This window comes from Chironomus tepperi, unplaced genomic scaffold (genome assembly GCF_022539635.2).
Source record: "Chironomus tepperi strain 1889 unplaced genomic scaffold, CSIRO-AGI_Ctep_v1 contig_445, whole genome shotgun sequence".
NCBI classification, from domain to species: Eukaryota; Metazoa; Arthropoda; class Insecta; order Diptera; family Chironomidae; genus Chironomus; species Chironomus tepperi.
The window spans coordinates 8294075-8438253 of record NW_027226567.1 but is presented as its reverse complement, the minus strand read 5'-3'; the positions used below and the strand labels follow the sequence as shown (position 1 = coordinate 8438253).

The 144179-nt window shown below is 32.6% G+C and overlaps 15 protein-coding genes across 22 annotated transcripts; 7 read left to right on the top strand and 8 right to left on the bottom strand.

Annotated features, from left to right (window-relative positions):
- Positions 1-12434: 12434 nt before the first annotated feature.
- On the top strand, positions 12435-13391 carry LOC139098230 (farnesol dehydrogenase-like). Its single transcript, XM_070650359.1, has one exon. It carries the CDS (start codon positions 12501-12503, stop codon positions 13242-13244), a length of 744 nt encoding a protein of 247 aa, XP_070506460.1. The 5' UTR covers positions 12435-12500; the 3' UTR covers positions 13245-13391.
- A 10219-nt stretch (positions 13392-23610) lies between these two features.
- Positions 23611-28019, top strand: LOC139098532 (histone H2B.v2-like). The gene is made up of 6 exons (XM_070650763.1): positions 23611-23628; positions 24225-25263; positions 26196-26394; positions 26548-26656; positions 26723-27058; positions 27741-28019. Exons 1-6 carry the CDS (start codon positions 23611-23613, stop codon positions 28017-28019), a joined length of 1980 nt encoding a protein of 659 aa, XP_070506864.1.
- A 17885-nt stretch (positions 28020-45904) lies between these two features.
- Positions 45905-49115, bottom strand: LOC139098227 (sulfhydryl oxidase 2-like). Its single transcript, XM_070650357.1, has 3 exons — positions 48753-49115; positions 47300-48678; positions 45905-47231 (listed from the first exon to the last, which is right to left on the bottom strand). Exons 1-3 carry the CDS (start codon positions 48865-48867, stop codon positions 46854-46856), a joined length of 1872 nt encoding a protein of 623 aa, XP_070506458.1. The 5' UTR covers positions 48868-49115; the 3' UTR covers positions 45905-46853.
- A 694-nt stretch (positions 49116-49809) lies between these two features.
- LOC139098315 (alpha-(1,3)-fucosyltransferase C-like) lies at positions 49810-52379 on the bottom strand. Its single transcript, XM_070650457.1, has 3 exons — positions 51508-52379; positions 50495-50673; positions 49810-50424 (listed from the first exon to the last, which is right to left on the bottom strand). Exons 1-3 carry the CDS (start codon positions 51924-51926, stop codon positions 49823-49825), a joined length of 1200 nt encoding a protein of 399 aa, XP_070506558.1. The 5' UTR covers positions 51927-52379; the 3' UTR covers positions 49810-49822.
- Positions 52380-55018: 2639 nt separating this feature from the next.
- On the top strand, positions 55019-59307 carry LOC139098124 (calcitonin gene-related peptide type 1 receptor-like). Its single transcript, XM_070650248.1, has 5 exons — positions 55019-55187; positions 55430-55868; positions 56852-57108; positions 57174-57550; positions 58382-59307. Exons 1-5 carry the CDS (start codon positions 55107-55109, stop codon positions 59136-59138), a joined length of 1911 nt encoding a protein of 636 aa, XP_070506349.1. The 5' UTR covers positions 55019-55106; the 3' UTR covers positions 59139-59307.
- Positions 59308-59400: 93 nt separating this feature from the next.
- Positions 59401-62013, top strand: LOC139098530 (alpha-tocopherol transfer protein-like). Its single transcript, XM_070650761.1, has 3 exons — positions 59401-59479; positions 60843-61650; positions 61793-62013. Exons 1-3 carry the CDS (start codon positions 59459-59461, stop codon positions 62011-62013), a joined length of 1050 nt encoding a protein of 349 aa, XP_070506862.1. The 5' UTR covers positions 59401-59458.
- A 1224-nt stretch (positions 62014-63237) lies between these two features.
- On the bottom strand, positions 63238-69058 carry Sf3b1 (splicing factor 3b subunit 1). Of its 4 annotated transcripts, XM_070650464.1 has the most exons (5): positions 69002-69058; positions 68495-68772; positions 68308-68434; positions 66738-66991; positions 63238-66680 (listed from the first exon to the last, which is right to left on the bottom strand). In XM_070650464.1, the coding sequence occupies exons 1-5, from the start codon at positions 69006-69008 to the stop codon at positions 63414-63416; spliced, it is 3933 nt and encodes a 1310-aa protein (XP_070506565.1). In that variant the 5' UTR covers positions 69009-69058; the 3' UTR covers positions 63238-63413. The 4 variants fall into 4 exon arrangements, with proteins under 4 accessions (XP_070506565.1, XP_070506564.1, XP_070506566.1 ...); XM_070650463.1 differs by lacking the exon at positions 69002-69058 and having other exon boundaries at positions 68495-68794; XM_070650465.1 differs by lacking the exon at positions 69002-69058 and having other exon boundaries at positions 67244-68434; positions 68495-68516.
- Positions 69059-69244: 186 nt separating this feature from the next.
- Positions 69245-70265, top strand: LOC139098322 (NADH-quinone oxidoreductase subunit B 2-like). The gene is made up of 3 exons (XM_070650470.1): positions 69245-69340; positions 69401-69579; positions 69668-70265. Exons 2-3 carry the CDS (start codon positions 69413-69415, stop codon positions 70146-70148), a joined length of 648 nt encoding a protein of 215 aa, XP_070506571.1. The 5' UTR covers positions 69245-69340; positions 69401-69412; the 3' UTR covers positions 70149-70265.
- A 91-nt stretch (positions 70266-70356) lies between these two features.
- On the top strand, positions 70357-71210 carry LOC139098321 (rRNA-processing protein UTP23 homolog). The gene is made up of 2 exons (XM_070650469.1): positions 70357-70521; positions 70578-71210. The coding sequence occupies exons 1-2, from the start codon at positions 70402-70404 to the stop codon at positions 71196-71198; spliced, it is 741 nt and encodes a 246-aa protein (XP_070506570.1). The 5' UTR covers positions 70357-70401; the 3' UTR covers positions 71199-71210.
- Ge-1 (Enhancer of mRNA-decapping protein 4 homolog Ge-1) lies at positions 71199-75528 on the bottom strand. The gene is made up of 7 exons (XM_070650468.1): positions 75323-75528; positions 73279-75244; positions 73055-73217; positions 72726-72900; positions 72376-72668; positions 71761-72316; positions 71199-71653 (listed from the first exon to the last, which is right to left on the bottom strand). The coding sequence occupies exons 1-7, from the start codon at positions 75355-75357 to the stop codon at positions 71470-71472; spliced, it is 3372 nt and encodes a 1123-aa protein (XP_070506569.1). The 5' UTR covers positions 75358-75528; the 3' UTR covers positions 71199-71469.
- A 332-nt stretch (positions 75529-75860) lies between these two features.
- On the bottom strand, positions 75861-87127 carry RhoGAP19D (Rho GTPase activating protein at 19D). 3 transcript variants are annotated; one of them, XM_070650063.1, is made up of 15 exons: positions 87062-87127; positions 85231-85584; positions 84174-85105; positions 83516-84007; positions 83252-83380; positions 81202-81319; positions 81042-81134; positions 79507-79728; positions 78988-79365; positions 78457-78892; positions 78237-78343; positions 78044-78170; positions 77829-77980; positions 77185-77317; positions 75861-77046 (listed from the first exon to the last, which is right to left on the bottom strand). In XM_070650063.1, exons 2-15 carry the CDS (start codon positions 85582-85584, stop codon positions 76133-76135), a joined length of 4587 nt encoding a protein of 1528 aa, XP_070506164.1. In that variant the 5' UTR covers positions 87062-87127; the 3' UTR covers positions 75861-76132. The 3 variants fall into 3 exon arrangements, with proteins under 3 accessions (XP_070506164.1, XP_070506165.1, XP_070506163.1); XM_070650062.1 differs by lacking the exon at positions 87062-87127 and adding an exon at positions 85928-86160 and having other exon boundaries at positions 75862-77046; XM_070650064.1 differs by lacking the exons at positions 83252-83380; positions 87062-87127 and adding an exon at positions 85928-86160.
- Positions 87128-90101: 2974 nt separating this feature from the next.
- Positions 90102-105635, bottom strand: DCX-EMAP (Doublecortin-domain-containing echinoderm-microtubule-associated protein). Of its 3 annotated transcripts, XR_011545192.1 has the most exons (13): positions 104666-105635; positions 95475-95495; positions 94851-95009; positions 93353-94059; positions 92848-93115; positions 92643-92780; positions 92504-92573; positions 92237-92427; positions 91921-92178; positions 91642-91837; positions 91010-91549; positions 90830-90937; positions 90102-90712 (listed from the first exon to the last, which is right to left on the bottom strand). XR_011545192.1 is itself a non-coding variant. In XM_070650616.1 (12 exons), the coding sequence occupies exons 1-11, from the start codon at positions 105425-105427 to the stop codon at positions 91032-91034; spliced, it is 3288 nt and encodes a 1095-aa protein (XP_070506717.1). In that variant the 5' UTR covers positions 105428-105635; the 3' UTR covers positions 90102-90937; positions 91010-91031. The 3 variants fall into 3 exon arrangements, 1 of the variants encoding a protein (XP_070506717.1); XR_011545193.1 differs by having other exon boundaries at positions 90834-91549; XM_070650616.1 differs by having other exon boundaries at positions 90102-90937.
- A 7100-nt stretch (positions 105636-112735) lies between these two features.
- Ipk1 (Inositol phosphate kinase 1) lies at positions 112736-118618 on the bottom strand. The gene is made up of 8 exons (XM_070650232.1): positions 118481-118618; positions 118183-118377; positions 118041-118122; positions 116637-116798; positions 116326-116546; positions 116029-116264; positions 115586-115945; positions 112736-113052 (listed from the first exon to the last, which is right to left on the bottom strand). The coding sequence occupies exons 2-8, from the start codon at positions 118288-118290 to the stop codon at positions 112851-112853; spliced, it is 1371 nt and encodes a 456-aa protein (XP_070506333.1). The 5' UTR covers positions 118291-118377; positions 118481-118618; the 3' UTR covers positions 112736-112850.
- A 703-nt stretch (positions 118619-119321) lies between these two features.
- On the top strand, positions 119322-127734 carry tty (tweety). The gene is made up of 9 exons (XM_070650551.1): positions 119322-120057; positions 120150-120327; positions 120537-120844; positions 120905-121379; positions 121464-121603; positions 121677-121834; positions 122014-122186; positions 122247-123186; positions 123755-127734. The coding sequence occupies exons 1-9, from the start codon at positions 119911-119913 to the stop codon at positions 124140-124142; spliced, it is 2907 nt and encodes a 968-aa protein (XP_070506652.1). The 5' UTR covers positions 119322-119910; the 3' UTR covers positions 124143-127734.
- Positions 127735-134270: 6536 nt separating this feature from the next.
- On the bottom strand, positions 134271-137087 carry LOC139098336 (pyridoxal-dependent decarboxylase domain-containing protein 1). Its single transcript, XM_070650490.1, has 4 exons — positions 136930-137087; positions 136653-136860; positions 135423-136585; positions 134271-135364 (listed from the first exon to the last, which is right to left on the bottom strand). The coding sequence occupies exons 1-4, from the start codon at positions 136957-136959 to the stop codon at positions 134543-134545; spliced, it is 2223 nt and encodes a 740-aa protein (XP_070506591.1). The 5' UTR covers positions 136960-137087; the 3' UTR covers positions 134271-134542.
- Between the last annotated feature and the right edge of the window lie 7092 nt (positions 137088-144179).

Here is a 144179-nt window from a genome sequence, read left to right as displayed (position 1 = left end):
TTAGCTTGTTTACCTTCTATTATATTGATTGCATTCATATTTAATTAAAATACAAAAAATTCATTTAGTGATGGCGTGGAATGAAAGAAAATGTCTACATTAGGGAAGCATAAATATTGTAAAAAAAAAAAAATTCTTCTCTTTTCATTTCAAATAAATATCGGGATCATAAAAATATTTTTATTGCCAAATGTTGTATGCTAAGGCATTAAATTTCATGTAACCATGCAATGGGTTCTCGTAAAAAATTTTTTCTGTCAAAAAAAAAACTCTCAAAACATCCTCATTCTATTCCCCCAATGCTATACCACTCTATAATATGATATGTATCTTTTGCGATAATATTAAAAAGAGTAACACAACTTTTTTTTCTTATCCTATATAAAGGATATCGATAGATTCCATTTATATTTATATGAAGGAATAGTGTCAAAAAATATATATTTTATTTTATATGTTAAAGGCGAATGGAAAGCCTTAAGAGTTTTATTTTCATAGATATATGCATATACATACATCTTCATATGAATACATATGTCTGATATGTTTTGAAGCATCACATACATCATTGCTAGCAATAAAAGGTGCACAACTTCGATCCTTTCTCATGGATATAGTTTACAACAGTGTTGGATATTGAGGAATTTTCTGGGAAAAATTACATGCTTTACAAGTTAGTTAACCGAACAACATTCGTAAGACACAAAAAAATTACCCGTTCAACAGTTGTACGACATATAAAATCAATACATTTACAAACTTTCTACCATATAAAGTTACTCAACTTACAATAAATTTATGGCATATGATGTTTTTTTAAGAATACAACAGTTTTACGCCACATAAATAGATTTTGGAGGACAACAGTTGCGTGCCATAAAGATATGGCACACAACAGTCGCGTGCCATATAAAATTATGGCAAACAACCGTTTTTAGCCGAACAACAAAAAATGGAAAATAATTGGAATTTTAAAAACAAGTAGCAATTATGCGACGCATAACAATTTTTATCTGTGCAATTGTTGTGGGACATATGAAATCACTTGGTGCACAACCGCTTTACGTCATACAAAGTTAAATCACTTCACTTCAATTATGTAGCATATGAAGTTATTTACGCACAACAGTTGTGCGTTGCATGGCTATTCACTACACTACAGTTGTGTGACGTAGAAATTTATTTACAAAAATACATTTTTGTATCATTTGAAGTTATGCACAACACAAAATTCGTGTGCCACATAAAATTATTTACCACGCAACAGTTGTGTGATACATAAAGCTACTCACATCACATCAGTTGTATGTCATAAAATGTTATTCATCACTCAACAATTGCGTGTGATATAAAATTGTTGCTCACACAATAGTGATGTGGTACATGAAATTATTAACCACAAAATGTTAAACGCTATTTCTAAAACACCCTAAAACAGTTGTTATAACTTTTTAAAATGCTCAACTGTTGCGCGATAATTTATTTTATGTGGGACAAAACTGCTTAGCCGTAAATCACTTTAACTGTTGCGCAACTGTTGCGTTTTGAATAATTTTTACATCAGCAGATTTAAAGGATTTTCTAATGATTTTTCCAACTCTGACTCTTAAAACAAGAAGAAAAAAATACATATAAATTCATTTGAATCCTTTCAGTTCATCTTTTTTCTTTTGTGGGAAAAACAACGAAATAAAAAATATAAAATCTCGTTTACCATATGGATGCATGTAAACATTCTTTTTTCTTTCTTATTCCTCGTTTTTTCGTCTTTAAATAAAAGGAAGACACAGAAAAAACTGGCAAAATCCAAAGGGAAACCGAGAGTGCAAGAGTGAGAGGAACAAGCATAAGAATAAGAGTGATTGAGATGTATAGTTTGACATAAATAAATTGATTGTCTCAGCATGATGTTGAAATTTTAATAAAAAGTCAAATATCGATGCTTCCTTTTAATAAATTTTTTCTTGCTATCTCCTATTTTACTGCCCCTATGATGTCATTTTTTAAAGCATTTGCATAATTTTTGATTCAATATGATTTTGCCTCATTTTGTCTATTGAATATTTTTTTTTTGCCACTTCTAGCTCGTCTGAGGACATAAAAGATTTTTCATAAAGTCATAGCATTTTTTAATTAGCAGTTGAGGTTGATTATGTCAGTCATTTTTGGATTTTCAATAAAAAAGGCATTAAAAAATGTGTTTGAATTTGTGGGAGTTCCGTTGGATGATTCGATGATTTTATGCTAATATTCATATTCTTTAAATCTGATTCAAGCTGGTGGGATTGAGATGTTGTTGAGTAAGCATGAATATTTGTGCAAAATTGCATATCAATGGGAAAATATTAAAGGAAGATGGTAATTTTTGAAGAGTTTTATAATTTTTTGTAGAGTTTTAAGCTTTAATTTCTGGATTGGATGTGTCGAAAAAGGATTTCAGAGTCCTTAATATCCCAAACTGGCAGAAGATTTCGATGGATAGAGTTGTCTTTAGGCATTCTCTACGCGCGGCAATGGGCCCTTGTGGGCCCCAGCCAAGGAAGTAAGAAAAGCTTTAAAAGAAGAATTGAATGAGTTTTTGATTAAATTTCCAAGAGAAACTACATCAATGGTCCAAATCTATACTCTGTCTAGAATCTTTAACAGTAGAAGAATAGTTTAGTTTAGTTGGGATTTTGTCATGCACTTCAAACACCTCAGATAGCTTATTTGTAAGAGATGTTGTAAGAGGATGCGATCGGAAAGTGTTGGACACGAATTCCCAATCAGAACAAAATGTTGGAAAATTGGATTTTTTTTCTCCAATCAAGACTCAAGTCATTGAGTTTCTCTCAATAGTTTTGAGGCTATGATCGGAACCGAGACTTATAAATCGCTTAAGACACTGGTAAGCATTGGTCGCTGTCTTGTGAACTCTTAATCGATCATGTATCTAGTTTAGAAACTTGACATTTGCGTGAATTATTTTAAAATATCAAGTTCATAATTAGAAAAATGGCCGATTAATCGCAATTTGTTCTATTTGGAAGAAGCATCACACCCTAAATGCATCATATACCACGGAATATGATATCTTATATCTCGGAATATCTCAAAAGCTATTGACAACTTACGTTTGTCGAAGTCAGAACATGAACTCACAGGGCATAAGGAGGGTTTCCATTTATGTTAATAAAACAGCTTTAGTGGACCCTTAATCGCTTCCAGACAAAGCCTTCTTCATTGCTATTGGTCGACCAGGATCCCACATTATGAGCCATCAAAATTTTATTTTCATACAAAATCATATTTGCTTGTTAGCATCCAAAAAAATTCCTAACTTGCAACTCTAAAACTCCCACAAGACACCAAATATTTTGTGGCTTAGAATACAACCTACCCAAGAATCAAGTGAGTGAATTGAACAGTAAGAAAACTGCAGTCAACACACAGCGACTATTAAATGTTAACATAAAGTGTTTATCCTGTTAAATTTTTAAAACTTTTTCGTCTGCTTCAGTTTTCTTCGTGGTGCATTTTCTGAGAAAATAAAAACCAGGAAAATTGTTTCTATTAAATAATTGAGTATTTTTTTAAGAAGGAAACATTGTAAGCAACAGCAGTGCATCGTGCTCCGATCAAACGAAAAAAAAAATTTCGACTTTGCTGTTTTCTTTTAAATGGCTTCAAAATGTTTTATATCCACAAAGTGCAATTGCAAAAATCTATATAAAATATTCTACTTATTTTATTCTTTCGACCCGACCAGAAACAAGAAAAAGGCACGGATAAGTTCAACGTGATAAAATAAATAAAAAGTTATACAGAGAATAAAATTTTTTCCTTTCCCACAACATATATTTATGTATGAGTAATAAAAAAAAAATTCAGTTCTATTGGTACTTTTATGTACATTTTTTTTTTTTGAAAAGGAGAAAAGTCCATTAGTGAATCTATTCACCAAAAAACACTATCTCCTATCCTTTTTTTTTTCTTCAACATTGAATTTTTCATAAGCATGCAGCATATGAAACGTTCACTTCCATTGCATTTTAAGATATGAAAATATTCGAGTGAAAATTGCATCTGAGCATCTGAATTTTAATTAGAAATTACTTAAGCATAAAGACGAGACTCTTTAATGAGCATTTTATAGTGAGGGTTGTGCTGTTGCTGTAGCACTTAGTCTGTTTACTGTGAATGCATCAATGAGATACTTATTTTACAAATAGATGCATTAAGAATTAGAACTATGAGTCGATTTGAATTTTGTATGGAGTCGAGCCAATGTAAGTCGAGTTTTTAATACAAAACCTGAGTCGAATTCGAGCTTAACTAAAAATAAAAACTTAAAATCAAATGATAGTCATTTGGTTAATTTGACAGCTTTTAATAATTTTCTGCCACTGGGCTTTAGGTAAACTAACATCTTGGCGCTGTGGAAACATTTGAATGTGTGTCGACTGGGCAAGTTCAATGAACATTATATAAAAACAAGCAACTGTAAACTGCGATCTAGCCGATCAAATCGAATTGGTAAGGTGCTTGACTCAAATTTGGGTTGATATCCCAAAAGTCGTGGGTCCCAATCCAACCATATTCAAATTTGTCATTTCGGAAATTAAGTCACATCGACTATTTAATCTAAGAGATCAAGCTCTATAATCAAGCCTCTGAGTAACATTGGATTAAGAAAACTGGTCAGTAATGTGAAAAGTACAGAAAGAAATGAGGACAACAAAAGCAACAAGATTGCCTTCAATAAGAATGTCAATTAGATATGAAAACAGAGAATTTGTAATTAATCTTTGTAATTTGGTCAGAAGTAGATTCAGATGGAAGCCTTTCTGGAACCTAGGCTCTAAGTTGAAGCATGTAAATAAGGTACAATATTGCCTTAAAATTGAAATATTGTCAGAACAGGCCTGAAAGAGTATTACATAAAGCGCACAGAAGATGGAAGTGAGATCCTCGGCTGATTAGAGACCAAGATTTGAAAATTATTAAAACCTTCATATATTTGTAGATCTAAATGTCTAGTACCTCTTGTTATCAACAACACAAATGCGCCATATCCATCTCATAATCACAAACAATTTTACTAATCCATTTTGAGATAATAGAGCAACATGTTAATTTCTTAAGAGTTTCTAATAACAAGAAGTTTCTTAATGATTTAAGTTTGTGAGATAAAGAAGCATACCTTCATCCATAGACATAATAATAGTAATAATGATGCTGGTTGCATAACTATTTTTTCTCCGCAAGAATTCAGCAACAACACAAAAAAATGCTAATCCTCAGGTTAATAAGTAGCATCAAAAAAAAAAAAAGTCAACATTTAGAGTTCAAGAGAGATACGACAAAAATTGTAAAGTGCTTTTCATGAATGTGAATACATCATTGACATTTTTTGGGTAAAAGTAAATTTTGCTTCTGTATAGATAATCATGAAAATGGCAAAAAAGAAGGAATACTTCAGGTGAATGTTACTTCTGTACGCTTTTTCATGTTTGCCATGCATTTACAACAAAATTTTCTCGTTTTTTTTTTTTTTTGCTGCTCCATCCACAAAATTTTAACATAAATATCATTATGTATAGAGTGGAGAACAAGTGTACAAGTAGATGATACGTGCTGGACATTTACAAAACGATATTCACAAATTTCTTTCATCAAATGGATGAGACGATGGAGCGTACGTACATTTGTTTCCCATTCCAATCCACCCTTCACTTCAGAGATATTGTAGACAGTATCATCATAGCATGAGAAGCAAGCGTAGATGTGATACCAAAAAAAAGGTAGGGATAACTCTCAAATGTCATGAATTTTGTACTGCTTTTCTTTCGGATATGAGAAGAAAAAATTATAATTAAATTTTGGAATAGGAAAAGAAAATTTTTTTTCTAAGGAGTGGAGTTATGTACTTGAACAAATTTAACTTTTTCTAAATCTTATCATTTCGATGCTTGTTCTTTAATCACATTTACACACATCATTTCTCAATCGTTTCAATTGCTTATTTAATTAAGGATGTTTTTGTGAACTTTTAATGGAAAGGAATGAACATGACTTTGTGTTTTGTGATTTTTTGAGTTTAATATGTTATTATAAACCCTAAAAGGTAAAGAGACAGCTTTTAGGTACCGTTGTGGTATTTCTGGCAGCTCCAGCTCAAATTCTGATGTCAAACGATAGATAGGCCAGAAGAGCGACGTGTAGACCATGGTAATGGAACAACTATTTCATAAATTTTGACAAGTTTCATATCGTTGGTAAGAACCAGTCGTGTCTAACTGATTCATGTTCCATCCCAAAACCGGCTTTAAACTGGCATGTTTTCAGATGCTGTCTATTTTCGCTTCTCGAGATATATTTTTATACATTGCCCCAAAGTGAAGGTTGGATCACTCAGTTCCAAGCAAAGGTCGAAACTGACATTAAATCACTTCGGTTTTCTATCTAATAATGACGATTGCTTTTTCCAACTCTGTACAGTTGCATGGCCCAGTGGATAACAATACAATGTAATTCAATCACAGATATAGGGTTGGTATGAGAAGTAACAAGAAGTAACCATATAAACACCATGCTACGGACATGTCGAAAAAGCCGTTATTTTTTCGTTTGAATTTCAAAATAACCGTCAAATTTTCACTAATTTTAATTATTTTTCATTAAATAACAAAATTTAATTGGACAATTCTTGTTTGGAGATAAATCTTTAGCTAAAATAGATGATTAATATTGGTGAAAATAGACATAAATAAGCAAAAAATTCCAAATTCGACACAAGGTCGACTTTTTTCAAAAATGTCGACTTTTTCCGACACTGAAATGTCCATAGCATGATAAACACCAACTCATTAGTTAATAGTAGAGCTCGAAGTCGATATGGTTGTTATCTACTCGAGTCAACTAAACTCGACTTCGAGCTCTTGTTAATAGAGTTCAGCCAAGAATTGCAGGCCTGCATTTATTACGTTTTAGACTCGCAGTACTGCAGATTTTGGCTAGGTATTATTTTGCATTCAAGACTACAGGCCCGCAGTTTACCCCCAATAGTTAACGTTTTAACGTTCTAAAGACTTGCTAAACTTCAAACTTTCAATACCCAATTGAATTCCCAATTAAAGCATTAAAGTGTACAACACATAATAGTAGTAGAACATACTCATTACTTTCTGTTATCCGCACAACGAACCAAAAAGAAAAAAAAATAAAATAAAATAAAGATTTAAATAATTTAGTGAATGTTTCATGAGCCTACCTGAGCTCTACCACAAATATTTGATAATATAGTGATTATAGTTATTTACTGAATACATTTACACACGAAATCTTCTTTTCACATTTTTATTCACTCATCTACTTGAGTTGCATGATGCGTTACTCAATAAAATATTTGTATTTATGCTCACACATGTGTACTTACATGTTTCTGTTTTATATTTCCTTCCCCACTCACAAGCTCATTCTACCAAAAAAAAAAGGAAAAAAAGCCAAAAATACAGAGAAAAAAACGTAGAAAAGGTTCGATCTGCAGATCTTGTTTGAAATTCCCCAAAGGAGCATCGAAATGTTACCGATGAGCAAGAATGTAAATTTTTTATATTCAACCGAATTTTTTTTTTTTTTTTCAATTTCAATTATATTATTGAGTATAAATTTACTGTTGCCCATATTCCATCGTACTCACTCTCTCTCACCGCATGCATAGCACTAAACTGTGACTGCTGATATTCGCAATAAAATAAATTTGATGTTGTACAAAAACTGTAACTCTATGTGATCTAAACGTCTCAAGTTATTCATTCTAAAAATGGGTTTTTCTAGGATCTGAGGAAAAAAGTCGGAGTTTTTATTGGAATGGAATTTAATTTTGGGAATCTTTGAGTTTGGCACAATTGGTTTATTGGAAATTATTGAATTAGAAGTGCTGATTTTTTATGATAAGCTGTTACATTAAAGAACTGAATATACAACCACAATAGTGATACTGTTTCAGTAATTTGCTTCTCATCAGTCCTGTCGTTTGTGCTACTTTAACTATAATATACAAAATACTTCTGTTTTATGTTGCTTGATTTGATTTTACATATTTTGCGTAAAGTCACTTGTAGGACGCGCTAAACTCAAGGTGTAATTGATCCGGAAAACTGCTTAACTTTCTCGATTTTTATTATTAAACTGACCAAACATGCAAAAATTTAGATTTTAATCTGGATTTTATTTCAAATTTCAAAAATGGCCATCATTACTTAAAAGTTTGAAAACCTGAAGTCAAAATCGACATTCTAAAATCAAGAATAATTTTATAAGAAATAGCATACATTGGCATGTCTAGGTGGATTTAAGAATACCAGCCCTACTTAAGTTTAGACTCATCGAGTCTTCTTGGTAGAAAATTGATTAAAAAGATAGAGTTGCACTTGGAATTACTGCGTTAAAAATTAGAATTGGAACAATGTGATAGATTCAGCTTCAGACGACATATGTAGGAGGTTATAAATCACAAATGATCTGTACGGCAAGCGAAGTAAGTAAGTAAGCCATCGAGTCAACACCTGAGTTCTCCAATTGTGTATCATTTCGGTAAGCACAGACAAAAACCTTGCAATTTATTGAAAGTTTGTGTTTGTAAAAAATCATACCTAATAAATTGTACTGGTTTTGTCTGTGACAGTTGCCTCTTTGGTAACTCTGCAATAAACTATTAATATATTACAAAGCAAGAAATTGAATTTTTTAAATCAAGGCAATTTCGAGATCTTCTAAAAATTCATCTGATCCTGTGTACATCTGAGTTTACCTTGGAACCAGGATGACGCCAGCTTTATTCTTTCCTGTCTTTTCATTTTAGGTCCTATGTGGAAGTACTCAATTCTGTAACAATTTATAAAATCATCTGATTTCAATATTTTTATAAAATTTCTAATAATCGACAAACTCCTTATTCTTCCTGTCCCATTCATTTAATGTATAACTTAATCTCCCTAAAAGATACTAAATATGCCCTAAAAAATACAAAGTATATAAAGAGTATACTCAATTTCACCATTCGCCCTTTTTTTTATAGAATATCTCTCAATAGAAGTAGATCTATAACGCAATTCGTAAAAGGTGGTAAATGTATTTGACATTATGAGAATTTATTATCGATAATTTCATGTGTATATATCAGCATTGATGTAAGAGATGAAAATAGCCACAGAGACGATTAAGGCGTGAGGACCGAAAAAAGAAAATTTTGTGTGTGAAAAATTAAGGTAAGCTTAAAAATGTTGGATAGAAGAAGGAGGCAAAAAGAGCGACGAGGAACATTAAAGCATCGTGCAGAAATTTCAATTTTTTAAATTGAGTATGTGGATGGAAAATTTATTGGCAAGAGCAGTAACAGCAGCAGCAGCAAAAAAAAGGAAACATAGAATAATTTTTCTAAATCTAAAAAAAAATTCCTTGCCTGGTATTTTGGCATCCGAATCTGATGGATGATAGCTTTAGTAAAATAAATATCCTTTAGATTGCGTATTCATCTCTGTTTCTTCCTTATTCGTATCTAACCCGCCTATATAATAGATATTTACGCAATCATTTGATGAAAGAACATGTCATAAATCTGACTAAAGCGGACTCAATCCACAAAATTATGTGAAAATGAGACGTTTGCCAATTTTTACCCTCTTTTCTTTCCTTTCACATGTAAACTTCTCTCCTTTTTTATGCCTTACATTATGTTATGTGTGATTTCCCTTGATTTGTTTGATATAATTTGTTGTTTTGTTCCTTTTTTTATGCTGACCTGTTTATCAAATTGACTATCTTGATTATTTTTTGTTGTGGATGTAAATGAATTGGATTTTGATGGCAAATAAATTGACTTTATTAATTTACAACTTTGGGGATTGTTAATCTTGGTTGATTTACTTGATATGTTTTCGAGTAATTTAATTTTGTGGATACTTTTACCCTAGCGCCAAAATGGCAAGATTTTTGGACGATATTGCCAGAATTCGAATGCAAGATTTTTGCCCGAGAACGATTTTTGCCAGACTTTGCAAGATTTTCCATACATTGAAAATCCTTAACTGCACGACAATGCAAGAAAACAGCTATAAATCGGACCGATTTTTTTATCGGTCCGATTTTTGCAAGATTTCGCCAGACAAATCGTCCATAACTTGACTAACTTGCATGCAAGTTTTGGACGATTTTTGCCAGATTTTGGAAGATATTGCAAGATTTTTAATTAAAAAATTTTAAAAATTTAATTTTTCCCATCTTTTTTTCTCTTTCTCATATACTTCACAAGTGTTTGAATCTTTTTAAAACCTTTTATACTCGTCCGATTTTTGCCAGATTATGCCAGATTTGTCTTGGGATTAGAACCTTGGATCGCTTGTTTTGAAAATTGTTTGAAGTCCTATACTTAACCGCTGAGCTACCGCCATCTGAAATTATATAATATTCAAAATGGCAAAAGACATATATAAGTTATTAACTTATTGCGAACGTGAAATATACTTATATTTTGAATATATCTATTTGAATTATATTTAGGTATATTACAATTATTTAAAAAAAATTAAGTACAAAATATTTACCATTACTTTTATTAAAGAATCGTAAACAAACATTATTTTCATGTTCTTATTCAAGTGTAAATGTGTTAAATTTGTTTAGATTCGGAAATCAGTTTTTATGAATGAGAAATTCATGATAGATTTCTACATAATAATCAAAACATAGAATTGAAATTGGCCAAGGAAATCGGAAAATTCCTTTTTTGCAACATAATTATCTTACATCATTTTGGATATATGATCAAGATCTGCTTAATAAAAGAAATGATTATTTTAAAGAATATTAGTAATTTTAAAAGGTTGAGATTAAACATAATTTACATAAACATATATTTTATGTTTATACTCTAAATTTTTTAAGTTTTTCAGAAAATTCTAAAACTATTTTTCGAAAAATATCTGGCAAAATCTTTCAGAAATCTTTCAATTTCTGTCCGATATTTGAAAATCTTTTTCATCCGAATTTTGGAAGATTTATCTTCCATAATCGGGCCGAAAACTGGAAGATAATTCGGACGTTTTATCAAAAATTATGTCTGGCAAATTCTGGCAAAAGTCGGACGTTTATGATTCGTCCGATTTTTGCCAGAAAATGCAAGAAATTTTTTCTGGCAAAATCGTCCAAAAATCTTTCAAAATCGGACGGAGATTTTTTTGCGAGAAAAAAATCGTCCAATATCTTGCGAAAATCTGGCATAATCGGACGGACAAAAAAAGTCTGGCGAAAATCTTTCCATTTTGGCTCAAGGGTAGCACACAGTATTTTAATCAAGGAAATTGAATAATTTATTATAATTTGTTTATTTACTTGTTGAGGATGAAAATTATAGGAGGGATGTGCATGTCATTATGTTGATGACTTCTATTTCTGTCCAAGATTTAAAATGTCTATAATTTTCAATTTCATCTGTTTTATTACAGATTTAGATGTGAGGAATCGTCTGTAAATGACGTTTATATTCCTCGAATTGACTAAGGAAGTCATACTTACTTACTTACTTCCTTGGCGAAGGCACACGGGGACCCATTGCCGCATTTAGAGTTCGTCGAAAGCTGGATCTGTCTTCAGATAACTTCAGCTGTTTTCTAATTTATAGCACCTTTGCAAGGAAGTCTTAGAACAACTAAAAAGCAACAATTCTTAAGTCCGGTTGATAAAACTGATTGAACAGATCGGCTTTGATCCATAACTTCCCATTGATATCGCCTGAACTTGGCTCTATCACTGACTTAACACGTTCTACTCCTCCAAAAGTTGTCTAAAGAACTTGTCGAACATTCCACGTACTTTGAATGTGGTAACTAGTTCATGTATGTTCTAGCCAAGGAACGAATATCAACGTATATTATGGCAATAAATCAAATTTACGGTAGAGTTGTGTCAAGCTCGAAAAAAATTGAGAAACACTATATATATATCTAACTTATTGTGCTCACGGAGTTGACTGGAATTTGGGAAAATTAGGCTCAAGTTCAGCTTGATTCTAGGCTAGAGTCACGTCAGCTTAAAGCTAGAATTACAGCCATTTCTACGTCGTGTGCTTTTTGGATATACAAATATCAATAACTGGCAAACGGTAGCCAGCGATAGGGCCAGTTTCAGGCGACAACTGAGGGAGCCCATGGATCACAGTTGATCTGTACGGCCAGCAAAGTAAGTAAATAAGGTGATAATCACAATAATTGCCAAGTTGACCCAACTGACGTAGAAATCATTCAGTTCATTCCTCGAAGCTTATAACATTCGAGATAAAAAATAATAATCATTACAATTTTTTATTTTATCAAATTGCAATTTTATCATGAGGTTTAAAATTTTATCGAATAATCTTATTATCTCATAACTTACTTAATCAATTTCATTTTGACTTGCGGAGAGTTGACATTTCAACGAAAATTCTCCACAAAAATAAAGTAATAATTAAAGTGCTGTAAATGGAAAAGTGGAAAAATTCAGTTGCTGTAGTTACAGGTGGTAATTCCGGCATAGGATTTTCAATATTAAAAAATCTTGCTGAATGTGGAATAAGAGTCGTTGGATTTGATATTCAATTTGATGCGATTGAGAAATTAAAAGTTGAATTGAAAAATGCTAAAATTTATTCATTCAACTGTGATGTGACAAAGGATGATGTAACAGAAGCGGCATTTAACTGGGTCGAAAAGAATATTGGTCCTGTTGATATACTTGTTAATTGTGCGGGTCTTCACAAGAATATTGGAACGCTTGATCAACAAAAATCAATGTCGGAAATTGTGAATCACATTGATGTCAATTACACTGCTGTCATACGATGCACACGCTTAGTATTTAAATCAATGGAAGCACGAGATGCCTATGGTTATGTTATCAATATAAATTGTGTATATGGACATTATGTACATCCAACAACAGACGTACAACTTGGTATATATGCGAGTACAAAATTTGCTGTTAAAACAACATCGGATGTAATGCGATTTGAATTGAATCGTATGAAGAATCGTAAGATTCGTATCACGAATTTATCACCAGGTGTATGTAATCGAAAGCCATCGAAAGAAATTGACAATTCATCATTCATTAATCCAGCTATTAAGCCTGAACACATTGGTGATACAGTCATTTATCTATTGAAAACACCACACGATATTACAATTACAGATTTACAAATTAGAGCGACTGGATCGGATTTGTAGAGAGTGTATAAAAATAGAAGAAAGTGTTTTTTTGGGGATTATTGAGGATTTGATGTAATTAGCGCTGATTTTGGGTTTGGGGAAGTGAATATTGAATTGAATTTGAATAAATGAGCTTCTAATGAGCAATATCTTGAAAGGAATCAACTAGTTGTTGTGTTTATTGTTAATTTTAAACTTCAATTGCAAACTGAAAGGCACATCTAACGACTAGCTCTTTCATTTACCGACTTCCAATATTAAGTGAAATACTGTCTCTACCGTCAGCTTCCTCTCAAGAATTTTATGGTCGTCCTCAAGTTTTTTGAGCATCTCAAAAGTCGGATTCGAAAACCTTATTTAATGGAGCATTTGCAGGACAATTGAAGCTACAGGACTTCTAATAATTTGCGAAACCCATCTAAGCCTGTTTATTTTGACCGAAATTCAACATATTTTGGCTTCAATCGATAGCCACGTTCGTCTGAATCCGGATTTTTTGCCTTTTGTATACTAAGTGCTTTACGGGTAAGTAGTGTATCCCAAAATTTTCAAAATTGTAGGTCTCTTAGGATCGAACATTCGAGTATTCTTAGAGTAATTGAATGCAGAGCTTGAATGAACTTCCCTTGATGGAATGGCACGAGTTTTTCAGTCCATTCTTCCTTTTAAATCAAAGTAAGCATCAGTTTTCATCCAAAAAAATGTTTCCCAAAATCCTCAAAATTTAATTGAAGCAACCATTGTGAAAAAAATCCACAACAGTGACAAAAAAATAATCGAAATAAAAGATAAAAGTGAATAAAAATAGATGCTGGAAGGATGTCTTACTTCAAATTGCCAATTATATTGCTATTCTACATCTCATTATTATCCGCCTATCACGTAAGTAAAACTTTTATTAAGGAAATTATTATTTTTTATCATTTTCAATTACAATTGTGTTGCTGTATACAGACACACAACAAGTACACGGAGAAAATGCACAACAACAACAAATAATTGTAAAAACTTAGATCTCGTTATCAAATAAATGGTAGTCGATTTCACGCGACACGACCGCATTCAGATATACAAATTGCCTTAAAGCAAATCCCATCGTCTTATTATTGAGCAGATGTTTCCCATATTATGAGGTTTACGAGATAATTTTCCATTTTTTTTTTTTTGTACATTTTTATTTTCCATCTACTTCCTTCGGTAAGGAATGAAAAAAAGTCACATAAGAAGTAAAAAAATGCTCAATTCATTTTATGTACCAAATATAACCTGAGCTCCTGAAAGAGACAAAAGCAATGATGTTATCAATTATACAGTTCAAGTGAATAAATCTACAGACAATCATCAATCATTGTACACAATCCTCGTGTATATATAAACACTCACTCTTCATTCTCATTCCCGTCCCCCAATGTTCATGCTCAAAGTTTATTGCACAGTGGCTTTTATGTAGTTTAAATTCTCATCCCTCACTATCCATTTTACTCTTAATTGTTTTAACTTTTTTTTTTTTAGACTAGATTACAGTCAGTCCGTGAATGAGAATGAGATGGCATAAAAAAAATAAATTTTTTAGGGTTCAACCTTTGATAATTGCTCAACTACATTTCCATTTGACATTGTCAATTGGAAAATGATATCGAGATAAATTACACAATAAATGAGTCGTTCGCGGGTGAGAGATGATGGGAGGCAGAAGTAATACAGTACTGAAAAAAGAGAAAATGTTTGAAGATTGTCGTGGTATTGAGGGAATTGAGCGCATTTTTGACTTGAAATCATGATTTGATTAACAATTTACAAAATTTGGCGGCATACTGGTTACTCACCACTGAATTTAGAGATAGTTATTAGCTCCCAGATCAAGCGATAATTTACTCTGTTAGTCCATTTTCCCTATGTCGATTTCTTTGTACATCCCTAGTCTGATTGTAGGACTTCATCCTTGTCTGATTGTAAGGTCATCCTTCAGATTAGATGGTTTAGGTAGTCTTCAACTCTATCCTAAAAGATCCTTAGCACGGCGTTGTATTTAGCAGTATCAGGCAATACAATCAAAATGTCAGCTTCGGAGTAAGACTTCGATTTTTCCAATCCCCTAAAAAGCAAATAGTCCAACAAAAACACGATTCCTTACTTAATTTTCTGATCGTACAGAGCATGCTTGTTGTGATCCATAGTCTCATTTAGTTGACGTCTAAAACTGGTATTGTCCATAGCTGCCCTTTGCCAATTGCCAACACATAGTGAAAGACTGTCTCTCTCAATAGCCTCTTTCCAAAAACGATACAACAAAGCTAATACTTGAAATCTGAGCCTCTAATTGATGCCAGGTTTCTGAGATCTCGCGGCTCATCCAGCCAGAAGGCGAGTTATCCAGTCAGTCAGTCAGCCAGTGAATCTACCTGTCAGTAAGACAACCAATTAGAAACTCAGTTAACCAGCTAGTTAGTCACCCAGCCAATAAGCCACCTAACCAGTTAACTAGAAAGTCACCCAACCAGCCAGCCAACCAAAATGAAATAACATAAAAGCATCAATTATGCATTAAAAATCCGCTGTTCCATCTCCCTCGACATTGTCAGAATATTCTTCTTTTTTTCTCCGTTTGCTATTCCAGACCTGAAATTTGACTCGAGTTTTGCGAACCTTTCGGAAATCCATCAATGTAAGAAGAAGGAACATTGTGAACATAAACAGCCCTGCCATTCGTCGTTCTTTATTGTCTTCAATATTTATTGCGTCACATTGAAAGATGAAAAAAAAATTGCTTGATAAATGATTCTCAAATATTTGCACGAATCGGCTCCGCTAGTTTTTAGAGCACTTTTTTGTGTGCTTTTTGATTGATTGTTTCTTCTCTGGGAATATTTAGTCAGTTATTATTATATATATACTGAAAACGCATACAATATTTACATTCCATACATATTCATATATATACATTGAATATTTGACTCTTGGGCATATTTTTAAGCCAGTCATGATTTTTTTTTTTTTTTTTTATGAAAAATCACCTTTCATTCATTTTGGGTAGGAAAGAAAGGAAGACTTTTTCATAATGAAAATAGGATGGGATGCTGACGTTATTGGATATGTTGAATGAATTTGGCGCATTTCCAGCAAAAAAAAAGATTGGAATTTTACAAAGGAAGAATGGAATATTGGATATTTTAAGGGTTAAGGCATGAATATGGTTGTCGATTATCATATGAGGTCATGAGATTGGCATATGATTAACATGCATGTGACCAAGACAATGGAAATATTTGTACACTTTTAATGGCATTTAATTGTTTTTGTAGTGCAATGGTGTGGCTGGAAATTTCTTCCAGGTGGGAAATTTTTAAGGAGTGATTTTTGGATTTATTTCTCAAAAATTCCCTCGTTGACTACATCTTTCGAATCTGAGGTGGAGGGATATCAAGTCATTTATAGGGAAATCTATCAATCTATGAATAAGGCCGCTGTGGCCGTGTGGTTAAGCATCATACCGGATATCTGCATCACTTTTTTTCAAACACATTGGTTCGATTCCCTTCAAACCTCACCTTCGTTCCCATCAGTTTCCCCTCAAATTTTTAAATCAATAGAATTGTGTCGATATGACAACAATTCATTCAGAAAAGTCCTCAAGACATTAGAAAAATGTATAATTTTGGATACATTTTGTGGTTTTCGAGGTTTGAGGCAAGTTTAATGTGCACGATGAATCTAAAACAAGACAAACTAGAGTCTTGTGACCCAAATATGTGCAAAGCGAAGTTTGGCCTCTCCACTAGAGCTTGATGTTTATATGCTAGGAATTTTTTATGGGGCAAAACCATTTTGCCCAGAATATTTTCTTCAATTTCTATGTTCTATTCTATTTTCAAGCGAAGCTTATCCTTCCGTATACCGTTTGTATGGAACTATGTGAATATATCCGCATTAGGTTTCTACTCGATACACTAGTTATACGTTTCAGGAGACTAAGGGTAGTAATTTTGTCATAGGAGGGCTCCTGTTCCCGCTTTAATATGCAGTTTTATGTCTGAGTGGGAGGACTGGGGAATGCCCACTCGTTAAACTATCACAAGCCTTGTAACGCATATAACACAAGTAGCAGAAGATCTTAAGGTCTGAATAGCTATAGTTAGCAGTTCTTAAAATTCTTCCTACAAATTTAAGCATTTAATAATTTCCCTTGGCTCGGCTCATTCAATAATCATCCAAAATGCATCTCTTTTAGAAACCTTACTTCATTAAATTTATGCTAAAAAGCCTTCATTTCTTGTTGTTTTTGATCATTGTCCATTCCCTTTAGGTAGTTTATGCAACTTTTCATTAAAAAAATATACACACAACAGTAAGGAGAAAATTATGCGGAACATCAAGAGAAATTTTTTTTTCTTTCTTCTTTTCTCATTTTGTTTCATATTTTTTGCATTTTCCTGTCTTTCCATCTCTATCTGCTAAATATGATATCTTTTTTTTTGTTGTTTGAGGAAGACGACAGTAAAATGAAAAAATGCTTTTTAAGTTCATAGACAAAAGGCATAACGGCTATGAATGATTAAATGTTGAATGAAAACTGTCCACTCTCTTTTGTTATCAACATTTATTGTGCTGCTTTTACTGTATTTTCCTCGGAAATTTACGTTTGTTGATTATTTTTTTTCCATGTTTTGTTGTAAAAATAATATTTATAGTCAATGTCATGAATAGAAAGGATATTCTCTTTAAATAGAGGATTTACTTACATTTAGAGAACTGCTGTTGGTTTTAAAAACAACAACTAGTAATAATCTTTGGGATATAAATATTTCCCAAAATGCTTGTGTTTATGCCTTAAATTCCACAGACTTTTTGGGATTTAGAGGTGTAACTAGAACTAGGTGAATAGGATGTTTTACCTTATAGTCGAAAGATTTAGGATTTTCCCGAGATTTTCCGCAAATTTATTAAGTAATTTGGGTCATAATAATTCCATATGTAGAAGTATGTACAGGTTATACATGAGAGATTTTGTAGGAATAAAATCTTTCGTTTTCGTTTGGTTCGTAATTGGTAAAGAACAGCCAGCTAAAAATGCCAACTAGGAGAGTCCATGGATCATAGTCGATATGTACGACCAGCTGTTATTCGCTGGTCAATACTTTTTCTTTTCGATTCTTGCAATCTAATAATATCAGACAGAGAAAAAATACTTTAAAATATCGGTCAGACATCAATTCCAAATCATTCACCTAAAATCGTCTCAATTCCTCTTCAAAATCAACTAACTTATTAGAAGTTAGTCACAAAAACTAGTGTCGATTGAAGTTGAGCTCAATATCTGAGGCCGATTTCTACACCGAATAGCACAAATCAGTTAATTGATTAAAATGCATGGCTCCTAGCTGGGAATTCTCTGACTTGGTGTCGAATTTGGCTTATATTGGTCCATCAATTAGGTGATTTGTGTTGTATGGGTACAGTACTGGCTCAAAGACAGATGGGTTCTGGGAAATTATAGGAATTTAATTGTTAATTTTTGAAAAATTCGTTATTCTGTAAGCAGTCCCTTAGCTAATTTAAGTGTGTTAAGTTATTAGTTATAAAAATTTGAGTATCTAACTTTTGGACCTACCAGAAAAGAATGCCGCTTTTGTGTACCGTAGTTATTGCTATACAATGAAGGATGCTCTCTGCGTATTACGTTGCGGTTGCAAAAATACCAATAAAATGACTAGTTGAAATCATCATATTATTCCTTTCATATTCACACTAATTTCAGCAAACATAATTTTCCACAAATCTTTTCATTTCCTTCATTACCGGAAAGAGCTATTAACCTTTCATTCCTTAGTTGTTGATTCCATCTAACTTTAAAAAAAAAAAAAAGAGAAAAAAAATTACGATTCATTTCAACCTTTAATCTCATTATATCTGAAGGTAAATTATGCCCTACTTTTTGATAAAAACTTCATTTTAATATGAGCATGAAATAAAAAAAAGAGGAAAAAAAAATAATATTAATTTTATTGCAGCAAGTAGGAAGAGATGTGAGTATGAAAATAAACTGTAATGAAGAAATTACGATAATTAAAAATTCCATGTAATATAGAGAATGGAAATAATAAAAAAAGGAACTGTGAAAAAAAAAATGCACAAAGATTATAAGTAGGGGGTGTGGGGTTACATATATGAGTATGTGTTGAAGGCATAAAATAAAATGGCATAAAGTTGTTAATTAAACTGAATGCACACAGTCATGACTGAAAAAAAAGCTTTAAATTTTGCAACATTTTTTTATATTCTTGGAAAGAGGATCATAATGTATCCTTTCAGCTCTCAACATTTACATGTGTTCAACAACTTGAAATTAATTAATTTGATTTGAGATTTCATTCACGTTTTTTAAACTTAATTACGAACTGGCCTGTGCCATGGCACAAAACTATGAGGGAGGAAGGATTTGAGAAAAATATGGGGATACATTTCAATGTGACATTTTTATGATACTTAGAAAATGTGCATTGCCGTCGCTAATTTTTTTTAGCGCAATTTTTAAACTTATTTTAAAAAGGTAGCGTAATAAAAATCACTTTGTTCATGCGTTCGTGCGTTTGGATGACGCTAAAAAATTTTAGCAAGCCCTAGCAGGCAAAGGACGTGCTCTGAAGAGCAAAGTAAGCTGAGATCAACGCTGAAGAGGATGTTTATCTAGTACATTTAAGCTGAGCAAGCTCTAAAGAGCAAACTCTTTGCCTGCTAGGGTAGACATCGTATAGAGCTCTAGTTTGTTTTAGAAGTCTGGTGCACTCGAATTATTGCGGCACCAGAAATATAAAAGTTTCAAATCAATGCATAAATACAATCCTGCCTGATATCCTCGAATTCGGATTATCCACTTAAGTTTTTGGAAACATCTCCAACATTTCAAGAGTTTAACAGTTATTAAATACAGTATAAATTTTTAAATACACGATTTTTCAGTGTTTTACAGTGTTTTTCAATGTTTTTACAGTGTTTCTCGAACAAAGTTTGAATTTATCGATACCGTTAAAAGTTTTGAATCATGAAAATCCGTAAAATGATGAAATTCATAAGTGTAGTGACTTGAATCCTACTGGATCTTGTATCGTATGTTGGGTAAGAGACTTGAATCTTGTTTTATAAGTCGTGGAATTTTCTTAGAACTTAATGAATCTGGATTTTTGATCCGGGAAATGACTTAGATCTTAATGTATTGTTCTGTAGCTGTTGTACTTGTTTTTAGCTCAGGAAAACGATTGATTCTTACTGGATCTTGTTTTTTGGACAGAGAATCGACTCGAACTCTAGTGGATCTTATTTTATTGATCGGAGGAAGTAACTTGGATCTTAATGAATCTTATTGGATCTCATGTTTAAGTAGGGAAAGAGACTTGCAAATTTCCGAATTGATTTGTAGATCGGGGAAGTGACTTGGACTTTAACGGGATTTGCGAATTAATTTACATTTATTTATCAACCAACTACAGATTTCTAAGACAAAAATGCGCTCATATGTCTCGATAAGAACGAATTCTTTTTTAATTCTTTTTTTACAATTTTTTATTTCACTTGTGCTCCTTATGGAAATACGAACGAAAAATCCATGCTGCCTGTTTTTGCGAGCTCTCTCATTTGGAAAACTATTCACAATTCAATGTTGTTTTTTTTTTCTTCTCATTCGTATTTTGCCACGTTTATCTGAGGCAATAAAAATGACATTTCTTCATTTTATGCACACATGTTTATGTGGATGTTATTTTTTTTGTATGTTTGTTTTTCTATATATAGTTACTAATTCTACGACACCGGTGAGACATCATTAATAAATAATTCTCATGATCATCTATTGCCACGGCTGACGAAAATATTATTATGGTCATCTAATGTGATTAGATAATATGTATGTCACCTAATTTGTGGCTTATTCCAGCATATAAAAAATATATATAAATTTACGTGAAATAAAAATTAAGGGAGTTGGGAAATAAAGATTTTTTGTTGTGTATGAAAATGGAATTTGAAATTTAATTAATATTAAGTAATCCAATTATGGTGAAATGCTGAAACTGAATAAATTATTTGTGCAACTGATAACAATAAAGCTGCAACTTTTAGTAAGTTCTATTCGAGTGATATTATGAAATGTAGTTGGGTTTTGTGTTTTTCATATGAATAGTCATTATTTTAAAGGAGCTTGGATATATTTGGAATGTTGCTGCATCCCGGGCAATATAAAGAGCTTTGCGGAAGCTATTTAGAAGCTATACAGAGCTCAGAGTTTATCTGGATTTGGGATTATGATATGGATCATAACACTCTTTGTGAATGTTATAGGTTTCTTCTAAAACTGCAGTCCTGTGCATCTTAAATGCACACGGTTGTTGGTCAAGTCTTAGTATTTTGCTCAATGCAGCATATACCTGCGTGGCTTAGTCTTGAAACAGTTTCGATTTAAATCTGGTAACATCCTAGAGTCACGCTGGTCTGGTGAGTGATTATGAATGGTTATTCAAGACAGCTTTACTTCTCATTTAACTATGATTTGACCAGCATAGCAAATTGGAACCAATTTTAAAAGAATTAAAAGCGGAAAACAGGCCGAAAATTGTTATAATTTTTTTAAAATCTTCAAATTTTTAAATCTGGCAATTGCCTTGAAGTTAAAGGCAATTTTCGGCCAGTTTTTTTACACAAGTTGCTCACTGCTTTAATTGATTCCGACTATACTCGAGTGAAACAGGCTTCGATTAATCTAATTACCTGTACTGCTCAAAACTTCCCAATTTTTGTTAATCCGTTTACGGTCTAACTGAATTCGACAGTTCCGGAGTAGAACAGACTGCAATTAGTAGACCTAATGTCTAACAATAAACTTGACATTTGTGAAACTTATCCTCAAATGTAAAGTTTATAACTAGACGTAAGATCGACTAATTCGAACCCTATTCAACTCAGGTATTAATGACATTTTGAAACATTTTTGAATTTTCCAAATTTTCTTACCAATTTATCAAATTGATGTTACTTACCAACCTCATATCTTTAATTAAACACCTCAATTAAACAGAGTTCTTTACAGACTTCTTTAAACTTCCCATTAAAATAAATTTAAAATTCAGCGACTTTTTTCCATATTAAACGCAATAAATAATTCCTCTTCCTTTATATCCAATTCATTAGTTCCTTTGCATGAAAATGTTCCATTAAATTTTTCTTTTCTTAAGCTCACATTGCTACAAAAAAAGGAAGAACATATATAATGTCGCTAAAAAGACAATTTTCCTTGGTACACGCGAACGAAATGCTCATTTTTAAACGATTACGATGCATCAGGTGCACAGTCTTAAATAAAAAGGAGCAGTTATTATAATTCGCATAAACAATATGTCAATGATACTTAATAATCATAAGCACAAGAAATGGATTTTTTCTTTTCACTCGACTTTGTCTTCTTCATATTATGGAAATTTTCTTTTTATTTTATGCGATGCCTTTTTTTCCATTCTTTTTTATTGCATAATAATCTCTTCTTCTCTATTTTCCTTAACTGTAGATGAACTCATGCTGGATATTCAATTCATCCGGTTTTATATTCTTTTTAAGAACAGACACACAAATATAATTTTTTTATTTACAAACTCTAAAGTATAATTATATTCAGTTCCTGTTTTTATTACTTTAAATTCTTGCACTCAATTATGTGTCCCTTAATTGGTCCAATGAACAATCTTAATTTAAGGAAAAGGAGCATTTTAAAGTCATTTAAATATTTTGTGACACAATTGGCGAATGGAAAGTAATTTGTGGTAAAATACGGTAACAGCTACATTCACTTAGAGTAGAAAAATGTTGCACATTTGCACAAGGCATATCATCATAAGGAAGCAATAGTGGAAGTAGAAGAGGTTGAATGGAAAAAAGAAATTGTTTGAAATGCAAATTATGTGGTTAGATGATCAAAAAGCGTTTTTGTAGTTGATAATTAGGGTTAGTGATGGTGTGGATGCTTAAATATTTTATAATTGAGCGTTGATAGCTGTGTAGCTTACTGGAGTTGAAGATTTTTATTGGTATGAAGAGCTATATCTGTAAATTTTAAAGATGACTGACGTTACTCAAGATGCTAAGCATTTGCAGAATCTAAAAATCATTTTAAAGTTATAGATCCAAATTTAGGTACAATATAAGGTGGTCTTGAATCCTAATTGATTTTTAAGTTAAGCAGTAAGTCCTAGAAACGAACCGAATTCGATTAAATTAGCAGTTCAATAAGTTTTCGGAGTGAATTCTAATTAGAATAGCACAAAAGTCGGTTAATCAATCAAAAATCTGACTCTAGACTGACATAGCTCTGACTTGATGTAGTATTCGGTTTACCTACGGCATCATGTCATGTGTGACGGAGGTTTGATGCTGGATTTTAGATCGATTAACCGAATTTTGTGCTATTTCAATTAGAATTCACCCCGAAAACTAAGTGAACTGCTTATTTAATCGAATGGTTGATTTCTAGGACTTGCAGACTTACTTTGGGTACCTTAAAGACTAATTGAGATTCATGACCATCTAAGATTGTGCTTACAGTTGGTTCTATCCCTGTCAACTGCTTCCAAACTTCAAATACAATCCAAATCCTTAATAACTTAAATTTCTGCTTTTAACTGATTAAGGGCTGACTTTACAAGGAGCATCTTTGAGCATTTTTGTGCATGTGTCCTTTGGTCGGAGTCTTGAGACATTTACCAAAGAAATTCCTTAGTCGTAAAGACACCAAGACAAAATAAATGCAGATTACAACCTTGACTACAATCTTGTATTTTAAAAATTATTGCAATGCATTTTCGTGCATTATTAAATGGCAAATGACTATAATGCTTCCATACATAATGAAGACGACATCCCATTAAACTCTTCAATTTATGATTATTATTAATTTAAGAAAATAACTTATCTCTTTTTATTACATCCTTTTTTCCATGATAATAATAATGAAAAAAAAAGGCTAATGACTCATCAGAATTTTTTCAACAATTGAAAAATGCACAAACAGAAGTGTTTGAATGGCTGCAAGATGAATTTCATTTCTATCTAAACGATAACAATCCCGCGAGAATAAAACGTGATATTGTTGCTGAAAATGGAGATGATTGGTATAGAAACTTTGAATGTCGTGTAAACAATAAATCATGTAGCATTGGAATGCCATTAAACGATGTTGGTCATCGTAGTGTTAACAAAATCTCAGAACTACTTGGTAATGTAGATCTTGTACAGAAACATAGAATTCAATCTACGATGAGGTATAATCGTGTTGATGATGACGTCGGTGAAAAATTGCAAGCACCAAAACCCCATAACAATGACAATGGTAGAATTAATGATAAAAATATGGAAGGTGAGATAGAACAGCAAAAGCAACATCTGGCATACGATGTTAGTGACCATCGTACCAATATTCATGCCAAAAATTCTAATGACAATAGTGCCATTAACGGACTACTCAATGTGAGAGCATCAATTGCAGCAAAAGAGAATGAAATTCATGAGATAGAAATGAGACATCAAAAACACCTGACCGACTCATCATCATCATCGTCGTCGATGTTACCAGACTCGACCTCATCTCACACATCATCAACATACCTGGATGAGAATTTACTAAATGATAATCAATTGGATGATGTTGATAAACGAGAACAAAACTTACAACATAAGCGTGAGCAACACCGGCAAATGATGATCAATGAATATACATCAAATTCAAATTTTCACTCAAATCACGATACATCATTAGAAAATGATGTGAAACGTTCATCGGGTCAAAAGCAGATACATTATGACGATCAATTGGATACAAAACAAAATAATTTATACGATGAACTCAAAGACATGTCAAACTTTCAACATCAGATGAGATTTAATGAGCCACATCATCGTGTTAAGCGACGTGACGTAATTAATCAAATAAATTACAGAAGCGAAAAAGATTTTGATGGATTGGACAACTCTATTGATTATGACAATGATGAAATGAATTATAGTGAGTATTAATATTTCTTTGTCGAGGGATATAAAGAGTTTGTGCATCAAAAAAGGATTAGATATTTTGTTACTGGTAGTTTGATGACTGTAGAGATTGGATTTGTGGGAAATAGAGTGATATTAGTGCTAATTATTGGCGCTTTTCATTGGATATTGTAATGTGGGGATTCTTTGTGATATCTGCAACACTCAAAAGCAGTGTTTGGCAACCTGTGCCTCGCGGCACACTAGTTCGCTGTCTGTATTTTTGGAAAAGACATGAACCGATTGCTGTTTGAGGTTTATGTCGTGTTTGGTTGTAGCTTACCACCAAGGTGAGATGTAACACAATGAAGCTTGCCCACCACTGCTGTAAAGATTGAGAAACCGATCTCTAGTGAGAATCGAAACCAAGTACTCCACAAAAGAGTGATACAAGTAGGACTGACAGGGTTGCCTAATGATTTTTGATACTCCAGATCATTTTCTGTTCAGACATCATAGATATTTAGTTTATTACAATGGTCAGACACTCCAAAAGTACAGTACTGAACTTACAATGTTTACTGTACTTGTATGAAAGTACAGTACTTACTGTGCTTATATGAAAAGTACAGGAAAGGACAGTAAGTATAGAACTGTACACTCGAGTGTCTGATCCTTGGTTTATTAGGATGACTGGTGCTCATAATATTCAAAATATCTCTAGACACACCCTCAACTTCACAATTTAAAACACAAACCCTCAATAAAACTGTCAAAAATACAACTTCCATTCCCAAAAATTCAATCCAAAATTTCAATCCATTTCCCAATCAATTTATGAACCTCATCCAAAACATTTTCCAAATGATTTTTAATTCGATTTGCAATTTTGCCACAAAATTATGCATTTTCAGATTTTTATCTATCTCTCATTTCATGGTTAAAACTTCCCTCCAACATTCACAGATAATAGTTTAGTAAAAAATGACAATCAACAACATGTAAACACATCAGCAGTAACCACAAAGCAGGATATGAACAATGTTAATGAAAAAATTTCAAATGACAAATCTGACTACAACGAGTCAGTCAATAATAATAACGAGACAATAGGAAAAATGCCAACATCATCATCAAATAATGCAAAAATCATTAAAAAACGAGAGTAAGTTGAGTCGAGGAAGTAAAAATTGAGAATTGAGAATTAATCTGAAAACAAATTTATGAATGCATCCAGTCAACATTATATGACAGATATTAATTTGTAAATGCCTATGCATGCATATATTAATGTACACATACTTTTTCATGATTACAGTATCGGAGACTTACCATCTCGTTCACAACATGAACATTTGTACTCAATCAAAGGAAGGCAGAAAATTTCGGATTTAATTTCCGGCGAGTTGCCCAATGAGATTGTTAAGGTAGACACATTTTGTGGTTCCATTAAAAATCATTATTGATATTTTAATTAAAAATCTTTCATTCAGGCTGTCAATAAGCTTGTCAACTCAAATGACATGTTAAGGCGTTATGTAAAGCCCCATTTGAATGAGCCAAACTATACAATACTTAAAGACTCAACCCGAATGAGTTCAATTAAAATTAACAATATGATGTCGGAGCTCTCATCGTACATTAACGAACTTGTCAATGATCAAGTACAAATGAAATCATGTATTCCGCTTACACCAGAATTACAAGAATTTTATGAACAATTGACTGGGCGGAATCAAAAGGAGTCAGCAGGAAATGTCATTTATGATGATGATGATAATTCAATTCAGAAGTTTTTAATGACAAAAAGGAAGACTAAAAGGAATGTGGTAAGTTCTTGTATGAGTTATAGGATTAGTAAGAGCAGTGATGGGCAATCTTTGTGCTGTGGAACTCTGGTGTGTTGTGTAGATCTCAGTTGTGTCGTGAAGAATCTCAGGTGTGCTGGGAGAATTCTAAGATGTACCGAGAGGAGCCTTAGGTGTTCCGTGCAGCTTTTTTTGGGCATGAGGTGTGCCGTGACTCAAAGAAGGTTATCAACCAATGAATTAAGAATTGGCATGAATCTTGACTCGTTTTTAGGGCAACTGATTAATCTTCTGTGCGGCATCATGCGGCAATCCGCATTTTTTAGCATAAAAATGGGTCAAAAACAGTCGTCACGGTACCATCAGGGTTACTTTCCGTCAAGGAGTTGGCAACTTAGGTGACAATGTACAGAAATAGGTCTAAAAAATGACAAAAGTGACAAACTTTGTCACCAGAGTCGCCAAAGTCACTCGCTGCTTCGCGTCTAACCGTTGAAATGGCAAAATAGCTGAAACCAAGTGAACATGATGTTCTGTTTGGTTATTTGGTCAAGACCCAGGTCCAGACCTTTTGAATTATGGTTGTACAAGACGAAATGTCCTATTGTCTAAGCAACAGCTCAAGCTAACAGCTTCAAAATTCAATTATTCATAAAATAACATTTTAAAGACACTAAAATCTACAACTTCCAACCTTTTCCAGAATCACATCCATTCACCAAGACTTGAATTAATTGAAAAATGCGACAAACTTCATCATTTTCATACAAAATGTCTTCAAATTACTGAATGTAAGCAATTCAAGCCATCCTTAATTTTATATTTCAAAAGACATGAAGAAATTTGTTCAATCCTTAAGAAATCATATGAAGTAAGTCCATTGACAAAATTTAAGCGTAGCTTCGAAGGACTAAACGTCTCACCACAATTTGCTAAATTGTATAATTTCAAAAACTATTTTCTCGAGTCAAAAACAAAATGATTTTGTAAATTATTAATAGAAAAAGTTGTGATATGCATGCATGCAAGCACACAAAAGCATATATTTATATATTTACAATATATCGACTTACATGCCATTGCTCCATCCCACATACATTTGCAAAATATTCATTTTGGATAATGGATTTCGTATATCACTTCGATCTCATACTTATGAACTTACGGTATTTTTTTTTTTTGTGTGCATTCGAATAACGATAAAATACATTTTATTTATTAAATAAATTTTCGATAACATATCATATGTACATACATATACATGTGTGTAGTATTCATACCAGCAGTTTATCGTCGTACAGGCAACAAAAAAAAAGGAGAGAAGAAAACGGGCACATAAAGATAAATAATAATTTAATGGAAAACGTGAAAAAACTACAGAAAAAAAAAGAACTTCTCAAACACCTCTTCGTCTTTTTACTGCCAATGCTTGCCTTGCTTTGCTTGCTACTTTTGCTGTACACTCCACTCCCGGAACAGTGAATTGGGAATTTTTTTTATTGGGATGAAGAAACAGAAAAGTGCTCTTTTCGAATACTGTTGATCGAACAGGTGCGAATTTCGGGGGGATGAAATAAAAGTCGAATAATTCTTATTTTACAGTTCAAAATGATGAAATAGGATGTGGATGTACATAGATCTATATTTGTGGTGTATATTTTTTTATTTTTAAAAAATTACCTCTTGTGACCATAAATAAAATAGTAAGTGAAAAGTACCGAGAAACAGAGTATTGGATGAATTTAATGCTGTATCGCAGGGAAATATTGAGCTTTACTTGCTGTAATTTCTTTGATAGGATTGCACTTGGTACGGAAATTGGCAATCTTTGAAGTGTCTGAACTTTGGCAGAATTGTGATATTGATCTGTGTAATTCATTGTAGATCTAAGCTTAAACTTTGCTGTGCTGAAGCGTAGCTAGCAAAATTTTGAGATGTTTTGGGTTTGTTTATAAAAACCCTAGCAAAATGAAGAATTATTTCCAAAAATTGAGGGGTCTGATTCCGGACTTCAGTGGAGGCACCTCCAAAAAAAAGTGGAGTCCGAATCCAGTCCGGACTCTTTGGACTTTTGGAGTCCAAAGTCCTGCCAACTCAGGTTTGATACCCAAGATCCACTCTGAGTACACCCTGTTATGTCACCAAGTTAAATGAAAGGAGTCAAAAAGACGTAGGGCGCATTTGTGGTCTATTTGAATGCATATGATTCCAAAAAACTAGATTTTGATCGCTCTTGCCGTGTCTACTTTCTATCAACAAATTGTCAATATCCTGGAATGGTTTTCCGAGCGGACGGAAATTCGTTAAAACTTGGTTAGAGCTATTTACGTTACTGACTAGCTTTACGAATCCATTTAGTAATTTCCTAGTTAGGTCCTTTGATATTTTCATTAGAGAGTCTTACTACAATCGATTCGATTCAAATTCGCTACCATATCAGTGTCCGATTTTGGGTAGATTAATTGACTTCGGTATCTTGAATTTAAAGACAGATCCAATTTTCGACGAACTCTGAATGCGGCAATTGATCCTCGTGCGCCTTCGCCAAGGAATTAAGAAGTAAGCAACTGATATCGGTAACTAGGCATCCTACACAGCTTCCATACTCCTCGGTATTTTTAAAAATTTACCTTCTTCAATCTTCCATTTCCACATATAAGAAAGTTGATGTCGATAGGAAATTTATGCTATATTTGAAATAAAGTCGGAAGTGAAATTGAAAAACAGAAGAAGCAACAAAGTTTGAAGAAAAAAGATGGAACGAGAAAATTGAAACTTGATGCTATAAACATCTTTGGAAAATGATGATACTTAAAAGCTAGATCATAGTATCATGTTTCTCTATATTCTCGCTCTCTGTCTCTCCTCACCATGTCAATGGCATAAAATGTATGTTTTTTTTCAGTATGTACACAGTGCAATTAATTTCCCTTTAAATTGCTTTTCATAATTTTTAACCATGTGCGCTCTGTTAAATTTTAAGTATTTTTTGCGGTTATTTTATTTTGCAGAACGAAAAAAAAAATAAAAAAAAAAAAACATTTTTGATGAATTTTTGAACATGCTGTACACAATGATGCTTTATTGAGGGTACGTCTGTACAACAAAAAATATATATAAATTACAACATTCAACGAAATAATGTTTTTCAATTAAATTGTGATTTCCAGGTGAATAATGTTGATTATAAAGCACCCGCGATGCGTAACAGTGATATAATAATTACGCAGTCTATAAATCATATAATATAGGAAAGACAAATGAGATCTCTAAAAATGGAATTACTTCTTCGTATCATTAAATTAATTTATTTACTTTACTTTACTTCCACCCTAACTCAATTTGTTACTTATATATCATTTAGGTAGCATTAAACTCCATTTTCAATTGTCTTTATGATGATGTTGTGATATTCTACTCTACTTTTTTTCATTTAATTAATGACTTTAAATGTAATAATTGAAATCTTAATGGATCAACCTCACTCATTAATATAAATACAGTTTTTGTAATATTAAATTGAACGTGAATTTTTAAGGATGATTTAGTTTGCAGCATTTCACAGTCCTAGTTTCAGAGCTCGGTTACGGCGACGGTGAAATGACATCAGTGACCTAAATGGTAGTGCGTCTGCCTTACATGCCAAAGGTCCTGGTTCAATTCTAGGTCACGTCAAATTCGAAACTCTTTTTCCATTTCACCATTTTAGTTATGAAGCTCCGTTCACGCGTTGGGATCGGTTTTGAGGTCTTTGGCACATAATGTGTCTCCACTGCAAAATATACAAAGATAAGCTAGTGCTTACTTAATTACTTCTCTGGTCGGACAGATCAGTTGTGAACCATGACCTCCCACAGGAATCGCTTGAAGCTGGCTCTATCGCTGCTATCCACTTGCCAATTTTTGATACCAAGCGCAATACAATCTCTATCGACAGGAAGCTGTCTTTGGACGTCCATGAACTCTTTTATATTCCAGAAAGTCAGTCCGTCTAATAACATGTCTATTGATAAACTAGTATCTGGATGATTTTCATTGCGGAATCTTGCGCACAGGAATTGTAGCTTGGAACATCGCAAGGTTCAGAAGGTCTTATGAAATACTAATGTTTTTGCATTGTGAAGAGCTTGAAAATGTTTCGGATTCCACTATAAACTGTAGGACTAAAGGGTGTGGTACAACAGATTAATAATCGCGGTGCCTCCAGCTTACCACTTCAAGCATTATTAATATAGTTTACAGCTGTACAAGTATAGTTTGTAGAATGAATGAAATGAGTTGATTTACGAAGAATTTTAAATTTTTCCTGATTACTTCGAAGGCTATCTAGGCATTGTAATCCAGTTAAGGACAATCTTCGACCAATTTTCCTGGTATTTAATCATTTGTTAATTTATTTCCTAATTAATATTTACACACTTGATACTTTTTTCAACAAATAAAGGTGTGCCATTGGGAAAATTGAGAAGGAAAATAAGTGAAAATTTTTGTCATTCTATTTTGAACTGTTGGACATAAAAGTTCTGCCTTATAACTTGAAATTAATTCAAACTCTCAAAATGTTACCAGAAGTGTTATCATCAATCAAGCCACTGCTGTACATCTCTTATCTCACTGGAATATTTGTCTGTAAAATTGACTCAAAAATTGGAACAGTAACAACAACAAAATGGCATAGATTAATAGTTGGAATCACAATGATCATTGAAATAATTGGAACCTGCTTTTATCCATATTCAGAACTAATGGACAAGATGTTTTTCACAAAAACTTCAAGACTTACCTCAGTTATATTGATTTACGTAGATCACATGATGTGTGTGACTTCAATGTTCTGGATCTTTATGAAACGTAAACAGTTCCTGGAAATTCTTATCAAATTAAGTGAAATTGATGAAATTTTATTGGAATCTGGAATGAAAATTGACTACAGAGGACGCCAAAGGAAGCTAACCATCGTATTAAGCTTGTTATTTTGCATCGTGTCCACTGTTTTGGTGTTTAGCACTTCCCATCATTTATGGCAAGGAATCCATTTAGCCATTTTAACCTCACTTTTCAACATAATAGTATTCATCAATGCAACAGCTCTTATGCTGCATTTTATCATAATTATGAACAATATTGGAACCAGATTTGAAATGATGAGCAAATCCGTCGAAAATTCAATCCATGAACTTCCAAAAATTCATCTAAAAATCGCAGATTGTGTCAAAATATTCAACACAATTTATGGACCTCCATTGATGGTAACGTTCGGTAATTTATTCATCTGGAGCTGCATATCATTATCATTGATTGTATTAGTTCCAAAATCTAACATTGAATGGATTATCGAGTTTTGTATCAGCCTTATAATAACAGTCATAACACTTTTGGTGATAACACGAGTGGCTGAGAAGATGTCAAATGCAAAACAACAAGCTATAGAAGCACTATACAGAAAAACAGTCGAGGAGCCGGAAAATTCTGAGAAAATTTTTCAATTTATCATGCAAATTTGGCACACAAATGTTGCATTTTCTTGTGTATTCTTCGAGTTCAACTGGCGATTAATATTCAAATTTATAACAGCATGTGTTATGTACTTGATTATTATTATACAGTTTGAAAAGTCAATGGATAAGAATTAAAGTTTATTATTAAAATGTTAGTTTTAAGAAAATATAATAATTTGTGTAAATTAACAGTGTTTTGCATAGAAATTAATATTAAGAAGTAGCTTGATGGCGCAGTCGTTTCGGTTTTTGGGACTTAGTCATTACTTAGTGTCCCATCGATCATGGATTCGAGACTTAGAGTGAAGCTTTGTCACATGTCCTTTGCCTAGGTATTGCCTTTGGCTAGGCAAGCCTGCAAGAAAGCACATTTATTATTTGGCACCTATCTGACAACTCTGCCTTTTTGGAATCATATATACTGGAGAAGTGACTTCTATTGTAGTTTACAGGAAATAATGTCATCAAAGGACTGGTTCTAATCTCACTTTAAATTGTCCTGAGCGTAACAATCCAGCGAACTTCATCTTTGCCATAAAAATGGATCAAAATCAGCCATCATGATGCCGTCAGGAGCACTTCGCGTCTTGTCGTTGATACAGCAACGTGTCGGTGCCTCTGTGAACATACTATGTAGTTCGGGTACATTTCTAGATTTGAACGGGATGTCTGTTTAGCTCTCATTCGTTAAGCTATGTATTACTAGCCATGTAACGCATCTACTGCTAATCTTTGGATCTTAATTTCTAACCAACTAAAGTTTATTAATCTTTTAAGTTGACAGCATCTAAAAATTGACTTAATTCAATTCAATTCAATTCTTTCTAAACTCTAGCACTCAATAGACATGTGATAATGAAAAAGGCATTAAAAAACCATTAGAATTCATTTAAAAAAAATTTATGAAAATTTATCTACAAACCATATATCCTTATCCTTCCATCAAATTAACTCACTAAGTAAATACAACAGAGTGATTAAATAATTAGAAAAATAGTATGTGGCAATCATGTAACATTATCAGGAAACAATAGAAAAAGTTTTTCACTCAATTAAGCATTATACAGAATGTGAACAAAAAAAAAGTGGGTAAGAGATGTGCATGTATAAACTAAATAGAATATATATAGTAAGAGTACAAAGAAGTAGATAGAGAATAAACGACTGGATATAATTTATAAAGTATTTTGTGTGAAGCACTTTAATTAAATTAAAACACTCTGATACTGAAATGTTCGTGAATTATCACTTTTGATTCTCATTCCTCTTTACTCCTTAACAACTTTACCATAGTTTTAAAAAAATCCCTGAAATCTGCTATAAAAACAAGAGCAACCAACTCAATCGATTATCTTGAAAGTCGAATGTAATTTAATTTATGTTTTTCTCAACCAATGAAGCTTAAAAGTACAGAAAGCAACTATTTCCCTTTTTTTTTATCTTTTGTGAAGAAAATTTTCTATTTCTTCGTCTTCTTCTTGATAGTTTCTAATAGCTTGTAGCACGATAGAAAACTAAAGGAGTAAAGTATAGTGAAAATAGAAGAGTGAGGAAAGTAAAGGAATAGAAAGTGAGGAGTGAGAATAAAATACCCGAACGACACTTTACTTTTAGTTTTTGCATTGACTGAAATAAACTGAATTTTTGGTTAAATGGAATCTTTGGATTACAAGCTTAGACAATTGTTCTTCTAGGATGCTGTATTGACCACATTTAGATGTTTATAGTATTTGTTATTTAATGTTGAAATTATTGAGCTTATTGTTCGATATTGGTTCGATAATAACTCGAGTACTAAGTATTAACCCGTATAACACACCCGAGTGAACCAAAATACGTCAAAACTAATTACTTGTCCAAAGTAATGTCCACTGGTTCTAAGATATTTCTGCCCACTCGGGATAAGTGGCGCTATGAAACTGAATCCAGCACTAAGTTAGGGTCACGACGACCTAGGATTGCATTTTTGATCAATTAATCAATTTATGTTATTTGGGTGAGAAATGTCTGGAAATTCGGAACTTGAAACTCAAGTTTTAAACTAAAGTCTTAACAAGCCTTAGAGTTCGTATTAAATTCGCAAGTCAAACAGATCAATTGCGATCCATGACCTCCTTTAGACGTGTCTTAAAGCTAGCTCTATCGTTGGCTTCCGTTTGTCAACTACCGATACCAAATGCCATGTTATCTCTATTAATAGTTTCTTTCAGTGAGTTCTCGAGCTTCGTTACTAGCAAGTTACTAACTCAATAAAGTATGTCCTCTTTTGACTAATTAAGGATGTTTTTAAGTTGCGCTAAGTGTTGCTTTTGACTAATTAGGGATGACTAATTAAGGATGTTCAACTCTGTATTGAATTCTAAAACTGTTTAAAACTGACAAACACATCGTATAGACACAAATAATAAATATCCATTTGCATAGCCTAACTTCTCGGGACTACAAAACTATTCCAGTAAAAAACTTATTTTCATTGAGAAAGCTAGAAGAAGAAAGGAAGAGAAAGAAAAAAAAAACTAATATGAAAAGATATTTTTCAAGGGTTTGATGCCAAATAATTTAATACATTTTAACAGCATTTTGTTCAGAACAAATTTCATTCTTCTTCCATCCCTTGATTAAAACAAAACTAAAGACACAAAAAAATTCAGTAAACGTTCTATAAATGTTGATAACCTGAATCCTGTTAAATAATTTAACAACCAAATATTTTGTATGGACACAGTATAGAACATTATTTCGACTTTCATTTCCACATCCATTGTGTTGAGCAAGTGTTGAGTTTCTCTTCATTTTCTTTTAAGGATGCACTGAAGCACGGCAATACAAAAATAAGACAGAACAAAAAAAAAATTGTTGTTCAATTTTTAATTGGATAGTTTAATGCTATCTACTTGCTTGTAAGCATTCAAGCATCACCGAAAAATAAGGGAGAAACAAGACACTTGTGGGAGACAATTACAGTTCCTACACTATCGATAAGAAGCATACAATGACCGAAAAATGGGAAAAAAATCAATTGGTAAATGTCACCAGAAATTAATTGAAAATTGTTTAGTGTCGACAATCGACAGTGATGTGTGTGTCCACCTCGAGGAGATATAAACATTTTTTTTTTCTGTCTGCATCTGTTCTCGGGCAAGACAAAATACATTGCCTGACCCATAACAGCAACGACCATTCAATGCTATCAATTAAATTTCACGAAGCATTAATGGAATAATCTATTGGATACTGAATATGTATATGCACAACATTGAGTATTGGAAAGAGAATTATGTATGTCCGAAAATGCGAAACATGATGTTATCAGGAAATTAAAACATATTTTTGCTACTGGGGACTCTTTTTTTTACACAATTGCCAGTGCTTGTCTCATACACAACATTACGTTGCACTTGAATTGAAAATCTGTGTATGTACATACTTTGGTTTCGAGGGCTCAAAAATGTTTGGGTGTAGATTTATTCAATCATTTTTTTTGCGGAATATAATTTTTTTACGGTTTAAAATGCGTATGAAATAATGCAAATTTTACAGTGCTGTTGTTAAAAGAAGTAACTTTACCCCAACAGACAAGAAGCATGCTCATGACTAAGCTTAAAATATTAAGCATGCTTAATTGAGGAAACTCATGAATACGCTCATTTAGATAAGTATGCTCACTGTCTGTTAGGGTTAGATGCTTAAATATTGTTCAGTAGTTAGACGTGGGCTGATATTTTAGATAGACGTAGGCAGAGTTAGGGGTCCCGACCGCAAAATTCCAAAAAGTCGCCTCCACATTGAAATCCTGCCAATTCTGAACCCAGGGATAGACCCCAAAACTCGTTTAAAACCTAGTTCTTACATCCAAACTTAATATTGTATGTAGTTACACGCACTTTACATGATTCAGCGTTTGTTTGCTCTTAAAGGTCTTTTGGACAAACATTCAAATGCTCGGCGTTTTTAGGAAATTGAAATAGGTGAAGTGCTCCATATAAATCATCAGAAATAAACTGTGCATGTATACATCCGAGCGGCACAATACGATGATCTGCATTTTTTGTCATAAAACTGAGTCAAATTCTCTCCGTAACGGTAAAAAATAAACTTACGGATGAAATAAAAACAGACGCACGTCAGTGACATTGAAATACAGAAACAGACTATTGGCATATATGACGACAGTTAATAAAGTTTTATTCATCTTGCCGGTAATTCAAGGTTGAAAAACAACTTAAGTAGTTATGGAATTCGGTCAATTTTAGAAGATGTACAAGGAGAGCCACTACACAGTTCCAGTGATGTGATTATATCGTTTACATTACAATCCCATGCAGTTTAAATGAAAATTCTCGAAGTCAATCGGTTGAGATGAGCTGTGGATGTAAGCAGACACCTTAGTGTTCACAAGATGCCGTATTATGTCAGCTTTTTAGTGATACAAGATCATGATATGTTGACAGATGCAGTATTGCATTTGGTATTGGAATTGGGATTGAAAACCAGCAATATGACCAGTTTCATACGGAATTTGATTCAGACCTTGAATCATAATTGATCAATTAGCAGTGTAGCTCCATATAAATCATCAGAAATAAACTGTGCATGTATACATCCGAGCGGCACAATACGATGATCTGCATTTTTTGTCATAAAACTGAGTCAAATTCTCTCCGTAACGGTGCAATCAGGTTAACTTCGTTTCTTACCGTTAGGACGGTGACGTAGCAGTCTCACAGAGAACATATTGTGCTGTTTAGGACACACGGCCTTAAGTAACTTCAGAATGATAATAAATCACTCAAAGTACACCAAGAAGCTCAATGACAGCTGTGCAATAAACACTGAAGAACTTCTGGGCACATGCGAGGCATTAGAATCTTGCGCAAATTGTCTAAAGATAGTTTTCCAAGAAATATGAATGTGTAAATAAGCCCACATATGCCATTGCAAATACAAATTTACATCAGCCTGACCCGTGTTTCTCATTTAAGACATACCATATAGCCAAACAGCAACACTGAAATTTTTACATAACGAGAAATTGGAAGTTCATTTAAAAAAAATGTTGTGCACATAAAAAAAAAGTATTTAATCACAAATCGAGTGGGATTTCCCCGTTTCTTTTTCGCACCGTTTACTGTAGTAATTTACATACTCTTGACACATTGCAATGATATCATTCATACATGCTACTCTTCATTGAAGAAGACAACAGTGACGTTATCGGTATTCAACATTTTCATTCATTCATATGCTTCACATTCACATCCATTCATTCATTTCTAAGAGAAATGAGCTGATGTTGATCGTCATCACATTTTTCAAATAGTTATGACAATGTACTCATGTTGTAACATTGTGTATGGTTGAAAATTTCCGAAAAAAGTTGCCATTTGCGGAGGAGATTTCTTGGTATAAAAAGGAATTTGTATGAAATCATTCGGATATCCTGGTACTGGAGTGTTTTGTTGAAATTATGCAGGGAATTTTTGGTATGACAAAAAATCTCGGAAAGCTCTTTAATGTGGTTTCGTGTCACTTGAAAGTAATTTGAGTTTGAGAGAATTTTAACAGCAAAGCAAGTTGAATTGATGATGATTGTTGTAGATTAGCTATTAAACTTTATATTTACAAATAAAATAATTAATTAAAATATACTTACAGATGAAATATAAACAGATGTTAGTGACATTGAAATACAGAAACAGACTATTGGCATATATGACGACAGTTAATCAAGTTTTATTCATCTTGCCGGTAATTCAAGGTTGAAAAACAACTTAAGGACTGATGGAATTCGGCTAATTTTAGAAGATGTACAAGGAGAGCCTCTACACTGTTCCAGTTATGAAGTTATATCGTAACATTACAGTTCCATGCTGTTTAAATGACTGTTCTCGAAGTCAATCGGTAGAAATGAGCTGAGGATGCAAACAGACACGTTAGTGTCGCATTATGTCAGATTTTTGGTGGTACAAGATCATGATCTGTTGACAGAGACAGTATTACATTTAATATTGGAAATTGCCATCAGAAGCCAGCAATAGGACCAGTTTCACACGGAATTTGCTTCAGACCAGGCTTCAGACCTTGAATCATAATTGATCAGTATGGTCAGTAAATTTAGTAAATAAGTATAATATCATGAAAAATCCTGATTGTTCGTGGATTTGTTGTAGATGTGTAGCCACTAAATTGGAACTGATAGAATGTCCTGACAAATAATAAGAGATTCCAAGATCGAAAATACAAGAATATGCATATGGCCTGACTCACGGCATAGAATTGTCCATAAATCCGGCCCCAGACTGACTTAACTCTTGCCTGAGGCAAGATTTCATCGATTCTGGGATCTGAAGTCGGATTTTTGGAATGTGACTACCAGATGAATACATGCACCTTTCTTTAAAACTCCCAAACATGAATTTCTGCATCATTAATCAAACCAACCAGAAATAATTTATACCCTCACTTAACCAGTAAGAGCTTCTCATAAAATGCTTCTTAAATTGCTTTGTGAGATAAAAATTTCCCCAAATTGTACACCATAATGCACTTAAAATTACCATGCCATCAACATACAATAAGATAATAAAAATAAAAGTACGGGAAACCCCAAGCCGTAGGTGGATAGTTGCAAATAAGGTCAGAAAGTAAAAAAAAGTCAACACTGCATATAAACAACAATAAATTGATTACGGCCGTTTTTATTGCGTCTTAATGCATCAATCCTTGATTCTACACATATTGAACTTTTAAAATCAACAAAATTAACAGCCGAAATAAAATTTAATGATTAATCTCGTCATGGCTCCGTCTGACGTCAATTTACAACCTTTTTTTTAATTAATTTAACGAATTAATGCGACAAAAGTGAGAAAACATCATAACAATGGCCAAGGCATAAACATTTTGTTGTTTACATTGATTTTGCACGTTTCTCCATCCATAGATAGTGAGAGTGCCATATGATGGAAGTAAAAAGTAAACGGAAAAAGATTGAGACATTCGTACAATATTAACCATTTGAATATTTTAATAAGACTGTGAGTGTGTATGGAAATTGTTTTTAAATATTTAAGTATGCCGGTTCTTTTTTTTCACTTCTGTCTGCACATTTTTATGCGTCTCAATGAATTTCTGTCACGACTCTTAATGTCAATAACCTGAATGAAACAAAAAAAAAATGACATAAATTTATAACTAAATTGTTGTTTACGATTCTTTAGTTTTTTTAAGCTACAAATGTCTCGTATGGCTATAAATGGCACGTAAACAAAAGAGTGTCATTAAATTTCGTCATAGATCGGCGCTAAATGTTCAAGTGAAATTGGAAATTGCATAATAAATAAATTTAACTCATACACAATGCAATGAGTGGCAATGAATGAAGTCATATTGTACTGTAAACAACTGAATATTGAACATGTATGTATGCTAATGAATATTACAATCCGTTTTTTGAATGAAAATTGGAAGTGATCGTGAGTGTCATTGAGAAGAAATTATTGATGTTGTTGTGGAAATTCCCACAATTTTTCAACTTGCTCTTACATTACAGAACTTTACTTCTACTTACAAGAATTGATGGAAAATTGCCAACCTCAATGGCACTTCTTATTTCCTCTCCTTTCTCCTTATTTTTGAGCTTATTGAATTGAATAAGTGAAATCGTTTTCTTCAATTTGTCTGACTAAAGCTCTTTTCTCAGTGAGTACAGAAGCACTGCTGTATGGCATGAGAATCAATTTACCAAGAATTCACCATCAATTTTTCATTCACGATGCAAAAAAAAGCTTAAATCAATTCTTCCGCTAATGGTGGAAAAGCTTGAAGACTGATAATTTTCTGAGAATCACTTCAATAAGCCCACAACATGAACTTATTAAATGCTTGTACTTAATGGAATCACCTTGAATGCCACAATGTTTTGCAGGAATGTTACTTAATTCGAGGAGAATGCTGAAGCTATCTTTATTATTGCTGAACAAATTAGGGACATGATAATCTGAGCTCAAAGTCGAGTCGAGTCGTCCAGAAAAAAACCGAGTCGAATTCAAGATGAGTTCAACCATATCGACTTCGAGCTCTGATGAGTTTGCTCACATAATTGAGTATGTTCGATCATATAGATTGATTATACTCCTAAATGCCTTACAAATGAGCATAAAAGCAGCCACAATTGCACCTTAACGTCATCTTATACTTTTTTTTCATCAATGAACAACCATTTTGTCCTGCTCGGGTAAGCTTCCGACAATTTGCTTCATTCTTGATTCCAACGAAGTCAATGTGTTGTTTTGAGAAGTTTGAAGTCAATATACTCTCATAATAAGAGCATGCACTTGACCCATTGCATGTTGTATGGTCATTGTTACAATTTATAAATAGCTTAGCATTTTTTAAAGAGAAAAATAAACTTTTGGATACAAATTCTTCTTTTTTTGAGTTTATATGATGTTCTAATCAATTTGTAAGTTCCTATGCTATCTCACACAGCTAATACTGACAAGATTGATTAAGTAATGTCTTAGCTAATGAATTTATGACAAATTCCTGATGACTTAGTGATTTTAGCACTTTAACGGCAATTGAGAAATGGAAGTCAAGATTCCTGATATACATTTTAATACACACGTATATAATTAAAGGAACTTAAGAATTTACCAAACTAGATTCGGAATGTTGTTCTGACTAGTTCTTATCAGATGAAAGTCCATGATTAATTCTATCCCCTCGACTATGTTTGAGGCAGTTTGATGCAAAACAAAACACGTAAATTATGCTCTGTAACTCTTAAACTGCTTCTTATTGCAGAACCCCTTCAAAACTATTTGAAACTTACTTTATAGATATTAACATCAACATCGAATGAAGCAATTTCTTACAACAATCATTCGATTATTGAATCACGTTAAAGACTTCAATCGCACACAAAACCAAAATGCGAGCTACAAATGATGATTTTCTTTATTTCGTCTCCTTTATTCCCTTTTTTTCTCCATTTTCATGCTACAAGCACTAAGTAAGAATCAAATCGCAAGAAGAAAAAGAAAAATCAGAACTTATTCGAGTGTAAAAAATGGATTGAATGTTAGTAAGTAATATTCTGCATTACATTGGACTTTGAAAAGAGAGAGAGAAACAAGAAAATCTTTGTACATGGATGTTGTTAATGTTCATGTTGTACTCATGTAAAATATGTATTTATATCGCAACATAAACTTCTTTTTTTGCAACATTATTCTTCATATCCACTTCTCCCTGATATTTTGTGTACATTTTTAAAAATGATTGAAGAAAAGTTTATTGTTAGGAAGTTCGTTGAAGGTTTAGGGAAATGACACGCATTTTTTGGAGTAATTTGTGAGTTTATTCCTTTTTCCTATAATTAGATTTTGTGTAGCAAAACAGAATCTGTTTAATTTATGCAATTAACTTGTTTAATGATTTAAAGGGTTAATTGTTGGATACAGTACTTACATCCTTGACTGCGGCGCATTTGGGGAACATCGATGTTGGAGAAAACGTCTAAATTTGGCTCTACCCTTTAAGAACTTCTGCAAATTTGGAATGTTAAGGCATTTACCGTCCTTTTCTACACTTCCAATCCAGGAATTCTTTGGCTGAATTGAAATCTCTGATTTACTAAGGCATACTTGGGCATTTTGACGCAGCAAGGAAATGCCTGAATCCAGCTTTATCTTTTAAATCATATACTTTCAAGGTAATAATTTCTAGGTTAAAGTGATTCTCGAGCAATTTCTCTGTAAACATCTATTTCCAGATCTACAGTTAGTATATATCCTACAGCAGTGATGGACAACCTTTAATTTCTCGCGGTACACCTTGATGGTTAGCCTCAAATGAAACTCCAGACGGCATACGATTTATGGACATTTACAAGAATTTTTGGAAGCACATTAGTGAGCCACAGCACACAGATAGTCCATCACAATCTTACAGTATAAGTTCCGTAGTGTACTGACAAGGTTAGGTAAAGGAGTTTAGATGCTTACCGAGAAACGGGCAGGTCAGAATTCGACAGAAATGACTTTCAGGCTACAGGACTTATTAAATGTCTTTATACTTGAAAATTGAAAGACCTTTAAGATGATCTCGCAGTTTTGGAATTTTTCTCAATTAACAAGGTCTTTAAGTATGACTTAACACACCTACATCATATCCAATACTCCTGCGTCATCAAAGGACTACGCAATGAATGTATGAATTGTGACTCACAATAACAAGGCATCACTAAGACAAGACTACAGCTATCAGCATCCATCCCATCAGAACATGCTAAGGATATAAATGGAAAATGAGTGCAAAAAAAGGAATATCGTGAAATGCACTTAAGGAGGTCAAAGCTTTTGAGCATTCAATTTTACATGATTTCGAGATTATTGATTTGCATGAGAGAATCATTCCGTATTTATATTTGCCCATCGAGATGTACTTAAAATGGTATAAGCAATAAAAATAAAATATGTAGCAACAATCGCATAACATCACTTGCATCACGTTCCCAAAACATTATGATTTTAACGGCAAATAACAATAAAATGTGTCGCGAAACTACCGAGAAATAGTGATTAAAAATATTTTCTGTCATTATTGAGCATTTACATCATGATTCATGATAAATGCGTGTTTTTTTTTTTCATGCACAGCACAGAGAAATATCGCGAAATTTTTACACATTGCAGAGTCAATGGAACAAAACAACAAAAAAAAAGAGAAAAAAAGAGAAATGCAAAAAAAATGTTTAAATTTGTATATAAGATGAAGTGGTACGTCAACCGGCTCAACAGTCTTTTAAAGTTATTCAAGTGAGAAACATCAAAAAGTCATTTGACTCAAAAGTGAAAAAAAAAGGAAATAAAAAGAGATAAAGTTTTTGTGAAAAAAAAAAAGAAAACAATGAACATGAAAATAAGTTTTGTGACAATCTTTGTGCTGTTCACGTCACTCGTGAAAATTCAGTGCGGTCCAATTGATATATTTAGTCAGCTAACGGACAATGCTGACAGACAGCTATTGTTAAGAATTGCAGACTTTTTAAATTATGATTATTCTGATGAGAGTTCCAGTTCGAGTGGTATAAAGACACGTGACATATCCGAGCAGCAAGCACGTTGTCGTCTGCCCATGAAGAGAGGTCTCTGTAGGGCTTTAATGCCTCGATGGCATTACGATCCAGTTGAAAAAACATGCATTGAATTTAAATTTGGAGGGTAATTATTAAAAAATTAAATTTTTTTATTGGAACTGCCACTAATTATGACTGATTATCAATTCTATTTAGATGTGATGGAAATGCAAATAATTTCCGTACGCGAAAAGAATGCATGACCGTATGTGAGGGAGTGTGATGTTGACTAAAAAAATTCAATGCATAATAAGCTCCCTGATGACGTACAAAAATCTAGTGATAGTTTGTGATAGAATAGTCATGAAGAAAATATGTTGACTGACCGTGATGGACCAAAAGGAAATTCAGTATTAAGCCAAATCATCGCTTAGTCAAAATATTTTTTATTGTATACACAACTGTAAATTATGATCAAATAGCAATAAGATTCATACTTTTGTTGATAAGCTCATGAAATCATTAAGGAAGTAGTTTGCCGAGCATTTATTGTATTTATGAAAAAAAAAAGGCAAAATGATGCTGTAATTGAAAACACTCAAATGCAATTTAATAAATATCTATACTTTTGTTATTTAAGGAATATACATGAACAGAACTAAAATTGTTATTAACTGGACAATGAAAGACTTGCTGGACATCGATAAACGAAAATTGGAATGAAGTAAAATTATTTTATATTTTTTTTATCGTTCGTTTAACGCATGAAATGATGTTGAAAATTGGATTTTCTTTCCTCTGCTCTTCATGGTGCTCTCTCACTAAATTCCTGAGATATTTTTTTGTTGCTGCTTACTCTTTTGGCATGACCACACAACATTTATAAAAGTAACTACTGAAAGGTATATTGATATCTTGATTACAGTTCAATTGTGGACTTGTAGATTTGAATCATATGACATAAAAATAATATTTTTTTTACAGATCTGCAGATCTTTTGAAATTAAATTTTGTACAAACTGTTTCGTCTGTTTGTAAATATTACTTCGTGCTCTATATAACTCACGATTTTATAGGGAACTACTGTTTTGTGACGAAATATTAAGAAGTTAAGAAATTTTATGGATATTTAAGGCTTGCGGTTATCAATACCGATATAAATGTAGATATCTAATTCATACTCTACATACATCGACCTGACATAATTGCATTCGCTCGATTAATGACTGCTATTTGCCAATTAATAATATCAAGGTTAATACTTTTTATAATAGTATATTGAATCCAGTCATGATTTCTAATGATACTTTTCTGAATGTTTTAGAGCAAAAGTTAACTCGCGAAGTAAAGAAAAAGAATACGTGACAAAATGTACATAGGAAATCATTCCAACAATCTTATAAGATAACACTGCTTTGAAAACATTGAGCAGCCTTGTCATACTTCGTCATTGTATATCTCTGAAATTTATTTAAAGCGGGAAATTAGTTTTACTTTTATCTAGACTTTGAGTTTGTTTGGTTTAGCAAAAGTTCTTACCAATTAATCAAATCAATTCCGATATTGATGAAAATCTGAATTCAATTTCAGTGCTGATTTGACCAGCATGCCAAACTTTTTGCTCTAAATCGATGTTTAGACTTAGTTTGTTCTTAACTAGACAAATCATAGTCATTTTTGCCTATGGTAGTTCCCAGGATCTTACAGACAATGTCAATATATACTTGATGTATGCCTAAATGAGCATGTTCCTTGTCTGTTAAGGAGTCGAAGAAAAAACGTCCAATTCTAAAGTTAGATTCTATTTTAAATGCATCCAGCTATCAACTTTGACAATTATATTGTCTTTACACTGTAAAGTAGGGCTTCATTTTTTAGAAATTATATCTTTTGAAAAAGTTTCCGTCTAAACTCTAAATATTTCCAAGAAGCCAACAAATTCTTAATCATTTCAAGTACAAAGACACATCCTGTCAACAAACGCACTCATGAATTATTTTCGTGATTTATCAAAAACATTGTACAATCAATTGCTATCTCACAGTACTATTGATAGTGTATTTTTTTTCTTTGTATACCACAAAGACCTGAAGGAATGAAGTAAAACTCTATTTTTTATAACATATGAAATACTATCGATATTTCATAGCCAATTCACGACCATAACAGCAGCACTCAAAAGCAGAGAAAATAATATTTTTTTAGAGATTTTTATCGATGTATGTTCCAACTCACTACTGTAATCAATTGCCATGCTTTTTATGAAAAAATAAAAAATTACGATAATTTCAGTTATTTTAATCAGTCACAGAATTTATTTATCCTTTTATTTTGTTGCCCAAGAAAAAGAAGGTATATATATTATTTTGAATTTCATAAATTCACAATAAGGAAGCCAAATATGTTTTTTTAATAGAGTTCGTCCAAAACTGTAGGTTTGCAGTCTTGGATGAACTGTAAAGAACAGCCGAAAACTGCAAGTCTGCGGAATTGGACGAACTGTAAGGTACAACCGAAAATGCAGATCTATGCATCTAACCTTAACAGACAATGAACATACTCATCAAAATTAGCATACTCAAGAGTATACTCAATCAATATGACTTAGTATGCTCAATTTTGTGAGCATATCCAATGAGTAAACTCATTGTTTGTTCGAATAAAATGCAGAAAATGTAGGTCTGCTATTCTCAGTCGAACCCTACCCGAGTAGACCAAAATACATTAAAACTAGTTGATGGCACTTTAATGTCCAACTGATGACTAGTTCTAGCCTATTTTCATCCACTCGAGCTATTTTTAGCGCATTTTTTTAATAATTAATTTCACTGATAATTTTCAATAAGTTTTTTTCACAATTTCAACACAAATAATTTCTTTAATGTGACACGTTTCCAAGATAATTTTTTTTGGCTATTCAATGGAACTTAGTGTCATGCCTTTTGTTGTCATTTTTTTTGTATATACACATCAAAATATTTTTGTTTTTTTCATATATAAATATTCAATTTACAGCGCTTTAGAATTTTTGTCATTGTCGCAATGCTGGATAGAATTCTATAGCGAATAAAGTAGAAAATTGCAATCATTTACTTCCAACATAATAATAAAATTAATTTAAATTTTTTTATATTTTTTTGTTCATAAAACTTTTCCCATTCTTATCTCATTGACATTCATATACCTGATGGTAACATTAAAATCACAAAGGCACTTGTATGTCATATTCCAATTTTTACACTTTTCCCAAAATATCATGTGGATATAATTTTTTTCGGTAGCCACGTCTCATGTAAAATCGTACAGCGACAATCATCAGACAAATAATTATGACTACATATGCAAGAACGCCTATGTGAAGGTGTGCATCACCAGAAAATATCTGTCGAGCTCTGGCATTAAATAATTTTGCATTTGGCAATGATTCATAATATCCTAAAGTTGAAACATGATCATTTCCGTAATGACGTCGTAGAAATTCTAAAACTTCTGTTTTGTCCCATTCCTTAGCGGTGTTCTTTTTATGACACACGTGACAGTGCTCTTCTGCTGGAAATTGTATTTTTGGATGATTTTCATCTTCAGTAAGGTCATCATGAAGTCTCTTATTAACCTAATTAAGGATATACATAATTGTTTTAACATTGCGTGACATTTTGCCATTTTACTATCAACTCTTACCTCATTATGTGAGCTCCATAGCCATAAGACGGCTTGATCTCGACTTGTTACATTCCAAATGTGATTACGTTTGGCCATTTCTTGAAAATGTTTACTGCATTCGGTACATCCAAAGAAATGTTTTATGTAGTTGTACATAGCATGTAAAACTTCTAATGGATCTTGATCTGCATCTTTTAGATCACTGTCTAAATGTTGTACAGTTAAATGATGAAATAGTGACCATAAAGAGCATGGAAATCTTCTGAGACCTGGTTTTGTGCTAAAACATCCAACATAACGGCTTTCATGAATTATTGGTGGATTGAGCTTATTTATGAATGTTTGCAATTCATCTCCATGAACTTCTGTCCTTGATGGTTCCATTAAGAAATCCAAAAGTTTCTTGTACGAATTTTTATTTCCAAAATTATAATAGCGTGTCAAGACAGATACGAAAGCACGAAGAGCACTTAAATTTTCACCAGCAATTACTTGATGTTGTGTTACTTCATGACCCAGACTGTATCTAATTGCTTGCTCCAAATCTGCTCTAAATAATGGCATTGGAGCGACTGCTCGTGCCTTATCATAATAAAATCTATCAAGTAATGTTCCAACTGAATCCTCTGATGCAGTATCAATGTTAGTTGGTTCAGTTGATATTAAGGAAATATGGTTGTTTTTGACATGGTCATTAATAGCAATACTTAAAGCTTCTCTTGATTCGTTGTAAATTGTGAGTGTTTGAAATGTTCCGGTCTTTCGTTCCACAACACCTAACCGAAATGATGACGAAGAATCTCTAAATAATTTCAAATTATTTGTATTAGCAATTCGTGTTGTTATTTTATCTCGACTAGAATAATCGAGTAGTGTTTGTTGTGCAATTGTTTCAGGTAGCTCATCGCTTATCACGTATACAAAACGAATAATTGACGGAACTGTATTAAATATTTCATTCCATTCATCGCCATCAAATTTTTCAAATTTTGGCCAATTTTGTCCACCATTTGTTTCATTTTGTAAAAGCATGACTAGTTCATTCATAAGGGCTGACTCTTTTGGAATAAGTAAATGATCTAAATTAGTTCCTAATTGTTTATCACCTTTTGAATATTTTGGTGGAAAATATCTTATTGTTGGATATCTCATAATTTCATATTGACGACAAACATCATTATTCTCATCTGTCGCACAATCAAGAGCACAAACTTGAACAAAGCTACTCCATTTAGTCGCATTTTTAGCTAAACTTTTCCATACTGGTGAGAAACGTTGACACGCGCCACAATAGCTATTATAAAATTCAACAAATGATGCTACTGGTCGATCAAATACGACTTCATTGAAATTTGTATTTGTCAAAACAGTTACGTGATCTGCCGGACTATACAAGCCTAAAAAGTTAAATGTAAATAATAATTTTTTTTTTGTTTACTCATCCTCAATTGAATATTTTATCTCTCATTACCTTGAGGTGCATCTCTCTTCATAAGCCTCTCATAAGGACTCATGGATAATCCATTGCCCAATAATGTAAAAAGTAGAACGATCGTTCCAACAGAACCACTCCGATAAATACACATTTGCAGACTTTTTAATTAAAAAAATCTATGTTAAACACGTCAGCAATTAAAAAATTTCCTATGACGTTCTGTTAAAGCGGGAATGCTTTAATAATCAATGACTTAACAATAAGAAAAACAGCTGCTGCTTATCACTCAATATATGTTTTACATCTTTCGCTATCAAAACAGAACTGCTATTTCATTTTCAATAATGAATTATTTCTGTTTATTTTCTTTCTATTTTTCTCGTTGTCTATGTATTGGTGTCTATTGTTCTTACAGGTGAGAAACATTTGGATGGTTTTTTGTTGTTTATGTTTTGGTTGGGTGAGATTTGAATTTTGAGAAACCGTTGGGAAAGTTTTGCTGAAATTGAGATTCTGTTGACTTTTCACTTGTTCATGTGACTTTTGATATCAAAATCAGATCTAATGATGAGATACTGGAAGTATTTAAGACCACAGTTCCGAAGACTACACACGATTTATGTGAATTTTGACAGTTTTATTGATGAAAGTGGATCTAAATTCCAATTTGAATGATCTAGAATGTAAACCATGTCATAAATGTAGGGCATTGAATCGGATTTAATAATGGTGAATCATCCTGAGCAGCACAAAGTGTCGTCAGGGTGCCGCTATGTAGATGCATTGATAGCAAAACGTAAGAACTAAGAACAAGACTCAAGAACGCCATCACGACTATTTGATGGCTGATATCAGTTCATTTTTACAGCGGATGATAAGAATTGACACGTTTCTGAGCAGCACACTGCGGTGAAATGCATTCTTTACCATAAAATGGGTCTGAATCAAGCTATCTGAATCTAGTGCTGCAACTATGCGTCTTACCGTTAATACGTGGACTTATCGATAATTTTGAAAATACAGTATACTTCTCGGATCACATATCCACATAATAATATGTAGCATGCAAATTAACGAAATGAAAAGCAACAAGTTCAATCCAAAATTCAATAAAATTTTATTTTAGGTTTTCTACATGAATTCTTATAAAACCAGTTAGATATATTTATGTAATATTGTCCTCGATCCTCATTAACCATTTCATTAAGTTTCTTACAAATACTACAATGTGTATACTTATCAGCAGGAAAGACGGCATCATAATACTTTCTCCACCAAAAGTAATTCATGTATTCTTTTGGATTATCAATTAAGTATTTCAAATAATCAGCCAATTTCTCAGCATCTGTAAAGTCATTAGCATCTATATAGGATTTGGGTGGTGCAAAATTATTCATATCCTTAACACCATTAAAAACAACTGGAACTGCATAAAGATTCATCATTTTGTAAAACTTTTCCGTCACATAATCATTACAGATTCCGTTCTCAAATGAGAAATAGAAGTAGTAAGTTGTATTGATCATAGCATCACAAGCATTTGAATTTCTTGGACATTCCAGTGGTCCACAACTTCCATAAATATCCACATTTATAAAATTTTGAATTTCATCGACTAGATTTTCACGCTTTGAATGTGTATTGCAGTGTGATACAAACCAAGCAGCTGCTTTTGTTTTCATTGAAACTAGTGAATGAATGTCTTTATCTTAACCAAAATAAATAAACAAAATAGCTTGATTTAGATAAATAACACAATACAGTAAATGCTTTATTACCTTCAACACTTTCCGGATTTCTCCATTCGACATTGCGATCGGGTGCGAGTACTTTATTTGTTCTTTTATCAATTATTTTTCCGTAACTCCATAAAATATCTGAATCTAATCGATAGGTCATTGTGAGATTGAAATAATTGGCGTCCAGTCTAAGATTGTGTTTGAGTTCTGGTGGAGCTCTAAAAGTATTGAGAATTATATCATTAGAAATAATTATCTAATGTGTATTATTAGGTCAAGTTGATATAAAATATCGGATTGTACAGTTAGATTTGAGGGACCGAAGAATTTGGATTGTTTTAATTCGTAAAATCCTTCTAAAGTTAATAGTGAATGACAATCAATCAAAACGAAGTCAATGATTATTAACTATGTAAACCGGTATTGTCCAAAATAGAGTACCGTGGCACACTCTTGGAGTTCTGGGTAATTATTAGCACTCATGGAAAGTCATTTATCAGATGTAACTCAGGATTATTCTCCAATCTAACTTAATTCCCTAAATTTGGCAGCCATATAGATGCCACACAGAAGCGGCTTGCATTTGGTGCTATCAAATGAACTTTAGCGGAGCCTAATAGGTAGTAGGTAGAACCTTCTGTATTTGAGTCGCTTGAAATTCTAAATCGTAACCAGTCGAACTTAAAACCTGACGTTAAGACTCCTTAACATTAAACTCTAATCAAAATCAAGCGTGGTCTCCAGAAACCTCCAAAAATCTCTTTAAAAAAATCAGGACTTCCTAACTCAATTTTTGAGTCTCTTTGGATATCTTTAATGCAGAATATGATTAGCAAGAGCTCAAATTTAAAATGGAGTCCAGTAGATCTGGATCGACTTTTTGGGACAAAATCCTAGTTGACTTCGAACTCTGTGATAGGATGATCTGTGAGCTTTGGGATTAGCTTAAGGATATTCAAACAGATTTCAAAAATCATATCAGGATTGCTGAATAAATTTGACATTTTTGAGAGTTTCCACGTCTTAGTCCTAATCTGTATTTAAATACTCACTCTAAAGTTGTCATAATATAATATTGATGTGGACTTCTTGTTTCTGGAAGTGGACTCAACCATGGCTCAGCACTATGAAATATAAGTGCATCATAAAGATGTGGAGCTTCCAATAAATTCTTATCATGTGTCAAAATACAATTTGTGACTGGACAATCAATTGATTTTAAATAATCTTCATCATTCGTTACACTTGGCATGTACCAAGTTTCAGCACCAAACATTTTTGTCCAAAAAAGGACGTAAATTTTTGATGAATTTTTATTTGTCACAAAATTCGAATTTTCAATTAATCTGTATCTTGTTGTGGATAGGACGAATACATAGTTATTAACTACATGGTAAGCTATTGATAGTATCAGCATTGATAACACGGCTAGTATCCAAAAGGTTTTCACTTTCCATCTTTGGAATTTCATTTTTTTGTTGCTTTTTAAGGTCTATCAAATTGTGGAGAATTTAAGGTATTCTTGAGATTTTTGAATCTAAAATTAACTTCACTGAATTGAAGATTTTGTCACTAAACTCGGATATCCGTTTATTTTCCATGAACTGAACCTTTTATTATTTCCAAAATCATCACTAGAACTTTAATTTTCCCAAAATATTTAGTTTTTTCATCAAAAAGTCAATTTAATTCCATTTTCCACCAATATTTGACCCTTCTTAATAACAAACACTGTTGATCACACAACTCTTAGCACCAAACTGAACATTATGTTCATAGACATTTACTTCGTTCATTGCGTTGTACCCCATAATACTTCATTACATCACAATGCATATCTTATACATATAAAGAATTAACTTTTTTTTTGAGATGATAATTTTTTAAAACTGTTTGTTAATAAAAATTTAATTCATTGTATAGTGTAAATATGACTATTGTTATTTTAATTTGACACTATTAGATGGCTCATACAAGAACTAATGTGATTAAATTTTGTTTGTTTTTTTGGGGTTCATCTTTAGATTAATAACGAGAATATTGAATCAATTAGTGAATTAAATAATTAAAATTTAATAGTTTTTTTTTCTTTAATTCAGTATTGTAGCATGTAGATAGATAGATAGTAAAAGAAACGCATGTCTAGAATGGAACTAAATATTGAAGAAACTTCAATTTCTATTTTTAAAGCAACATTTAGTCTTACAATTTTACAGAACTATTTTTAACTAACTTGTCTCAATTCGTTGACTTATCTTGTGGACGGAATTTCGGAGCTGTCAAAAAAGATTTTATAGTATTCACGTGTTTTTTTTTTGGAAATGTATCAGTTAGCCATGATACTTTCAGATTTGTTCTATTAATATATCATTCATAAGGTGATCTTTTAGTTCTCGTTCCTATTTGAATCTAGCACCTTACAGATTATTCCACGGAAATTCTCAACTGAATCAATAGTTTAGTATTTCACAAATTTTAAAATAATTTTGGACATTTTTATTATAAGACAAAATCAAAGATATCATTCGATCACAAAGATAATACTTCTGACATTATCAAAACCACTTTTAAATGCCTGGATTCTCAATATTTTACTTAGTAACAATAATTTCTATTCAGATTAGTCAAAAACTCAAGTATTTAAATTTGCAGACACTTAATACAATTGTATTATTTAAGTAGTACATTGCTAATTCCAACATATCTCCACAGCAGCTACTGACACACTACTGTTCATCACACATTAGCAGAGAATTGTTAAAATAATCATAAGCAATAAGATTAGTATAAAAATTATCAAATATTTAATAAATTACAAGTCTTCGTTTTCAATAGCACAAAACAGTCACTTAGTGGACAGAACTACATCAAATCAGAAGTAAAGTTTGAAATAAATCAATAATTTTATTTACACATATTTAGGGTTATTCTTATTAGAACATCAAACACTCATTTATTTGTCAAAACCTTCGTTCCAAAATGTTAATGAATATGAAAATGTAAATAGATTTATCTATAATCAAACTAATAATCGAAGCTTCATCAATAATAATAGAAATCCACTTCAATATGATTTGACAATTTCTTTAAATACAATACTTAGTATTGCTGTGCGATATACTGAATATTGGATGGACTCTTGGAAAAAAGATGACACGCGTGAAAAGTGATTATTGTAATATTAATAGTTTTCTAAATTTATTTCTAATTAGTAAGTAAGTAGAGGTATTTAAATGACAATATAAATAAATCAAATTGGATTATGATAATTAAAAAGAATATCTTTGATTAATGGCGTTAAAATAATCAATTAAAAGAGGGTGTTAGTAAGAGACAACAATTCATTCATTACATAACATCATATGTCCCTCTCCAACCCATCCGTATCAAATGCTTCAAATAAACCGAAATCTCATCTCAACCTTCTTCTCCAATCCACTTTCTAAGAGGATTTGAATGACTTCTTAACTGTTTTCCAATATTTCTACTTAATTTATTATCAAAAGTAAAGTGATGATCAATTACGCCCCTCTTGACTCTAGAGGAGACTTATCCTATCCCTCTAAAAATCGAAAGTAATAAGTAAACGAACCAAAACTTTTAGTAGCATTACTGGTTGAACATATGAGTTGTGATACTTATCACTACTTACTAATGTAATCATGCTCATATGCGGAGCTATTATTACAACAAAATGCTTTCTATCTGACTATGTTGCAGCTTCTGTCTGATTTAGTTCGTAAAAATTCTATGTCCAAACACATTAAACTGATATTCTTTATTCACTGCTCTTCACCAATTGCAGATCGTATGGTCTTAGCCTTTATTTTTGCAGCTTTTGGAGCTTTAGGATGTCTTTTCCATTGCGGATTAAAACCAAGCAAGGGCATTGTAACAAATGTGTATTTCTGCCTTAACTTTGACATTTTATCATCTGAATCTCCTTACTTACTAGAACCATGCACCAACTTGGAGCCTAGGACAGAAGGTTATTACAGAAGTCTTTCTATCTGGCTCTATTGATGACGATTTCGCATAGCTTGTACAAATTTTCTATATTGGCATCTAATTGACATCCCGCATTACTGTTCTGCTTATTAGTTCTGATAAATGATCTTCCTGAAATGTCACGAAAAGCTTGGAATTGCCAATTGGCCAAAAACAACTTCAACAATACACCATAAACAACCAAAATATTCAGTAACATGAAACTCATTTTTTTCTGTTAAAAAAAATCAACAAGTTTTTCAAATTCTGTGTGGCACAGAAAAGTTTAAGTATCACTGGAAATAAAATTCGTCATCAAACTAAATCAGTTAGTCATCAATTATTTGTTCATTCACGAGACTCCAATATTTATGTTAATAACACAAAATAACAACATTTCTTTATCAAAGTTTAACAAAACTTCTCCTTAACTCCTCACATTTCATAATATTTGCACTGTCAACAAGCCATTCATCGTCAATTTTCGTCAACTTAAATCAATTATATTCGTACAAAAAATATGGTTTTGTGGAAGTGAGAAATATAGAATTGAGAGATCAGTTAGAATCTAGATTGCAATGAGTGAAGACCAAATAAGAGCGACTTGTGGAATTGATTTTTTAGTGCTGGCGCGTTAATTGATTTAATAGAAAAATGAGTCAAAATGACTAATAATTTGTATTTAATAATTGCACAATTAATTATATTAATTAATATCAGAATTGATTGTATTAGTGCTGGAAAGGTGTGTACAAAGATCAATTCAGAGTGTGGCCGTCTCAAATTCAAGTTTTTCGTCATTAGATTGCCGAATAATTCGAACACAACAATAAAAAAATTACTTTACGAAAATAACGGTCAAAAAAAATTTGAATATTATGAAAAAAAAATTTTTTTGAAAAAATTTAACGGTCGCTTTTGAGAAATCCACACTCTGGATCAAGTCATATCAAATGCCCCTTAATTAATCAAATAATTTAATCTTAGGGATGTCACTTTAATGACGCAATTTTCAATCCTAAAGTTTTTCACAATAATGCTTATTGGAAGTGCTATGAAAATTTCTCCGATAAGAATCGACTATATAAAGTCAATTGTATAGTTCAACATGATACATTAAATTTCACCGTCCCCGGATTCATTATACATGAACAATGTGTTCCATTTGACTATAGATCGTCATCAATTAGTAAATTGGTTCAAAGTTCATTGTCAAATGAAACTTACAGTTTATGGATCAAATGTTGTGATGATGCTGAAAGCTGCTGTAGTCAAATGATGGACAGCTATCAAGGGGAAAATTTCTTTAACACATGTGATGCACATTGGGATGGAATTAGTTGTTTTGGAGAGACTAATCCAGGAGATGCTGTTAAGATGCCATGTCCGTATTATATTAGGAAGTACGATGATTCGGAATGTGAATGTGAGTGGACAATTGTGATGAATATTTGAGTTTTTGTGATATTGTGACTTACTTATTTACTTATTTCGCTGGTCGTATAGATCAATTGTGATCCATGGCTTAATAGCTTCTTGTTGGAGTGTTAGAAAGTTCTTTAAATAGCAAAGAGACCACTTGTTAGGTATTTTAGTGCTCATTATGTTCCATGAAAGCATCCTCTTTGCCTGTTAGGGAATGTAGCTTAGGTTTTGATCAGTGAATTGTGATTTCTGGAATCCACGTCTTTTTGAAGATATTTGACAATTGGAGCAGAGAAAAAATGGATTTTTATAGGGTTATAGGCCTGCAGTTTTCTGCATCTATGCATCTATGTGCAACTAATTTTGACAAACCCTGGATTTTTAAGCATGTAGTATTTAATTACATACTCTAATCATGTTCTAAAGCGGAGGATAGATTACAACAAAAAGCATATCACTTGACTGTTGCTAACATTGTCATCAAGTTTGTGCTGGTCCTCTGTCCGTACGTTAAGTTTTTGCTTGTCCCAGAAAAAATTAAATCAGTGGTGCTCAACCTATTTTGTTGTCACGATATCCTTTGACTCTATAGTTCTGGAATATTCCACAGCATGCCAGTCTGCCGTGGCTTGCAGGCTGTCCACCACTAAATGAAGTATTAGCTATGATTTATTGGAAATTCAAGGAGAGTTTTTGGGGTTGTTTCCTCTCTTTTCAAGCATAGTTCTTCAATTTGATAGAATTTTTTGATACAAGGACTCAAAATTCGAGAAAATCCAAGTTAGTTTCTTCAATTAGCCCCAAAACATTAAAAATCTATCTAAATTTGAAATTACAGCTAGGCTTTCTCGATACCGGGACCGGGACCGTCCCAGAAAAGTTTCGTGAACGGGATTTCGGGAAAGCATAATTACAGCTCCAATAACTTGACATTTTACCACAAATTATTTATTAAAATTCTCGCTATTTCCTTTCCATCTACAGATTCCTACGAAAAAATATGCCAACCAAATGGAACTTGGACAAAGAATGACTTCACACAGTGCTATGAAAGTGAACGTCTCAAAAATTTTACCTTATGGCATTTGATAATATTAAGTATAACAATAATTTTCTGTTTACCGCCAATCCTTTCATTTACATTGTGTATTTGGTGCTATGGAAAGCACATGAAGGCACTTGTTGCTTTAATAATTTTCGTTACACTTCGGAGTATTTTGAAATTGGCATTAGTCAGCATGGTATGAACATTTTGTTTCTCTTTCTTTAAAAACCTTTTCGTCTGACAAAGTCTTTTCATTTTCAGGTTTACAGCGATTCCATGACATTGACAACGAATTCAATGATCTGCAAAACTCTCGTCGCATTAACACATTTTTCCGGCAGCATGTCATATGCATGCTTATCAATGATAGTACTGAAATTACTGCAAATTGTAAAGAATTGGTCATCTGGAAATTGGGGGATGTTCATGCTCATGTCAATGGGTTTATTGCTGAGCATTTTGAGTACCGTAATTTGGTCATTTGCTATGAAAATATTTTCGAACAAGTTATGTTGGGCTGATGATGGTAATTTTCATTGGATTTATGATGTTGTGAGGATATGCATACTTGTCATTGCGGTCGTTTTCTTCATCCTTTGCATTTGTCATCAGTCGGAACAATATGACAAGCATATAGTGTAAGTAATTTGGTTGCAATTTATTAAATTATTTTATTTATATTGGAGATCCAATTTGGTATTTTTATGAATCAATCAATTAAGAATATATGACTCAGGAAAGATGCAGACATATTGTTTTCAGTTTCATTCAAGTCATCTAGTTAGAGTTGGAAATTTCTGTGTTGTTTGTCACACTTACGTCATAACAACAAATTTGATTGTTTTGGGCAGTTTCTTGGTAGGAGTTTCAATAATATGTGATATTTTGACATTCCTAATCTGTACGGCACAAGTGAAGAAGGCTCCTGTATAGAAAAAATCTACTCAAGTCGACATCGACTCCGATTTGAGTTGATTTCGTGCTCTATGCACCGCTAAAACAGTCACACCAACTCGGTTTGTGTAATTCACGACACAAAATTTGTGGCTAGGTACGTTGCATTGACATATCCTGGGTCATGCAGCTTGCAGAGTATGGAAAGCAAAAACATCTATACGGACAAAAAACAGTCATCACGCTCCGCTTAAACTCTTTTATTAGCACCAAATAGAAGTCACATCCATCTGAATGACTTATGGCAACCATTTGGATCCCACAGCGGCATCAATTTGTGTCGCTCGGGCAAAGATTATACTCCTTTCTTTGATACACCTAACAATTAATAATGTCCTTACTCATGAGAATATCTATCAAATTGACCAAATTTTGGCACTTGAGCTACACAAAGGCTTCATTTGGATGTCGCACAAATCTCGAATTTTATATGCTTTCTCTGTGTCACTATAATGCTTTAAACAAATATATTGCTATATTTCAGATTAAAAAACATTATTTCCATTTAATTACAGATTATTCCTAAAAGTATTCATCGTTCCTCTATCAATTTTCACACTTCCAATAATATTAAGCCTATTCTCATCAATGTTTGGACTCTGTGGATGGGAACACACATACAGATTTTTGCACGAGTTCCTAGAATTTCTACAAATTTTATCAATATGCATACTTTACTTCATTCCATTCCCAAAAACACCCTCAAAGCTTAAATCATGGTCATCAACAAAGACATCATCACAAAATTCCAATGTAAGTTTAGCGCCATCAAGACTATCACATCATCGTGATGACGCATATAGTAATTGGCATGATGCAGTTGTATATGCAAATAGCACAGCTTGTTATGATAATGACATCGTGTATGAGAACATTAGCACTTTACCTGAACCGTACAAAGCAGATAACAATGAAAATGTAAATAATCCGAGAAACAGCAGCAATCAACGACATACAATTCGTCAAGTCATGTTACGTGCCAAAAAGAACTTACCAAATATGGAAAATGTATCACCTAGAAAATTATCAGCACCTCCAATACCAAAAATTATTCCTAATCAAATTCTTGACGATGTTCAGCTATTTGATGCTTATTATAGAAGTTTAGATTCAGTTTGCACTAGTTCCGATAGTAATGATCAGATAGAGTCTAGTAATAGTAATAAGAGAATATCAATCAAAAATATTAGTAAGGTTTTTATGCCGCGTCACAGTCATCACAAAAATTCAACAGTTGATGCGACATCGAATGACATTGAAAAATTTATGTAACTGCATTAATGTGTCCACGAGTTTGGTCGTCGCCTTGGATGTTTACAAAACAGCATCGTCAACATGATAGAAAAGCAATATCATATATTTATAAAGTGTGCAGATTGTGCCCAAAAACCTGTTAAGATGTAACAATAAATATTCAAATTTTTTACATCAAAAACCAGAATGAGATTTTATTGCTTTTTTTGGACCTTTTCCGAAGAATATTTTATGGACATCTTTCAGTTGCTTTTGATCATCGATTGAGTTCATACATATAGGAAAATATTGTGCATAGTTGACAGTTTTAAGGTAGAAGATTAAAGATAAAAGAAGCCATGGCAAACGACTTGAAAAGGGTAAGGGTTTTTGAAGTGTTTGAGGAAGAAGCACAGTTTAGACTGGGAGTATCAACTTTGATCTATGAAGTCCTCAATTGTCAACAATTTTCTTCAATTATTTTGTGTTTTTAATTGAAAAAGTAGAAAAAGTGAAAATAAAGAATTTATAGTTTTACCTTGGGTTCGTCCAAAATTGGAGGCCTCCAGACATGGACGAACTTAAATATACAGTCAAAATACAGACCTGAACATCTAAAATACCAATCTGCAGTCCTTGACCGAACTCTAATTTTGTCCCATTGATTCTGAAGCCTTGAAGTGCGTCAATTTTTCCAGAATCCCTGCCTGAATCCTAATTTTCTTATTACAATGTTATGCTTCATATTCTCAATTTTGCTAGTTTTATGAAAATATTCAAATAATCCATCTAAACTTCATTGTACATATTTCACCGATTGATTCGCTTAATTATGCAAATTGACTCGAACGTTACATTTTACACGTGTTGATTGTCAAAGAAAATTCTCTGGTAGCATAAAATAACAATTATTTCATGTGGATATTAATACAGAGACATTAGTGTATGAGATTCTTTATTAGATTCAGATCTAGACACGGAGTCGTCATTGAGCCTTAAAAAGATCTGTTTATTAATAGTTAAATAGTATCCATATTGAGCTAAATATAATATTCGCATGGTGAAAAATATTTTTCTAGACACTTCTCATGTCATGTAAACTAAAATTTCATAAACAGCATTGCAACATCCGATTTCAAGAAAACAAAACATAAATGCACACAATATAAGACGAAAAACTTTAGGAAGTTGTTTGTAAAAAACAAAACATGTTTTACAAAAAAATATTTTTTGAAGGCCATGTAACACACGGACACGTGAAGCTACAACACAAAGAAATAAAGTTTTCCGAAGAATTTGGTCAATGACTTTTTTAATCGATGATGTTTTGGAGATTTTGATTTATTTTACATAAAAATTTATATTTAGAGAATGTTCTGACGGTTATCTTAAGAACCAGAAGTCAATGAACCATTTTGTGTCTTTGATTACTTACGTTCTTTTTGGAACTTAGAGCATAGGTTGCTGCAAAATGACTTTCATTTGACTCTATTGATGGCCGAATCTCAAAGCTTGTACAAATTTTCAGTTTTAACATCTAGCTATCCATTCCGTCATTGCTATCCTACGCCATGTTGCTCTTGGAGCACCGAGATGACTTTTTCCTTGTGGATTCCAACCAATGGTTGTATAGCAAGCTTGTATCTCTTCCCCAGCTACAACACTATTCAGCTTTTGAACTGTGTGGCTGTGATCTTCCTTGTCAAATAATCTCAAAATTTTCATTTACTTCCATTTTTTCAGTATCAAGAAAAGTCAATCACACCTGTGGAGGAATACGTATGCACATTAAGCGATGACTTACAAAAGATAGCAGAAAATGAATTAAGGGAAACAGACAAACTCCGAATACACAGCCTAAAAGCATTGAGGGATTGGGTGATGGAGAATCAACGCATCATTAAATGTCGTCTTGACAATATGGTTCTATTGAAGGTTCTCAGAGTAAAGAAATACAGCATTCCGTTAGCCCAAGAAACAATTGAACGACAACTACTATTCCATGAAGGTCTTGACGGATATGATTTCTTTTCAAATGTTGATGTATTGAAGCCACATGTCTTGGAGATGCTAGAAAAAGGATTGATTACAGTACTTCCAAAACGTGACGAAAACAGAAGATTGACAATTTATATCCGATTCGAATTGATAGATCCAGCAATTCCTGAAATTGGAAATGTTTTCTTGTCATTAGTGACGATTTTGTTGGAAATTCTTACTGACGACGAAGAAAATCAAATTCGAGGTTTTAATTACATTTTCGACTTAAGTGGAGCAAATCTTAAGCAGTTGTTGATCTTTCCCATTGATATATGGCTAAAAATTGGCAAAAATTCTGAAAAGGCATTAGCAATTAGACATAAATCTTTTCATTTTCTAAACGTTCATCCATCGGCAATGTTTTTGATAAAATTCTTTATGAAGCATATGCCAGACAAGTTACGGAAACGAGTTAAGCTTTATACAACAAATCTGGCTGAGTCTGGTATTGTACCGTTGGATAATATCCCAACTGAATATGGTGGGACGATTCCTATGAAAACTATAACAGGTGTGTACAGAAATTTGTAGTCCTGATTGGCTATTGGCTTGTCAAATTTGCTAGGACCAAGAAATCATGATCAACCTTTTGATCATAGTCAATTCTGTTCCTTTAAAATAATAATCCACAACTTCACAAATTTAAATTTCAGATGAATGGAAGGAACTCATACTCTCCAAGAAGGAATACTTTGAATCCTATAAAGATGTCAGGATCAACCGAGCTCTATATCCGCAAAGTTATCTAGATTGTACCCTCGATAGCTTGAAAGTGCCTGTTAATCATTTGGATTTCAATAACAATATTAAATCGAAAAATGAATATGTTAGTGCTGGAGTTATTGGTAGCTTTAGAAAGCTTGAAATTGATTAGATTCACATAATTAAGCACTTGATTCACATATCTAAAGTTAAGTTATTTAATATTCTGTAAAGTCAACTACTATTTTTTATATCCAATACTTTTTTTGTGTATTCAACCCACTTTTCTACACATTGCAAACTGCTTATCTGATTTTAAATTCACGAAATTTAACGCTTATGCAACTGATTCTGAGAATCCATGTCTTTTCACTTTCGAAGTAATGCAAATTATATAATTGAATTATTTAACATTAATACTGTAAGATTTATTATAGCTGTACCATAAATGCACAAATAAAGTAGTTTTTAAAATTATTTCCTTAATGGTGATCCTAGTAGCTCCCTTTTATCGTCATCCGTCCAATCAGAGTATTCATTTAATGTTGCTGGCACATCAACTTTACCCAACTCAAATTTCTTATTATGCTCTTTAATTTGTTCCAATGTATCTTTGAATAGCTCAAATCGCATTAAGTCTTCATCGGTTGTATAATTTCTTTTAAAATCAATCTGTTTAATAATTTGGATATTTGAGTAATTTCGATTACATTAGCATGGCATTTTAATTTCACTTACTTTAAATTGTTGCCATTGTGATTCAATTGTGTCAGTTCCATTTTTTAAATCACTTGACGATGAATAAGAAGCATAAAATACGAGAATCAAAGAAGCAACTCGAAGTAATTTCATGTTTTATGTACTTTCACCGTCACTGCTAAATGAATACTGAATTATTTTAGTTTTGCGGCAACTATTAATATTTTATTTTGCAGAAAGTAAAATGATGACTTGCTTATGGTCAAAAAAAAATGATGGTATGAGAAGGAAAGAATGTGCAATATGAAAACAATGAGATGTTTAAACTGTTGCGATTCCTTTCACCTTTTTAAAAAGGTTTTCGTATATGCTTTCAAATATCTTCTTGCTGATCATCATAGAGAATTGTCGTTTCATAACTGATTTGAAAATCTTAGCTGGATCTTTTGTTGTGGAAGATTTAAGGTCGATTTATTATTTTTTTTTTCAGATTTAAGGACTTTCCAGATTATTCTTCTATTTGTTAAGCTTCTCACTTACCTTAGTTCCACTTCTGACTGCTTTTCATCCTTCAAGGATCTATTTGAACCACAAAATTTAATTATTTACTTTTTTAATCCACGTTGTTTTACAAACCTACTGAAATACAATAAATTTCAAATTTAAAATGTCCGTTAAAAAGTAATATCAAACACAATTTATTTAAAATCATAAATTTTATTGGATTTACTCAATAATCAAGATTCTTACATAATAAAATCATATCATCCACATATTCTTTTTTATCCACATATTCGGTGTTTTTTATTAGGAAGAAGAAAGAACGTCGAGACATGAAATGCGAAATGAATAAAAGTTGATAACATAGTAAGCTTATAAATTGTAGTCTAGTTCATATCGAACGTATTGATTTTTCGGATCATTTTCAATGCGTGGATATCCAGCTATTAGTGCATCTTGAGCTCCAATGTATAGTGAATTGTAAATTTTCCAATAAACATCTCTGACTTTTCTCGCAGGATGGAAAAGACCCTGTAATGTATACTGTAAGATTTTAATTGGTCCAAGTGCGACGCGTAATCCCTCAACAGCGTCCATAAATGCCTGTACTAAATGTGGTGACGTTTCAAATATATTCGGCCATACATAATTTAGTAAATGTATTAGAGCATCTTCACAACCGAATCCATAAACTCCTAATGCCATATGTTTTATTGCAGCACAAGCTGTCTGTCTATGAACTAAATCACGATCCATGAGAGCATCTTCGAGTAATGGTACGACTGCATATATATAATCTTTACCCATTTCACCAATATACTCGAAAAGGAATGACAATGACTTGAGTACACCATTTTGTACATTCAATTCCGGTACACGATATTCGTTCATTAATGCTGGTAGTACGGTGAAAGGTCGACATGTTTCACCGACAATAGCAATACCAACTGTTGTACACACGCGATTCTGTCGTTCCTGTACTTTCAAGTTATTTAATAATGTCGCGAGAACATCATGTGGACCAATTGCTTTTGCAATATAACCGAATGTGTTGACTGTTGCTCGTCTGATTGCTTTCTTATGTGCTTTAAGTAATTCCAATAATTCGAAACAAATTCTCATCCATTCACGTGCTGATACATATTCAGGACCACGATCAGCAATACGACCAACAAGATCAATGCAATTTTCTTGTACTTTTTCGTGACGATTCTTAAGGATGGGCGTTAATCTTGGCAAAAGATCTTTAATTGGCGGTGTCATTTTAGTCATTCCAATAACATTCACAATAGCCTTTAATGCACCGAGAATCGAACCCAAAACTTCTGGATATTCTTCACCAAGATATTCATACAGCACAACACCCAAATGCCCCATAAGTTTCTCTTCCTGACATGTCTTCATTACAACTGCAATTCTGGATATAAGATCTGCTGCTTGTTGACGTACCTTTGCTGATTTATTGTTCAATCGCCAGAGAATTGTACCGCAAATTTGTGGTAAATATGGCTTGACTCTTTTACTCAACTGATTGACAATTGTACCAAATCCATTAAGCATAACGACATCCTCGGTTGTTTGTTCTTGGAAAGCATATAAAATACCATCAATAAGTTGTTCCTCAAGACGTGAATCAATATCAGCCGCACCAAGATTTCCCATAATTTTCTCAACTGTTTCCATAACCATTTTACGATACTGCTCATTTTCATCCTTTAAATCGTCAACAACACGATTAATAATTTCAGATGATCCAACTTTATTAGCAATTTCAACAGTCGTGTCCACCAATTGACGATAATTACGACGATCCAATGCCATACGATGATTCCAGAAATGCTTGAAAAAGTGAGGCAAAATTTCTTCTTTAATATATTGAGCTTCAACACCATCCGTTGCACAACATTGCTTGACGACTTTCAATACAATCTTCTTCATTTCTTCGTCAGGCGATTGAAATTCACGAATTAAAATCAACATGACTTCACGTGTATAATAATTGGCATATTCAGCATCCATCAATGGAATTAAATATCCAATAGCTTTAAGGAACGCAGCAAGACCTTTACCACGATGTGTTCTGATACCTTTCCACAATGGTTTCAAGACGGAATCAAAACTTTCAATTCCATATGGTGTTGATGCTTCTGCTAAAGCAGCAATTGCCAATGCAGTAATTGTACGAACTTTTTGCTGTTCATCGACTAATCCATGCTCAATAATTTCAACCAATGACTTTAAATGTGGTAAAATAGCACATCCCATAAGAATAGCAATTTGTTGGACAATTTTGATACCAGTATGTCGTGCTTGCCATGACTTCTTACTCTTACAGACGGCTTTCAAGAAGGGCAAGAGTGATGGAATACCGAGCGATGAAGCAACGACAGCAAATGCTCTTGCCGTTGTATTTCTGACATATTCATCAATATTATCAATATCAGGTCTCATTGTACTGATCATAGTAGCTAAACCTGCTGCTTTTGCCAAATTTGAAATAATTTCACGACCTTCAACACGCGCATAGTAATCTTCATCAATCAACAGTGGCTCAATAACGACTAAAATTTTGTGGACATAAGGACGTACCAAGTCATCAAGTTTGTATAAAATTCTGTCAATAACTTTAACCAGTAAATGTCTTTCTTGATCTTCAAGTGTCGGTGACATGAGCAATGGTAAAATTTGATTAAATAATGGACCAGCTCCAAATTCTCTTGCCTTATCTGTGATTTGACGTAATGCTGCTTTTCTCATTGGTGGAGTTCCGTTCTTAATTTTGAGCAACAATTTCATGATTTTTCTTTCGCGCTGTTCTTCTGGTGTCAGCGATTCTTCATCGACTTCAACGAGCAATTTGTCAAAATATTGTGCATCTTCTGGCTTCATAAATGGTAAATTTCCTTTAGGCTGATTATCGTTGAATTTTGCAGCACTTTTATCTTCTTGTTGGATGAAGAATCCAGCTGGAGTTCCAGCTATCGGTGTCGGTGTTGCTTGTAATTTACGTGCTGGCGTACGAATAGGAATATATCCAGCTGGGACAGGCAATACTTTATATCCTGGTGGGAAAAGTGAGTCCAATTCTTCATCGGAAAATGGACGATTTCGTTCATCAATTTCTTTTTCCCAACGATATGCTTGAAGTTGTTCTGGTGTCATTGATGCTAAATGTCCAGGTGTTGGAGTGGCCATTGCCATAGCTTTCGCTCCGATTGGAGTGGAACCGCTAGGTGTTAATAATGGCGTCGCATGACTTGGCGTTGTCATATTATGTGGAGTCATTGACGGCGTCATAGAAGACGGAGTCGCGCCTGAAGGAGTTTCGTCCCAACGTGAACGTCTCTTTGATGCTCCTGGTGTGGAATCAATCATTTCAGCAGCACCTCTATCTGCTCTTGGTGTTTCCATCCATCCACTATTATGTCCAGGCGTTTCACGTTCTGTTCGTGGTGTTTCATCCCAACGATTTCGTCTTGTTGATTTTTCTTGTGCTGGAGTTTCTCCTCGTCCTGGTGTGGTCGCATGACTTGATACTGCAGGAGTTGCATCCCAAATTCTTGCACTTGGAGTTGCTCCGGGTGTTTCACTTCCTTTATGTCCTGGAGTTTCGTCCCATCTGTGATCTGCTGGCGTTTTCTGTTGAAATATTAATGAATTTAGTGGATATTCAAGTACTTTATTTAATTGACTTACATCTGTATCCCAAGTCGGCGTTGTTGATCCAGCAGCTGCTTTTTTAGCTGGAACAAATTGTTCGTCTATTGTTTGATCCCATCTTCCACGTTTCTTTGGTTCTGATCGATTAGAATCGCCATTTGATACTTTCAACGATCCATCTTTTGACTTTTCTTGAATCTTTTTACGCAATTCAGCTTCCTCGCCACGAAGTTGCTGCTCTCGCATAATTTCTGTGTATGTTCTGGACGCGACATCGGGAGTTTTGCCACCTAAAAGTATGAAGCAGAAAAATTTATTTAATAATTGTTTATAAAATCTCAATAAAAATTAATTTCATCAAATTATGGCATCGATTATGGAAAACTTTTAATGACATGATTCAAAATTAAAAGTAATTCCATCTGTGCCGTAAAATCTACAAAAAAGAGGAAAATTTTTGAAATTTGCTAATAACGAGAATGTAATGAAAAAGTAAATTAAATATTATTGATCAAATTTCAAAATTTCTCCACAATACGTACGTGATAGAGATTGAGGATATATCGCAATACTGAAATCATATTTGAAAAATATGTTTATGCTCTTTTTTTTTAAATTTCATAAATAGATAAATTAAGATTTCAAATATTTCATTCAGTTCATTGCATCATCTTCCACATCCACATAATTGCCTAAAATAAATCTGGTTCGATTAATATGGTTTTGTAAAGTTCAACATTCAATCAACATTCGCTCAATTCGAAAGTGGAAGGACAACGGATTGTCTATGATGCATTTGACTTTTTTAATTGTGATAATTGATATTTTGTGCATTTTTCTTTGTTTTAATTGCCCTATTTTTAATTCCAGAATTTCATTACATCTAGTTAGTTTCGCTTAAATTTGTAAATTTCCGTTAGATTTTTAAAACTTTCGTTTAATTTTCAAATAAAATGTTCGTTAAAATTTTCAAAAATTTCATAACCGTTAAATTTTAAATATATTTCTACCGTTATGTTTTGCAAATTTCTAAGGCAGATCCGAATTAAAATCGATAAAAGAATTTCATAAATTTTCAATGCAACTGAAACGTTTATAAACAAATTGATATGATATGTTAGTACAATAGTGGAAAATCAACAGACAGACAATCGTTTAGCGTTGTTATTATGCATAAAACCAAAGAAAAATGCACAAATCAAGATTACGAAATCAATATTTTTTGACTGTAAGTTATGCAAATCATTTAAGGGATAATAATATTCAACATTGTACTGCCACTTTGTACTTAATAATCAATATTTCTAATGGTTCTAAAAACCTCTCGGTAAACAATGGGCCGATATTCATTTTTATTTGATAAAACTATCCCATCTTAAATTGCTGTGATCCTGCAGTAAACCTGTGGTAATGTTTATACTCGCATTAATAAATTGCGGACTAAATGTATCTTATAATCTATGCAATTGATAATCATACAAACATGTCTCAAATGTTCACTCACTCACCATACTTGAAACATTAATACAAAGCTTATTAATAAGCCTAATGGATAGTCTTAAGTACTAAGGATTAATAAAAATTAAAATAAATGAAAGAAACTTACCATCAGCAAATGGATCAACTCGTTCTGGTGAAATGACCAGCTTTCGTCGCTTCTGTCTGTATTCATCTTCCTTCTCGCCAACTGTTTTTGGTCTTCGATCAGCAAATGGATCATATTCTGGCTCGCTCTGAAATGACATGATTTCATGAGATTTCGTCATGCATTTAGTATTATTTAAACTACTTACTCTAGCGATATCAGCGAAGAAAGCAAGAGGAGCTCCAATACCAGTTGTTCTCTTATCACTTGCTCTGACTGGTTCATCATCATCTTCATCTTCGTCCTCATTTGTCGCAATTGATGTTACATATCCTTCATATTTTTGCTTTCCCTGAGCTCCATTGCCATCATAAATCTCTGAATCGAAATATCCAGCATCTAAAAGTCCAATTCCTTTACTTTTCTCATCATCTGCCTGTGCTTTTCGTTTTCGTTCCTGAATGTCCTTTATTTGTGATTCTATGTCTGTAATTGGTAATGAATTCATTATTTACTGGATGTCTACGAATCGGCAACAAAAAATCGATTTTGGGTCAAAACGTTTACAAAATTATTAAAATTTTCTTCTTATTTGGATGTTTTGTTGCTTTTAAATACGTTATTATTGTAATATAAATATTTATTCAACTTGTTAAAGTGTTTGTAGAACTGAATAAAGTGTATTTATTGTATTAAATTAATTTTTTATTCTCACCTTCCATATTTTTTCTGAATTTCCAATTTATTTTTTGAATTCAGCGTCTCAGTGATGTCAATTCAGCGTGAAAAAACTGCTTAATTTGCCCGATCTGCAAACTACAACATTGGGTTTCAATTGGTTGCTTTGGTAAAGTATTGAAATTTTTAATATCCACTCAGGTAATTAGTAAACTGTAATATCTAATACTGGACATTGAAAACAAAAAAAAAAACATGTCACGCAGCCTATCAAATGTCACATTCTTGTCGTGTGTTGCTCGGGTTGCATCAGGAAAAACAAAGTTATATAAAAATTAATTTTTTCCTTTAAATATCTAATTTAGACGCAATTAAAGTAACTTTAGAAATTTGTAATCCTTTACATAAGTGATATTCTACCTTTCTATCTATTTAGATCGTCTGAAAGATGCTTCGCAACGCATTAATCTCGTCAAACTCGCTCATCGCGAAAAATCAATCACAATTGCTTAAAGTATGCTCTGTCACAGCAACAAACCAACAACGAGAGCAGAAGACAATGCCTGTTGTCGAAAAAGCAAATCCAGAAAAGTTGCCAGCATCAGCATTTGGATGGTAAGGATCATATTAAGTTTCTGGATGTTTTTTCGGAACTTTTAATGACGGCAAAAAATTTCTTCTTCCTCAAATATTTTGTATTTAGGAAACAATCAAACTGGGCAGATTGGACAGTTGCTCGTCTTGATGATTTACTCAATTGGGGACGTAAAGGTTCAATTTGGCCATTGACATTCGGTTTGGCTTGTTGTGCCGTCGAGATGATGCACATCGCTGCTCCTCGATATGATATGGATCGTTATGGAGTAGTTTTCCGTGCTTCACCACGTCAAGCTGACTGTATTATTGTCGCTGGAACTGTAACAAACAAAATGGCACCAGCTTTAAGAAAAGTCTTTGACCAAATGCCTGAACCAAGATGGGTTATTTCAATGGGATCTTGTGCTAATGGTGGAGGATATTATCATTATTCATATTCTGTTGTTCGTGGATGTGACAGAATTATTCCCGTTGATATTTATGTTCCTGGATGTCCACCAACCGCTGAGGCTTTAATGTACGGTGTTTTGCAGCTCCAAAAGAAAGTTAAGCGTATGAGAACACTTCAAATGTGGTACAGAAAGTAAATTAATTAAATTAGATGACATGTTTTATAGTTATTCGACTTCAACATCCATTAATATCTCTAATGTCTGAGAGAACTGGCAAAATTTAATGTAAATAAAAAATTTAAAAAATCCAAATGTTTTTTGTCATTTTTTAACGATATTTTCGGATTTGAAATTTTGTTATTCAGCGATGATTTTTGAGGTTAGAAAAACAATAACAAAAACATTCAACATTGAACAGCATTGAATGTTAAAAATTAATTAAATAAAAATGAAAGTGACAAGATATAAGAAAGCTAGTAAAAGGATTAACTTTTACATAAATAATTTCGGCTATCATCCCCCAATTCAAGTGCTTATCGATGGAACTTTCTGTTTTGCTGCAATTAAGGTAAATAATGAGAATTTTTCCTGTAATTAAATGATATTCACTGCATAACATTCTAGAATAAACTGCTGATAGAAGAGCAGCTGAAGAATTACATCCAAATGGATTTAAGAGTCTTAACAACACCTTGCATGATCATGGAAACAGATAAATTAGGTCATAAATTTCTTCAAGTCTCCAAAAAGCTCAAAAGTTTGCAACTCAATAGATGTGGACATGAGAAGAATCCATTGACTGGATCTGAATGTATCAAGTCATTAGTGAAAGATAATCGGTATATAATTGCTACTCAAGACAGAGATCTTCAGGAATGGATTAGAAAACAAATTGGAATTGCTTTACTGTATCTGCACAATGTAGTTCCAACATTAGAGGAACCATCATTAGCCACAAGAAATTTCATAGATAGAAAGTCAAAGAAGTCATTAAATGTTTCAAGTTTTGAAGGAGAACAGCTAGTACAATTGAAAAAGAAGGAAGGTATTGTTGAGGTCAAGAAAGTGACAAAAGTTAAGCATAAAAAGAAGAAAGGAGGTCCAAATCCACTGTCCTGTAAGAAGAAACAATCAAAAGACAGTCAAATAACTGGAATTAAGAATAAAACAATTGACAAGAACAAGAACAAGAAGCGAAAAATCAAAATTCCAAAACATGTCAAAGAGGAAATAAAAAAAGCTTAATTAACTTGGAAATTGTAATTTTATTAATATTTTTTAAATTTCTCATCAAAAAATGACTCACTTTCTAGATAGCAAAAATTGTTAATAACTTTTAAAAATGCTTATCGTCTCCGCTATCGTTCATTCTCATTCTGTTCCATGTGAATTAAATTAAATTACTCATAGCTCCTTAACATTAATTGTTTTTTAAATCTTATTTCTTTCAAAATATAATTATATGATGTCTCAGTTAGAATAAATTCAAGATATTTCCAGATATTGACTGTCGTGGTCACATATGTGCTATCGATTGTGCTGCTAACATGATCATTTTCATACTTGAATTTAATTGATTTGATGGATGTGCTGTGATAAACGTGTTGAACGTATTGTAGAGTTCTTTTAAGATTTTCGGTGCATGTTCTCGTGTAATTGTATCGTGCATACTCAAATTAATAATTGCTTCATTTAAATAACTAAAAAGATAAATTTAAAAAAATAACGGTCAACGAAATTTTGAAAAATAACGATCACGAAAATTTTGAAAATTTAAAAACAAAATGACGGTTAAAAATTAACTCACCGATTCTTCAACTCACTGTATCTGCTCATATCAACAGTAATTTGTTGAATAAGTGACAGCAAGACAGTCTGTTCCAATGGACATGGATTCTTAAAAACTACACTAAAATCAGCTTTTTCGATTGTATATTCAACAAGTGATAAGTCATTAGAGATGAGTGCTTGATGAAATGCTTTATTGATTTGTCCATGAGCTAAATGCTGTCGAATTGATTCCTGATGATCATAAACTGTTGGCGCAGGTGTTTCAGCTTGTGAACGTGTAACTGCCGATAATACTGAATCTTCCAATGATGACTTTTGTAGCTCAAATCCATTATGAATTTCATTCTTAACTTGTTCCTTAACATCATGAATAATCTTCGCTTGAAGTTGTTCAATTTGTTGCTTGATATTAAAGAATCGTGCATTTACTAAAGGAATTAATGTTGCTTCATTTTGTATCTTGACTTCCTGCTTCACTTGCTGTGGAATTTGGTGAATGGCACCAGAAAATTCAGTCATTTGGAATTGAACTGCTCCATATTGTTTCATGTATGTGTCGAATGCTCTTGTGTCTGTGGGGATTGGAATATTAATGAAGGAATTGAATCAATTAGAAATTTAAGGATCTTACATTCTTTGGTTCCAGCTGTAAACGCTTTTCCCATTTCCTGGAACATTTCATTCGTGATCTTCTCATATGAAGGAATCATGATGTCCTCCAAAGATTTCTTGAATATTTGCTCGAGCGACTTTTGAATGCCGGCTAGAATTGATAGACTTATGCTTTCTATAAATGCCTTATGTCCACAAATGTTCTTAATATTATCCTTTATTGCAATTTCCAATGATTGAGTTTGTGTACGGAATAGTTGATTAAACAATTGCATTAGTGAATCTGTTATTTCGCGTTGATCATATTTACCCCTACAAAGATATTATTTAGTTAATGACTTGTCTATAAATAGCTGACTTGTTACTTACTTGTTGAGCAAAAGAGAAACTTTTTCATAATTTTGTTCAACAGATTTCTTGCAATTTTCCTCAACTTTTACTATATTTTTTTGTGTCAGTATTGCTTCTGCATTATTTTGTGTTTTTAAGGTATAGATTTCATTTCTTAATTCTGCAATATATCGAGATTGTTGCTCCATGATTTCTAAAATGTCAAAGAAAATTGTATTAATTTAACGTTTTTCTAAGTTTTAAATCTAAAACGATTTTTTTGAGTTCAAATAAACTTATCGAAAACGAACTCATGAACTACTGAACGATTTTTTTAAATATTCAAAAAATTAAAATACGTTACTTACCAATCATTTGATTCATTCGATTTGACAATGTCTCAATCTGTTTAGATGTTGCTGGTGTAGATGCATCGACGAATTGGGGTGCTTGTGGCCACTCATGAGTCTTTGTTTTAACAACTTTTATATCAGGCTCATCGTCTTCATCATCTTCTTCATTACCATCGTCCTAAAAATTTGGAATTATTTAATTATTTACATGACCAAGACATGATCAATCAATCAATTACCTCCTCTTCATCATCTTCCTCATCATCGTCATCAATATTCTTGAAATTTGTTACATCCAATGCATTAAGTGCACTCAAGACAGCAGCTTTATCCTCTGTCTCATCAATATCATCGTCTTCCTCTTCTTCAGGCGGATAATAATCTTCATTGTCTTGAGAATCAGCTTGTAACATTATTTCACGAACTTCACGACTTGGACTTGAACCACCTGAAACGGACTTTAATGGAATTGGAGGCTCAGCTGCCATTTTTTGTTGGAAAATCTTTTCTTCTTCGATTAATGAGCAGTTTGCAAGATTCAGTACATTTTCATGTGTTTTATTAGCTACAACAGCAGGTGAAGTTGGATTATTCTTTGCCAACATGAAAATTGTCGACAAAACTTCTTGACTAACTTCTTTAGGCTTCTCAACTGGTGAACTAAATGAATCTGGTGTAAGTAAATTCAATTGCGATGCTTTTTGTGGCGGCGTTCTTAATGTAAAATCATTCTTCTTAATTTCGGCAGTTGGATTAGAAACATTTAATAGCTGCAGCGCTGGCGATTTCGGTTTTGTGACGGCTGATGCTGAAGACGTTGACACTTCGGTATTGAGGATTTCTGCGCTTTTATTTAATGCCGTTTGATACAAAATGTGACATTCTTGAAGACTTTCCGGAAGAATCATGAACAGCTTAAGGACCACACAATAAACGGAATTATTTTCTTCATCAAAATCTTCTAACTCATCAATTAAGTAATTTTCACTCAATGCACACTTATAACGACGAATAGATGCATTTGATATACCATAGCTAAGAACAGTTGATGCAAGATGAAATTCAGCAATTGATTTAATGAAAACACGAGCAACTGCAGCATCATTTCCATTCGTTTCGTCACCATTTTGACTCAGTGCATTTTCCTTCAATATTTGCAGTACATAAAGTTGGCGATTAGTCATATCATTAAGTATGAGGTAGGATGAAGTGCGATCGATTTCTGCTTTTAATGATATTTTCTGATCAGTTGCTGATTTAAATTGAATTGTTTGCAATGTTTTCCATGAATCACAGCTAGAAACTTTAATTTCTGTATTATTCTTTGCTAATGTAACTACATATTTCCATAGGCTACTTCCAGCAATTGGCTGTGTATGATTATCAAGAAAGAAGAAATTGCTTATTGGTGAGCCATCATGTGGATTCCATGAATGAAGACATCGGGGATTAGTTTCGTGGAAGTAAATTTGATAGAATCTAATATGACCATCCTCAGTTCCAATAGCTAATGTTGTCCCATCGGGTGAAAATGTACAGCATGTAATCAATGATCGATCTTCTTCATAACTTCTGACAATTCCTTCCTTTATATTTTCAACCTTATGAACACCAGCTCCATATGTTTCAATTATGGATTTGAGTGAATAGCATTCAAATTTATTTCCGCGCACCCACACAAGCAATTGAACCGAAAAGTCATCTTCTTTGTCATTCTCTTCGGGAACATATGGACAAAAGCTGAGTTTATCCATTAATGGAACATGATCTTTAATTGGATTTTCAATTTTGACCAATAAAACGCAATTAATTGTGTCTTCAGAATCATCAAATGGTAATTTATAAACATGTAATGCAGTTTCCTCAATACATCCAATAATTACTTCCTTACTATTTGCAAACTGAATATCCAGAATTTCTGATGCCATTCCTCTAATCAGCGCTCTTTTATTGTTCATTCCAAAATTGATAATTCGTACCATTCCTTGATTATTGACTTTGATCGAATAAGCAATAATCTTTCCATCTTTATGTACAGCCACTAAATGGCCTGGATAATTTTTATTTTCCCATTTATATCCAATGATGTTTTTCAATTTCACCATGGAACTCCCTTGATTTGTTGTTCTTGATGGAACTTGTACAGTAACATTTGCTCCATTTGTCTCATAGCAATGCTGTGTATCGTCAGCACTGTTAAAGGCTCTACAATTTTGCATAAGTTAGGAAAAAGAAGAAAACTTTGAATAAAAAAGAATTTTTACAGCAAAAACTCGCACTCACATTGTTAAAGAAATTTGATTAGACTTTTTGTCCATTTTACGTCCGCTCTTCTTCAAAATATACCGGAATAGATAACAAGTCGCTCCTAGCAAGAGAAGAGCCAAACTTTTCTGTATTTTCCGGTTAATTTTATTCCTTTTTATGAATTTTTCTCTATCAAACACTAAAATTCGGCTTTTGGATGTTCAGAAAATTATAAGCGACTGAGTGCGTTGTGCAATTTAGCTGATTTTTCCGATAGAATTCTTACATGTCTGTCGAAATGTCCAAAGCTTTAAAATGAATTCTATTCTATTCCATAGCTTACTACGAAGGAATTAAATAATTACAACCTTAAATACACCAAAATATCCTGAAAATCTGCAAAATCCCTTAAAATACGTTACATCAACAATATTCAAATTAAACATCAACTTTCTCCCTGTAAATTGACTTATTTTAAATTTTTAAAAATTCGTTAAAAGAAAAGCATTTTTATATCATAATTTAATTCTTTATTTCTATGAAATGTGAATTTTTCTTTTCAATGAATGAATCGATTGATGTGATTAATGCAATAAAATATACATACACAAAATTCTCGCTTTCTCTCGTCTGTGAAACATTTGTAAAATATAATCAAGCAAAATAAAATAAAAATAAAAATTGTAGATAAAATGACGATGAAACAACTAAAAATCTGATGCGAATTCCTTAAAATTAGCAATAAAATTATTCATTTCTTGAATATATGTATTTATGAATTTGTGTGTGTGTGTGTGTTTTGTTTTGTTTTGTCCATGTTCTTCCTCTTAACATGTTTAATGGATATTAATTTGTGATGGGTGTCATGAAACTTGTTCGATCACTTGTTTTGATTATTGTAGGATTATTGTAATCATAATCGTGTGCACCAATTCCTATCGTATGACGTCTTCGAATTGATCTGCTGCCATTATGTCTACGATATTTAGAATTTCCACCAGTTGATTGAGAATTATTCGTAGTATTGGTCGTGTCGTGCAGCTGCCTTCGCTTATTTATATTCTTATCTGTTTTCTCATCTTTTGTCAATGATAAACGTACTTTATCACCTTTATTAGCACAGCAACATTCATTATTATTATTACTACTCCTATGACTCTTATAATTCAATGATAGAGATCGATTTAAACTATATTTTCTCTCGAGATGCTCCAAATTTGTTAGAATTCTGTTAACTTTTCTTAGCACCGAATCTTCCAAACGTATTACAGATCTCATATGCTCCCGATAATTGCTTGTTGTTGACGAATCTGTATCTGATGATGATTCCAATGATAGTTTTGAGCTACTTTTATCATTCTTCGATTGATCCATTTGTAACTCAGAACCAACTTTTTGCTTCTCACTATTATTACTACTAGAATTATTATTATTATTATTATTACTTAATGATTGTCTTATTGGCTTGACACGCGCTTGTATTAACGGCCTCTCTGGACTCTCATCGGCAAATGGAATGTTTTCACCTAATGTTAATGGTCGTGGATGCTGTAAATGCGTCATTTTACTTATTACGGAATAACGTGGATTGGAATTTGATATCGTAGTTGATGTCGATGACGATGATACTGATGTCGCTGTTGATAGCGTCTCACTTTGTGCCACATTATCCTCTTTATCCGACTCAACTGATGAGTTTCGCAGTGATCGTAATTTATTATCCAGTAATGCTGTTACGGTGGCAGTTAGAGATGTTGATCCTGAAATGTCAAACAAATTTAGTATAATAGAAATAGTCAATAACATCAACAATACATTATAATTGCAAAATTAGTATAAAAAAATATGTAAATGGCAAGCGAAAAAGAAAAGAAATAGTTGTGGTAGTAGATTCTTACCGTTTTCACAATTCTCGGTAAATGCACTATCAAAGTCGTCTTCCGATGAACGAGGAGTTTCCGCTAACGATTCATTGCTTTTCAGTTTTGACATTTTCGGATTTGCCTTTTGTAAATCTTTTGATTCAGCCGACTATATTGTGATTAAACATGAAAATAGTTTTGGTTTTTGTTTAGCGTTAAAAAAAATCAGTTTGTAAGCAACAGAGTTGATATCCTAGATATGTCTGCGATCAGATGAAACCTTGATCTGATATATCTTGTGTCTTATAGCTCTAATTCAGTGGTGGACAATCTTTTAAATTTATCGACACATCTTGACGATAAGCCGTGACCGAAACCGTACACGGTGTACGGTTCATGATATTTCCAGAAAATTTTGGCGGCAAACAGGATGCCCGCAACTGCTCTAATCCTTAGCCTCCTTATCTTAAATAATATCATTACAGAATGACACAGTACTTGACTACAGTTACATCGGAGATATCAACTCTGGTAAGCAATATTATTGTTTCTGTCTAAATTTCATAAAATATGCGAAAGAAGCATCTCAACATCAAATGAGATTTTTTTCACACCTCAAATCTTTAGTCACTACTCACTAACAATTATCGTTTAATATAGAAAATTGTTTTATGACTTACCGTGGTCATGCTCTCGAGTGATAATGAATCTGGTGTCATTGATGATGATGTACTTCTTCTTTGCGTCGTTTTTCGTATTTTTCGATTCGCCGCTTGTACAATATTTGCTACAAATCTCGACGATGTATCTTTCTGTACATCTTTAGTTAGTGCTATTAATGAAATGACATTAATTTGTTTGGTACTATTAATAAAAATATTTTTCATCAGCTTACGCTCTATTTTGGCAACATTCTCTAAAAGAAAATCTGCTGATGGAAGCTCAGATCCCGAATCCGTGGAAGCTTGATATATTTTAATCTTTGCACTCGGCATTGGTTCGTTTTCAAAGAAATATCCATACTATAAAAATAAATACACATTAATCTTCATATATGAACATAAATGATGCCGACATCATTAACTCACATGACTGATAAGAGATTCCACTATTTGACATTGATGCCGCATATCTTTAACTACCATTTCTAATGAATCGTTTGACTTTCGCACTATCGACGGTCCAAATACGATCGCTAAAATTTATTTAAATTTCCAACGGTTATTTCAAATTCAAATATTATATTTGTAAAACCATACAACAGTTTTAGAAACTTTTGCTGTTGTAGGGTTTCGATATATATCTCACCTAAATTTCTCGGTTCCATTAAATTGACCGATGCATTATCACTAACTTTATACAAATGCGCTATGAGATGCTTTAATGTTTCATAATTATGTCGCGGAAGTTTTCCTAATAGGCTCTTAAGCTCTTGAAATCGCTGACTATGTTCCGGTTTCTTATCAGCTTCGATGAAATTACCATACAATTCGTTCGATACAATCGGTTCGGAAAGGCTTCGAATGAATAATTTCAGTAAACTAGATACTACATTTACATCCTCCCATTTTGGATCGTTCAAGGTTTGCTCATCCATTCCATTGCGGTTTATTAGCTCGTTTAGATTCGATATAGCTGCCGTATTACCGGGTATACGATAAATTCCAACAATACACATGCCTCTCGTCTCAACTATCTTTGTGCATTTTGATATTATTAGTGGCACGTAAAAGTTCTCTTCCGACTAATAAAAAAAAAAGAATCAAGCATGAATAGAATGTAAATAAAATCGTTGTAAAACAATCAATCATAAAACTTAACAGGAGGGGAGAGACTTACCGGTGTACATTGAGATAATGTGCAACCTTCACTGACATTTGACGTTGGCGAATCATTTTGCGGTTGCATTTTTTTAAACTGATTTGTCACAAAATGTTTCCACGTTGATTTCTGTTTAGGTGAGTTAGTCTCCTTATCCGATAATGATGGATTTAATAGTGAAGATGATGTGACTAAAAGATTCTGTGGTGCCTTTCTACTTTTAGTAACCGGTGATTGTCCGGAAGGCGATCGAGATCCAAAATGATATTTTCGTTGTTGTGTCTTAGCCAATGGAGATGGATTGTCATCGCTGCTTAGTGTTGATGCTTGCATCGTTTCTATTGCAGCTATTCGTTGTGGTTCAGCCTTTTGAATTCCAACGTCTGCTGAACATTCCTGGGAATTACGCATAGATTGATTAGTTAGGGTAAATTGGACTTAAGTTGTGGATTTAAGAACAGATTTAAATTTGGCGGGAACTCAAGGTCGAATTTTAAATTCAATCAATTCTATAAGCCGGTTAAGTATAAAACTTACTGTGTCTGTTTTCACATCATTTCGCGCCACACTTTTCAAACAGCTCATCCATTCGGACATTTCCTGTGAACTTTGAGTCTGTAGCAGTAATTCACATTCACTATCACATGCTGCAGGATAATTTGCTGATGAAAGACGAAAAACATTTTTTCGCTTCGTATAATTCCCATCAGTTACATCGAAGTTTGTTAAGTCAATTGTTCCACCACTTGAGTCAGGACTCTATTAAGTAAATTAAATAAAATTATAATACAATAGACAATTCAATTAAGATTTAAATAAGCTTCGAACAAACAAAATTATTTATACACGAGTGCTATACCCATGAGCCAATCGAATTCCAACGCTTTATACTGAAATTCCTAAAGCCTGTCTTTACGTCTTTCCAATGTAAACTTGGTCGTGGTGTCTCATTCTTAATTCTATGACTATTTGACTGCTTAACTTTTACTTTCTGTCTTAATTCTGTACTGGATTTGGTATTTGATGACTTTCTTGAGAGCATCATATGATTTACTTAATTAACTTCTTTAGCTCTAACTCCCACACAAAACCTTAACTAACTTTTTATCAATTATCAACAAAAATAATAATACAAATTGTACTTTTGAAGTATGAAAAAAGCAATTAACTTAATCATTTGGATGGAATGAACGTGATTTGCATAATTGATCAACGACAATAATAATTGACAACAATCAGGTGCACAAAGATATTTTGTCGTCTATGACTCTTTCAATACTGATCGAATGATTGCATATTTAATAAATAAATTTTTTTTGTGTTTTAACATTATTCGATACTAATACTGTCAATAAGTATGATGAGTGCGGGCATATTTTATAATTTTAATTACAGTGTTGTTATTTGATTGATATGATTTGAGAAGAGCTTGAAGATTTGATGGTTTGACAATAGATTTAGGAGTTCTATGCTGTATTGCAGAATTGTCCAAACTTCATTGCGAATTTGCACACCTTGATGATAAACCTCGACTAAAACCGCACATAGCATTCGGTTTAAAGTATTTTCAAGAAAGTCAGCAAAGCACTAGTGCGCCGCGAAACATGATTTGGACAACATAGTTGTATAGCCTCAAATTAATGGAGATTGCACGGTTTCTAGGTCACTAATGAATAATAATAGTTAACTTGACTGAAAATAGGAATCCTTGTCCTTTGAGGATTGGATTTGATCCAGAAAAGTCAACTTCTTCTTCGAATTCAGCCACTCTACATAAGAAAGCATCAATCAACTCTACAAGTCAATTGAACTGAATATAGAACTGTATCTTTACTATTCTATACTTATCAAATACCCAATCAACAACACTGTATCAATAACATTTCATTATAATGAGCTCATCAAGCTTATAGTTTTCAATAGTCTCGATTAATTACCCAAAACATCCCAAAAAAGGATTTACCACCATAATCCCAAATACGATAGAAAACTCATAAAAATATTTATCCACAAACCCAAATTGTTGTCATGAAATCGAAATTATTATCGTATAATTAATAAGTTTGACTTACCTGACTTACTTTTCCCTCTCTCAATATCGTAAGCTTTAAAATATTTCTTTTTAATTCAGCATTGCATTGCCTCCAATTTCTATCATGTGAACGCTGTCAATTAAATTGAATTATAAGCAAATTAATTATAAAATAATAAAAAAAGTATCTTCAATCTTACCCGTCCGTTAATTAAAGTAACCTTTACGTGTAAAATCCCTTGCTTTGTTATTGCTATATTTACATCCGATAATGCATTATCACGGAAATAAGACAACGCCTTTGCTTTTGATGCATGACTGTGAAAGTTTAAAATTGATAATATTATTATTATTGTGGCTAGTAAAAGAACTACTTTGATAAGCGCACGTATTTTAATTAAGTTTTTTTGTTTTAATTTGCTTCAAATCAAAGCCCTTTTGTATTAAGTTAATTAAAAAAAATAGAAAATTACAAAGTAGAGTAATATAAGCAGTAATTATTTCATCACCGCAAAGTGTGTATGTACAATATTGAGGGTAATTGAGTAATGATGATGTGCGTAGCGCATTTTCCCGCCAAAAACAATTGACCCCTAAAAGAACTAGTATTGTAATAAAAGAAATTCTATTGGATTGTTGAGTGATGTTTATGTATATCAGGGTTGATGTGCTATGTTGCAAAGATATGAAATTTACACTGTATCTGGGTCATACAGTATGTACGACCTATAAATGCTTGTGTATCTTTTTTTTGTGTTTGCATATTATTTCCCAACAAATTTAGTTGTTTATTAGATTCTCAATGGAGAAATATTTGTTATTGAAAGGACTATACAAGCTTTATTAAGTTACTGAGATCATTTTTGATTTGATGAATGAGATTTTTCAGGGAATTATTGAATTAACTAAATTAGTTGACTGAAGATTGAGAGATTTGCACAGATTTGGAGCTTTTTTCAGCTAATTTAAATTTTTTAAGATATTTTAAAATAGAAATCAAGTTATTCGGATTAATCTGGAATTAACTTGTGCTATCTAGAATCAATTTGGTCAATATAGAAGTTGACATTAAGCAAATATAAATAATCAAAGTGATATGCTAATCTAATAAAGATTTTCTACACAGATGCTAATCATGTTAATCAAATCTTATTAGATCACATTTATATAAGAGTCTAAATTCGAATTTAGGATTATCTTTTACTAGGTAATGTCAGAATCCAATTAAAATGATCTAAAATCAGGGAATAAGATTTATTATATTGGAAAAATTGAATCTACTTAATAAAAGTCGATTCTACTTAATACAAGGTTCTAGTCGCTTTCGAGCTTTATTATTCCTAAAAGGCAATAATCATGCTCGTCTAAATGAACGTACTCATGAGTATACTCAATCAATATAATTAACTATGCTTAATTTTTGTGATCGTACTCATGAACAAACTCATTTTTTGTTCGGCTATCTTATCCTGGCTTGTATATGGATGGATAAACTCTAATTCTGTTTCTATATGCTTTTATATGTAGCAAATTTGACTGCTAAGTGTTCATACCAAATGTGCGAAATTGATCAACTTCCTTTTGATCAGATTCTAATTATCACATTCACAGCTATTGAAAATTTTAGCATTTCGGATTAGTTTTAATCATTTAAACATCCTTGTGTAAAGTATAACTTTAAGTATTGATGGACGATAAACAGAATCTTCCCAAATTCCCACCTACCCAAAATTTCACCCAGCAACATATGTTCTAGTCAAACTTAAGACATGACTCTACATTATCGATACACACGAATGATATGAATCAATAAGCATGAATTTTTGTTAGATATTTATATGAAAAAAATGTGAAAAAGATGTGCTAAGAATTAATGTTATAGCCAATAACACGTCACACGTTAAAAGGTGCAAATTGGAGTCAATTATTTAAATATTTTTTTTTTCTCACAAATAAACTTTAATAATCTTTATAGAGCGTGAATTTGTTAATTTTTTTTATACTTTAAAGCGTAGGCAGAATTTATTTTATTTTTTATTTTTCTTCACATTAACCCGTTAAAGAAAAAAAAGTATGTATAAAATAAACTAAATAGTATTTTCACCGGCAAGAATGTTTAGAAAGTCGCATGTGAGTGTGTTTTAGATTAAGCGGAAAATAATTATTTTGTAAAGAGGAAGGAACAAAAAAAATTGTGGAAAGACAAAAAAAAAAATGTCTTCATGAAAAATTATCATCATTATTATTAACCTTGCGTGTACGATATGATTGTCTTTTGAGATTTCATGAGAATTCTGTGATGCTTGAGGCTCCTCGAAAATTCGTTTCAAGAACTGAATATCAACTGTAAACTTTGGGGGCGTCCACTTTTGATATGAGCTATTTTATCGTTGCAAGATATATAATTTTTTTTTGTTGTTGTGTGACAGACGAAAAAAATAAAGTCCATAAATGCAAGATGTAAAATGGTAATCAACAGGAAAGAAATAATAAAAAAAAAAAAAATTAACTTACACTTTTAATTGCTGTTGTATTTCTTCATCATCCGCTGTTACAGACACTGAATTTTGATCTGTATCGCTTGCTGTAAAATGATATTCATCGTTTGCTGTTGCCTTGAGATAAGACGTTCTCCTTGTTTTACGTTCCTCATCATCACTTGCAGCCCGTTGTGCTAATTTTTGTCTTAATATCACTGGTAATACTTCAGGTGAACTCCTTACAGCTGTCAAATATGAGTTTTCACGTACAGGCTTAGGCCTTTCTTTTTTCATTAAAGTATTATTGTTGTTAATGTGATTAATATGAATTGCATCACCAAGCTTGTCATTCTCTTTCATTGACTCAACGGACAGTGAGCGCGCCTTTACTGGCAATGACTTTAGTTCTTTGTCGTCCTTGATTTTGTCATCTGACGAACATCTCCATGATGAATCAATATTCGCTTTTGCCTCAAATACTTGACGTCTCAGGGCAACATTAGACACCAGTGGTTTTGTGTTTATTCTAAAAATAATTTTCAATTTTTTTTTTCCCAAATACATCACAGAGAAAAATTTTTTTTCATACATTTATTTTCTTGTTTCTTCTTGAACGTTAGTTAACGTTAGGAGAAACGAAAAGGAAAAGAAAAAGAAAAGAGGAAAAAAGAATGTTTATAAAACTTTCTTACCTGCTAAGTTCACTTTTGTATAAAGATGTTCGATCTATTCCATCAGGCGAGAGTGGGCGACCTGATTCAAACTGTTTAGTTCGCTCGGATACAATTCTTAAGCCTTGTGATGGAATTGGTGATGATCCTATGACACGTAAATGTCGATTATCTTCCGGACGTAATGTTGAGCCTTCCATCATGCTACTACTACTTCCAATAAATGATATATTGTTTGATGGTTGTCCATCTTGGATATAATAGGGTGAGGTGGGTAATGAAAAATAGGCATTATTTGTGCTACTTCTATCCTTAAAAAATTGTTCCCTTAATGCAAAACGATTGCTTTGGATATCAGAGAGCTCTTGAGATACAGATTGTGGTTGTCTCATAGAATCAAGCGATCGTCCATAATCTAAATTCATATCAGCAAAATTGTCGGGTTTCAGTCGATTTGGTTGTGGAAAATTTAATGTAGCACGTTGTTGAAAATGAGCATGATCACGATTTCCTTGCTCCGGTGTTGGTTCTAGTATTAAAGGCTTGTTTGGACGCTTTAAAAATTCTTCCTTCTGTTCAATTTGATGTCGAAGACGAGACAATATTGCATCCTTTATTTCAGTATTTATACCCGCGGCAAATTGATTTTTGAAACCTTGCTGCTGAAACTGCTGTTGTTGATCATATTGCACTTGACTCATATTTTGCAATACTCGTGGTTGTACTATTGCCATTGGATTTCCATTTCCAGCGTAGACATTACGATTTGATGTGTTTATAATCGGCATTAATGGACTATATAGGGCTTCTTGTTTTTCTGGTACACTTTGCAATGAGAACTGTTCTTGTTGTCGTTTATTACTACTCATAATTGGCATTAAACTTGATCTTACAGCTTGTTGAGCTTGTGGGCGTTGATTTGTTTCGGGATTATGTGCTGTTTCACTAAAAAACTATATTAAATATGGACAAAAAGGGAGGAAAAACAAATGATGAAGATATCAATTTTAAAAGGCAAATATTGCATTAATCCACTGTAAATAGACACAAAAAAAATAAAATAAAATGATATACATACGGTTTGTAATATGTCATAGCACTTAGGAACAATCTGTATTACTAATGTTTTTGGAGTTTTTTGTATAGTAGCAACAATATCAGCAAATTGGAATTGTAGAGATACGGATATACCGTTCACAGCTATAAGTCTATCACCTTCTTTGAGTCCTGCATTATCAGCCTCTGAATTAGGTATAACTTTCTTCACAAACACTGTATCCATAGGTTGTGAAAAATTGGCAAGACCACATTGTTCAAGTTTCTTAGCAATTGCTGGATCTTGAACATCCGGAGGATAGACAATAAAGTGTCTTAAGGTGAATCCGAAAGCCCCATTTTGACGTTGAAGAACAATAGTTCTCGGCCCGTCCATCTGAAATTTATGGACAATTTTGTTGCTTATTGTAATACTTTTTTTTTGTTATATATGTTTACACCAAATAATAATAAAAAAAAATTGCTAAATTATATTTTTTTTTGTCTTCGTGCACGAAACACAATAAAATTGATTATAGCAGAAAAAATCTCTCAAGCATAATATTTTTTTTTTCTCTTTTGCTCCACAAGTTAATTGCCTTAAATTGAAAAGGTCTTAGCCTAATAAAAAAAAAAATATTGCACATTTTTCTCCCTTAAAGGTCACTTTTTTAAACTATTTAAAATATTTATCAGCACAATTAAGTCATAAACTAACATATATGATTAAAATAATTCACCTTTGACGGCTCCTCTAGCCGATTTTAAAAAGATATACTTTTTTTTTTTATTTTCTTTTCACTTGATCTCAAAAATCGAATTTCATATTTGTAATATTTGTTTAAAAACTCTATTTTTCTTCAATTTCCATTTTCTCCAGCACTCGTTTTATGTAAACAAACACCTCTTAAATGCTTTCAAATTACTTTTTAAAAATAGATTCGAATTATTACTTAAATAAATTAACAATAATAAAGAAGAAAATATGAATAAATAATTAGGGATATTATTTGCACGACAATTTTGTTGCTCATTTTCGGTTCTCGATTCACGAACTGTCGATTTCTCTAAAATTTATAATGTTATATGATGTTATACTTTTAACATCCTTAACTATTTTAAATTGTACAGTTGTGAATTAATATACAATTAATTAATTAAGCTTATTTAAGCTTTAATTAAGGATTTAAAATTATTCCCGGTACACGCTAATTGAGATCCCTAAATTTTCTAAATACCCACAAATGCCCACCTCGTTTTGCTCAAAATTTTGAATTATTTTCGACCGTTATACTATTTTTTTGTAGTAATTTCTAGGGCGCTTGGTACGGAATCTGAAGTGTTGTGTTATAACTTTATAGTCGTTAAACTAAACTTTTTTAAGGCATTTAATTGAAATATTGACGATAAAATTAGAACAAAACACATTGACTGATACCAATGGCTTTAAACATTCTTAATCTCTGCATATTATTAATCGAAGTTACTTTGATCCTACTGGATCTAATTTTTAAGAGAACGGAAGTATCTTGGATTCGAATGAATCAAGTTCTTAATGAGGAGCAGTGACTTGAAGTTGACTGAATTGTAAGTTAAAATCTGACATGTTACTGCAAAATTTGTAAATTAATTCGCAGCTGTTTATTGATCATGCAATATTTCAGTTGCAAAAAGCATGTCGAAGTGAAATAAACGAAGAATTTTGCAATATTTTTCATACCAAAAATCAATTTTGTTGCTACCTTTTTAATATCTTAAAGATTTTAAGTGCTTCAAAGCAAAAATTGAAAGAATTTCATAACTTTTTTTTCAAACAAATTCAATAACAAGTTATATGAACACCGGAAATACCAAAACAGTGATGCACATTTTACCTAGTTGGAATATGCCTGAGCCATTGTTATTCAGATTGACACCTAACACCTTCAGGTGAAATATTTTGACTGAATAAAGAATTTCATGATTTATTTATTTCGCAAAGGTTTTTTTTTCATAACATCGTGAATGGGACCGAAAACATCCGACTTTTTTTTTCTAGAGCATTGGAGATAAATGGAAAGATTTTTTTCTTAACTTACTGGAATTTTATGAGTTTTAATTGCCGAGACGAGATTAAGATGTATAAATTCCTATAAAAATCACTGAAAAATAAGTTGAATCTGTTCACTTATTAGGTAAAGCTCTTATGGGAGGGGAGAGGGTGAGGGGTCAAAATTTTGTTGGGCGTCAAATGATTCAATAGAAATTATGTTACGTACCCGTGCAGCACAAATGAAGAAGGATCTGCTTCGGAGCTCTTATGTCTTCGCTAAACCTCTTTTACTTTTACTAGGGCAGTTATCTGCTGTATTTTTGCTGGGACGCTGCTGTACTTTTTAGCCTCGCTGCTGTGTCCCAACAAAGCCTCAAAATGTCCCGATTTTTCAAGAAGTCATAAACTCCGTACAAATTTTGGAATTTTTGACAAATTTTGAACATTTTTTTCAAAAGTGTCCCGATATTTTGCGAAAATCCTTGGAAAATCCTCTGGTAACCCTAACTAATATCAAATGAAAGTCGCCTCCATGTGGAGACCAAATGGCTACCAAATAGCGTGTTTCCATTGGAATTAATAAAAGATGCTTAGCTGAGCCTTTAAAGCTCTTTCGCGGAGCCTTATCCATTTGCATCGCTCGAGGTAGGTGGAGAGCAGGTCAAAAATTCAAGTTCATTGCGTTACATAACAAGTGAACGACCCCACAGTAAAATGAAAAAGTTTAAGATCACTGATCTGTCTACATATCCTACCTGATAATTTTCTTTTTACCAAATGTTATGAAATGAATTGGAAATGACTCAAAAAATTAAAACACGTGCTTTTTTAGATTCTAAAAATTTTTAGTTTAGTTTATTACCCAAACTTTTTTAAAATTTTCTATAGAGTTTTATAATTTTTAATTTCAATTTTCTTTTGATAACAAAAACAAAGAATAAAAAGTATTTCATACACATGAACCGATAAGGAATAATTGATAGAGTAAAAATTCATTTAATTTTTTTCATTTCATTTTGTTTTAAAAACTAATTATCAATTAAAACTACATAGAACATTATCACGATTTGGAATAAAAATTTTCATCATACATATTTAATATTTTTTTTTAATTCAAACAACAACTTTTTATATCTATTTTTTTTTATTTAAAGTGAGAAATAGAAATTTTTTGCATAATAAAAAATCTCTTTATGACTGACTTTTACTGAGTCAGAAAAAAAATCTTCATATTTCTGTTTGTCATTTCCTCTAAATTAAGAAATTTTTAAATATTTTTTTTTTTTTATTTTCTTCTGTCATTTAAATCAACATTGATTTTCATTTTCATTTTAGACGTGTCTGACGATAATGATCGAGGATGGATCGTGAGTGCTCGTTTTAAAACATATTAGTCATTAAGAAAATTTGTCATTAAATCAAAAATTTTGGTAGGCATGAGATCATTAGACGGATTATTTTTTTTTTGGATGTATTTTGATAAGCTGCTATGCAGATTGAACAGGTGCTGGGGTTTAACTATCTTGGTCTTGAATGTGGAATATTTTTTTTTTTTTTTTTTGAAGCATGTTTTTCTTGAATGAATTAATTGATGGAAGCAGAGATCGAAGTTGAGTCGGATTTTATATGGAGTCGAGTTAGCTGTAGTCGACTTTTCCATTCAGAATACAAAATCTACTCAGATTTCGGAATCAAAATGTCGACGCTTGACTCCATGTAAAATCCGAGTCAACTTCAAGCTCTGGATGGAAGGAATTCTTTTATCAGATAAAGAAAGTGCTCCCAAGAGCAGAGTTAGCCGAGAGCAATGCTCACAAGCATGCTCATCTTAGTAGACATACTTAAGGTGAGCAAATTCTCAAGAGCACGTTCTTTGCCTGATAGAAGTGTTGACAAGTAAGTTGTTAGGTTTCGAACTTCTTCATTTTCTTCTTCAACGGATAATCTACTTCAATACTAAGTGGAACAGATTGCGATTTGTTCTCGTTATATTTAGAAATAAACTTGACATTTGAAGAACTTGACATGATATTTCAAGCAAATTTCAAGTTTATTGCTTTAAATAAGGTCAACACGTGTTCTGTTCCTCTCGGGATTGTGTAGATTGATCGTTTGTGTTTTATTTTGGATGTTGTCTTAAATTCTATAAATTATTAAGGGATTATTCATTTATTACGTACGTAACGCTCCTAAAAAGTGGTTAGGAAGGGCATGGGGTGGTTTTTTCTAGGATTTTCCAAGATTTCATTACGGAGAGAAGGAGGATGGATCAAATGTCAATTTTATGCATTACGTAATAAGTGAACGACCCCTAATCTATCTTATATTTATTTTCAAAAAATTTGCAAAGGTTTAAAGATTTAATAACAAATTTCAATTCAAGTTCACCCACAATAAATCATCCTCGATCACAATCAATTCAGCGTCTATACATATCTCCAATAAATATACATTCATTCATTCATGAATTTATAATTAGAATATATAATATAATATATGAAGTCCAATTGAAATTTTGCGAAAAATTACGAACAATGGAAATGAAAAAAGAAAATTTAAATAAAAAAATTGCCTACTATCTCAATCGATTTGCACTTTTTCATTGCATCATAAATATATTGGCAGTATGCAGTAAGAAAAATGTCTGCATTTATCAATTTATTTTTTTTATTTCATCAATTATTGATTATTTACCTCAAAAAAGTGCCCCTATATTAGATTTATATTCATTTTAGCGTAAATTTTCAAATATACATCCTCATCTCACGATAAATATATCAAAGGCATCATTCAAATATTTATTATTATTTTTCATGCTTTTTTTTTTTCATTTCAAAAAAAAAAAATTTAGATTCAAAAATATCTTAAAATAAATTGTTCCATTTCATATAGAGTATATAAGAGAAAAGAATGTTTCTTATATGTACGTACGTCAACAACATTTTCATTTTCATTTAAATTCTGATTATTACAACATTTTTTTTTTATTTTACTCTTCAGTTATACCACTTGCGTCTATTAAAAAGTGAGAATACGAATATATTTTTTCATTTCGTATCTCGTACAAATTGAGAAGAATATGAAGTTTATGTGTCTTAACCCGTTTGATGCAAAATATAAATACATTTTTCTTTTCTTTTAAAGATTCAATGTGTTCAATATAATTGTTTGTTTCAAAAAAAGAATGTGAAAAAAAAAGGTTCATCACGTGTGTCGAGAGTAAGTTTTATAGAAGGGAATTTTGATCATCAAATGTTGAGTCGAGAATTGTAAATGAATTTGGAAGTAATATTGCATATTCAACTCGACTATTTTCAATCGATCCGTCCGTTTCATCGGTCAAGTTTAATTGAACCTGATTCGGGTTGGTCACTTCCACTTCCGCTTCCTCCTCGTACTCCAAGTACTCCCCCTCCAACGATAACTCCTCCTCGTCCCCCATTTCCATTATTTTTGAGTTCTGGCTGCTTGAGTTGTCGTCTGACACTTGCTCCTAAGTGCAAATTTTTTGTATTATTGTTGGGGTTTTGTGCAAGGGGTGAATGACAAGAGAGAATTTTCATGGATACAAGGAGCGAGCCAATTGAAATACAGGTCCGTTTTTACTTACTCACCCATTTATGTGCTGCGGTGGAAGCTGGAACATCTCCTATAGGGCTTGATCCTACATTCTGTTGATCAACATTTGATGTACTTTTTCCCTTTATTGTGGACACACCTATTGATTACAAAGTTATCATATTATCAGCGTTATTGCATCTCATTTGATTATTGTGCATAATTTAATTACGTCTCCACCGCGGCCATAATGGCTATTCATCGGCAAGTTCCCATATCATCAACGAGGCATCAGTGCCACCGACAGTTACTAAACTTCTATTTCCGTACAAAAATCGTCCACATGCAATTGTTCCTGAATAAACTTTAGCTTCGGCAAATTCAGCACGAGGCGTTATACATGGATAACGGAATAATCTCAAATAACCATCAGCATCACCACTCGCAACCATATCATGTTGACTTGATCGTGCTGCTGTCGTAATAAGAGTATTTTGTGTTGAATAATAACGATTGCTCCACATACCGCCAACCATAAAACCAACAACACAATTGTGCGTAACCCATTTAACATCTTTCATTGCAACGGGACTTCTCTCCGGCGATAAAGCTTTAACATCCCAGAATAACAAATCAAAATCAATTGTAGCTGTCTGCAAATGACATGAATCGATACTCCAATCGAGGTGCGTTAACGGTTGAGATCCGCGTATTTTATTAACTCTCTTGTACGAGAATCCATCGCGTGAAACTCGGAATAAATAAATGGAACCTATTGCGGATGCAAAATGAAAATGTTGAACAAATAAATCAAAAATTAAGTCATGAATATATTAAAGTATGACGAGAATGGAGAATATTTACCATTTTGTGATCCAATAGCAACCATATCACCAATTTGATTATATTCGAGACAATTCAATGGTGATCCACAAACACGCAATGTAAGCATAGTTGATCCAGTTTCAGCATTAATGACAATCAAATGACCTTCACTGCTGCCAGCAGCAAGAGCACTTCCAAATGGATGAAATGCAAGTGAAATACATTCATAGCCAACCTAAATTTGTTTGTTTTTGGTCAGAAAAAATAAATAAGCTAATCAGATGCAGAACATTAACATTATTTGGTTCTTATTCTTACCGATGACGTCCAAATAAGTTTATGACGTCTCCATAAAGCAATATTTTTATCGTGACCGGCCGTAGCAAATAATTCGTCTTCCGGATGTGCTGCAAGACCCCACAATTGCCTTCCATGGCCAAATATGACCTGATTAAATCTTCGCTGTAACGATCCTTCAAGGATGTTGTTTCTTGTTGTTCCAACATAAATATTTCCATCATTACGACCAGGTCGTTGTGGATAAATTGTGCGAACACCACCAGAGTTTTCGGGAAGCTGGAAATTAATGGTTAAAGCTTAACATTTAGGTATATAAAGAAGCATCAATCCTTACCTTAATTTCTGTAATTTTCTTATAATTCTGTAGAGAGTCCCATGCACAAATTTTTCTATCACGTTCACCACCAGACAACAATGTTCCCTCGGACAGCATAACTAAACAACTAATTCCCTTATTGTGCGCTTCAAATTCCATACGAACAAAATAAGCTCCATCAGCGTCAACCGAATAAACAGTAATAAATCCTGCATAATTAAAGGAACGTGTAGACATTAAAATGAGTTAAAAAAACATGAATGAAAATTTTTAAGGCAGACATACCGTCACTATCAGCAGTAATAACATCACCATCAGGTTCAAATTGAACACTTGTTATGTGAGTCCTTGAAGGCTGTTTCGATGTCAGAAATGTACAAAAAAATGTTATAGCAATAAGCTTAAGAATTCAAGTCATTATTACCGGTTTTATGATATCGGTTTTTTCAAAAAATCCATCTTTTCGACGGTGCCAGAATGCTAAATGACCTCTACCATGTGTTATCAACAAATTGTCATCTAATGGATGAAAAGCGGCTCCCGATAATCCTTCTTGTAACGTCTACGAATATTAAAATAATATTTTATCTTGATTTGAATATAAATATGTTAATTTTTAATCGACCTACCGCAACTTTACCCAATAAATGTCCCCATTGCCACTGCCAAACAGACAAAATACTTTCACGACCAGCATCAACGGCCAAAATATAACTACCGCCATTTAGTTGTGAAAATGCTACTGACAAAACACCCGTATCTAATTCACCCATACCAAAAACGTATAAAGTTTGTAGTGATTCTGTACTCCAAATTCTGACATGTGCCTGCGATTTTCTGTCACGCCCACCACGTTGGCCTGATCCAACTAATTCACGTGAAGGATGTACATCCATACTGTGAAAATGATTGATTGATGAAGGAGGATTAATATAATCATGACTAAGGAGAATTTAAGCAAGGGTGGGGTAGCTTTTAGAAGATTGAATGGAAATTATAGTCATCAACAGATATCCAGTTTGTTAATTTGACAGAAATTGTAATTTATGTATGAATTGAATTTTCATTTCCTTCAATTTTCCAAGAGCCACACCATCCTCGCATCCCACGTAAATTTCTTTACTGTATACATACCACATGATATCTTCTGTATGCCCTGTATAATGACGTTGATTCTCTTCCTCACGATCATATAAAATTGCAACGGCAGCCACATAATACAAAAGTTCACCAGATGGTAATACCCATAAGTTGCGTCTCGAATCAATTCCACGATATCCATGAACCCATGTAAGCAGTAATTTCTTATCTGGTGGACTATTGTCAACTGGCGCATGATGCATTGGTGGATAAAATGTGCGTCTTAATCCACGAATAACAATACGTGTTGGATCTTCTTTCATGTTATCCATTGCATATTCTTGTGGTATATTCGATGCCGATACTGCTGCCATGGAAGAACGAACAACTTCATTTTCTGGTGCATAAAGTATTCTCGGTCGACTTTTACTACGTGCTCGCTGTTGTCGAATGGATATCGGTGCCTTTTCTGTTGGTTGTGGCTCGGGCGGACCACCAGTTAGACTTGCTCGTGAACGTGATCTTCGAATTGGTGACGCAACTAGTCCTGGACCTAATGGTATTACTGGAACTGTTGAATTATTGCTTAAATAGAATGTGTCAACTTCGGCAAATTCATTTCTTAATTGCGAGAAGCTACGCACTTCCTGACCAGTATTAGTATACATTTTTTTGGCTCCCGTCATTTTTAATACTTGACCTAAATCTTCAAGGACTTCTTCAAATGGCTGTGATGTACGCAAGTTTAATAAAACTCGACACTGTGAAATTGAAAGTAAGAATGATTAATTTGGTGGTTCTTTTATGTGAGGATTATGTTAAGTTAATGCTTTCAGGACATTTCTGTGCAGGCAAGACATAAAAATATGAAAAATGTAATTCAAATAGCTTTATCAAGATTACATGCTTTAAAACTTTTTATGCTTCAAATTTATTTAATGATGTGATCAAATTTATTGAAATTCATAATCTGCATGCTATTTGCATATAATATCCAACAAACTACTTATTGCAACAAAGTCAATTTCATTAATGGCACAACATTTTTCGTTTTGCATGTCCCACGTTACGTCAACTTCCATGTGAGAAGAACGAAAACATTTTCATTCAAAAAAATTGGATTCTTGGAGCTTGCAATTGTGTTTGTTTGTAAAGAATGAAGGAATTAAAGGAAAAATGGTGGGAGGAAAAAGAGTGAAAGCAATTTACGAATGAAACTGAAAGCTTCTACTGATGCATTTAAATTTTATGCAAATTTTGTGTTTTTTTTTCACTCATTGATTTTGTAAAAAAAAATCCATCGCTGTATACTATGTTGATACATAAAATACAGGAAAAGTGCTTCGAAACAACAAAAAAAAAGCGCCGAGACGTAGATTTCAGTTCGTGCATTGAAAAGAAAAAAAAAGGTAATCAAAACATGGGTATAATTAAGGTGTATGTTGAAAAAAGCCTTCAATATTGCAACATTTTACACCACAATAAAGCATAAATATTAGGAAATAGTGAGGAAAAACAGTCAAAAAGTCAATAATGAAGAGTGAAAGCTCACCTGAACAGAATGATCATTATTATTAATTATTCTTATAACACGCCCAGCGCTTGGCTTTAAACTTGATGATGGCAAATTATCAGCATCAATTACTGATGATTTACGTGTACGATTAGTTCCCCATCCTTGATTTGCCGGTGATTGATACCAAACGCCATTCTATAGAATGAAAAATTTTGCAAGTTTATTCACTTAACTTAATTACTTTATGAGTCTGTGGTGGGCAACGTGTTCTTTTTAGCGGCAGAACATGTCCGAGCGACACAATTGAGGATAGCGAGCTCCGCTAAAGCTTTAAAGGAGAGGCAGTCTTATAGAGGCAGTCTTATAGAGGCAGTCTTATAGAGGCAGTCTTATAGAGGCAGTCTTATAGAGGCAGTCTTATAGAGGCAGCCTTAAAGAGGCAGCCTACGCAAAACGGAAGCAACTTTCACATGTTATTAATAAAAGAGGTTTAGTGGAACCTTAAAAGCTCCATGACCGAGCCTTCTTCAATTTAGTCGCTCAGGTTGGTGGTAAGCCTCTACCAAAAAGCTCACACGCTTCACGTCATTTCCAAAAAATGTTTCGCGGCACACAAGTTGCCCATCACTGCTTTATGACTCTTCATTCTTAACAGCTTACCTTTTTGCCATAACTTGCTGGCTGTAAACGGGAATATAAATAAAAATATGGATATTAGCAAGTAGCAATCAATGAATTTTATATAATAATAGTGGCAAAAAAAGAATAAAAAAAATATTTTATCCGCGAGAGTGAAAGAGAAAAAAAGGAGAGAACGACCAGCAAGTGTAAGTGATTTCATGTTAACGACCGATAAATTTTAAATACAGGAAAACATTCTTCTGGGTTTTTCCCCGAAAAAGAAAAAAAAACGGCACTGACAAGCTTTATAGAAATAAAAAAAATTAAATTTAAAAACCTTTTTGAATGAATTTGATCGCGACAGAATAACAAAAGAATATTCATCGTCACTGTCATACATTGATGCTGATTTGTAAAAAACTATTGCACTTAATATCTAGTTTATGATCCTTTGTTTCACTTATAAAAAGATTTTTGCTTTTAGTTCCACTAAAAAAAAGTTTACAAAAAAGTTTTTTTGGTTTTCCACTCCGAAAAAGTAAATTTTTTTTCGGCTAGTCACTTCAAGAGCTCTTCATCAACTGACACAACATACGAATATGGCAGCATGAAAAGGACTCTCACACTTTATGCTTTTCTTCTTATTGTTGTATGGTTAAATGGCTATACATGTAAAAACGGTCAAAAAAAAAAAATTATACGATATACATTCATATATAGTCGACGTTGTTATGCATGAAAACAACGACATCAAATACAATATTAAATCGTATGATGGTGTGTTAAACCATATCATTTAGCCACTTACTCGTATTCGAAAAACGGAGCATAAAAAAATAAGCGTGAGAATGTTGTATCGGAGGGAGGAATTTCCATATTTTTCTGTGTGATTGGGGACAATCACATTTACTCCTCATATTCAATATGATGTCGTGTATGGAGTCACAACAAAAAATTATTATCATGAATATATTTCTGCTATATAGGCATAACTATTAGACATAAATGAGCGTAAAGAAAAGTATGAAGTTTGTTTATACTGAAAATGAGGCAATTTATGGAATTTTTAAGTGTTTGTTATAGAAAAAAAATGTCTTTTTATGCTTTATGGGGTGAAATTCCTTATGCGATAATCTTTATGCTCCAATTCTTTTCAAGTCACATTAAAATCTGAATATGGATACAAAAAAAAAAAAACATACGCGTTTACATATTATTCAAGGCGATTATGAAGAGGTAATTATAAAAAATTTCCCTTCGTCATTCATTTCCATTCGACGGTTAAATTCAAGATTTTTTTTTTCTATTCCACTTAATTCTATGGTGAAAGGAAATAAGACATTTCGCTCATTGAAGGTCAGTTTGTTGTGTGAAGTATGGTGAGGCGAAAGGAAAACGGAAGAGAAAAGTTTTGAAATGGAAAGAATAAGAAAAAGCAAAGAAAACATGTCCATCTGTGGAATTGTATCACGCAAAAAAGAGCTTTTGTTGACTTCTATGCGATTGGCTAGATTATGTGTCTAGTGGTCTGGATTTTATTTAATTATATGGAGGGAGACTTGAGAGGATTGAAAGACTTGTTGTTCAGTACTGGTCAGTAAAGGTGTTGGAAGTTGATATTAAATGATCTTATCAATCTGAAGCTGTTAAGATGCATTTTTTCAGGTATTGCACTTAATTTCTAGTTTTTATAGCAATAAACTTTTAGTGATAATTTGTAAAGTTATTGATTTAGCTTTAATTATCAAGAAATTCTGTCAAATTGAGATGATACTATCCATATAACAACTGTGTTGACAGAGAAGAGTGGAAATTACTATATCAAGCCATGTTCAGACAATCTATCAGGACAAGAGAAAGCGAATGATAAGGCAATAGACCCACGCAGCACAAAGCTATGAACCGCATGAAAATGGGTCGGAATCAGCCATCACGTTGTTGTTTGAATGACTTTATGTCTTAATGTTCATACGGCGACGTGTTTATGCTTGCTATTACACCGAATGAACATATTGTGCTGTTTGAGATTTCACAAATCTGGAATCTTCATTTTTTAATGGACATGAATTCAATATCCATCAAAAATCAATCATTACATCGAGTATTGTCGATATGATAAGCATTCAAACAATACTCATTAATATATACTGACTTAGCGTTAAGTTAGCACCTCATGCTGATTTTATAGACTAGTTTTATATAGTTAGAGTAGAGCACTACCTCAAAATATAGCTATCAAATCATATAAACTTGATATAAACCTAAAAATCCTCATTGTTTACCTAAGCAAATTCACTTTATCTCTAGTCAATCATGAAGAATTAATTCATGCTTTTGCGTTCTAGGATGTCTGATATGAGTAATTATTCTCCAACCATGACTTCTAACCATCGTTGTAAAAGAAATCTCTTGTTTCATGCATTTACTACAATTAAACATGGAAGTTCATGGAATTCTGATGTTAATCGCGTTATTTTTTCTATTGTTTGAATTTTACATTCCACGTCTACACGTGACTTCAACTGATTATTTATCATGATGTTAATTTTATGGCAATATTATAAGTAAATACATGAATGAAAATAGTAAAGTCGAAAGTGTTCTGTTGCCAATTACTTATAATTTGTAAAAAAAACTTTGATAGCTCTTGATGGCCATTAAAACTATAAAAAAGCCATCATTTCACAGTTTAGTTTAAAATGTGAAAATTTCCATTGCGGATAACACAAAAAAATGAGGTAATTTGAAAGATATTATTATTTTACAACTACTTTAAGGGTTTATTTCCCTTTAAAAAGGCATTTACTTTTCGCCCCACAATTACCCATAAAAGTGGCATAAATTATGTCATAAAAAAATGGCAAAAAAAATAGTGGAAAGAATGTTTCTTACGGCATCAAAAATGCCACTTTACGTGTATTTAATTAAATAATCGTTTTGACAGTCAAAATGTGAAAAACATGAAAACACACTTGGAGTAGATTGTATGAAAAATGAGTCCACGAGGTGAAAAAATGAAGGCCATTGAAAAGATCAGTATGTTCTTATGTTGTAAGACGTTATTTACTCACACGCAACACATGAATTGTGTGTCACTAGAGCTTTTGTCATTCTTATTCTAATGAAGTAAAAGGAGATTTTTTTTACAAACTAATTATGATTAGAAAACGATATTTCATTCACGCCATTGAGATAATTTTCCATTTAAAGGAAGGAATATGAATAATAAGTATTTCCAAAGAAAATGAAGGAAAACAAGGACATAATAATTCGTCATGAACGCAATGCTAATTTACATACTAATTAAAATTAAGAGGAAACTAGTTATTAAAAACACATTTGAATGTCTCGAAAGCTGTTCGTACCCATATTTTTTTTTTCTCTGTCGCATGATTAGTTTAATTTCCATCACATTTTATAATGACAAATAACTAGTTTGACAATCGTGATTGCTCCTTGTTTAAATTTATTCAAAACTTTAGGGTATACTTAAATGTTGTTAGCTTAAGATCAAGGCTTTTCTTGAATTTCTAAGGACTATATTGTTGATAATGATTGATGGAGCTTTACAAACGTGCAGTACAACGTGTTCATTAAGGTATCAGAGTGTCGCAGTATTTACGGTAATATGCAAAGTTCTGATGGCACTGCGACGGCTGATGTTGAAAAGATCTCGCTTTTTAAAAATGAAAGAATTTTTGAAATCAAGTTTAAAGGCGATTTTAAACAGAATCTTGACATAAGATTCAATATTTTAAAGATCATAACTGCAGAAGCTTTTGTTCTTTGTATCGTGTTATACCTAGCATCACTGAAACCTTTTGATATCAATTGAAATAGTAATCAAGAAGGTTTCCTAACAATACGATGTGTAGGTACATGAAATGATGAACTGCAATTCTTAATTAAATGCATTTACTATATTCAAATTTATTGAAACCGAGTAAATTAGCATAAATTGGATCTTTGGTGTCCGTCATGATTGCTTATCATTTAATAGAAGATTATGTTTTGTTTCTATTACTATAACTAAAACCAGGACATCAGTCCGAAGTGCTGTATTCAAATCTGGTATCAATTCAGAGTAACATAGATCTAATAAGGGATTTTTGGTCAGTTAGTCGATTTGTGCTATTCGGGTATACTTTGACAATTTTCAACAAATTTTAATCTTATTCTTGACTTAAATCTCATTTTTTACAATTTTCAAGAATTCAGGAAACCTTTAAAAATTCAGTTTCCAAATTGAATTTCAAAGAAGTAGCTCTAACTCATATTAAACATCATTAAACTCATCAAAATGAATAGCTTTATCACAAAAACTTCAATCTCCTTTCCTGATAAACATTAGTCACCAATATCACATAATCAAATCCGTTCTAAATTGATATTAACAAGGTATACCTTAACATTTGAACTATTGCGGCACTTAACAACTCCATCACACATATTCATTACTTTTTCCTACCTCATTCTAAACTTTCTTTTTTAGGTTAAAGAAACTTTACAATCTAGATATAGTTAAAAATGTGCCTTATCATTACAATAGAAATCTTAAAAGCATTGCATGTATGTGCCATTAAAGTCATAACAAATTTGATGACGTTAAACGTTTAACACTAATGTTATACTCTCATTTTTTTTTCTCGTTTCCTCGATTAACATTTAAATTAAATATCGTTATCGTATGTGTGTGTGTACGGGAATAAAAATGGATCATACATGAGCTTTCAATCATGTGAAAATGTAAAAAGGTTTCAAAATAATGAGGATTGATTACTTATTAGAGCTGCACCCTTTAGTTCTGTTTTGCCCTCACGTGATCATTGAGAAAAGCTATAAATCACAATTAAGGAGCATGAAATATGAAAAAAAATACGTAATTGGTTAGACTTTTTGGGGAGTTTTTTTTCTTTCTATTTCCTTCTTTTACTCTGTGACCTTAATAATGCTAATTTTTTCGTAACTATAGTAAATTGATTATATGCAGGAGAAGAGAGTAGAACGAGTCAAGTATTGTTCAATATTTATAGCGTGTGTTACGGTGGCGCAGAAGAATTGCTATTATTAAACATGGCACTAATCCAAGGCTTATTTTTTCTTTATAATTTGTTTTAAGTCTAATCTTGGAATATCGAGGGATGTACTTGAAAATCTTTAGGGTTAAAAGTTGATAAATCTAATTTGGAATAATCTTATGGGTTAATGAAACTATTGCAATATCGTTAAGTACTTTGGATGTACAATGGAAAGCATTTAACTTGATTGTGTGATTGCATGAAATTTTTTTGTTTTTGATTGCATTAAGGGTGAGCCAAAAAGCTAATGAACTAAGATACTTTTTATTTTGTTTGCATTCTAAGGTTCAAATTTTGGTTCAAATACAGAAATTAAAAGTTTGCTGTTGTTTAGGTTCTTTATTGTTTGTTGATTTAATTTGTTTAGGTTTATGTTTCGAATTATTAGAGCTTTTTCATGCTTATATAGACTTTTAAGTTTTTATGAAGGAATAAGTTCAATATTTTGTATTAAAATGACATTTATAAAGAATTTGAACATCTTAAAGATTTTTTTTAAATCAAATTATAGCGATATTTCGGAAATATCTTACTAACTCTTGGTTAATTTATGTCTAGAACTCTTTAAATATCCAAACAGACTAAGATCATGCTCATAAAATTGAACATGCTCAACAAATGAACATCTTATACCCACAAACACTCATTTAGGTGAGTATGCTGTCTATATCTGTTACAGATAACTAGATATTGCGCATTTTAGAAAAGGATCTAATAGTTTCCCATTTACTTGATACGGATTACTGATTCCTACTCTTGATAAAGTCCAAATACTCAATTTGACGCATCTATCATCCTAAATTCGTGAACTTTTACAAAATGAATGTCTTAAGATTAAGTCTAGTTTTACTCTTAGCAGAGCTTGAATACTTTTTGGATTTTGTATGGGATCGAATCAATCTCATTCCATATGGAATTCGACTCTACCTTGAGCTCAGACTATTAGTAAATAGTAACCGGAAGTCAATTATTCTGCCAGTTTCAAGTTCCATTAAAGTATGAAAGTAAATCTTAAGTGAAAATTGAAATATTTTCCAAAATCTACCAAACCCCACAATTCACAATTTCAACACCTAGTTCCGCTCAATTTGTGTCAATCATTAATTTTTATCAAAAAATCCTTTACACCTCAAATCATTTCAAGGTAAAAATTATTATCAACAAAGTCCCAAATATTAATGCAGACATAAAGACAAACAGAGCAAACAACATCATTATGAAAAAGTGTTTTGCGAATGAAGTAAAACCACACACAAAATAAGGCGGAAGTAGAAAATTTTCTTTGAGAAAATGGAAAATTTCCATTACACGATATTGCGGAAAATTTCAATTCAGCATATCACATTATATTTGATTACAATTGATGGGTTTTTACAATATTTACCCGTGAGAAATGATTTCCATTTATTGACGTAGTAGAAAAATGAGTGAATGGTATGTAGGTACCATTCAGGTAATGAAGGTAAATTAGGTGTGTGAAGGATTTTTTTCACGGAATTGATGGTAAAATAAACATTTTGTAAGCATTAAGTCAACCAGTTGCACTCGATATCTAATATCTTATAAGCTAGCTTGGTCAATGGAAAAATGTGAAGGAAAATCCTTCAAAAAATATAAAGCCATAATTTCTACATTTAACATGGACATTTTTATAAGCTTCTCGACTATATATTTTTCATTTTCGCTTTCTGATATTATATGATTTGCATGATTTTCAACAATTTTCGAATGGCTATGGTTGTGGAATTGACCTTGCTGGATCATAAAAAAAAAAAATGGAAATGCTATTCCTCGTAGCAAAAAATTACTTTTTGTTTTACATCATTAATGTAAAGAACAAAAATTAATACCGTGGATTTTACATTTAACGATACATTTTGTGATAGCATTCCGGATATAAATTTCATTCTTTTTTTTTTGCTGCTGCTGTTTAGACACGATGGACATTTTTGAAAAAATACTTATGGAATGCATAATAAAAAGTATTACTCTGTGGCCTAAATTCTCTCACACGAAACAATTGAACGCATTTTTTTACTCTTTTATTGTACATATATCGTGTGCCATTTTCATTATTCGCTCATACAATTGAGTATCCCTGATATCTAATGTTGTTATCGTAACAGCGAATTAAGTCATAAAAATTGTAAAATATGCTTATAATACGCTCATAATTCTAATAACTTTACAGCATTAAATGCTGCGGAAAATTTAGATTTTAATGAAATCAATTAAATTTACAAAGAAATTGCTTTGTGTAATCTGGTAAAGATTTATCAGATTGAAGATAAGAACGGGAACGTACTTAAATTTAAGATCAACTCATTCAGAACCAGCTAATCAAAATTGTCAATTATTGACTTTTTAACTTCCAAATTGTTCATGGAACCAGACAACTCAAAATCATCCATCCACACCTTCAAGCTACACATCACTAACGAATAACCCCCAATATTACAAAATAAGAAGAACAACTCAAATTTACCATGAAAAACTACGACTGAATATTTTAATGACTGAATGGCTAGTATATTTTTAGCCTGTGGCACATCTGTGACACAGAAATTCTTATCAACTTCCACCTGTATGACCAAGGACATCAAAATTATGAGGTTGACGAAAAAAGCCTTGCTTTTGGACGGTTAAAAATAGTCTGAAGAACGAATTAATAATGACTTGGGTGACTAGGCTGATTATCAAGGATTTATAGTAAAACAGAGCTCGAAACTAACTGGAGTTATACGTGGAATCGATTGGAATTTTTATACAGAGTCGAATCGATTTTTATATGGAATCGAGTCGACTTAACCTAGCTCTGCTTTAAAGAATTTCTGATAAGAATTGTTTTAAGGATATTTGGGACGAAAAACAGGAGCTCGTAAGCTCAACATGAGGGTCATATTGTGTAGTTAATGAGAATTGACAGATTTGGATTGATTATTCATATTATTAGGAGATCAGTGAAAGCTCCATTAAGTATGATTTATAAATATTTTTTTGGGATGGAAAGAGATCACGTTGACGGACAAAGAACTCGATAAAGATTTTGGCGTTGGCAATTTTGAAGCAAAAGCCAGCGATAGCACTTGTTCCATGAACCATCTAAATGAGGTCAGAATCAAGGCATTAACACACGTTTCATCCGGATGACAGGATTCTTCATCTCGATACTAAAAGTTCATCCGGATGAAAGATTGTAGAACCGGATGAAAGCGGATTAAGATTGTCAATGCCTTGGCCGAAATTGAGGAAGTTATTCAATTTTAATTGAATTTTAGGAAAGGGTTCGAAACAGAGATTATTGGATTAGTAGTGAAATCAGGGCTCAATCATCTAAAAATGGTAAAAATTGTACAATTTTTGCAATTTGTCCAATTTTGATCAATAGAAGAAATTGTGGAAATTGTTCAATTTTTACAATTTCCAGATGAGAATGCCTGAGCCTTCGATGAGAGTTTAAACAACATTTCAATATCAAATTTAAATCAAGTTTCATCATTGACCTTTCATATCACTAAATCAAGTAACCCTCAAGTTTACGCAAATTTAAACAACCTATGTATGCTTTCTCTTGATCTATCAAAGAACTTGACCTAAATAGCCCTAAAATACCCTTAAATCTTTATACATAAACTGACACACTTTACCCATAAATACAAAAACTTAAGCCTTAAATCTTTCTAAACAGCAACTTCCCGAGTAAGAAATTTTTTTCTCAAAAGAAAGTGAAACAAAGTTGAGTTCGAGAAACAGAAAAAGGAAAAAAATAAAAATAAAATTATAAATGATTTTGAACTCAATAAAAATATTTGACCGCTTTCACGACATGGTAATATTTTCTTGCTGACCAGCGCTCTTTTCTTTTTTCATAAAGCACGACATGCTTACAATTATCGATTTCTCCCGTTTTTCTTCTAAGGAAAGGAACAAAAAAAAAAAAACGACTTAAAATTTACTGTGCAATAATCTTGCACGACGTGTATGTACATTTAAAGGGTTTACATTATTCGTACTGTATGTAAAACATACTTTAGTCCCAAATGTATGAAAATCAGGACACAATGCATAGTTGAAAGTAAAACTGAACTATTTCTTCTCTTTCCTTTTTATGCACATAAGAATTTTTATGTATTTTTATTTTCTCACACTCACCTTAAATTGTTTAAACGATGAAACAACATATGATGCACCATCTTCAAGTTCATCGAGTGATGTTTTACGATCACCATCCATTGAAAATATATAACGTGCACCACGTGGTAAATCCATACGTGATGATATTTTATCCAAAAGTTTATCCAATGTTGAAATATCACGACCAGGTTTAAAACGAAATTCAACGGCCGGAAAGAAGGGATCACCATTACGATAAAAAAGTATTCGACGTGCTTTCCAAAAATTTGATACATTATATCGTGCTGATGGATATGCCATACCCTGACCACCGCCACCACTACTACCAGGCATATCCTGTCGTGATTTCGGTCTTGATGGTCCATGGATGTCACTGTAATTATCCATTGATGGACTAATTTGACCGCTATTTGGTTCACCTGAACCAGGACTACCGCCCCGTCCACCCCAGTTCGATCGTGGTGCTGCACTTTTTTCTCTCACTTGTGGTGGAATTAAATTTGGATCTTGATTACCTATAAGATTACTGCCTAATGAATAACCGTCGTCGTCAGGCGTATCTGGCGGCTTTAAATTTGAATTACTTTTTGAACTCACTAAATTATTATTTATTGGTGTCGTAGCAATTGATGTACTTGTTCCTGCAACTGCTCCATTTAATTTCTTTTCACTTAATATAGCTCCTGACTTTCCAACAGCTTGACCATCACTATTGACGATTGTTTTGTCCATTTCAATACTGTTGTTATTATTTCCCGCGTCTGCGCTCTTATCCATCATTGCGCTTTCAAAGAATCGCTTCGGTGGCTCTTGTTGTTGATCTCTTACGATTGTATTTACTCTCTGTACACTTGGACTCGGTGATTTTGAAACTTCGGGTTTACTCTTGTTACCAAATAAACTTGTAAATTGCTTCTTTTGACGATTCTGTCTTATACGCTCAATTACTGATTGTTTCGCTTCTGGTGGATTTATCTCACTACTTATACTCTCCTCGTCCTGACTGCTCGCCTATGAATTTATGATGATAGATGATTGAAATAGAAATTTCTTTGAACCTTTTAATGAGACGCAGGTCTTTGCACTCAATTTCGTAATTAATTATAATAAATTATTATGTATAGCCATTCGAGAATTGAGCACAAAATTTTGATCGTCTCGAACAACAACGAAAATTATTATTTTTTAAACTCTAAACATCAACAACAATTATTGAACTTTAAACTTTCATTTTAATTTACTCAAATTAGATTTTTTGAGTTTATATTTCACATTTTTTAATTTTATTTTGCTATTCCACATTAGTTATTTTTAGGCTAGGATTTTATTTTAGTACCATTCGTTTAAGCTCTAAGTGTGCTAAAATTAAAATTAAAATTGGTTGAATTCTAAAAAGGTTTATTAACTTGTAAAAGCGGAAATAATAATGTTAGAGTTCAGTGCCATTTTTAAATATGTTGCTGTATCAATTATTGAGTGGACAGAAATATATTGGAACTAGACATTAGATTGCCTTTTGTTAGTTCAAACGTATTTTTGTCTACTTGCGTTATTAATGGTTGATCTTGTGTAATGACTTGGGATATTGAATATTAAGGGAGCTGATTTTTCTAATTAATTAATTAATTGAACTAATTTAATCAATTGAACTAATTAAGGGATGCATATTGATACTAAGTCAATATTTAGCATGAAGCTAATAGTATGATTAGAAAGCAAATCACATTTTATATTATGAATCGAAACTAAACAGCTTAAAAATGAATTTTAGTATTTAATTTATTGTGAATTCATTAATTGTTAAGCCTATCGTTAAGGTGTGTAAATTTATGTGTAAGTATGTACTACTGATTTATTGAGTAACGTGAGAATTTGTGAAATAAATTTACTAAGTTCTCAAGGACTTGAATTTTATATGGAGTTTAGTTGACTTTCCCATTCTAAATCTGATTCAACTTCGAGCTATGATTCACAAGTATTGTTTTAGGAAATTGTAATCTCAATTAGAATCCATTCAGAATTCTTCTCAAATTCTTCCTTTTTTTATGGGAACAATCTCGCTGTTGCGAATTTTAATAAAATTTTGTTCGTTGTCCTGATTTCAACAACTCAAAAATAGTCGGTAATATTCAAATAAATCACACAAGATTAATTTTCGTTACATTTTTCATAAATTTCCCGATTTTTTACTGAGATCACTCAAATTTTCCGGATTTTTTCAAACAATTTCTGGCAATCTTAATTTTTAGGGATTAGTAACATGAAGAATCTTAAACAATTTCTGCCTTTTGAATCATTATTTGATTCAAGAAACTCAATAACATCATCAAATATTATTATTCCATTCATCACTTTAATTACAGCCTAGCTTTCATGTTAAATTCTAATTTAAATAGTTCAGATGTGAAACTAACTATAATACTTAGAATTGAATAATTTAAAAAATGTGCCATTATTATTTATGCAGGAAAATACTATCAAGGATCTCATATGAATATTAATGTCACAGTGTAACAATTTAAAATCACGGAAATTTTCACACAACATCAATTCTCATAAATTAAATTTATGAAGTAAAATCAGTAAATAAATTAAACTTAAGGAATCATTCAAATTTTAAAACCAATTCAATTTCCTTAAAAGTTCAAAAATCAATCCAATTTGATTTAAATTTCATGAATTTCAATTTGTTGATAACTTTTCAACACGTGTCTCAATTTAATAGATTATCCAATCAATCCTGTTTATCACAAGCAGTTTCTAAAAATATTTAAAAATATTAATTAAAAAGTTCATATCCAGTCAGTAATCAGCAACATCAACCAATGAATGAATCAGCAACATTTGAGTGTGCAAGAGTAAAAAATTTATTAAAAAAACAAATAAAAATCAGCTAAGTCACAACACCGATATTGTCAACAGTACATCACTAAAAATACCTGTATTTCTTAAAACTTTTACAACTTTTAATTTGTATTTTTACTGTTTGCGAGCGTCAAGCACAATGCACTAAAATGAAGATTATGATCAAAAACATGTAGAATTTATAAAATTTTCAACTTTTTTTTTGTTTGTTTTGTCTGTCCTTTAATTCACTATTAATAGATAATTTTATGATGAATTGAAATTGTAAAAGGATAAATTTTTTATGTCTTAACTCGATGCCAGTTACAATCAAAATGAGAGTGGTTAAAAAAAAGTTTACATATAGCAAAAAAAAAAAAAAACATAAAATTAAAGCCACACATTTTCTCGGATCAAGATAACGGTGCATTGAACTAAAAAACAGAAGAAAATTTTTTTTTTCTTTTCATTTTCTTCCATAAATGATATGTAATGTTTCATGGTGTTGCTTTCCTATATGTATGATGGTAGTTACGACGAACTAGTCCAAAATAAAGGAGCAGTAATGGGAAAATACAGAAAATTACAAATTTGTTCTAGTATGTGGGCATTCGGTCAGTATAAACGGAAAATGTACAACAATTATACCATCAATCTCTTAAAATATTGTACATACATGTACACACCATAAACATAACATCCAGTCAACAATTATAATCGCGAAAAAAAATAAGGAATTATGTTCACTTTACAAATCCATTGAGTTGAGCGTCGTGATTTTCATATTTGGGTCAGGAAAATATTGTGTGAAACATAAAGGGTGGTCATAAGAAGTGAAATGAAGAAAAATTGTGTGTCGCTTGACTTTTCTTTTTGTTTTCATTTCTTTACACCACAAATGAAACAAGTTGTAAGTCGAATGAGAAAAAAAAGGAAATTTTTTGTGGTTGAATAGACGCATGGTAAATATTGCTTAGAGCGCATTAGAGATTAGACGTTGAAGATTGGGATGTTAGTAAGGAGAAACATGAAGCAATTATATCAAAAATATGCCCCTCAATTGCTGTCATGTGACAGTCTTTCTCCCAATAATAGAGCATTCAGAGTTCTTGACTCAATCTCTTTGCAATTTAGTCAATTTCAAGTTATTAGTCTAAGGTCGTTTAAGCAATTGTAATATTCATTCAAAATAGAATGTCATATTAGTTATTAATGTTGAAAAATTGTAAAAATACATTCTAGAACTCAAGGTAGAGCTCTAAATTGACTCGGATTTTGTATCAAGTCGAAACGAGACTCAAGTTGACTTTTGATACAAATTTGAGAGACATACGGCATAAAAAGGCTGAACATCAAGCCCCTGGTCAGCATGACTCTGAATAGAGGACACATTTGATGAAATCCGACTTCAGGACACAGTTAAGTCGGCCTAGGGCTTGATGTGCAGGATTTTTTTAACTTTGTGCTTTTTGGGAAAATCTAAGTCAATTTCTTAAGAAGTTGACTTGGATTTTTCCAAAGCACAAAGTAAAGAAAAAGCTGCAAATCAAGCCTCAGGCCGACTTAGGATGGATTATAGCTTGAAGTTGACTCTAAGAAATTTGTCAAAACTTAGAATTATCAATATTTCAATAAGTTTAGCTTGAAAGGCTTATGATGATGATGATGATTTGTTTATTTTACCAAAATAGTATTAAAGTTCATAAAAAGCAGCTAATGTACTGACGTGACTCTGATTTCAAATCGGAATGGACAAAATCTGACCCAGAACTAGAATATACAATCACGCAGGCCTAGGTACATTATTCCCAGACTTTCCACGACGTGTATATTTTGAGCAAGTCAAACTTTTATGAAATTGTGTCAAAAAGTCACCCTAAAATGTTCATGCTATTGACAAAATCAATTAATTTGAATGAGCGTCTAGAAAACAAACAATTAATCAAACAGTCGGAAAAAGTGAATGTTCCAGTCTACACTAGTCTTAATCCACAAAAGTAAAGTAAAAGAAAAGAAAAAGAAGAAGAATGCTCGAAGAAAATTATAAAGGCAAATTAATGGTCAAGTAAGGAAAAATCGATAAAGCTTTCGCTACATTTTTGAGAGATTTTCATTATTTTTTCCCCTCTTTAAAGGAAAAACTAGAAAAAAAAAGTTCCAAGGTTTTGTTTGATTTCATTCTAGCCACTTTTTTTGTTGTTCTATGTCCGCCATAAGTCAATCAAATGATATGAAATCAAAGAAAAAATAAAGGTTTCCTGTATTTTAACTGTCGCACAACTTTGTGAAAATTAAGTCTTGCGTTTTCTATCGCATTCCTTTTTATTTTAACTAGAATTTCGATCGCATCGCAACTTTTAAATATGAATATTCATTGCGGAAAATAAAAAAAAAACTTTTTCACATGAGTATTTGAAATAATGTCGCATAAATGCACTTCTGGCATGCTTTATGAGATATGAGTTAACATAAAAAGTAAGTTAAAAATAAGGACAATCCGAGTTTTATTTTCTTATTATACAAAAATGTAAAAATCTTGATTAAATTAGCAAAAAAGTTTTTACTTTAAGCACCAAAAATAAAAGTGCTTTTTTCTGTTCTGAAAAATGCATTTTAATCATGAAATTGTGAATAGTTTCATGAACTTTTGTCACCGCTGTCGCAAAAATATAAATTTTTGAAAAAATAATTAATTAATTTATTCAGTTTTACCATTTTCTATCAAAATTTTTTTATAGAACTGTAATCCACAAAAATAATTTCTTTTTGATTCCAATTTGCGTTCAACAAAATCCAATTTGAACTTTTTGCATTTAAAACTTTACACAAAAATTTTTTTATTTCTTCTTTTTTTATCTCACAAAAAACAAATTTTTCTCCTTTTTTTTATTCACGACAAAAAAAATATCCGACTAGTCGCTCTTATGTCCAAAGATGAAATAAACTAACGAGTAGCGAACCTTTTTTTTTATTTACTCCGTCACTACATTAATTCTGTCCAATTAACATTTTTCTTAATCTATAAAAACATATAATGTTAAGAAAGAAATATTGTACTTTTGTGCCAAAGCAGGCAAATGTAAGAGCCACAAAAAGGAGAAAAAAAAAAAATTTTAATTAATTTTCATACAGCAAAAATGTGTAAGCACAACTGGTCGTCATGAAACTGTGTAAGCTTTGCTTGATGACTTTTTACTTTTTTTTGGGCATTAGCTTCTTTCGCTCGAAAATAGTGGAAAAAACGCAAGGAATTTTCTCACGCACACAAATAAAATCAGGCACAACCGAAATAAAAAAAAGGAAGAAGAAGAAAATTGAGAGAATGAGGTGAAATTTTCTTTTTATTTTGGATACAATCAAGTCCGCAGGTGATCAGAACATAGAAAATGTGTACATTACAATGCTTTAACTGCTTATTGCACTGCTATGAGAATATACACTCATATTTTCATTATTTGACCATACAATAAGAACGTAAAGAAATATTATCAAAAAATAGTATTTCAGCTCGTTGAGCATGGAGGAAGAAATGTGAATTTAGACCAGAGAAAGAGCATATTTTAGAGAAATATGTTAAAAATGAGAGATTTCTGGAATGTATTCGGTGTAGAAAAGGTGAATTTTTCGATCCTGCCTGGTATGAATTTAACGAAATCTAGCCTCAAACCGGACTTACGTCAATCATGGTCTGGATTTCTAACCTTTCCAACACCATGTGGCTTCTGGGATGGTTTAAGTTATGAAATCTAAAGGTACGATTCAAAATGTAAGAAATAGTTTTCACAAAGCTTATCGAATTCAAACGCATATCCTCAATCAGGATTGTTACAACATATTCTATTTTACAGGATGTGTACACATATGCCACATATTTCATATATGCACATTTTTACATGTGACATATTTTCAAAACACACAAGATTCTGCTTTTAAAAACCCTGTCCTCAACCTTCTCATGGTAGACTCTGTTACCCTAACTGAACTGAAACTAATGAAAAATGCTTTCTAATCGAGTCTGAATGGTTTAATTGACAACTACAGCTTAAAGGCTAGGATATTTGATTCTTGTAACGTTATTAACTGAAACTCTCTTACAACTGGGACGAAAACGTTGAATAAAACACTTAACAGGTTTGATTGTTCCCTTTGATGCTTATTGAATCAACAGGAACTAGGATCTTTCGATCGTAATGTACTTTCACACGATATGACATTTATTTCGACCCCAAGGTTTAAAAACCCTAATTGGACCTAATTCTATGGGCCCTTATGCACCCCAGCAAAGGAAGTAAGGAAGTAAGGAAGTAGGAACTAATCATCAATCCATATCCCCATTGACCAATTCATTAATTTTGAATTTATTAGATTTAAGCCAACTGCAGCTAATCTATTAAATTTTGCCTTATTTCCTTACTTTGCAAAGTTTTGACTACTCACATATTTTGAATAACTGCTGAAAAAAGAGCCCAAAAAACCCCTCGCCAGACATCCCAAGCCATTTATATAGCTAATAATAATTAGAATACTCATGAAAATAGCAAAACAAGAGAAAAAGAAATTCATAAATTCAAATGCCTCGGTGAAAAGCCATCCACAAAACGAGAGGGTAATAAAGCTTTAAGGTGAAATACTGGACAATCATGCGAGAGCATATTCTTTTATTGTGAATTACCCGCATTAAAATAATTCTTCATGCTTTCTTCTTAATCATTGGCATAAATTTACTTTTACAACCTCGGTGAGCTAAGGATTACAACACTTACTTTATATAATTAATATTTTCATATTCATATTAATTTCCTTTTAAATTGCATTAACTTTTTTCCTGTAAATGAATCCATTTAGCCTTGATTTGAACTTTTAATAGCTGTCAAACGAATGCAACGACCTGTTACTGTATGGGAAAAATAAGAGACAGCGTGAGAGATCTTCATGGACATGCGTATAAGTCAATACAGAGATTAAACCAATGAATCGCTTCCGTTCTACATTTTTTTACGACTCCTCCTTCATCATATTTTGTCATATTTCGATTGAGGGGTTGAGTAATTTGTGGCTTTTTTGTGTGCCATGTCAATCAACACATTGTATGGTAATTTTCTAGTGACTTTTATCGCATTTGATTGATCTCAAATTATAAAACAATTAAAAGTTTTTCGTTTCTTTTTTCCTGAAATTTTTTACGACCTTTTTGTTGTTAAGGATAATCCTGTAATAATAGGGAATTAAAAGTAAGTTTGAAGGTTCTTTGGAAACTCATGCTTTATTATTGTATATAAAAAATTTGTCTTTTTTTCCAATTTCCATCTATTGTACTTAGTTTGAGTGTAAAAAAAAAATATGAATAAATTAAAATAAATTACGCAACATGTTGCATACTGTTTATGTATTCCAAATATGCGATTTTACTTTCCTGGTATTGTTTCTTATATTTATGAAAATGTGCAAACGAGTCTTTCTTTTCATCTAGGTCAACAACTGTAACGTTTGAAATAAAATGATGCGAATATCCTGTTGGTCCTGTTAGTTTTATGTAATTTCTTTTATCGAAAACTTTATCACTGTATGGATGAAATTAAGGGTAAATTAGATTTTTTTGTTGTTTTGGATATGATTGGCAATTGAAATTAATGTTTGAAAATTTCTTGAATACATTAAGTCTGAGGTAAAATTATTTTTCATTGCGATACCCTTAATTTTTTTGTGGTTTTTGGGGGTTTGTTCGGGTGTTGTGTGATGGCTAGCTTCATTCCTATTATTAAGGCTTACTCACTCACTTCGCTGATCGGACAGTTCAATTATGATTCATAACCTCCCTTAGAAAGCAATCTTAAAGCAAATTCTTTCACATTCTTTCAATTTTTAGCATTACTTAATTCTTGAACGACCCCCTAAATACCTCCATAAAATTTTGTAATCAGAGTAATATTTCTAATGTGAAATGTGTGGTTCTTATGGTGATTTCTATGGAATTATCCCTAATAAATATGGTTTTACCAGTTTCTTCGACACATTTAGTTTCAATATTGTAAGTTTTGAATTAAAGTAGAATATGAACTCTTTAGTTTGATGTCGGTCAAGATGCCAGAACGAGAATAAGATTCTGTATGTCGATCAACAGCATTGAATGTTGTTAACCCTGTATTTGAACTCACCAGCGACCAATGTCTCTCTCTCTCTAATGACCAGAAAATTGAATACATTATTGTTAAGTAACCGAATAGCAAAGATTACTTCGTGCTGACTAGTTTGCAGCTAGCTTTTAACTAATCTGTGACGGTTATTATTATGAAGATCTTATTTAATCAACTATTGCAAGTGGTTCGGATCCCACTATAAACTGTAGGTCTAAAGGGTGTGGTACAACAGATTTAAATTGCAGTGCCTCCAGCTCATAAGGCTGGGCCTTTCAAGCATTATATATATAATCAACTATCATACATCAATTCTATCAATACTCTAGTTACAATTTACTAATTCCTGATTCCTAATCCAATAATGTTTCGATGGACATCTTCTTTTCATGAGTTCTTCAACCTCCCTTTCATGATATCTTGCCATTTTCAAATTCAGACTTAAAACTCTTACTTAATGAAGCTTCCTCAGGTCTTTTAATAATATGCTGAGTCCATCAAAGCCTCTTCAGTTTGACTGGAATTTAACTCGGTTTAATTCAGTTAAACAATGTCAATAAACTGTGAGGCCTCAGTTCATTGTATCAAAAATCGTCAATATGCTATAAATTTGCGCAATGCTTCAAACAACATCATGTTCATACATAAAACAAACAAAATTTTCTATTCAATTGTCCAACATTTCCTCACAGCACATCAATTTCCCATGACACACAATTCTGACAAAATTCTTTTACATTATTTTTGATTAATTATGAATAATTATCCAATAAAATTATTCAGTTTTTTTGTTCAATCCGATTAGAAGAAGATTGTCAGTTTGTTTCCAAAATATATTAATTATAGGATTTGTGGTAGTAAGAGTGATTAAGACATTTGGTTCAAGGTAATTTTGTAGCTTTAATTACTGTTCATTTAAAGTTGAAAAAAACAAATATTCAAAATGAGCTGTCAGCGTGAAAAAGGAAAGCCAATTTTTTGTCATGATTGGATGTCCGTAAGCAAAGAAATTACGAAATTTTTAAGAAGTTTGCATGACATTTAATGATAAGAAACTTTTGAATAGAATTTATTGTGAGTCAATGTGCTATAATGCGTCAGTTATTATGAAACTTTTATCATTTTTTTGCCATAATTTTATCAGGTAATTAACGAATTTTAATGACGAATATTTCGAGAGCTTAAGGTCAATATTGATAAAAATAACGTGATTCTCAAAAATAAGCACTTCAAAATCCATTTATAAATTATTTAAAATCTTTTAAATCAGCTGACTTCAATGAGAGGTTTTTAAGTACTTGAGATAAAATGACTTTGTTGGGAAAATCCTTGAAAAATCAAGAGCATTACCACTGTTGAATTCTTGATTGAAAAGTTGGAAAGCCACGAAATTACTGAGTTTATTCTGTTTAACCTGGTAATACCAATTGTTAATGTAATTATAAGATCAAGATTGTTATTGATTAATTTCCCAAATGGAACAGGATGCAGTTAAGCGATCGTAAGTTTAGTTATGAGTCAAACTGCATAAGTCTACTGAAGACAAAGGTTTGACTCACTCTTACTCATCAAACAATTAATAATCGCTGTACTGCAATTTTGAACTCTGCAATTCTTAATGATCTGAATAGCAGATCCTAACTGTCGGTCATGGAACTTGATAAACCAGTCGAATAGCCGTCAAACGGTCCAATTGAGTTTACATCACTAATGTTATTCAGAGTGAGTCATTCTTGCTGAATTGCTTTTAAATTCCTCCCAAAAACTACTTTAAATTTCATTTTCCCAGAGTTCATCTTTAAGTCTACCTCAGACTTACATACATCAAGCTTTTAATTCCTTAATGGACCAAAAATACGTAAAAACCAGTTAATGACAAGCCAATGTCTAGTTCTACCGTATTTTTGTCCACTCGAAACCACACCAACTCCTTATATTATAATTAAAATACTCAACTTACCTCTCAATATCAAAATCCTCATTGACATTAATATGACGAAATGTGACCATAACAGAACAATCTAAAGCTGTGCTTCCCATCCTATAGTCTTGTATAATTTGATCATAGCCATCCTCACAATTTATATTATCCTCAAGATATTCCATAATTGAAAAATTATCTCTCACTAAATGCTGTGCTTTTAAAATACTATACAAAATACAATTTTTCGGAAGTTGTGGGTACTTTTCAGGATGACAATTTCTAAGATGAACATCGTCATTACACTCATATGTAGAACATACATCAACATTCATATCACAGCAAGTAAAATCTTTAATTAAAATCCGTCGAATTAAATTTATTAGTAACAATTCCTGCCTATTTGTGGGATTAGAAAGAAAGAAGCTTAATAAATTATAAAGGAACAAGAAGGAACCAAAAATTTGAATTTATTAACTTACTTATCCACACTTTTTACATCCGGAAAAAGGCTTTTCATTATACGCTTTAGTGAGCCTTTATCAGGCGAATATTCATTATAGACCATTTTGCCGTCTTGAAACATTTTAAGATTATTTTGTGGATTTTCAAAAAGTCCTTTTATTGCACGATTCATTCGGTCAGCTTTACCTGAGAATAAATCGATTGGGCAGTATTGTGAAATATTGGAAATTTTTGATGTCTTTAACTTTAAATACTGAAAATATGAAAATTTAAATTAATTAACATAAATTGACACTAACTGACTGATGTCATACCTGGAAATAACAATAGCGACACTTTTTTATCTCATAATTTTGCGTGCTGCTATCTTCGTCCATCATATAACCTTGCTTAACTTTTATTTCAATGCAAATTGTTGGTGAATCCTTGAACTCGCCATTCATTGGCTTACCGATGTAAATTTCTTTCGGTAAAAATGCCACATCTCGATAAACAAGTCCATAGTTATATCCAATAATTTTTTTCCTTCGTACAGCTTTTATAGTTTTGTATTAAAAATAGCATAACATCATGAAAATCACATTAATTGTTATAATAATGTTAAATATAAAGAATTTGGGCTTACCGGGTCGGTCACGCATTAGAAATTCATTCAATGCGTTTATGTCGACATCTACGAAAACTATTTTTGGCACGACGGTAAAGTGATCAAAGTACTTTTGCAGTAATTCTTCGAAAACGATGAAGGACATTAGCTCATGTTTATGATCGTTGAAGTTCCCTTCGGCTGTTTAAAGGAAAAGATAATAAAGTTAGAAATGGGATGTTGAATTGTGACAAATAAATTGATGGTAAATTTGACTTGAATAGGAATGGATGTTGGCTATTAATGTAGTTTAGGCACAATTTCATAATCCGCAAGACAGTGCAGGTTTTTAATTGACTAGTTTTATGTTGTGCAAACATTTTTCCTCCACGGAACAACATGATGTTGAATCTCGGCCGAAACTGTACACAGTTCATTTAATTTCCATAAAAATTAGGTGTCACAGAGCTTGGACAACACTAGACTAGGTGCATGTCTGATTTTGAGGACAATTATTGGTCATTTAGATTCGATTTGTCTTGTATAGAACTTGAGATACAATTAGTTAAGGGAAATATTGCTCGCTATGAATCATAAGAGAATCTGAGTCTCAAACTTGGGGCTGAATTAGGTGGTATCCCGATTTAAGAGCCACATTTGCTTGAGACCGAATTTCAATGCTAAAAGCCTTCTGTGTATTGCTTCTTTAAGAGCATTTAGGACCCAAAAAAGACTGGCAGACGGAAGTCAACAATAGAGCCAGTTTTACGCGCCATCTGAGGGAAACTATGGACCACAATTGATCTGTACGACTAAGTAAGTCTGTAAAGGACCCCCAAAAACCCTTGAGGCATCATATAAACTAGTCATCTTTTTGAAAACTCTAACTTTTCCTATCCTTAAGACAAAAATAGACCATAATATCTAAAACAAATTAAATCATGTCCTACTTAATGCCAATCCAAACATATTCATTCAAAACCGTTCAGTTTACAGTCTATAAACATATTTCAGAGCAAAGTCATAAAAAGTTTATTATTTAATGAATAAAATGTGAGACAAACCGGCGAAAAGAATTAGTTACAAAGAGCATGAATCATTACTGTTAAGTAAATAAACCAAACAAAAAAATACACCGATTACAATCTAATATGACCTAGCAAAGCAGTCGTAAACTTATGAGTCATAAAGTAAAGCAAAATGATTATGTCGCATTTATACAAGAATGTTCACAATTTGTGTGATATCTTATAAGAAAAAAACTTTATCATAAAAGTCGCTATTTTTTTTTTTTGTAAAACGAGCTGTTTACGGCATTAATGAGATAAGCAGTTTTTTCTGTCGTAGCACTTAATTTGACGACAGCCGAACATTAAATTGAATTAGTTTTGTTTGCCAATGAAATTATAAATATATATATTTGTATATTTCCTATTCACTTACTAGAGTCAGATGATATTTTCTTAAACCGTATGACGTACTTTTCCTCATTCTCCTGTGCATAGATGCTCAACACTATATTCATCTAAAAAGTATGATTTAAATTTAAAATTCAACTTTCTATTAATGTCATTGATTGACTTACATTTCCTTCATCGCGATAATAAAGTACTTTCTCCAAACAGGAATCTTTAAGACTTAATACAATCTCTTGAATGTTATTGTTGAATGTTGTTAATGCTTTATTATACATCGTGAATTAATTGCACTGATTCAGCAACACTAACCTTCATGTGTCAACTCTTCAATTGCATTTAAAATTGACTCATGTTTACCTTCTCTATTTGTAGTAAAATAAAAAAGATAAAAAAAAGTTTTTTTTAAAGCTCTTTTTTCAGGTCTCCAACAATATGGTTCGATGTAATTTGATATTGCACATTTACCATTTAATTATTTTTAATATTATTTAATTCACTTTAAAATCAATAAAAATTTAATCACATTTTATGTTACACGACTTTTATAAATTTCAATTTTATTGAGTAAAATTCTATTTGTAATTATAGTAAATTGTCTTTGGTTCATTTAAAGTCTACAAAAAAATTATAAATAACAAATTTTAACGTAGTTGTTGTCCCTTTACGTTCCAATAGAGAAATTTAAAACTATTGGAGAGAATTTTTTTAATGACGGAAAATTTCACAATTTTTTTTTATTTTTAGCTTATTATGAATGAATTTGTAAAAATTATGAATTAATTGTCTATTAAAATATTAATAAGATACAGAATAAATTAATAATTGACGTAATTGTAGACTTGCTCAATAAATGAGCGAAAATTTGTACATTATGAATGAAATTGAGGGTTGAGAGTAGTTTTTTACTCAAATTTAAGGGGTTGAATGAATGAAAATTTATGTCATGATGTGCAGTCGTTCAGTATATGTGATATAATAGACAAAAACAGTCAAACATCACCAAATAAAAATCATGATAAATTGAATTAATGCCGATAGATTAAGGAAAATAAACAAAAAAATTTTCCAAGTCTTTTCTTGTGTGCTACAAACTGCGTTAACATACAAAAAAAATATGGGAAAAACAACACACATCAATAATATTTCTTGTGCGAGCATGTAGATATGTATAAGAACCAAAAAAAGAATGTTTGAGATGTGTAGAAAAAAATTGAGCAAAAACGTAACATAATTTGAGAGAAAATAGAGAGAATATGTATCGAGTACCGCGAGAGAAGTTTTGATTTTTCCCTATACATTCACTTTTCCCACTTTTCCACAATCTCGCGAAGGGTGTGCCCGCACATAATCGGAAAATAAGTCAAAAGATATTTAATATTAAAAAAATTTAAAATTAAATAACATTAAAGTGAAATTTAAATATTAAAATTATGTAAAATGTTTAGATTAAGGCTCATGTAATGTGAAAATTATAAAATTCAACCTTAAAATGGTGGACGAAGAGTTAAAATTGTGAAAAATCATTTTCATCATTCTTGGGGATCCTTTTTTACGGCTCATTTTTCCGAAAAGGAAAGGAAGAAAAAAAGAATTTTTTTTCTCTCATTTTTAAACGTGTACCAGTGTGTGTGTGTGTATATGTGGCTGCAAGTTGTATAAAAAAAAAGAAGGTGGAAAAATGTGAAAGAAAGGAACAGAAGAAAAGAAAGAAAAAGTTATCCTGTAAAATATATATAAATTATCGTATTTCATTCGTAAGCAAAAAACAAGTTTTAAGTCATAAAGTGTGTAATTTAAGGAATTAATCCAAGATATCCATAAGAAAAAAGTTGAAAAAAAAAAGTTTTTTGTGAGAGCAAAAAGAAAAATTTTTATATTGGAGTCTTTAATCGGAAATGAACATCATGGGCTACGATAATTATCTCGAAGAACAATATCAAGTTCCATTTTTAGCTAAAATTCTTCACTCTTTACCACATCTTAATATCACACTTCATCGCACAAACAACACTTTTCGTCCGACCGATGAAATATATCTTGAGGTTAGTTGTGGCACTAATTGTCTAATTTTGGAATATTCATGTGACATTAATTCCATCAAAATTCTCTATTAACATATTTATTATTCACACAGAGTCTTGGCCTATTGGGATCAATTCCCGCAGCTGCTCTCATCATTTCACTTTTTTGTCTACTCCTTTATTTAATGTCGCGATGTTGCGATCGTAAACCTCGCCCAGCACATTCCATCACGAGTCTCAAAGTAACATTATCAATCGTCACGGTTTTGTGCTGTGCAGCTATAGGTCTTGGTAAGTATTTTCTAAACTACTTGACATAGATAAATGCTTCTACAATAAAAAGAATCGAGTAACTGTATACTTTTACACCCTCACAATTGAAGTATCATAAATTTCAATGACATGAAATGTTCAGCCACAAAAAAGTATTCTATGCCGTCAAATCAAATTAGAATTTGCTTCACATTCACTAACTCATGTCAAACATTTTCTATGTACAGGATTATATGGAAATGATGATTTGCATAACGGCTTACTCGAAATGTTAACGGCTGGCAGAAAAGTAGACAATCTTGTGTCATCCGTACGAAATCAAACGAATGCACTTGAGCATACATTAACGCAAAAAATACGACCACAGCTGACTGAATTGGCAGACGTTTTTGATGAGCCTGTGTCAAATCAAACGGCATTGTCATTGCTTATTAATTCATTGGATATGGTACAGAAAAATATAACAATTGCAACGAATGCGGCTGGCGACATAAGGAGACCATTGATGGGAATTTCCCTGAATCATGTCTTAAATGTAAGTTGTCCTTTTTTGTTGTATTAGTGAGTGACTATATGATTATTATTTTGTTCACAGAAAGGAGATCAGTATGAATTTATAAGATGGCCTGGAACTGTTGCGATATTAGGACTTCTACTCGTATTATGTTCTGTTCTACTTATCGGTGTCGCACGACATTCACGCTGTGCATTAATTCTATTCTCTGTATGTGGACTTGTCGCTGTTACATGTTCATGGTTAATGTCAGGAATCTATTTATCTGTGTCTGTTGCTATTGGTGACTTATGTGCTGATCCAGCTGAATATCTTGTCTCACAATCACCATCTGGATTACCAGCAGACGTACTTTTATATTATGCACAATGTGAAAGTCATCGAGCAAATCCATTTACACAACGATTAAGAGAGTCTCAAACAGCAATTAATAGTGCTCGAAACTCAATGAATATTGTGTCAAAATATTCAGTTCAATTATTCAAGAAGGCAGGATTACAACCCAAATTGAGTTCTGTTATTTCCGATTTGAATACAAGTGAACGACTCTTGACTGGTAAAATTGATAAAAAATATTAATAAAATATTTATTTGAGACTTATTTTCGGTCCATAAATATTAAATGTCTTGTTTTTTGTAGGTTTAACGGCACTGGTGGATTGTAAGCTTATACATTACAATTATTACGTCGGTACACGTGGTTTATGTGAAGGTGGATTACTTGGTCTTGTCTTAATGTTGATCGCTAGCTTCCTGGCTGCATGTCTACTCACAATAATGGTAATATTCTTAGAAATGTTCAGTCTTTTACTTCCTTTATGACTAACTGCATAAAATATTAATATTTTAATAGATTTTCATTGACTCGCACACATGGATTTATATTCGCAAGCGCAATGATTACGCCCAAGTTGAAGAGCAGCAACAGTATGCAATTGCACAACAGCAGCAACAACAAATGCAAAATCATCAGACAATGGCACATCGAACTTTACCAAGACAGCAGAATGGGTAAGACATTTATTTTCATTGTTTTATGACTTTTTTCGAGAAAAAAAAGTGGAGCAGCTTTTACTGCATGTGGTGTGGGGAGAAAAGCGTATCCTTTGTGATGAAAATTTAAGTTTCTTAAGGAACTAGTGACATGCATTATATAAGGATCAATAATGTAATTTTGTAATAATTTTCAGACCACCGGTCATTAGTGGATCGCATACATTACAACATCCAAATAAAAATAAGCATCATGAAGGTATGATACCTGCTCATCATCATCCACCGCAAATGCGACCAATGGGTATGGGAACTCAAACACTTGGCAGAGCTCATCATCATAGTCCAAGCCATATGAGACAAAATAGCGGTAAGAAATATCAAATTTCTTATATAAATTTATGCTTAATATTAATGCTTTAATTTTCAGCTTGTACAGACCATACTCATCCACATCCACATATTCAGCCACAACAAAATATTTACCAAACTCAACAACAAATTCAAGTTCCGCCGCATGCACATTATAAACAATATAATCCAAATGTTTCATTTACTGAGCAATTGCCACCACCGCCAGTCATAACTACAGCTGTTCATCCTCCACAAACCATTTCTGGAAATCCGAATTATACACCACAACAGCAACTTTATATACAACAGCAACAGCAAATGTATGCTCAACAACAACAACAATATCAAACATTAAGGAGAAAACAGCAAGCTCAAGCTGTAGCTCAAGCTCAGGCACAAGCTCAAGCACAAGGCCAAATGAACCAAATACCGCCTCAGCAAATTTATCAACCAAATCCAAATCAACAGGATAAGAATCAACTACCACCGCCTCCTCAAGTAACACAACAATTAGCTATGACACAAACTCAACAAATTCCAGCAGTTCAACATCAACAACAATATGTCACATCATCTGGTATGATTTATACACCAGCATCAATGGCTGTCGTGACTGCAAATAATTCAATTTATGTTCAGTCATCACAAGCACCACCGACTCAACAACATGCCAGCATGGATAATAATATGATGTTTGATCGTGACAAACAAATTTATAAATGCTCAACGCTCGGACGTTACGGTGCAAAATTTAATGCACAACATCAACAAAACTTGGTGCCAGCTGTAATTCCAACTGTTCCACAGTTACCAAAGTATAATAATCAAGCGCAAGTTACGACTGGTGCTGTTACAATACCAACACAAATGACTACAAATACACAAGTTATGAATAATGCGAATTTAAGGCCATCAATTCAAAATTGTCCCTTACCCGACATACCGTCAGTGGGTACATTTAAAGGAAATAATGATGATATAGGTATAGGAACGAATAATGATTTGCCACATAACAGGTGTGTATTGGTGGTGTTGTACTAAGGCTTAGACACTCAATGAGATTGTACAAAATTTTCATACAAATTTGAGTGTGTGAGCCTTGAATGGTAAATATATGGCTGATTACGGACAGGGTTTTGGAGTTCTGACGCCTCCACTGAAGTCGGGACACCAGTTATGTCCGGATTTTTGTATAGTCAAGACTCAAATGGCGGCGACCTTTCTGTGGAGTCCTGCTAACTCTGATAAGGCACCTTGCACTGAATCCCAGACTCTAGTGATGTCCGGACATCGTAAAGTCTGGACTTTAATGTAGGCACCTTCACAGAAGAGTCCTGCTAACTCTGGAAAGGCGTCTGCACTGGAATCCGGACTCTAGAGATGTATGAACATCGTAAAGTCTGGACTTCATTATAGGCGCCTTCATTGTAGAGTCCTGGCAACTCTGAAAAGGCTCCTGCACTGGAATTCGGACTCCAATAAACTCACACTAACTGTGAAGTCCTGTCCAAGTCCAGTCAACTCTGAATCGATCTTAAATTTGAATAAATTTAATTAAATCAATCTTTTTTCCTTTTTTCGTAGATTTTATACACAGAAAAGGCCGATTGGAGGAAAGCCTGTACCTCTGCCAAAAATAAGCTCATTTGAATCAAATCAACCAAATTATTTAAATAGCAACATCAATAATAATAACAATAATAATACTAATATTAATGGAAATTTAAACAATAATAATAATATTAATCAGCAACATCAACAGCAACAATCGAGTAGTGATAATAATAGCAATATCAAGAACTCCATTAACTCTAATAATATTTCAATCGTAAATAACGCTCCAAACAGCCAAATGAATACAAATCAACAATTAATGCAACAGCAACAGCAACAACAGCAGCAGCAACAGCAACAAAATTTACCACCTCCGCCACCACCAACAGATGATAATTATGCCGTAACGGAATTATGAACAGAATTATAGGATGAAAATGATCATGTTGATGAGTCAATGGCACTCGTTCGTAACACTCCATTTGTATCACTATAAATTAACGTATATATGCTGAATATGCCAAAAAAAAGAAGGATAAAGAGGGAAAGACCTAATGGAAGTAGTGACACATGTTATAGTGAAATGATGAGACATATCATACACAGGATTATTTTTTATCGCGAGCTTGTTTCATCGAGAATGCAAAGATTTTTTTTAAAATGTGGAACTAAGGTTCATGACAAAACAATCTAGAATGAGACTCGAAATATGCACACACAAAATACTCATTAAAATCATGCACAGAGACACACATCCACACTTATTCGGCCGAAAAAGTTGTAGAGTGTCAATTTTAGTCATATTCACTTCTAATCCCCATCACTAACAATCTCTCCTTTTAACTTTCCATCAATCTTATCTTTCACGCTGTCTTTCTCTCTATATAATGTAGATGATTAACGATAATCTAGTAAGGAACAAAAAAAAATGATGTCAAAAATGGTCCAATGGAGATTAAAGAAAAACTTTTTTTTAAAAAAAAGTAATCGCGACAAAAAGAAAACACATTTTTTATCAAGGGGTTGTTTGCAAATGACGTACATCATTTAGATTCGTTATTATCTTGTTAGGGCATTAAATGGAAATGTTTCTTTTTAAATGATTATCTACAACAACTAATTACTAAGATAGCTGACTTTAAAGATCGATTGTGATCAATGGCTTAATTCAGATGATTCCTGAAGCCAGCTGACTCTATAGCTGGCTGCCACTTGCCAATTTCCTAGCTTATTTACAAATTTGTTGGCAGTACAGATTGAATATGATCGATGCCTATCTTAGATGCAGCTTTAAACTGACCCTATCGCTGGATAGCGCTTGTCAATTTTCTAAAACAAATTGAATATTTTCTGTATCAACTGCTTCCTTATCTTGAACATTACCAGAAATTAGTCTGAAAAAAGACAAAGAAAATTTTTCAAAAAAAGTCTGTAAAGCATTTTAATGAAAAACATTGTAAATTTTCCATCTTTTGCCCTCAACTAGGACAATGTAGTCATTAAGCTAAGACCCTGATTAACAGCATGCCACTGGGTTGACGGCAATATATGAAGGTGTTTTGAAGGCATCTCGAGGGTTATTTTTTGCTCATTTTTGCTATATTTCGATGGTTATCAATGAATTTTGCCGCAAGAGCATCAAAAATAATCAGAGCCAAGCTTTTGAAGGCAAAGATGTAGCACAATAAAATATATGATTGCCTTTGATACCGTGATTGAATTGTATGCACTTCAAGTATATTGACCCAGAAATTGAAGCTTATAGAATACAGTCAAAGATTCTAATCAAAACCTCGCTATTGCGGAAGTCATGTTCAAGCGTATTAAGCAACTTGTTAAAATGTGTGATTGGCTACCGAGTTGACGATGATTCAATGTGTCCCGATTGAGTATGAAGCAGATCTAAAACCTAGTCGGATTTTGCATGAGAAAGTCTAATCGACTCCATACAAAATTCAAGTCACTTTCAAGCTCTATTATGAAGCAGATAGCAGCTCCAGTTAATTTCAATCCCCTTTTAAACAATGAACGTCATTTGCAAATAAACCTCCGATTTAAAATGGATTATTGTTGAGGCTTCTAAAGGATAATATACACAAAAATATTGAAAAGATGATGATCAAAAAAAAAAAGGATAATTGAAAGCCAAAGGCTGAATTCAACGCAATTAACAAATTTTTTGTACATAATTTTTCCACTTTTTTATTTTCTTTTATCAAAAAAAAAAAAAGAAATGTGTCATCAAATATGGATGGATACTCGAAGGATATAATTTTTTGAGAGAGACATGAAAAAAATTATTAAGGAAACAATTTTTAACAGTTGTGTATGTTATTTCATAAAAAAAAATCACAAGATTAAACGATTAAAACTAGTCAAGATTAAAAAAATATTCATAAAAAAAAATCGAAATTCATAAAAAAATTTACATTCCTAAAAAAGGCGAATAAAAAAAAATATAAAAATTTTTTTTAAAGTGAATAGTGAGAAAGGAAGGATTTAAAGTGTGAAGCTGAATGAGGCTGAATGGAAGAAAAATAAAATTTTAATAATTAATGTATAACGGGTTAGATAATAAGGATTTCAAATCATGATGGAATAAGTGTTGATGAGTTGAAGTTATTTGATTAGATGGAGTTAAAAAATTCATGAAAAAAGTGTGAAATAGTATTGGAACTGAAGAGTTTGCTGTTGAAAAAGTGAATGACTATTATTATACAATGAAGGAATTAAATCGAAATTTAGGATCCTGGAGGGAAAATTTCAGAGTTGGCAGGACTTTGGAGTCCGGACTTTAAAAGTCCGAAAAGTCCCAAAAGTCCGGACTTTGAAAGTCCGGACTCCACTAAAGTCCGGACTTTGAAAGTCCGGACTCCACTAAAGTCCGGACTATGAAAGTCCGGACTTTTGGGACTTTGAGACTTTGACTTTGGGACTTTGGGAATTTTTGGACATTTTTTTTTCGGTTACACTGCGTAACCCGAGCTAAAAAATTGATTTTTTTGACATTTTTTTCGGTTACACTGCGTAACCCGAGCTAAAAAAGGGAATTTTTTGACATTTTTTTCGGTTACACTGCGTAACCCGAGCTAAAAAAGTGAATTTTTTTACATTTTTTTCGGTTACACTGCGTAACCCGAGCTAAAAAAGTGAATTTTTTACATTTTTTTCGGTTACACTACGTAAACCGAGCTAAAAAATTGATTTTTTTGACATTTTTTTCGGTTACACTGCGTAACCCGAGCTAAAAAAGTGAATTTTTTACATTTTTTTCGGTTACACTGCGTAAACCGAGCTAAAAAATTGATTTTTTTGACATTTTTTTCGGTACCACTGCGTAACCCGAGCTAAAAAAGTGAATTTTTTTACATTTTTTTCGGTTACACTGCGTAACCCGAGCTAAAAAAGTGAATTTTTTACATTTTTTTCGGTTACACTGCGTAAACCGAGCTAAAAAATTGATTTTTTTTACATTTTTTTCGGTTACACTGCGTAACCCGAGCTAAAAAAGTGAATTTTTTTACATTTTTTTCGGTCACACTGCGTAACATGACTTGAAAAAGTGGTTTTTTGGACTTTGTTACGCGACGGGTTGGACTTTGGACTTTGGACTTTGGACTTTGGACTTTGGACTTTGGACTTTGGACTTTGGACTTTGGACTTTGGACTTTGGACTTTGGACTTTGGACTTTGGACTTTGGACTTTGGACTTTGGACTTTGGACTTTGGACTTTGGACTTTGGACTTTGGACTTTGGACTTTGGACTTTGGACTTTGGACTTTGGACTTTGGACTTTTTTGCGACGGGTTACGCAGTGTAACCGAAAAAAATGTCAAAAAATCCACTTTTTTAGCTCGGGTTACGCAGTGGTACCGAAAAAAATGTCAAAAAATTCACTTTTTTAGCTCGGGTTACGCAGTGGTACCGAAAAAAATGTCAAAAAATTCACTTTTTTAGCTCGGGTTACGCAGTGGTACCGAAAAAAATGTCAAAAAATTCACTTTTTTAGCTCGGGTTACGCATTACCGAAAAAAATGTCAAAAAATCCACTTTTTTAGCTCGGGTTACGCAGTGGTACCGAAAAAAATGTCAAAAAATTCACTTTTTTAGGATTACGCAGTGGTACCGAAAAAAATGTCAAAAAATCCACTTTTTTAGCTCGGGTTACGCAGTGGTACCGAAAAAAATGTCAAAAAATTCACTTTTTTAGCTCGGGTTACGCAGTGGTACCGAAAAAAATGTCAAAAAATTCACTTTTTAGCTCGGGTTACGCAGTGGTACCGAAAAAAATGTCAAAAAATTCACTTTTTTAGCTCGGGTTACGCAGTGTAATCGAAAAAAAAATATTAAAATATTTTTTATAAAAAAAAAAATGTATGGGACTTTTCGGACTCCCAAAGTCCCAAAGTCCGGACTTTCAAAGTCCGGACTTTTCTAAAGTCCGGACTCCACTAAAGTCCGGACTTTGAAAGTCCGGACTCCACTTTTTTTTTTCAAAGTCCGGACTTTGAAAGTCCGGACTTTCAAAGTCCGGACTCCACTTTAAAGTCCTGCCAACTCTGGAAAATTTCATGCTATTAAGAGCTATTTAAACATACTAGTTGAGAATGCTCGCAAGTATGCTTGCGGAAGGCGTTTTGTAGAAATCTAGGCTTCACACCTAGGAGCATGGTTCCAGTAAGTGATGCTCGCGAGTGTGTTCTCAGCTCATTCTGCTCTTGAGAGCATGCTATTTGCCTGTTAGGGGTACCCGATCGGGACATATTGAAGATGTTGGTTCTTTGTCGCTTGGTTCTCAGTATACTGCTGCCTTGTCGCCTTGGCGACAGCATTTCAATGTGTACCGATCGCGGTAGTGTTCCCGAGAGACACGCTGTGTGGAAAAGGCACAAATTAATGTCCCTAAGCTAACATGACTCTGGATTGAAGTCAAATCCATATAGAGTCACTGCCCAAGGATAATATTTTGTGCCTTTTCTCCACTGTGTGCCTTTCAGGGTTGTTTGAGAAAAATTAGAAAAAAGAAACAAAATTCATACGAATTCGGTGCTTGTTGACAGAGCTCGAAGTAGACTCATATGGAGTTGAGTCGAATTGGTTCGACTTTTCCATGCAACATTGGAGGTGCCAATTTAAGTTTTCCATGCACCTCCAATTTTGTATGAAAAATTCGATTCAATTCGACTCGACTTCAAATATTTTTAAGTCGAATTCAAGCTCTACTTATAGATAAATATTCACATAAAAATATTAGAAACTCTAGTCATAAAAGAAATAGATTTTTCACAGAACGAAGCCCTACCGTGCGAGGAAAAGTTTAAAAAAATTTAAATTCAGAATAAAATGAAGTCGTATGTAAAATTTTTATTCCGTAGCTGAAAACACTTGGGGATTATTTACGAATTTTCTTTAGTAATCCGTAAGAATCACAGTCATAGTTACAAAGTAGCTTGTTTATCACCTAGCGATTGTAAATCGTGTCTGTAGAAAATTTCCCACTAAATCAAATTTACATAAAAACTTAATGTTATTAAATTAATATCGAATATTGCAGAGAGAACTTTATTAAAAAGTTTGGAAGTTTCTTTGCATTTTTGAAGATAATTTGAAGGGTTCAAGGGTCAGATACTATTGAAAAATTGTGAATATTTTGCAATTTTTAAAATTGAAAGTTAAAAATTGTGAAAAAAATTGCAATTTTTAATAATTTTTTCAAATTAGTCACAATTCTGAGTTTTAAGAATTCTTTACAAATTGTAAAATAATCGCAATTTTTACAAAAGTGTACCGAATGGACAAAACCGTTGGAACTAGTCATTTCACTGAATATTCCGTATTTCTGTCCACTCAAAATTATTACGTTTAGAATTTTTCAAGGTTTGAAGCCAACTAGAAAGTTCTATGGAACAAATGAAAAAGTCGTGTAGCATTGAAATGACTTTATGTCAAATATGTGTCGACTTCGTGTTTCAACTTTTTCAAATCCGAAAATAAAAGACAGTTTTCTGAAGGTTTTTATAGATAAGAATTCTAAATTTTATTATCAACTGCTTTAAACCCTTGAGTAAAGAAACAAGTCCTAAACAGTCCAAAATTTATTACAAAAATTGTCCTAATTAATCCAATTCAAAATGTTTATTATCCCCTCTTTTAAAATACCCACGCAAAAAAGGTTTACGATGCACTTTGCTTGTTGTAAGATTTTATGAGACATCCTTGTTTTCAAGTTGTTTTTAAGACTGTCATTATATTTAGAAATGTCCTTAATAAGTTGTAAGAATTTCTAAAAAAGAATTATTTTTAAAATGAGTTTAGTCATTAAAACTTTATAGTCATACAACTAAGAGGTTTTGTAAAAAGATCTTTTTGGAGATAAACAAAAAATTGCAATTCCGAGAGAAACAAATGAAGAATCTTCGTTATAGAGCTTTTAAAGCTCTGGAAAAGCTCTATTATTATTGTAGCAGCAAATGGTAGCTGTGTCAGTGTGGGAGCCAGCTGTGTCAGCGCCTGTCAAATAGAGAATCGCTGGGAATTTCACTGTTTTAGCATTAGTAATGCACACAAATATAGTTCGTTTAAATTACATAGGACATTGCAGAGCTCGAAGTAGATTGAAATTTTGTATGAAGGACGACTCAAATCGACTCGACTTCTAAATGCACGAGTCGGTTACTTACTTATTTACTTCGCTGGTCGTACAGGTCAATTGTTATCCATGACCTCTTACAAGTCGGGTAATCAAATACTTGGCACCAAGTCGACGTGATCCTAACATGGTGATAAATTTAAAGAAAATCAGGAATCAAGTCAGGGTCACGTTAACTTGAGAGCAGATATTTGATCGATTAAGTGATTTGTGCTATCCAGGCTTCATACAAATTTCGAGTCAATTTCGAGTATCTAGAATATTGCAATACAATTAGAGCCAATTTACAACCTCAAAAATACAAAATACGCTTCAATTCAAGATCAATTCAATTGCCCTGAGTCAAATCTTAAAGCTATCACAATTAGCCTATTAATGCCATTAAATCAAATTGCCTCAACTCCTCAGCACACAAAACTCAAGAATCATTATAAACGAGAGAGCACTTGAAGAAAAAGGAAAAATTGAAAGCTAAACTTATTAAAAAATAATTAAATTAGACTCAAAATTTTGAAAAAAAAAAAATACTCAAAAAAAATGTAATTGTATAAAATTGTAGACATTAAGATATAAAAAAATCAAGTGAGAAAGTTGCAACCAAGAATCTAGCAAAAATTTACTTCCAAAATTAAGGAAAAAAAAACTAGTCACAACTCATTCAAAAACTCATGATTAACGCTTTTTTTATAGAAAATATTTTTTAAATCGTCGATCAATTTATTGATGCGGCATTAAAAAAAAATCTCAAAAAACATCACATAACTAGTAAAAAAAAACTTCTGAATTTATAATGTACTGAATAACTTAATAAATAAAAAAAACAATTTTTTGCGATAAAAGCATTAGAAATGAAAATGATTTTGCGCAATTTTTACAAAAAAAAACAAATTTTTGAGGATGGAAAAAAAGTTTTTGACTTTCCCGAGAGACCAATTTTTATATTAATCCATTCCACCTACACACGATTGCGTTACATAAAAGGCACAAAAAAACATATTTATATCCACCATAAAAGAAGAAAATTCGTTACACGTTACATAATGCATTCCAAAAATAAATATTTTATACTTTTGTAAATCCAAAAAAGCTTGACTTTGTTCCTCCTCAAAAATTTTCTGTTTGGATGTAAAATTGTTGACAAAATATTTTACTCAAATATGTATGAAAAAAATGAAGGAAGAGAAACAATATTCTTATTATGTTTATTATGATTATTATTATATGAATAATGGTATTAAAAAAAAATGCAAGACTAAATGTTTTTTGAAGCCCACGTATATCTACATAAAGATTTTTCAAACATTAAAAACATATTTTATCAATCAACAACTATAGCGTTATCACATACATATACCAAAAAAATGAATATAAATTAAATTATTATCAATGCGGATATTTCTTTTCATGTTAATAGACAATGATGGACGTCAAGGAGGTTGAAGAGTGGTTTGGATATTTTTTTGTGATTCGATTGAAGTCTGGCTAAGTGGTTTTTGGATGAGCCTGTCTAGAGGGATCTGAAGTTTTCTTACTTACTTACACTTCTAGCAGGACTGATCAATTGTGTTTCATGGTCTAAAGTATTCAGTTATTGCAAAATTATAGGGACGCGAATAGCAAAAATCGGTTAATTGATCAAAAACCCGACATTAAACCGGCAAGACTCTGACTTGGTGCCGAATTTTGTTTGAATCTGCCACCATGCCATAGCATGTATTCTACATCATATATTCTGTTGCTCTCTTTACACAGGATTGTTAGGTAGTATACCTTGCCATTCTATCCTGATTGTTTAGTTGCCTTCATTCAGGTAGGGTTGTTTGGATAGGCTTTTAATCAATCTTTTCAAGTACATCACGAGAAGGTATGCTGATAAGGATACACAACTAGTTTGAAGGTGAATTTCAACAATTCTTACTTACATACTTCGTTGACCATTTAGAGCAGTTGTGACCCATGGTCTCCATATTCTAGTCTTGATAAATCTAAGGATTTTGTTAAGTTCCTGAACATTTCACTAGGACATGTTATTTTCACTAATAAATCGTTGCAAGGGTTATACGCTATATTGATGTCTCGTGGCATAAAGTTACGACATAAATTCTTACTAAACTCGGAAAAATGGTTAGTCTAACAACATTCTGAATGTAAAAATCTATAAAACCCTTTAAAACTCCCTTAAATCACGTCAAAATTAATCAAACTCCCAAAAAATTTCCAAACCACAATTTCTCCTCCCTGAGTTAAAAATGGAATTAAGTCGAATTTTATAAACATAAATTCTCTTATTATTAATATCATTAGATTGAACCGCCAAAAAGAAAATTATCATTGAGACGTATTTTACGAAAAGCGGAAACTGAGAGACGAGATAAGTTCAGTCATTAATTAATTGATATGCTGAAATTTTATTTTTTGCTAATTACTATAGCATGTGAGAATGAGTACGCCTACATATGTTTGGTAATAATGGAATGTCAGCATTGATTATCGATTACAATGTTCTCAATTAATTAACGACTAGATATAATGTAACATAATGATTTCTCCTTAGAGCAGTGGTGAGTAGAGATGTCAATACAAATACCCAAATACCCCAAATAGTGCAAAATACCCAAATATTTGGGTGTAAACCCAAATTTATTTGGGTCTGCTTAAAATCTTCATTTTTAGGAAATTTTTCATAAAATTTCTGATTTTCATAGAGATTTTTTTAAGGTCAATTTTTTGACAATTTGAATTTAATCTCACATTTATGTTGAATAAAGAAAATTATATTCTGAGTTACGTAATTGAACTTAGAAGAAAGTATAGTGAAGTTGCATTAATTTAGAATTATCATTACCAAAATCCTAACCAAATAAGTTCAGTCATTGATTACATCAGATCTACTGCAAATTTGTGGAAAAATTGCTAGACATAATATAGCGACCTTCAGTGAGAATGAGTATGCAGAGATGCTGGGTTTTAATCAGAGAAATAATAGAAAATTAAATCTGCGAAAAGGTAGTTTTGTTGATCTGCTCAAGAAAAAATGTTCCTGAAGAATTAAAACTTCATTTAAATCAATTTTAAATCTTTAAATAAAAAAAATTATTCAAGAATCTGGTGTCATCGGGTTTAGGAAAAAAATATTTACCAGATTGACTTTTTTAGTTCTTTATTTTAATTAAACTAAGCGGTAAACGACTTACGCAATGTAGTAAAAAATGCTCAGCAGTTATTTGAGACAACTTTTAAAAGAATTATTTTGCAAAATGGTCCTTAGGCCTACTTTTAAGACCAAAATTTTTTTAAAAATATTTGTACAAATATTTGGGGTTTAATATTTGGGTATTTGGGTATTTGTACAAATATTAAAAACCCAAATAATTGACATCTCTAGTGGTGAGCAACCTGTGTGTCGTGACACTCTAGTATGTTGCCTAAGGTGTGACACATTAGTTGGTTGCTTAAGGTGTGTCACACTAGAGTGTTGCATAAAGTGTGACACTCTAGTGTGTTGCATAAGTTGTGACACACTAGTGTGTTGCCTGTGGTGTGACACATTGAGTTGTGTCACACTAGTGGGTTGTATAAGGTGTGTCACACTAGTGTGTTGACTAAGGTGTGCCGCAAAATAGGAAGGTTGACCGCCACAGCCTTAGAGCAAGTAAATTAGTTAATTAAATAGAATAATTTTTTTACAATAAAAAAATGAATATTTTTTTTTATTTCAAATTGCCTCAGAACTCATAAATAAACAAAAAAAAATATCCACAAACTGATGAAAAAAGGAAATTCCACATAAAGAAGTGAAATATTGTAGAAAAAAAGTTTTTTCTCAGCTCAAAATCTAAACAGAACAGAATAATGTGGTAAAAAAAGAAGCATTTTAATATGTGAATAAAGGAATATTGTGGGTTAATTATTTAAATAATCAATTTTTTTTTATTTAATTTACGATTAAAATTCATTCACAAATTTTTATTATAATTAAAACTAATTCAATATTATTGCTGTTTAAAGAATAATAAGGTAGGTTAAATTAAATTAATTTAGATATATTCTTTCTTTTTTTTTTTGGAACGGATTAATGAATAGCTCTATACTTGGACTGGATTACTCAAGACTGTCCTTACTGTCAAAAAGCTTTCATTCTTTTTAATCTAGATTAATTTTGAATTACTTAAGCAACTGGCTTTGCTTCCTCAACAGGCGATGCTGTATTTTGAACTACAGCTTGTTGTGCTGATGCTGCTGCTGCTGCTGCTTGCTTTACTGAATTTGTGCTACTTTGGCTTTCATTCCTGGAATGACTTGTACTACTTCGACCCTGTTGACCGGGATTCAATGGAAGTTGCATATGATACTTGTAGATATTCTCAGTTGATTCAACAACACCTTGTTGTAAGTTTAAGGATCGTCCTCTGATTCCTGTACTTGTTTCTCTAGGTAATGGATTTATCCAGTTTAATACACTTCCAACAACAGGTACGACTCTTAAGATTCCGTCATTCCATACCTTCTCATCTGCTTCCTTTTGCAAATCCGTTTCGGCTGCATGTATGCCAGCCTTAATTAATTCAGCCATTGAATCGAGAACTTTTGAGCTCTCTTGTATTTCATTGCCGGCACTTATAACTAAATCTAACAATTCCTCAATGTCAGTTTCACTGGTAACCATTCCAAAACGTATGCATGCTAATCCATCAATGGATTCGCCAAGACTAAAAGCATTATCACTTGAGCGCAATTTTTCAACTAATTGCATGTTTAGTTTATTTAATTCTGACTTTTCCTGATCTGTCTCCATTTTTCCCATGATTTCTGGAACGTAATAAACACCACCAAGGCCAGCCCAATCGTCAGCCAGTTGAACGATCCTTAATACTGGACTTCTTTCAATCAAGTCAATAAATGTCTGCTTTTTCTGAACCGTTGCACATAAAATGTCTGCTTGATTTTCAAAGAATTCGTAGAATTCAGTAAAAGCTTCTAAAGTTGGTACCTGGAAGTGAAAAATAATGTTAAAGCTTGACATCAAAATTAAAGTCTTTCATACAAACCTTTTCTCCGGTACTCAATTCAAAAGGACTGTATCGAATGCATGTGCCATAAATCGAATGATCCATCAAAGTCAATTGAACTTGTGGGAAGTCCCGTTCAAGTGTCTGTCCCAACCATGAATTCAATCGATCGAAATAGGACACATTGTTGTCTTTTTCAATTGATTTCTTTACAGCCGGTTCTGTTGGATCTTCAGTTGGTAGATTATTCAAGCCAGATCCATCAAATTGAAACAGAACAACGGATGTAAATGAATCGATAGCCAATGCTTCCTTCGGATCATAATTAATAGGTTTCTTAGAAAGCAATCGGAAGCCTTTTGTCTTAGCGACCATATCGTATAGAATGTTGCAACTTTGAAAAGCTTGTGCAAAGGAATTAACAATCTTATCACGTCCTAAATTTTGTATAACAGTCCACAATGGAAATGCATCAAGTTTTCTCATTTCACCTTCAATTTCGAAAATTCCTTGTTTCAGTGCTGGATATTGTCGATATAATAAAACTATTGGTACACTTGGTAATCCAATCCAACTCTCAAAATCAAGTGTCATTGATGAGATATTCTTTGTGATGTCTGATTGTGCATTAGCGAGTGATAAAGCAGCTATCATTGGACCACTAATATGTAGCCATAATTCATGTTTTTCACTTATTTCACATAAATCCTTTAATGATCCATTGACTCCACCAATGAATGATGATCCAAGGTCAGCAAATAGATAGAGCGGTACTGAATTGCTTGCCTTATCAGCAGCGATTAATTTTTCAAGTTCAACTATATCAATTGACTCAGTTCCCTCAAGGACAGGAATAGTTCTGATTGAGCTTTGTGGCAGACCAGTCAGATGAACAGCAAATTTCAAGTCTGGCAAGTATGGATTACTACTGACTACGTAAATCGAGCAACTTTTAATGCTACTTAGGCCATCTTTAATATAATTTTCAAATTTGCATGTTAGAGCAAGTCTCAATGACTTTGATAAGCAATCCGCATTTGTAGGAAGAAATGTCGATAAGGAATTATTAAGGAATAAAGATGAAATCCAATAAGTCACTTGTTTATAAATATTATTTGCTATTTTCATCAAGCGCGTACCGGGCGAAATGTTTTTAATATAGGATAAAACAGACTGCGATACAATTGCCAAATGTGACACGTCTAAAATAATTTAGAAAAAAATAATACAAAAACAGCTTTAAATGTGCTAAAAAAGTGACAAAATTACCATCAAGACTCGGCATAAAAATTTCGTCTTCGTCATCAGAATCCGATAGTAATATAAGATGTTCTAGATTATTAAAAATCTCATATGCTGGTCGAGATTCAACAGGAAAGTCAATATTAACAGATGATTGAGTTGTTGAAACTCTTGTATCCACTTCTGATAACTTTGTGATGATTTTTGAAGTTTTATTAATGATGTTTTCAACTTCCTATGAAAATAATTTATAAAAATTTGTTTATTTCAGTGATAATAAATGGCAGTCGATTGCCAAACTCACAGATGTCTCTGGAACATGTTGATCAGTCATATTGCACACTTATATTCACTATTATCTCCTTGATTACTACGTTAATTTAAATTTTATTAAAGCAAAAACTAATTCATCCACGTATTTACTGTTGAAAACAAAAGCGTAGCAGGCGAGCACTTGAATTTAAAAATTTCAAAGCCGTTACGATTAAAATTGAAATTTCAAAAAAATTGTTTTTAACGGAAAAGAATAAAAACATATTACTCAAGATGATTGGGTAATCGTAAGTCGTAACCGGAGGACTGATAACTTTATATAAACTTTAATTGTTTATATTAACTTTAATAAATTGTAATTAAATATTTTCCATATAATTCATTAAAAACAAATAGTAATTAGTAGAGGATGAAATTCTCAGAATTTACTATCTCCTAGCATCTCCAATGGAAATAAATAAGCTGAGGGTTGTTCACTTATTACGTTACGCAAAAATATCAATTTCTATAAATGACATGTTGCTTATATTCCAGCTATACAATGTTGCATGACACAGGATATTATTAAGAATGCAGTGCACCTAGACACAATGTGTGTGTGTCGTGGTTACATCTAACTCTGTCGCCTACTCAGTTACTGGCTCTGTCAAGCTGATGAGATTAGAAACAGCGAAAAATCACCCAAATCCGAATAGACTATAACTGGAATCAAACCCAAGTCGTTTAATTACACTTTAATCACTACGGCATTCCTGCTATCCCGCTGCCTTAACATACATCAAATATAAAGCATTCCTTACTACCAGAGCTCGAAAGTCGACTAGAATTGTGTATGGAGTCGACAAAATCCAAGCCGACTTCGAGTTCTGTTTACCACACTAGCTGTAAAGCTTAGCTGTGGTCTATTGTGTCTCTCAGTTGATGTCTAAAGTAACTCTATCGATTGCTGCCCTTTGCCAAATGTCAATGCCAGGTGCTACACTGTTTCTATCGACAGCTTCCTTTTGTATATATCAGAGATCGAAACCGTTGATTTTTTAGTCGACGGCGGCTAAAAATCGGCTTAGCTAAGCGAAAATATTTAGCCGGCTAAAAAATCGACTTGGCTAAGTCGACTTAAGCGACTTCAATCTCTGGTATATATGTAGCATTACTGAAAAATGTCAGCGATACACTAATGTGCCGCGGCACACAATTTGAACAACACTGTTTTAAGATAGAGCGGCCATCTGCTATATTTTTGCCGGGACGATTCTGTAGTTTTCTACCTTGCTGCTGTGTCCCGACAAAACCTCGAAATGTCCCGATTTTTCAAGAAGTAGAAATTTTGAATATTTTCATTTTAAAGGTCCGGGTTTAAGTTCAGGACTGAAAATATTTTTTTCGGAATTTCAAGTATTTTCTGTTATTTTAAGTAATCCCAATAGTGCCAAACTTAGAAATGTCCCGATTTTTTCCCAAAATTTTCCCTATGCGAAAATCCTCTTGCCACCCTAGTTTAAGCTGTTATAAAATCATAGACCTCATCCACACCCCATCCCCCCTCATAAAAGAGCAAACGTAATAAATGAACGACTTCTTGGATATAATTGCGACTGAAAGGAAGATCAACTGAATTAAGAAGGCGTTTAAAGAAGAGAATTGAAATAGAACTTCATGAATTAATGAAAGGGATGAGACATCTAATTGATGAAATAACATTTTTCTATTTTATTGCTTTGTAGATTCAGTGTTCCTCCCTAATTAAGATTTTAAGGATTTTCAAAAAAATTATATACCAAATTACCTGAATACATAACTAATTATGGTAAATGAAGAAGGATAATTAAATTTTAATATTTTGCTTGTTTTTATCCTCATTACATCTGCTTTAAAGAGACAAGAAAAGGAAGGTTCCCTTGGTTACGGGTGATAAAAGTGGCAAATCAGCTCTTATCATCTCATCATCAAGCAGGTCATAGACGCCTACAGTTATATCACATTGTAATACACTGTAGAGTATTTAATTAAAATTACTATTGTTACATGCTAACATTCTTATTGCTGTTAAATTTACCACCAATTGAATCCCAAAAAATATATTCTCAATCGCTTTCACAAGAACTGTATTGTATTGTTTGGTGATTTGAAAACAATTTTCATTGAAATCTATTTATGAGTCTTCACACTTTGAACCTTTTCCCTCTCTTTTTATTATTATTATTATATTATGTTACATTCCCTTGTACCCCATAAACCATACGACAAGACAAGATATGAGGGAAACATATGCCCGAGTGACACAAATGAGGAAGGCTCCGACATGGAGCTATTAAGGTTATGATGATTCCATCCACGTGGAGGTTAAATGGCGTCCTTATGTCTGCCAAACGGAGGCGGCTTTCATGTGGACGGCAAACGGACTGCCAAACGGAAGCGGCTTAAAAATGGACGGCATACAGACTGCCAAATGGAGGCGGCTTTCATTCGGACGGCATACGGACTGCCAAATTAAAGCAGCTACCATACGGACGGCATACGGACTGTCAAACGGAGTCGGTTTCCTTATGGACGGCATACGGACTGCCAGACGGAGCCTGTTTCCATACGGATGGCATACGGACGGACAAATGAAGGCAGCCTCCATACGGATGACATATGGACTGCCAAATAATGGCGGCTTCCATACGAACGGCATAGAGACTACCAAATGAAGACGGTTTCCATATTGACGGCATAAGCACGCCATTTTACCTCCACATTGAGACAGCTTCCATTTGGTATTAGTAAAAGTGGTTTAACGAAGCACTAAAAGGTCCATGACACAGCCTCCTTCATTTGTGTCACTCGGGAAGGACAATGAAATGAGTGAAAGAGAGTGAGTGAGATCTTAGCACCGACACTAAATCATAAATCAATAAAAATGAACTAAGAATCGTAGAGACGAAGATGAAAATAAGTAAAAAAAAAATTATCAATTCTACCTGTTAAGTCTCCTTTATGAGCATGAATGCTCTCGAACAGAGTAAAATTGAGAATAATGGGAATACAAAGGAAGGCACTTGAGAAACACAAAAGGAGCGTAAGAAATTTATTGTTAAAATCTGATTTTGTTCCATTCTTACGTTTTTCTTAGATTCATTGTCTTTTTTTTTATGTAGCTATTGTGCGTTTGCATTTTGCTTCTAAGAACTTATTCTTTCACCTTAGAAACCATTCCATCTCTGTTCCACCATTTATTCTTACCATCCCTCCTTCTTCATCTTCAAGTTTTTATTGAATAAAGGACATTATTGTAATAGATAGAATAACAAAAAAAGAAGAAAGGAATAAGCGGATTGCACTTTAAATCCATTTAAAAGAAAATTTGTAAAAATTTTTATGATCATGCTGGGGTACTTGAACGCATTTTTTTGTGTTCCTTGTGATTTACTTAAAATAATTTTTTTTCGTTTTGGATGCTTGTTGTTTGTGATGGTTTAATGAGATTTATTATGTTTCAGGTGTTGAGGCTCAACTGATCTGTAAGAATGGTTATGATTCTTAGATCATGTGAATATTGATGCTTAGAGCATGTTAATTTTGATGCTTAATATATGTTGAGCTATTGCAGAAATTGATGAATTTCGGATTGATTCTAATATCAATGTGATATAAAAGGATTGAATCCTTGAATAGCCCGAAAGTTACCAATTTTGTGCCTTAGTTGCTATGAAATTAGAGAAATTCAGTATTTTAACCCGAGCAACACGCTGTGCAAATTTCTTTTTTTTTCCTCTACTTACTTACTTACTTACTTACTTACATTAACCATGATCCGACTTGGAGCTTAGATTGCTGCAAAATGCTCTTCATCTGATTATTTTGCTGGCCAAATCACAAAGCCTTTAAAATGGCTTAAAAACAGCTGTCATTATGCCATCAAGGATGCTTTAAACATCTTTCTGTAAAAACGACGATCTAATGGTACCTTGGTGACCACGTTGTGCTGCTTGAGTAACTGACAGTCGCATGAATTAGAGCTTGAAGTCGACTAGGGTTCCGGAACAAGATGCCATACTTACTTACTTAATTCGCTGGCCGTACTGATCAAGTGTGATCCATGGCCTCCCTCAATCAGCGAGTGAAGCTTGCTCTTTTTCTTGCTATCGCTTGCCAATTCCGAGTGAGATACTACCTTATTATCTCTTTGCCATACTGTTGTGGAATGTACATACTAAAGCTCAAAGTCGACTCAAATTTCATATGAAGTTGAGTTAGCTTGATTCGACTTTTTCACACAAAATTCGAGTCGACTTCGAGGTCTGGTACATTCAAGTTATCAAAATGGTCACACACACATGACTTCTTGGTGTTATAGCTTCCATTTGGTGTTAATACAAGGGGTTTAGCTTGTGGTAGACCAGAAATTTTGGGCTGATGAAAGCCGACGATAGAACCAGCTTTAGTCGTCATCTGAGGATGATTATGAATCACAGTTGATTTTTACGGTCATCGAAGTAAAAACAGAGGTTTTAGAGCCTTTATAACTCCGTGACAGAGCCTTCTTCATTTGGGTCGATCTGAGAACTGTATCCAATTTTCAGCAATTAAATAGAAAGTCACGACAACTGAGTCGACATTCCAAATACATCCCAAAGTGTTTAAAAACCATCCACAAATCATCTCAAAAATCCTGTCACATAATCACAGGGAGGGTAAAGTTTTTCCAATCAAAGATACCTACATATCGTCCTTTGTACTTGAGATAAGTGCCTTTTGTCATTCGCAAGGTGTTTAAACATTTCTCACACATAAAAATCTATATGAGGAATTTTTTTTTCTCATCTCTCTCTTCACGCATACGTGCAGTAATGTGTAGCCATAGTAAATTTATGAAAGAAATGTTAATTATTTTCAAAGAAAAACAGTCTCGATCTTTTTTTTGTGAGTGTCCTTTTAAATGCTTCGACAACAACACAAAAAATATGAGAAAAGAATACAATGAGGAACGGAATAATAATAGCAGCACAATGAGAAAAACAAGATTTTTGTTCATCTTAAGACCATCTACACAAGCAGTGAAAAGAGATGGTAAATTTGACTTCATTATTCACTCAAGAATTATGACTTTTTGATTTTTTTTTTTACTTTTAATCTTTTTGAATGGATATAAGTTCTGATCATTTAAAACCAAAAAAAGTAAGAAGTCTTGTTGCTGTACGAGAGCCGAAAAAAATTATTTCACATGTAATGATGCTCAAAACGTAACAATTTAATTATAATCGCTTGCCTTTTCATTCTTTCCATGTTTTCTTATTCATAATCGTCTTCCATCATCTCACTTTCACGCGTATGGGAGAATGTAGTTTACTACCCAAAGCTAATCCTCCGTAAATAAATTTTGTTTTTGAAAATGGGAGTTTTAAAAATTCTTACAAATTCACTTGAAATAATTTCTGGATAATGATTAAAAAAGGTAGATGCATCTGGTGAGTGACCTTAACTGTTAGAAAATTGGAATGACTGGAGTTCAAGCTCCGAATTTTAAGATTACTTCTTGGATCCATTTTAAGCATGTATTAGAGCTTGAAATCAACACAGATTTTGAATGGAAAAGTCAACTCGATTCCATATGAAATTCGAGTCGACTTTGAGCTCTGGTTCGAAGTGGTTCACATTCCACTATAAAATGTTGGTCTTAAGGGTGTGATACAGCAGATTTAAAATCACAGTGTTTCCAGTTCATAAGACTGGGCCCTTCACATAAGGCTGGAACTGCATGCGTCTAGTTTTAGATACAATTCACCAAATCCAGCCCCAGGTCATAGCTACACTAGCTTGATGTTGAATTGAACCTTCTCTAAGTAGTTAACTTTCAGGAACGGGCCAAAACCCGCACTCAGTCTTATTCAACTCTAACCTGAAAACTGAAGCCGGATTTTACCGAATCTAGCCTAGGACTAAAGTCATGCTGGCCTGGGATCGGACTTTTGGCTATTACTATGCAGTATAAAAAATTCAAGACTTGCATATTTGATTAATTTAACAAAGAAAATATTACTTACTTCCTTCCTTGGCGAAGGCGCACGAAGGCCCATTGCCGCACTCAGAATTCGTCGAAAGCTGGATCTGCCTTTAGATAACTTCTGCAAGTTTCTAAATCCCAGCACTTTTGCATCGTTGCTCACACAGAAATCCTATGAGCCAAGAAAATATTAAACCATAAAATACTATGATCACTTGCTGTATTTTTGTCAGAATGCTGACGTACGAAATTTCAAGACTTTTGGCATTTTTTTTACCAATTTGTAAAGATAAATGCACTCAGTTCCGTTTCATTGCCTCTTTAATAATATTCCGGGTTTTTTCAACACTGGACTTTCCCAAAAGTCCACTAAATCACCTACTAAATCAACTTGAACTGTTCACTTTAAAGATTAATTCGCGTGGATTAGATTTATTAGTTCTAAAGATTTCAAATGTCTTGATGCCATTTGACGTCAATAGAACTACCCAGAAAGCACACGATATGAATATGGCCTTAAATTCAGCTCCTGACAAGGGTTACTTTGGCTTCAGGTAAGGATGACTTTGGCTCAAGGCAAGATTCGATAAAATCCGACCTCACTCCAGAATCAAGTTGCCCATTGGCTTTCTGGGCCAGACATATACTTTTTGCTAATTAAATGAATTCCTGTCCACTCGGGATTATAATGATATTCTTTACTTCTGTGACAAAATCAAGTTCGACAGTTGTTTCATAACTTATCCAAAAGGTTGCTTGTCTTAAATATCACTTTCAAATCCTGTATCACTGGAGCCAATACAATAAATTCACACTTACTAGTTTTCCAAGCAAAACAAAAAAAATGGACTGTAAAAATAATTGGATCTTTATTCAAATTTAATATTTTGTGTCTTTCTAAACTGAGAATGTTGCATAATTGGATGATGGAATTCTGGTTGAAACTAATTTTGAATGGATTTTGCAGAAAGGTATGCACGAGATTTTAAAGGTTTGTCAAGTGCAAATGGAGAATTCATCTTAAAATTTGATTCTAGAGATCCGGTAAGTATCTAAAAATTATGTGACTTTTGAAGTAAAGAAAGTGGAGCAACAAAACGTTAGAATTACATTTTCCACGTAAAAATGGGTCGAAACCAGCAATCACGATATCGTCACAGTAACTTCGAGTCTTATCGTTATTACAGCGACATAGCAGTGCCCTAGCAAACACTTTATTCTATTTGGAAGCTCTTTTATTATCTCCAAATGAAAACCGCCACAACTTGGTGTCCACAAGCTTCAAAATGATAAAA

Coding starts and splice junctions, on each gene's coding strand:
- LOC139098532 (XM_070650763.1), top strand. Junction 26,395..26,547: donor AAAATCATTAAAAAACGAGA/GTAAGTTGAGTC, acceptor TCATGATTACAG/TATCGGAGACTTACCATCTC. Junction 26,657..26,722: donor TGCCCAATGAGATTGTTAAG/GTAGACACATTT, acceptor TCTTTCATTCAG/GCTGTCAATAAGCTTGTCAA.
- LOC139098315 (XM_070650457.1), bottom strand. CDS start 51,926: ATGAAATTCCAAAGATGGAAAGTGAAAACCTTTTGGATACTAGCCGTG. Junction 50,674..51,507: donor TATATTATGACAACTTTAGA/GTGAGTATTTAA, acceptor CAATACTTTTAG/AGCTCCACCAGAACTCAAAC. Junction 50,425..50,494: donor AAATCCGGAAAGTGTTGAAG/GTAATAAAGCAT, acceptor ATTTTGGTTAAG/ATAAAGACATTCATTCACTA.
- Ipk1 (XM_070650232.1), bottom strand. CDS start 118,290: ATGTATAATAAAGCATTAACAACATTCAACAATAACATTCAAGAGATT. Junction 115,946..116,028: donor GATGTAAAAAGTGTGGATAA/GTAAGTTAATAA, acceptor TCCCACAAATAG/GCAGGAATTGTTACTAATAA. Junction 113,053..115,585: donor GAGGATTTTGATATTGAGAG/GTAAGTTGAGTA, acceptor TCATCCATACAG/TGATAAAGTTTTCGATAAAA.
- Ge-1 (XM_070650468.1), bottom strand. CDS start 75,357: ATGGACAAAAAGTCTAATCAAATTTCTTTAACAAT. Junction 72,901..73,054: donor TCGAATGAATCAAATGATTG/GTAAGTAACGTA, acceptor TTGACATTTTAG/AAATCATGGAGCAACAATCT. Junction 71,654..71,760: donor TACAGTGAGTTGAAGAATCG/GTGAGTTAATTT, acceptor TTATCTTTTTAG/TTATTTAAATGAAGCAATTA.
- tty (XM_070650551.1), top strand. CDS start 119,911: ATGAACATCATGGGCTACGATAATTATCTCGAAGAACAATATCAAGTT. Junction 121,604..121,676: donor CATGTCTACTCACAATAATG/GTAATATTCTTA, acceptor ATATTTTAATAG/ATTTTCATTGACTCGCACAC. Junction 123,187..123,754: donor AATGATTTGCCACATAACAG/GTGTGTATTGGT, acceptor CTTTTTTCGTAG/ATTTTATACACAGAAAAGGC.
- Sf3b1 (XM_070650463.1), bottom strand. CDS start 68,794: ATGAATTCATTACCAATTACAGACATAGAATCACAAATAAAGGACATT. Junction 66,992..68,307: donor AGTTGATCCATTTGCTGATG/GTAAGTTTCTTT, acceptor TCATACTTTTAG/GTGGCAAAACTCCCGATGTC. Junction 66,681..66,737: donor CGCCGACTTGGGATACAGAT/GTAAGTCAATTA, acceptor ATATTTCAACAG/AAAACGCCAGCAGATCACAG.
- LOC139098321 (XM_070650469.1), top strand. CDS start 70,402: ATGAAAGTGACAAGATATAAGAAAGCTAGTAAAAGGATTAACTTTTAC. Junction 70,522..70,577: donor TCTGTTTTGCTGCAATTAAG/GTAAATAATGAG, acceptor ATAACATTCTAG/AATAAACTGCTGATAGAAGA.
- LOC139098322 (XM_070650470.1), top strand. CDS start 69,413: ATGCTTCGCAACGCATTAATCTCGTCAAACTCGCTCATCGCGAAAAAT. Junction 69,580..69,667: donor CCAGCATCAGCATTTGGATG/GTAAGGATCATA, acceptor TTTTGTATTTAG/GAAACAATCAAACTGGGCAG.
- DCX-EMAP (XM_070650616.1), bottom strand. CDS start 105,427: ATGATGGATAAGAGCGCAGACGCGGGAAATAATAACAACAGTATTGAA. Junction 93,116..93,352: donor CATACAGAAGATATCATGTG/GTATGTATACAG, acceptor TCATTTTCACAG/TATGGATGTACATCCTTCAC. Junction 92,179..92,236: donor AGAAAATTACAGAAATTAAG/GTAAGGATTGAT, acceptor ATTAATTTCCAG/CTTCCCGAAAACTCTGGTGG.
- LOC139098530 (XM_070650761.1), top strand. CDS start 59,459: ATGGCAAACGACTTGAAAAGG. Junction 59,480..60,842: donor TGGCAAACGACTTGAAAAGG/GTAAGGGTTTTT, acceptor CCATTTTTTCAG/TATCAAGAAAAGTCAATCAC. Junction 61,651..61,792: donor TCCTATGAAAACTATAACAG/GTGTGTACAGAA, acceptor TTTAAATTTCAG/ATGAATGGAAGGAACTCATA.
- RhoGAP19D (XM_070650063.1), bottom strand. CDS start 85,584: ATGGACGGGCCGAGAACTATTGTTCTTCAACGTCAAAATGGGGCTTTC. Junction 83,381..83,515: donor ATACAACAGCAATTAAAAGT/GTAAGTTAATTT, acceptor ACGATAAAATAG/CTCATATCAAAAGTGGACGC. Junction 81,135..81,201: donor TTACTTTAATTAACGGACGG/GTAAGATTGAAG, acceptor TTTAATTGACAG/CGTTCACATGATAGAAATTG.
- LOC139098336 (XM_070650490.1), bottom strand. CDS start 136,959: ATGACTGATCAACATGTTCCAGAGACATCT. Junction 136,861..136,929: donor AACATGTTCCAGAGACATCT/GTGAGTTTGGCA, acceptor TTATTTTCATAG/GAAGTTGAAAACATCATTAA. Junction 136,586..136,652: donor TTTTATGCCGAGTCTTGATG/GTAATTTTGTCA, acceptor AAATTATTTTAG/ACGTGTCACATTTGGCAATT.
- LOC139098124 (XM_070650248.1), top strand. CDS start 55,107: ATGACTAATAATTTGTATTTAATAATTGCACAATTAATTATATTAATT. Junction 55,869..56,851: donor CGATGATTCGGAATGTGAAT/GTGAGTGGACAA, acceptor TTCCATCTACAG/ATTCCTACGAAAAAATATGC. Junction 57,551..58,381: donor CAATATGACAAGCATATAGT/GTAAGTAATTTG, acceptor ATTTAATTACAG/ATTATTCCTAAAAGTATTCA.
- LOC139098227 (XM_070650357.1), bottom strand. CDS start 48,867: ATGTGTATTTATCGGAGTGGTTCTGTTGGAACGATCGTTCTACTTTTT. Junction 48,679..48,752: donor GAAGAGAGATGCACCTCAAG/GTAATGAGAGAT, acceptor TTAACTTTTTAG/GCTTGTATAGTCCGGCAGAT. Junction 47,232..47,299: donor TATGGAGCTCACATAATGAG/GTAAGAGTTGAT, acceptor ATCCTTAATTAG/GTTAATAAGAGACTTCATGA.
- LOC139098230 (XM_070650359.1), top strand. CDS start 12,501: ATGGAAAAGTGGAAAAATTCAGTTGCTGTAGTTACAGGTGGTAATTCC.